General features: G+C 33.1%; 6 protein-coding genes across 7 annotated transcripts; 4 read left to right on the forward strand and 2 right to left on the reverse strand.

Moving 5' to 3' along the window:
• Positions 1–8,736: 8,736 nt before the first annotated feature.
• LOC134269672 (rho-associated protein kinase 2-like) lies at positions 8,737–27,992 on the forward strand. Of its 2 annotated transcripts, XM_062751880.1 has the most exons (9): positions 8,737–8,831; positions 17,719–17,846; positions 19,059–19,206; positions 19,431–19,645; positions 19,769–19,939; positions 20,153–20,520; positions 21,954–24,374; positions 24,750–24,815; positions 26,127–27,992. In XM_062751880.1, the coding sequence occupies exons 2-9, from the start codon at positions 17,781–17,783 to the stop codon at positions 26,167–26,169; spliced, it is 3,498 nt and encodes a 1,165-aa protein (XP_062607864.1). In that variant the 5' UTR covers positions 8,737–8,831; positions 17,719–17,780; the 3' UTR covers positions 26,170–27,992. The 2 variants fall into 2 exon arrangements, with proteins under 2 accessions (XP_062607864.1, XP_062607865.1); XM_062751881.1 differs by lacking the exon at positions 24,750–24,815.
• Positions 27,993–29,845: 1,853 nt separating this feature from the next.
• LOC134269674 (serine/threonine-protein phosphatase 2A 56 kDa regulatory subunit alpha isoform-like) lies at positions 29,846–45,046 on the reverse strand. The gene is made up of 12 exons (XM_062751882.1): positions 44,589–45,046; positions 43,600–43,796; positions 38,232–38,333; positions 37,945–38,037; positions 37,717–37,847; positions 37,251–37,310; positions 36,874–36,982; positions 36,400–36,453; positions 33,884–33,934; positions 33,333–33,452; positions 32,527–32,756; positions 29,846–32,187 (listed from the first exon to the last, which is right to left on the reverse strand). Exons 1-12 carry the CDS (start codon positions 44,728–44,730, stop codon positions 32,094–32,096), a joined length of 1,383 nt encoding a protein of 460 aa, XP_062607866.1. The 5' UTR covers positions 44,731–45,046; the 3' UTR covers positions 29,846–32,093.
• A 3,866-nt stretch (positions 45,047–48,912) lies between these two features.
• Positions 48,913–53,048, forward strand: LOC134269671 (mitochondrial import receptor subunit TOM20 homolog). The gene is made up of 5 exons (XM_062751879.1): positions 48,913–49,112; positions 51,071–51,120; positions 51,279–51,360; positions 52,174–52,316; positions 53,025–53,048. Exons 1-5 carry the CDS (start codon positions 48,968–48,970, stop codon positions 53,046–53,048), a joined length of 444 nt encoding a protein of 147 aa, XP_062607863.1. The 5' UTR covers positions 48,913–48,967.
• A 1,680-nt stretch (positions 53,049–54,728) lies between these two features.
• LOC134269670 (uncharacterized) lies at positions 54,729–58,076 on the forward strand. Its single transcript, XM_062751878.1, has 2 exons — positions 54,729–55,251; positions 57,723–58,076. The coding sequence occupies exons 1-2, from the start codon at positions 54,786–54,788 to the stop codon at positions 58,031–58,033; spliced, it is 777 nt and encodes a 258-aa protein (XP_062607862.1). The 5' UTR covers positions 54,729–54,785; the 3' UTR covers positions 58,034–58,076.
• A 3,451-nt stretch (positions 58,077–61,527) lies between these two features.
• On the reverse strand, positions 61,528–72,229 carry LOC134269675 (carboxypeptidase Q-like). The gene is made up of 14 exons (XM_062751883.1): positions 72,150–72,229; positions 69,060–69,152; positions 68,810–68,941; positions 68,306–68,367; positions 67,818–67,985; positions 67,363–67,527; positions 67,067–67,151; positions 65,672–65,775; positions 64,544–64,630; positions 64,345–64,416; positions 64,190–64,234; positions 63,377–63,452; positions 63,024–63,203; positions 61,528–62,486 (listed from the first exon to the last, which is right to left on the reverse strand). Exons 1-14 carry the CDS (start codon positions 72,178–72,180, stop codon positions 62,380–62,382), a joined length of 1,407 nt encoding a protein of 468 aa, XP_062607867.1. The 5' UTR covers positions 72,181–72,229; the 3' UTR covers positions 61,528–62,379.
• An 11,584-nt stretch (positions 72,230–83,813) lies between these two features.
• Positions 83,814–90,140, forward strand: LOC134269676 (heat shock 70 kDa protein 12A-like). Its single transcript, XM_062751884.1, has 5 exons — positions 83,814–83,907; positions 85,989–86,312; positions 87,605–87,832; positions 88,566–88,716; positions 89,071–90,140. Exons 2-5 carry the CDS (start codon positions 85,989–85,991, stop codon positions 90,138–90,140), a joined length of 1,773 nt encoding a protein of 590 aa, XP_062607868.1. The 5' UTR covers positions 83,814–83,907.
• The last annotated feature ends 13,665 nt before the right edge of the window (positions 90,141–103,805 follow it).

Raw genomic sequence — 103,805 nt, forward strand, 5'->3', positions numbered from 1 at the left:
ATCCCTATTATTTAAATATAAGCAAGGATCATGCATGTACTACATCAGGGACGGTGCGCCCTATTATAGATCTACTAACTATTAGTACTTTTAAGGAATGGAGTGCTATTTGTACATCAACCCTTACGTATTCATGCATGTACAAATAAGTCATTGTATGCATTATATACCATTTACTTACCCAGCAAAACAGGTACAATAAGCTCTGCATATGTACCCCGTCTTTTTGTCCAAGCACACCCAAGCTGTGTGGAATGTCGAATTAATTTTCTGAGACGGGGTGCAGTATGCAGACAAAATGCAATATGGTGATTCTTTGCTAATTGGATGGTATTTAAGTTCTTTCAGAAACTTTGAATCGAAGTAACTATACGCCTTTCCTTCCTTGTAATCATTTAGAAGACGCTTTCTCAGATCACCGAAAGTGGAAGGTGCTGTAGTTGTCAAATATTCGGCGATATCGAAGTACATAGTGGGAGGCCACTGCGATATGCCATTCTTTAAAAATCATGACTTCCATTGCTTTCAGTTTCAGTGCAGTATCAAGTACAATTTGGCTTACTGGCTAGTTACTGCAAGTTTTATATAGCAAAATGAAATCGGCTGAAAATTGAAAGGTATTATTCAACTTAAGTAGAAGCTCGATCTCCCCTCACACAGGTAAGAACATTGTAGATATTGATAAAAATCAAGTATGAACTGAGGCACCTCCTGAAATCTAAATGGCAAATTTCAGCAATTCTTATTTTTTAAAAATGTATTCGAACACACCTAGGATAACACGTAATACACAAATACATCATCCTGAAACCAAGCACCTATGTGCAAAGACAAAAATCTGTCAATACCATGCTACATGTAGTTTTGGATGAAGACTGACAACTTCTCCATAGATGATAGAGAAAGCTAATACGTGGAGGACATGATCCCCTAAACATAATTTATTCTGTCAGATTGCAGAAATATCTAAATATCAGGAACATTCAAATACGCACTCAGCATACTTACACCTTGGTTCTCTCAATATTTTTGTCAAAGTTTATTCAGTAAATCAGTTTGTTGTTTTCATAATTTGGGATATTCAACGTTATACGGGTGCTTTAAATATAATCGGATAATTCCGGAATTTTCTCTTTTTTTCTTTCTTTTTATTTCAAACTTAATTTTTGATTTGTTGACCATTTATTGATTTATTACTTTTTTGTTCTTTCGTTTGTTTCATTTTTTTATACAGATGTGGGTTAGGGTGTGTGAGAAAGAGAGAGAGAGAGAGTATGTATTTAAAATGCATTTAGGTGTATAGAACATTTATTACTAATTTAGAGCCCATAACAGACAAGTATGAGATTGTTACAATAATAAGGAAAAGATAAGCCAATGAATAGCAAAACAATTATACAATTAGTAATTGATATAAATCATTTCAACAATAATCCTGTCTAAAAGGAATACATCAAATATGCATGTATGTGTAAAAGATTAATGCTACTATAACAGGTTATCATTAATAAATTTGCCCACAAAATTCAGAGTTTCCTTATCTTCTGTATTGAGTAACCAATAAAGTTTTTGTTCATCATCTAAAGCTGAAAATAGTGGAAATTTATGATTAATTAACTGAAATATTTCTTTTCTTTGATGATCAAATTTTTTACATGTTATTAAAAAATGAGTTTCATCATCTATGTTGTTAGAATTACATCTCTTACATAATCGATCTTCTCGAGGAATATTGGTAAATCTTCCCACTTCAATTTGTAATCTGTGACAGGAAAATCTTAATTTACATAGAGATTTTCTGTGATGAAAATTTTCAACAACTGATAAATAATTCTCATAACTATGGAATGCCATATACGACAGCCAACTGCTTACTGCCAACTGCTTACTGCCAGCTGTCAGCTGCTTACTGCCAACTGCCACACATATTTGAATAAATTTTATATTTTTATTGATATTTATATGAATTTTCACAAAAAAGGGAAAAAAAGGCACGGATCCAGGACATTTTTTTCAAGGGGGTCACCTTGGTAAAATTGAATTGAATAAAATGACCAATATGTTTTATCTAATGTAATATTCAATATATGCGGTTGATAAAGTACATTGTTTATTATTTTTTAAATTTGTTTTCCTATTTGAAATAGGTAATAAAATGACTATTTTCTCCTTTTAATCTTTAAAGAAGCCCCCCCCCCCCTCCCCCGGAGACAACAAAACCTTTGAAGAGAGAATAATAATAAAAAAAAGATTTGTCGTTTCGCAGAGAAAGATGTTTTGAAAATAAATTTCCGTTTTCCATTATATTCTATAGTTAAACATTTCCTCACATTAAAGAAGCCCCTCCCCCGGAGACAACAAAACTTTTGAAGAGAGAATAATAATAAAAAAGATTTGTCGTTTCTACGACGGCGTATTCGTGCCATTTTAACAATGTAGAAATTTTTTTTTAAATCGTTTGTACGATTTAAAATAACGATTTCCGATTTTTAAATCGTTTGTACGATTTAATAAATCGTTTGTACAATTTAGTAAATCGTTTGTACGATTTAATAAATCGTTTGTACAATTTGTTTGTTAAATCGTTTGTACAATTTATTAAATCGTTTGTACAATTTATTAAAACGATTTAATAAATCGTTTGTACGATTTAATAAATCGTTTGTAAGATTTAGTAAATCGTTTGTACTATTTAGTATATCGTTTGTACGATTTAATAAATCGTTTGTACAATTTAATAAATCGTTTGTACAATTTGTTTTTTAAATCGTTTGTAAAATTTATTAAATAGTTTGTTCGATTTAATAAATCGTTTGTACAATTTAGTAAATCGTTTGTACGATTTATTAAATCGTACAAACGATTTTTAAAAAAAATTCTACATTGTTAAAATGGCACTAATACGCCGTCGTACGTTTCGCAGAGAAAGATGTTTTGAAAATAAATTTCCGTTTTCCATTACTAGTATATTCTATAGTTAAACATTTCCTCAAATTAAAGATGTATATCTCTGTGTGTTATAATGCAAGCACGTAGCATCGTTTTTGAAAGAGGGGGGGGGGCAACCAGAGAAATTTTTTTTTACTTACCTGAAAAAGTTACGACGGCGTATTAGTGCCATTTTAACAATGTAGAATTTTTTTTTAAAATCGTTTGTACGATTTAATAAATCGTTTGTACGATTTAGTAAATCGTTTGTACGATTTAGTAAATCGTTTGTACGATTTAATAAATCGTTTGTACGATTTAGTAAATCGTTTGTACGATTTAATAAATCGTTTGTACAATTTAGTAAATCGTTTGTACGATTTAATAAATCGTTTGTACAATTTAGTAAATCGTTTGTACAATTTAATAAATCGTTTGTACAATTTGTTTGTTAAATCGTTTGTACAATTTATTAAATCGTTTGTACAATTTATTAAATCGTTTGTACGATTTAATAAATCGTTTGTACGATTTAATAAATCGTTTGTACGATTTAATAAATCGTTTGTACAATTTAGTAAATCGTTTGTACGATTTAATAAATCGTTTGTACAATTTAATAAATCGTTTGTACAATTTAATAAATCGTTTGTACAATTTAATAAATCGTTTGTACAATTTATTAAATCGTTTGTACAATTTATTAAATCGTTTGTACAATTTATTAAATCGTTTGTACGATTTAGTAAATCGTTTGTACGATTTAATAAATCGTTTGTACAATTTAGTAAATCGTTTGTAAATCGTTTGATTTATTAAATCGTTTATACGATTTAATAAATCGTTTGTACGATTTAATAAATCGTTTGTACGATTTAATAAATCGTTTGTACAATTTAGTAAATCGTTTGTACGATTTAATAGATCGTTTGTACAATTTAGTAAATCGTTTGTACAATTTAATAAATCGTTTGTACAATTTGTTTGTTAAATCGTTTGTACAATTTATTAAATCGTTTGTACAATTTATTAAATCGTTTGTACGATTTAATAAATCGTTTGTACGATTTAATAAATCGTTTGTACGATTTAATAAATCGTTTGTACAATTTATTAAATCGTTTGTACAATTTATTAAATCGTTTGTACAATTTATTAAATCGTTTATACGATTTAATAAATCGTTTTACGATTTAAAATCGTTTGTACAATTTAGTAAATCGTTTTACAATTTAATAAATCGTTTGTACAATTTGTTTGTTAAACGTTTGATTTAATAAATCGTTTGTACGATTTAATAAATCGTTTGTACGATTTAATAAATCGTTTGTACGATTTAGTCAAATCGTTTGTACAATTTAGTAAATCGTTTGTACAATTTAATAAAGATTTAATAAATCGTTTGTACGATTTAATAAATCGTTTGTACAATTTAGTAAATCGTTTGTACAATTTAATAAATCGTTTGTACAATTTGTTTGTTAAATCGTTTGTACAATTTATTAAATCGTTTGTACAATTTATTAAATCGTTTGTACGATTTAATAAATCGTTTGTACGATTTAATAAATCGTTTGTACGATTTAATAAATCGTTTGTACAATTTAGTAAATCGTTTGTACAATTTATTAAATCGTTTGTACAATTTATTAAATCGTTTATACGATTTAATAAATCGTTTGTACGATTTAATAAATCGTTTGTACGATTTAATAAATCGTTTGTACAATTTAGTAAATCGTTTGTACGATTTAATAGATCGTTTGTACGATTTAGTAAATCGTTTGTACGATTTAATAAATCGTTTGTACAATTTAGTAAATCGTTTGTACGATTTAATAGATCGTTTGTACAATTTAGTAAATCGTTTGTACAATTTAATAAATCGTTTGTACAATTTGTTTGTTAAATCGTTTGTACAATTTATTAAATCGTTTGTACAATTTATTAAATCGTTTGTACGATTTAATAAATCGTTTGTATGATTTAATAAATCGTTTGTACGATTTAATAAATCGTTTGTACAATTTAGTAAATCGTTTGTACAATTTATTAAATCGTTTGTACAATTTATTAAATCGTTTATACGATTTAATAAATCGTTTGTACGATTTAATAAATCGTTTGTACGATTTAATAAATCGTTTGTACAATTTAGTAAATCGTTTGTACAATTTAATAAATCGTACAAACGATTTATTAAATCGTACAAACGATTTATTTAATTGTACAAACGATTTATTAAATCGTACAAACGATTTAAAAAAAAATTCTACATTATTAAAATGGCACTAATACGCCGTCGTAAAAAAGTTGACAAGCCAAAAAAAAAAAAAGGAAATAGCCCAAACTCGAAAGTCCTATTTCGTGGTGGTTGTGGGGGGGGGGGTAACTTTTTTTTAAGGCCAACTACCTTTCACTTACATTTTTTTCCACCCAATACTACATATCCTTGATATCATTATACTTACTATGGTAATAAGTGGGGGGGGGGGGGGGCAACCATCCTTTCAATATACATTTTCAATAGTAAAGGTAATGTTGGGAAAAAAAGTGGGGGGGGGGGGGGGCTATGCCCCCCTCCCCTGCTCCCCCCCCCCCCCTGTTGCTACGTCCCTGTAATGTTTCACATGCATAGATCTCGGGGGGCATTTAAAATTTGTACAGTCATACGTTAAATAAACTAAACGAACTACCGGTATAACTGATCTTGGACCCTCCACTTAGAAAACGCCGATCAAACATTTATATCTCTATTTGTACCAATAAGATATGCTTTACATGCATGGATCTAGAGAGAGGGGTCCGGAACACCTCTCTGAAATTTGTACAGTTATTTAATGCGCAAACTAAACCAACTAAAAGTTATTTAATGTATAAAATAAATCAACTAAAAGGGACCTTAGAACCCCCCCCCCCCTTCCCCAACCGAAAATGTGGATTCGTGTTAAGTTGGTATGATAAATGTCATACACATTAAGGTATGACGCATAAGAACCCCCTCTCCCCGGCCGAAATAAATTTTCACATTTAGGAAAGGACTTTACGCATTTTTTTCTTGTCAAGAAATTTCTGGGTTGGATTTTTTTTTTACCAGAGTGACCCTTTTGGAAAAAATGTCCTATAGATCCGCGCCTTTTTTTTTTTGATTTACATAAATATCAATATAAAAATAAAATTTATTCAAATATGTGTGGCAGTTGGCAGTAAGCAGCTAACAGTTGGCAGTAAGCAGTTAGCAGTTGGCAGTAAGCAGTTGGCTGTCGTATATGGCATTCCATACATAACCCCAATTTTGTTTGAGTTTCACATATGTGGATAATTTGCCATCGGTATAACTTTGATGACTTGTATATATGTGTGGGGGAGGGCGTGTGTTGGGATGAAGGGGGTGGGTGGGGGGGTTACGGCTAAAAGACTACATGATTCTTGGAAAAAAAAGTTCAACTTACAGTATTTCCTGTCTTGTCACTGATCATCTAAAAACTTACCTTGTTAAAAACCACTCTGCTTATACAGACACAAGTTCTTTGAATTTGATATTTTAAATATATAAATGCTCTATAGTGTCTCTATCGATCTTTCATTAGTAGTATTTGAGGTTCAGATTAAAATAAGAAGGAGAGTTTTCCGTGTAAAGCAGACTATTGACAAACAATTTAATGATGCAGGGGTATACCTTATTACCTATCATCTCAGCATTAACATTTCACAAATCCTTAGGTTGATATGAACAATAATTTTGTTTGCAAATACACGTACAATGTGTCGTTACTTTGGATATTATAAGGTCATTATTTTTATTCTAAATAGACTGCATTTCTCCGTTGACTAGATCATGACAACGAGCACACATGTCAGGATGTGACCGATCGACTGTGATGAGTATTCCTCCATTGCACCTCATGCCACCTCTGATTTTTCAGATATCCGTATTTTATCTGCTCAAAATTTGTAGTGTTTCAAAGATCTTTTGTGCATGGTAACAACATATTTTATCTCTGTCACGGTTGTCACAATTTGATGTTTGTTTATGACTGGTACGCTTTGCCAATCAAAGCACTTTTGTTGCCTTTGTGTTTATACATGGTTTATACATTTTGTCAGAGAGCCGGTAAGATTAGGCACGTAGCATCGGAGGGAGGGGATCTCCCCCATCCAGGCATAACTTTTTATCATAGAAATTGTTCATTGAACGTCCATCCCCCCCCCCAACTTTTGTAGCTGCAGATCTGTAGCTCGCTGGTCTGAGTAGAGATATAAACAGCAGTTTTGCGAAATGTTTTGTTGAGTCACTTGAGGAAGTACTACAAATATATGCTTGGAACACCCGGTTAGTCAAATTTTGAGATGACAGCATAAATAAATGGAGAAATACATCGAGAAACAGCGCACTTTTCTCACATGTACTTGTGGACAGGACCCCCCCCCCCCCCTCGATATTCAACCCCGGGGCTTATTGGACATTTTTTTCACAAATTATATTTTTTCATATTGTACACATGATGAATAAATGTTATAAATAAATTGTGAAAAAAATTTCCAGTAAGCGCCGGGGTTGAATATCGAGGGGGGAGGGGGGGGGGTCCTGTCCACAAGTATCTGTGCACTGCAGCTCTCTCTTGTCGTCCATCCTAAATTTTTTTCCAGACCAGCGAGCTACATATCTGCAACTAAATTTTTGTTGTGCACAGTATAGATAAATACGGGTAATGTAATAAGTTTCAGTAAAAAAAACAAGTACTGAAAGAAGCTGAAACCTACCCACCAAAAGTATTGCGTACAAACGCAAAAGATTGTGTTTAATGCAATGATTTTTGCGATTAAACGCAACAAAATATATTTTTTTCTCTCTCTGATATACATGTACTCTCAACGGACGTCCGTACATAGTCATTCGAAAAAAAAAAATTAATTTCAGTACTTGAATTTTGAGAACCTATTCATTCACTTATTCACTTGTTAATATTAAGTTTCTGGAATGTTGCGATACCTGTTGATATATCATTTGTGTTAGAGTGCACAATAATCTTTTTACTATACGTATAGATCTTTTATTATTTTTCTTTATTTGCTGCAGCTGCATGATTTGAGCGAAAATTAATCAGAGGTTCCATGTGCGGATCTAGAAGGGGGTGGGGGGTGGGCGTCCGGACCCCCTGGAATTTGCAGAGTTACTAAATTGATAATACTAAACCAAGTAAAAAGTGATTTTGGACTCCCCCTAGAAAACGCAGACCCCCCTCAAAGGCTTGGGGTTGGATTTTTTTTCATTCACTGGAGTGGAACCCCCCCCCCCCCTTGGAAAAAAATTCCCGGATCCGCGCTTGAGAGGCTCGTTTCTTATACAGAAATTTAATCACCATTCAATAAAATAATGTTAATTTTTGGCAGGCCTTAATTTTTTTGTGAGAGAGAGGGGGAGGGGTGGAAGATTCTTCCAGTGCTCCCAGTAAATCTACTATATCTCATGTTTACCCGGTCAAAAATTAGTAAGTTTATGCCTGCAAATAATAATACTTTACCTTAGGACTAATTAAATATGGGACCAAAAAATTAAATTGAGTTAATCTGAAATATTTTCGAAAAAATTATTATTTATTAGTTATTGCCAAAGAATTTTTTACATGTATATCAACTTAATATCCATCCGGAAAATACGGACAATGCTGTTTAGTCTCTTCCGTGAAATTGAAAAGCGTTTTGATGATTCGGGTACCTGTTCGGACGTGCTCTGGCTTTTTTAACCAAAATAGAAAGGTAAGTCATGAGACTCTTGATTGACCTTTTGCATATTGACAACCGGAAACGAACCCAAAATGGAATGTTTCTGCTAAGGCAAGTTGAAAGGATACATGTTTCTCATTCTAGGCCCAAGCAGATACATTAATACCATTAGATAAGTAAGTACATCAATTTTCAACTACCAATAACATACGTCTTTTAGTTATATATGGAAGATATTGGTACTGTTGAGTTCTGTGTCCGTTACTATGGGTGATTGGGATGCTTTATTGGCGTCGGGGCATATTTGTGTATTTTATGATAATCATAACATTTATTATGTACAGTGAAGACGAATTTATTGAGTAGGTCTGGCATAATAGATATCCATGCCTTGTATTATCTTCTGTAATTTTCTCTGAAAACACGTGATGCAGATGTTTTAGACAGTATTTGACAGATTGATGCTGAGAATTTGTATTTTTGAGTGAAGTTAAATTCACACTTTGCAAAAATTTATGTACCTTTATTGGGTCAACTTTATAGGGAAGAAATTAGTTTTTCTTCTTGTGCAACAATGTTACCATACATTTGGGTGTGCTCTGAATCTACTAAGTATACAGGTGTCTCATTATATCGCGGTACTTAAATCTTTTGCATAAAATGTGTAATTCACATTTTAAAATTTAACTTTCATCAAATGATATTCATAAACCAACCTATGGCCTAACTTTTTATCATCAAATTATTTCCCAAGCTTGCATCGTTTAATTTGTAGTCTATTTTTAAAACAGGAAGTCTTATTTACCTCCTAAATCGGAGAGTCTCATTATATCGCGGTATGGGAAAACATGGATACTTGAGGTTGACATGGACTTCAATTCTTATTTTTTATTTTACCAAGTAATTCTACATAAGGAAATAAACAATTATGCGAACTTAAGACTTTCAAACACGAATTTTATTTAGATTTCACTGGATTATAAACTCGGTGGGCTAAAAATGATAATGAATTTATGTAAAATTACGTTTTATTTGAATATTTTTTTTCCGACGAATGTTCCATACTTTTTAATCATCACAAAAATTTACATTCAGATGACAGTCTGATATTTTTTTCAACAAAAAGCATATGAGCCATGTATCTGATTTTTTGGAATATACCGCGATACAATGAAACCCGCGATATAATGAGAATTCAGTATATATGTTAAAAAAATTCTTTCTTGAATGGGTAGCCCATCCTGGGTCAATTAAAGTACAAAATTCAATCTTTAATTCCCTGTCAAATGGCAAAGCTACAAACTAAAAATCTATTAAGATTTCTTTTAGGATTCTCTTGGTTTCCCCTAAAGATTTTGACCAAGGAGATTTCTTTTGGAAATTGTGGATTTACTTTGGTAGCAAAGTCAGGTGGACTACCATTGAGTTTTATAAACTTTATTTATGGTCCACAGTTGGAATGGTCTAACTGTATATAGGTTATATATAATGTATATCATATAGCCAAGCACCTTTACACATGCAGATAAATAGATTGATGCAACAAAAACCTTTTAGCATCAGTTTCATCATTACATACCTAGTGTATATATAATGTTTTGTTCTTTTATCTGTTAGCTTTTCACTGATATTCAATTTATCTTGATATGCACATGATGCAGGAAGCAATCAACATCTTTCTGTTTCAAATTCTCAACCATTTTTACATTTACAATTTCTCTTCAATGCACATAGTATAGGCTTAGATTTGAGTTACAATATTTTGCCTCATTCATTTTTCTATTATAAGGCACTTTTGGTTACCTGGGCTGACATTTATTTAAGATAAATTATATAAAGGTAAACATCATTATAGCACATACTGCAGTGAATGAAAGTGCTTGTGATATTCATTGCACATTTTAAGTTACCCCCACCCAACCCCAAAAATCTTTGAAATAAATGTAAAGAGAGAACCCAGTTTTGAAATGACAGTGTCTCAGATATCAGGAGAAACTGTGATTCTGACTGTGGAGCTTACTTTGAAATATTAAGCATATAAATATTACAGACATTAAAGTTGCAATATTCAGTCCAGTCCAATACGAAAATTCGTAATATTACAAAAAAATGTAAGATTATGAAAAAGCGTAATATTACAAGTTATCGTAATATAAAACTTATATTACAATTTTTCGTAATGTAGTTAAATTACGAATACGCATAATTTAGAAGATTGTAAGATACTATATTACGAGTTTTCATAATCCAAGACAAATTCAAGCATTGCAAGAAATTGAGTGGTGGGTAGCAAAGTATGACGTCAGTAATTTATCAGATTCCACATCTACTGATAGCACGCGGTCATTTTGGTCAGTTACGCCTATCAGAAAGCAGGGAAATTCAAGAGGAAAGTACCGCCAGCGATGGGTGAGTCGACAGTTTCTTTTATTATTCTTTTATAGGAATTTTCCCAAGGATAAGACCAATTTTCCAGTAAATTTCAATATTCGCTTAAGCATGTCGCATTGGTCTATATCACCCGAACTCCCTACTTTTCTTCCGAAGTCTACCCTAAAAATCAGACCCTCGTCTCATAATACAACTGTTCGTGCAATTCTTATTGAAATACACAGAATTCAAATCTCAGTAAGAGTCGTACAAGTTATCGCCCGTGACATCTCGTAGTAAACGTCATACTTTGCTATCCGCCACTCAATTTCTTGCAATGCTTGAATTTGTCTTGGATTACGAAAACTCGTAATATAGTCTCTACAATCTGCTACATTACGCGTATTCGTAATTTAACTACATTACGAAAAATTGTAATATAAGTTTTATATTACGATAACTTGTAATATTACGCTTTTTCGTAATCTTACTTTTTTTCGTAATATTACGAATTTTCGTATTGGACTGGACTGATATTATTGTGTGCAGATTTTTCATGCTTTAATGTCTTTTATTATCCCTTTTTTGTCTTTATTGTAAATTTAAACATTAAAGATCACACTAAATTCAAACATAAAAATGATGAAACTATATGAATTAAGTTTAAAATTTCCACCAAAACATATATATCCTTGTTATATGTAACCATCACCAAAAAAAACTGGATTAAAATCTCCGTGTATTGATGGAATCTGCAGATTTGTATAGAATCTACCCAGATGCCTCCACCCAATATGGAGTAAAATTAATGCCTGATTAGAAAAAGCATTGCTATCTTAATGAACCCCCCTGTGGACTAGCAGTACATGTATCAACTAATACATCACAGTGTTTGATAGACTCTTGGTGTAGTACAGTTTCTAGTGAGTATTGATTGTTGCAGCCCCCTGATTCCAGCGTCTGGCTCTATAGATAACTTGGCTTCCATGATGTAAGGCATTATAATTATGCAGGTAAAATCTAGTATTTATGTTGTTATAATTCTACAGTGACAGAGACATTCATCAAGATTTTGTTATATGCTCATTGCTACATTTTGGAAGAATATTTTCTTACTGCTAAGGAGGGAGGAGAAGCTTTTTCTAGATTATGAAAGCATCTGCTGTAATTGTAATCTATATAAGGGCTAAATTTTTTCCATGTGTTGTGTGAGTAGCATTGATAAATTATTCACTGTTCATTTCATTATGAATGAGGATTTACAAGACAAATTCACCTGAAGCTACATTTCTGTTCCTGCTGATGCTCATTAGCAACAGATTTCAAAATATGGTTAATTATGTCTATTTTTTTCCCTTCATTTTTGTGTAAAATAATAGTTATGAATTGTCCGAATTAAAGTTGGCAAAGGCCTGTCAAAAGTTATAATTCATATTTGCCAATACATGTTTAATCAGTTAATATCCAACAGCTTATCTGATGGCTAATTTATTAGCAATTAAAACTTTGATTAATGAAAGAGCACTTGCTAATACAGTTAATCTTGTATTAGATTAATTATCACTTACATGTAACCTAATTAGCAATTCAAATTTTGAAGTGACTGAACATATTAAGATTGGAAGTTAACATAGTTAAGATCAATGAGCCATATTCACTGTTGCATTTTATGTTATATTTTTAAAAAAAGATTTTTTAAATTTTTTTGGGGGGGAGGGGTGTCAGGAACATATAAAATATTTTTAGAATGCATACATGTATGTTTCATGATGAGAGAAGTTTATTGTATCAATTTATTGTCAGAAATAAAAAAAAAATGCACTGAAATAATCACTTGATAATTAACTTTATAGTGCAAATATAGTTATACAAATTTTCCTCTTTATCGTTATTATATATTTATATGGGATGCTTAGTGAAGCTAATATCAGCTCTCTTCTTCATTTATAAGAGCTCCTGTCAAAGCTTTATCAAACTCCATGAGGTAATCTAAAAATCTCATCCCACACATAAAAGTCAGCAACTTCTTCTGAAACATGCCCTCTATTATCAGCCTGACTGACCAAACATTGGACATAGTTCATCTCCCTACTTAGCAAATAAAGCTGATGTTGATAGACAGCTACAGCAAACCATATTAAACTTACAATAAGCAATAAGACCTGTTCCACAGTGCTGTATTATAATCACAGCATATTCCTTACTAGGCTGCTTGTTTAGAACAAACGGTAAATGCAAATGCTTTAGGAGGGATGGTTTTATGAATGAACTGATGCCATATGTTTGTTAAAATTCTTGTTTTCTCTCAGTTTATAAATAAATTTCCTTCTTTTGTTGAAAAGGAATTTTGAAATCAACATTGAAGTAAAAAATAAATGTTGCTTAGTCCAGATGCATAAAGATATGAATAGAAATTGATAAATAAACCATAATTTTGTACAATAGCAATGAAAATGGCAACTTTAATAAAAGTTCACTGCTCTACTGTCTGGCAAATTATTGTTTTCATCTGTCCATGGTCTCATAACATTTTCAACAACATTTTTCATCGATTTTCTATTAGAATATAAGAACAGCACCAATTTACTTCTTGATATGTGAATTCATACTTGAAAAAAATGTAAATGACATACACATAGCCAGCACATAAAGATTATTTATAATCAAACACTGTATCTGCACAGTACATCACTTTTTGGAAAAAGATATAAGATCACTTAGTGTAAACAGTAATTTAGCATATTTTTAAATATAGGACACAACTTAGGGTAAACCTTTCAGACATCATGCTGCAAAAAATGCACGTGTCCCTTCATACATTTAAGAGGTCTTAAGATACTGATAATGTATTCTAAGTCGAAAAGATCATGGAAGAATGAAGACGTGATTTGTGAGAAGTACTGGTAGAAAATTGTAATTGGTAAAAAGAACATAAAACTAGATATGAAACTCGTTGCGAGCAACGAGAGGTCTTCCGTCCGATTTCGAAAAGAAAACGTAAAATCGAGCTGAAAAAGTAAAAAAATAAAGCTTTGCACACAATGGGGATTGAAGTCGCCAGCATGAAATTCTAACGCACTGAATATTACGCTATCGGGACCTCTCCTCTAAATCTACTTGTATATATTAGCGAAACAGCGTTTCTCTCTTAAAATTATGAAAGTCGGGTCACTATTCAAAATTTAGCGCCAAACGCCACTAGCTAATCTTCGCGCCTTTTCTTTGGAATGTTCCATTAAATAGGTTTGATAGCTTCAATGAAATTTAAAAAGAAATGTTCTTAAAGCCTAAGATTCGAGGTTTAAAAAGTCTATTAAAGACATTTTACAAATTCCATATTGTATATATGCATGTAACACTAAAGCGGTGAAACAGTTATAAATTTTTTTTAATTTCCTGTTTATCCCCAAAGTGAACTATCCTGATTAGCTAATCGAAAAAGGTTGAAACGTTTCGCCGAAAAACATGGCTCGCCCTACGACGGTCAAGGAATCAGATATCATTTATGCTCAATAACTTGAATAAGGTCTTTGAGACAAGACTGCTCAAATAAACTCCATGAAGCGTTCTTTAAAAAATCGTCTTCTTATTTTTGTATTATTTATTAGTTTAATATGACACAAGTGTGCATAGGAAAAACAGTGGTTGAGATATATACTGACAATATTAATTGATATTCTTTTTTGAGAAAGTATTACTTATAAGTATGATTTAAGATCTGTTTTTCGGTGATGCACAAAAGATATTAGGTATCGAATTTCATCTGCACATTTAGTCTTTTCTTTTACTACTTTGAAAACCAGCCAAAACCAATCATAGAAGACGTTAGTTTGACACAGAACTGCAACGAAACTACGACGTGACAATCCAAATAGCCCTTTACATTTCATTTATCCTTATGTTACTTTCGTTCAAGCAAACGCTCAGCTGCCTCCGTAAACCCCTATTGCGAAATGTCGGCGTTGACAGAGACAGCCGCCATTTTGGACCCGCTTCAGATTTTTGAATGCTAATATCTAGAGTTTATATTTATCAACATTCAAACAAATTATATAGTAAGCATGATAAGAAGGGTTTCTATTAGCATACCAAAAATAAATGAAAATTACTGAAAAACAAAAAAGTTAGAAAATACGATTTTTTTAAATTTGCATCTCGTAACAACCGGAAATACTGACGACGCATGAGAAGGTGATTCTGCAAACCACAAAGTGACAAACTATCGTCTCCAATATGTTTCTAGGTCATATCTTTAGCCATTTTTGAGAAAAAGGGGCGACAAAATCGCATTTTAAAATCAGGAAATCGTCCATAACTTGGCACCAGAAGCGAATTTCCCAAATTTCTCTTCGGATGTAACAACTTCATATAATGACACATATTTTGTGAAAGTTTCATGAGAAACCGCTGAATAGTTTTCGAGAAATCGCCTGCACAAAATTTTGTCAAAAAAAAGAATAATAATAATAAGAATAATAAGAAACAGTAGAATCACTATAAGGTCTTCCGTGAAGACGGAAGACCTTAATTAAATAGAAGCTATTGCTCTCAGAAGTACCAAGTAAAATATACAGTGAAACATGCTTATAATGAAGTATGTGCCAGTGATCACTGATGGACGTCTTTTGCTTCATTATAAGCGTACATGTAATTGGTTATATCCATTAAGTTTATAATATACTTTAAAGTAACAGGGAATAAAAATCAATTTAATGTTGTAAGGGTCAATTCCTTGTAAGTGTGTTCACTATAACAGTGTTCTACTGTTCTTTTGTTATAGACTGTTTTACTGTTTTTAGATTTTTCTCTTACTGGTTACAAGAAGGGAGAATTAAATGATATGGATGAGACTTAAAAATTCAAGCCTGCGCCCTTTTAATATTAGAAAGCACTCTACCAGCTGAGCTAAGTGGCCACTGTTAAATTTAAACCTGCCTTTAATAGGAGGAATTTTTTTTAAGGAACCAGATCAGAATTTGACCATGGGCCTCTGAAGCTTGGACAGGTGCTCTAACAGCTGAGAAATCTGGCTATATCTGTGACCTGGCTGCCACATTTCCATCTTTATACTGTTACAATTGGTGCTTTTGAGCAGCTCTTGACTAGCAGGTGAAAGACCTACTAAGGAAAAGAACCTGGGCTGTCTCTGGGTGTTTTCAGGGGAGTTGACATTAAGAGGGGAATGTGGTGGTCAAGAAGGTTTGATGGCCTATTGTCAGATCCCTAGTTCAGTTGGTAATAGAGTTCAGGCCTTGGTTCTGGGTTTGAATCCTAGCTTGGCAGTTAGATTCAGTCTTGTCTTAAAATGAGGCCAAAATAAAATTGTAGTTTGTTTGGAATTGCCTCCCGCCTCATTGAAATACCCCCCTCCTGAAAAAATTTTATTGACCAAAAGTAGGAAGATTTTTTTTTTTACTTAATCAATTTTTTTGCCTATTACATGTATCACATGCATCATACAAAACACTGAAATATAGTGTCAGATCTATGTAAAATTAGGTTTTCAATTAAAAAAAAAATAATTTCCCTCCCTCCCTCCTGTGTCTGAAACCCTTCAGGCGGCAATTCCAAACAAACAATTTTTTAAGGATGGCCTGATGGAAGTATTTTATATTAAAGACAATAAAAGATTTGATCAAGAACATGATAATAGTATTTCCTTACTGAGAAATATCCAGCAACTCATATTTTTTATAGAGTTTTCCCATGGCACAGTATGAAATTACGGAAAAACAGTGTTAGTGTCAGGAGACATTAATCAATAATCCTGATAATGTAAGAAAGTTTGTAAACATTAACTTGGCAAATTTCTGAAGATATTATCATTGTGGATTGTCTTTACAAGGATAGGAAGAAAACTCATTTGTTCCACTTTATGAATTATAAATTGTAATTAATGTTTTTAAATAGTAATATACAAACAACTTGCACCAATGTCCCAAGAAAGTTGTTATCAAAAGAGAGTATCATACATGCAAGCTTAGCTACAGCAAAACTCGGTTATAACGAAGTCACAGGGACCTATGAAATTACTTCGCTATATCCGTAATTCGTTATAACTGTATAAGAAGTTCATTAAATTTATATAGCTTTGGATCCAAGATAACTTCGCTTTATCCGTAAATTCACAATATCTGTGTTCGTACTAAACGAGTTTTGCTGTAATGTGTAAAATGCTCATTTGGCAGTTTGGCATCATGCTACATGAAAAGGTTCCAAAATTATATAATGTTTGTCTGAAAATTTGATGGAAAGGTCTGTTTGGGGATGTGGGCAGTTTTAGGTGAATGACTTGGAATTAGGGTCTAGGATCAGGCACTTCAGAAGCAATCAATAACATTCACTGTACAATGGATGTCTTGAGAATTTCCGCATGCACAGTGCTGTTATGATACTGTTACGAAAACTCTGCATTTCATTATTACATGCTTGTGCATCTGTGTTTTAAAGATGTTTTTTGTAATGGCTCATGTACAGCTGAGTTTGTATGAATGATATTGATTGGAAATCGAATTCCACCATGTTGAAAAAGTTTCAATTATCATCGCATTAGAAAAATTGTAGGGAACAGTTTGATCACAGTGAGTCACTTGTTGACAAGGTGTATATGTGAGAGAAGAGACAGGAATGACTCAGTGTCTTCCATAGCGCATTAGTTATTGATTAACACACATTTTTCTTTTACACTTGCAGGTACAGGTAGCAAAATGGGTTAAACAACTACCAAGGTCATTTAAAGAAGTGGCCTGGTCGCTATGACAACATCAACAGCAGAAGATCTGCTCCAGGCCAATCAGGTAGTCAAGGAGAGATGGAAAGTGGTGAGTTTTTGTACATTTTTTTCTTTGGTCATGCAAGTTCTATTGTGAGAGATGTATCTCTCAAATGATGAAGGTTTGGGGGATAAGTGAGCCAGACTAAGCATTGTCATCTGTATCTGTTGAAAGAAGAAGCTAGATTTATTGATGTGAAAGATTCATGATTTGGATGCTGCATTTGTCAGCTATATTGTACACTTGATTCTGTTAAAAAAAAACCAAAGATGTTCACTAACATACAAGTCCACATGCACATATGTGCATTTGAATATGTTTATGTAACCCATGATTTGGTTGATGCTTCATTTGATCTAATATTATTCCATCCTTCAGCTAATCAAGATCTGAGTACAGATTCGTATGATGTATATTATGCATGATCAGTCTTGCTAAACTGATGTATCAATGGAAGTTCTTTCTAAAAAGTTTTTTTCCTCCATATAATGCAATGTTCTGATTGTGCCCATGGGTATTTAGTCCCATGAAAATAGCTTTGGTGTTAAAGTCAGAGTTAAATTGCCATGAGAAGTTGATCAAAGGATGAAGTCAATACCAGAGCTGGTTCCTAGTGTTTAGAACAGCATTGGATGTTGCTGCTAGATATGCATGAACATTTCTCTTCGTGCCAATTCTTGTATTCAGAATATTACTGTCATATATGTTTCATTTACATCTGACTTGTAGAATTCAAAGCAAATAGGATTCCTTCAAAGTAAAAGCTGTACAAAAGACATCTTTTTGTCACAGTTTTCAAATGCAATATGTTACATTCATTGTTTCATGGTTACTAGATGGTGTAAATTCTAGTTAGTCAATCTACTCACAAAACTAATTATTTTAAAAGCTGTTAATTAAAAAAAAAGGATGAATTCTAAATAAGATTATAAAATACTGTCTTTATCTCTTATTGTATGGAAATAACTGAAGGCATTATAATGGTTTTACTAAAGTGGCAATTCTATCATCATTGATCCAAATCTTGAAAATTTGGTTGCATGATGCTTGCATTAATGATCAATCCACATGCATTTGGTTACAAATGAAAGAAAATTACTGACCAAAATGTCTTGACATTTGAAATCCAATATCAATTCAAGATATTTATTGAGTATTACAGGCCACCGACCCAAAGTACAATCATATCCGATATATTACTATGACTTTCTGAAACAGGCAATACATGAAGAGAGATAAATTTTTGTTTTAATTTTTCAGGTTCGGAAAATTGGTGGCGGAGGGTTTGGGGAGATCTACGAAGGCATCGACCAAGTCACGAAGGAGTCAGTGGCCCTCAAGCTGGAGTCTGCCAAACAAGCCAAGCAGGTCCTCAAAATGGAGGTAGCTGTCCTCAAGAAACTACAAGGTAGGTCATTTATTGTATGTGAATTTTCATCTACAGAACCCACTTAATTTCTCTCCATTACACTACATTCATTTGGTGAATTTTATTTCCAAAAGGACTTTTCTTTACCAATTGAAGAGAATGTGGAAGAGTGAATATTTAATATACAAGTTTTTTTTATCTGATTAACTCCTAAACTTGACCCAATTTCTATAATTTCAATGGAATTAATCTTTTTTTTTTAGGACAAGACCACGTATGTCGATTCATTGGGTGTGGCCGTAATGAAAAGTACAATTATGTAGTCATGACCCTACAGGGTAAAAACTTGGCTGAGTTGAGGAGGAGTCAGTCCAGGGGGTGCTTCTCCCTCAGTACCACCCTCAGGCTGGGGGCCCAGATACTGAAGGCCATCGAGTCAATACATGAAGTAGGATTTCTACATAGGGATGTTAAACCTGTAAGTATAGGCTGATGTAGCTTTAAGTATGAAGAAATCATTTTAGCAAGAAAAATGAAAGGATTGACTTAGCAATATTTCTAATTTTTGTGAGAATCTAAAGCTCATATTTGTAATTTTCAGTCTAACTTTGCAATGGGAAGGCTGCCCAAAGACAGTAAGAAAGTTTTTATGTTGGACTTTGGGTTGGCTCGTCAGTACACCACCCCCACAGGTGAAGTGAGGCCCCCCAGGGCAGCTGCTGGATTCAGGGGCACTGTCAGATATGCCTCAGTTAATGCCCACAAAAACAAGGTATTGAATAACAATGACAAAACACACTTGTAGATCTCTGAACATTTCTATAAAAATTTTGCTTTAATTGTTAATTATTGGTCATGTTTTATGATAAGCAATTCAGAACATGTATCTTACTAAAGGGAAGAAAATCATGTATTTGACAATGTATTATTTAAAACAGTAGCTCAGTTTATGTATTTCTCACAGTGGATTTATTTTGATTTTCAGGAAATGGGCAGACATGATGACCTTTGGTCCCTGTTTTACATGTTGGTAGAATTTCTAGCTGGTCAGTTACCATGGAGAAAAATTAAAGACAAGGAACAGGTCGGCCAGATGAAGGAAAAATACGACCACACTCAGATGTTGAAAAACATGCCGCCAGAGTTTAAAACTTTTCTGGAGCACATCGAATCCTTGGAATATCATGACAAGCCTGATTATTCACTGATGCATAACCTGTTTGAACAGTGTATTAGACGGAAGGCAATAAAAGATACTGATCCCTATGACTGGGAGAAAATTTACACGGACTCAGTGGCTACCACCACCACCACTTCACCCCCAATAGGTCTGAAGGCCACCACTGGTTTAGGGTAAGGCTTTTGCTTGATATGGGTCATGACTGGCTCAAGGTCTTTTGTTTTAATTATAGGTTATGCTGAGAATAATGTATAATTCATGTCTCATTCCTAACTTCCTAATGCAAGAATGCTGATAATTAATGATTTACAAAAAAACTTTGAATTATGTGTGAGGTAGCTTTATGACCTTGAATCAAGATCAGTTTAACAAGTTCAAGGTAGGAAACAAAGCAAAATTTCTTTCCTATCTGTATCTTGTTTTGGAGAAACTTTTGTGGGAAAAAATGTAACAAGAAGTTAAAGCGTTATCATTCTGTAGCCATAAAATTGTAGCTCTGCAGTCTTTTAACAAACTCTGAGAGCAAGCTGCAAAGGGCAAAATGATGAAATAGATTAAGATAATGAACAGTAGTTCATGCAATCTCAAAAATCCTACAAACAATAGAAATATGTGAACAGGGCAAAAAAGCACAGACGCCATGGAAATTCCGTGGGATCCAATGCCTAGGACGAGTAAGCATCCCCTTTTGACTGGACACTCTGTGCTCTTTGTATTGATCAGCAAGGCATCTTACTAAAATGCCTTGAAAAGCAGATATGTAGGCCTTATCAAATTCTAGAAGTCCCTTAGGACCTGATACAATATTTTCTAGAATCTGTATTAAATATGATGGAATAATAATGGTACAAATATTATACCGAGTAATAATAATGGTACAAATATTATACCGAGTACCTAGGTAATTTTGAATCAATCTTCATCTAAGTTTTAAAAGTAAATCATTATTTTCTTAGGACTGTCTTTTTACAGAGATTACTTTATGTATAGTGTATTTCTGTGTATAAAGTGTGTTTGAACTTGCCTGTTTAAAGTACAGTGCTGTAATTGTGAAAGGGAGGGGAATTTGATACATGTGTTTGAAGATTGGATCTCTGATTCATGATGATAGATCAATTTGTATTTAAATAAATTGAATTAATCATTTCATCAGAGGATAGATCTAAGTAATCTCTTGAGTTATCAATGATAGGCCTCAATATCTAGATTGAACCTTTTTACAGCTGTATCATCTCTTGGATTTTTTTATGGCTATTTTTTAAAGCACTTTCTATACTATTGAATAATAAAATGAACAGAAACAGTGGATTATATTGTTGATGTAATTTTAAATAATTGATGAATAGTATTTCACTGGAGCACTGTATAAATGACCTTTATTTCGCTTGCTGTCCCATATATTGATCTGCTAGGTTGAAGATTATATTTGAAATTCTCCATTATAATTTACTGTGAAGTATTAAATTAATCATGCACATAATGGGTTGACATAAGATATTTTAGCTAATAGGTTGTCAGATTAATTGAATGAACTGCTTTGTTCTTTTGAAGAATAAATTTTCTTTGTTTTATTTTGGAAACTCATTTCCCCATTTTTATTTCATAGATTACATGGAGCCACGGAAGTCATCGATGAAATTCTTAGTGATGAAGAAAATAAAGATGAAAAGAGGTTAAAGGATGCAGATCTCATTATGGACAACAAGCATGTGAAAGACATTGACAACCGTTACCGGGAGGAGCAAGGTGACATTGTTCTCATCAAAAGTGATGATCCAAATCTCCGAGTGGATGAAAAGCACCAAGTGGAGCAAATGGTCAAAGAGGAAACGGTGGAAAATGTGGCTGTGGAAGCAGAAAATGAACAACACGAACCAGTTGTAAATGAACCGAATAATGAAGAGGTCAAGGACAATGGCAGTAAACCTGCTGTGTCTACTCCAACCAAATCTGCTCTCAAAACTGTTGATTCTAGTGTTCTTAGACTTCGAAACTCACAAAACTTGCCAGAAAGTGCATTTAAACCTATTAAGGAATCAGTGTCATTTGGTGATGTGAAAGCAATAGATTCAAAGCAAAAGGATGGTGGCTCAAATTTCAAGGCAGAGAGGAGAGTTTCTATTCAGAACTTTGCGGAGGTTCACGAGGACAATGAAGTTCGAGATAAGTGCAATAATGAACCTGATCCACTTGTGAGTCGTGCACCGTTAACATTTGCTATGATGCAGACAGATGAAAAATCACCTGATGATCATCTTGATGAAAATGCAACAAGGGCTGCACCTTACACAGTAGCGAGTCAGTGGAATGCTTCTCAATTCCAATCTTCTTCTGAAAGTCAGGGAGCAGATGAGAGTGAGGGGGAAGTAGGGGGTGCTAAAAATAAATCTCAACTGAAAAAATCTAAAAGATTTCAACATAATACATTAATGGATGAAGAGGATATGAAAATGGATAGTGTTTTAAGAAATTCCCTTGTTTTGGCTGATGCAGATGGTCAGGACTGTTTGAGGAATTCCATGGTGTTTCTGGGAGATGATAGTGCTGCTCTGTCTGCTAATGAATCAGACAACGATAAAAAACCTGGAGTGAAAAGTAAATCAGGTTCTTTTGCCGAAAAATCAAAACTTCAAGAAAAATCAGCTGCTACCAGTAGTCTATCGCACAAATTATCAGGCCATAGTAGAATGCCAGAGAAGTTAGCCAAAGAAATGGATAATCTTATATGCTCCCCCCTCCGCAATAGTCCCACAAAACATTTATTTAAGCCCAAAGAGAGTTTAACTGATTTGAAAAAATTAGCAACACTTAGCCACATAAAACCTGTCACTTCCAAACCCCCTGCACCTCAGCCATTGACAACTAAGAAAGACCCCGGAACATCAGTTGACAGTCCTGGTCTGGTAAAACCAGCTCTTAAGCCTAAGCCTAAACAGCTGCCAAATTTGAAGGTGCTTGTTGGATCTTCTGTGGATAAGATCAATGAGGAAGGAAGTTCAGTGGATGGGAATCGAAAAACTTCATCTGTGTCTAATGATGTGCAAGTGAATAACAAAAACAAGCCGGAAGAATTAGAGAGTAATTCTTCTTTCCTTTCTCAAAACAACTTTGCATCAATGAATCTTGTTTTAAACAAACAGTCACTGAAGCCTTTAGAGGAAAAGCCTGGGATAGCCAACTTTACTCAAGAATCTTCAAATGTAGGACCTTCAATAGAAAGCTTAGGTAGTAAATTAAGTAGTTTAGAAAAGAAACCCGAAGATATTAAAACTTCTGAAAGTGTTACTGTGACTAAAAGAGAACTGCCTTTGCCAACGTCTCAAATTCCTGTGCGAATTGATAAACCTTTAAAACTCTCAGTGACAGAATCTAAAAAGATTGAAAAACAGGTACCAGAGCCTAGTCAAAAAGAGGAAAATAATGTTAAAGAAACTCTTAAAGTAAAACATGGCCTCAAAAAATTTACTGAGAAAGAAATACAGAAGGCTGAACTGGAACACTTACAGGCTAGAAAGAAAATGTCTCCCATTGTGGAAGAGAGAAATGGTGAAAATGCTTCAAAATCCACAAAGAGTGGAGAGCAGGTGCCTTCTAGCACAAAGTCAACAAGCAGTGAACCTTCTGTTGGCAAGGAAGAGGTAATGGTGGGTTCTGAAGAGAAACACAAGGTGGAAAGGAGGCATTCTTTTAATACTGACAGTAGACCTTCTTCTAGTCCATTAGAGAAAAAATCTATTCCAACTTCAAGTCAAACTGATGTGCAAACAGGGGCAAAAGGCTCTACTCATGCAGAGAAAAGTCCCTCTATTGGGGAAAATAAAACTGCAAGTCCTAAAAGAGAATCTGGAATCAAGAAGCCTGTACGACGTCGTTCCTCCTCTGCTTCTAGGATTTCTGACCGCACTGCCAATGAACTCCGTGAGGCCCTGGCGTCTGTTACCCCCACCCCACCCGAGACGGACCCATCCAAAGTCCCCAAACCCCCACCTGGTGCTGCTCCCAAAAACATTGTCTTATTGAATGCAAGGTAAATCTTCCAACTTTCACAGAGTTTGTTTTCTTAAAGAATTTTTCATTTATAGTACATGTAGTGGTATGTAAAAGCATTATCTGACCCATATTTTTATGTGTAATGTACTCTTTCAAACTTAGCTGCACAAAATCATTGAAAAGCTTGGATTTATTAAAAAAAATCTAGGCATCCGACATGCACTGAATATGCTTGAAAATTGTCAATTTTAATACATTATTTCATTTTGCACTTTATGTGTCTTTCTAGTGGCTGGTGAGTAGATTTCTATCAGAAGTATGCTTGGTGAATATTTTTCAGAGCAATTCGTTTAGTTTAATTGTTTTCTTCTTCATTGGCTTTGGTTCTTTTGCATGTGTTTTTTATTTGCAGGCGGCGCCGTTACAAGATGGCCTCCACCAACACCAGCCCCCGAGAGCCCTCATCGCCCCGAGCCCAGTAGGGATCACTTCCATTCATCACCTGTTACTTTACACACATTTTGTTTTGTTAATCTGCTGGAAGCCGTGTTTTAAAATTTTGGTTGTGCATCTCGTATTTCTATGCTTCAGTTATACCCGTGATTCAATGGTTGTTGTATGCATGCATATCATATCTATGAATATATATATATTGTTACATATTTGTATCAATTTCATATGTTTTGAAATTTTTAACCTTAATTTCTCTTCATCTTCATTCTTTTCACTTTTCTTTGTTAGTACATGTATTGAAAAAGGCATACTGATATACCACTTGTAGTGTTCAAACTGATTTTTTTTTTCAATTTTATGAAATTAATATATGATTTTTAACAAATGACATTAGTCCTGAGAGTGGCTTAAAAGATCTTAAAATACATGAAATATTATTTGCTTTTTGATTTTACATATTCTTCTAATTCTGATTTGTTAACGATCTCTAATTTTTATACTTGTGTAAAAATGTATAACTGTTTCTTAATATGTCAGGATGTTTTTAAAAAAATGGTTATTTTTCTTCTTGGATATTTCCAGGTCTATACATACTGAAATGAGAAATATGACAGAAATTGAGAATTTGATTTTGCTGGTTGACTAATAAGATTTTTTTTTGGGGGGGGGGTGTTTTAAGAAACATTCAAATATTAATACTTTCAAAGTTAAAAGTTTTTGAAGGTACACCCAGGAAATTCTTCTTTCAACATAATTCTAGTCGAGTGTTTCCCATTCATTTTCATTGCTCATGAGTAACAAGCACGTCACACATTGAATTTAAATTATCTTCTGTAGTGTTGTTAAGGGAAAAAATCTACCTCTTACTTTTGAAAGCTATTTGTTTTGTTTTTGGCCTAACACAAAGTGCAGCACAATATTTTTTGGTGTTTTTATATGTTGTTGCATGGTGGAAAATGAATTTGTTATCTGTGTGCAGTTGGAAATTTTTCTGCTTTGTTTATCTGTTCAAGTAATGTTAAATTGGATTTCTCAGTTTAATTCTGTGGAATCAATTTATTTTGGAGCAAGCCAGTTTTTTTTTTTTTTTGCAGATATCTTAAATTTACAGATTATGGTGAAAGATTCTTTTTAGGCAAACATTAATCTTGCTAAAAATGATTGAGGCCTCAGATTTTATTTGTAAAGGTGGCAATTTATGGTAAAAAAGCATTTACAAAAATTGAATCCTCCCCAAAATAAAATGCTTTCATAGCTAGTATCTTCTTTAAGAAATATTATCTATTTATCAAGTTTTACTATCTGTAACTATTATGCATTGTAATTTCTTCCACAGCAGTGACATTCCAGTTCTTAAAAGCAAGCCTGCTTGGAGATAGATTGCAGAACTTTAATATTAACACCACCACCTATCATCCACCCCAAATTTAGGGAAAATAGTTAGATCTTTGTGCCATACCTTGAAAGCTGCTGCTTGGTCTTTAGTATAGGCATTATAAGAAAACACATCTGCTTCATAAAATCATGAGACCTTTCTTCATTTTTGGGGTCAAATTAATTGTAACAGTGTGGCAATATTAATTGTTCTTGGCATAATATGATGCAATAAGGACCTATTTTTGATCTGCAATGCTTGGAATTATGTACTTTGTATCTGATGCAGCTTGTTCTGGCCTTGAAATTGTTATGATGTTTTACTGCTTTAAATTCATGATGTAATTAATGCTCTTTTCAAACTGTTGAAAAGTCAAAACATCATATTATTCCCTTCTAACGATTGCTGATGATACTCATGTATTGCCATTGCTCTTCAGTTGGCATGGCTAAAAAAAAATTTAAGATATCGGGTAGTATGTCATAGTCAAATGTTATAGGTAGTTTTCTTATGATGTATTTTCCCACAGAGTTATTTTCCTTGCCTATATCATCTTGGAGGTTCTTCTTTGCACAGGCAATTTCAACACATAAATATGGCAGAAATAAGAAGTAAATTTTAAATCTTTTTGTAACGCTAAAACTATGAACTAGAGTGCTTTAACAAATGCATATTTGTCAGAAAAATTGTGGTATCTTCACTCCAGTATAACAACTTTAAATTGGTTAAATTCTGAATCTTGTCATTGGTGACAGATGGGAAATAACTCTAAAAGCATGTCTATCGAAAACTATCTATAGACACTTGGATATATAATGTGGATGATGTGCAGGAAATACTGTTATTGATGTTTTGTACATTGTATGGACAGTGAGAGAGACCAGGGAAGTAGTATAGTCCATTGAAGTTATGACTTTGGTCCTTACATGATTCATGACAAGGTTTTTCAAACTGTCAAAAATTTAAAGTGCTTGTTATTTACCTCAGTTTTATTTATTTTGAGGAACTTAGTTTTTTGTTTTATGTGAATGTATATTGCATAACATATATATGTATATGAGCATCTTGTTCTACATAGATTCATGCATTGTGATATGTCCGTAGTTGATTTTAACCCATATTGATTTATATTTAGATTATACGAATTTTTGCAGGTTGTCAAGGAAGTTTCTGAATTACATGTATCAAGTTCTGTTTTGTTAATGCATTTCAGCATGGTGTGAGTGGTGTCATGAAGTTGAAGGTTATTTATTCAATGTATAAATATGTGTGGTGTCCCATAACATCAAGGAAGTTATGTCTGTAAAACCTAGATATTTAACTCATTGTTGCCCAAAAAATTTAATGATTTTTTAGTAGAATGTACAGCACACTGGCATGTTTTACACAGGATACATTATTATAATCTCTTTTTGAAAGTTAGCATTTCCCCACTAGAATTCTTTAACATGTTCAGTGATTTCTTGTAAATTTTAAAATTAACATTTAGAAAGAAGGAAAAAAATGTACATCACAGTGTTTAATTCAGTGGCTATCATAAAAAGTTCATTTAAAATATCATCACCTCATCTCTCAGACATTGTGATATTGTTTCTGCTTTTTGTAAACTTTATTCTTGTTAGATTACTTCATTACCCATTAAATGGGTTTACCATTATTTTCAATATGTACTTAACACATTTGATATGTCAATCAAAATTTTTTGTTGATAAGTGCTTATAGAGATGAATCTGCTCCAACTCAAGAGTTGATTGGAATGGATGAGTTTTAAAGAATGCAAGTTATATATATGATTTAAGTATTACAATAAAATAAGCTCAAAATAAACTTGTTTGTGTGTTTTTTATTTGCATGACAAATATGGCAGTATATATCCTAAATTATTTACAAGCATTCAGTGTGCCTACATTTTGTGTAGAATGTCAATCAACCCCTTCTTTGATCAATACATACATTTCTAGAAGGCCCAGGGAACCTTGTTGTTATCTCAGAATTAAGCAGTCACTTTTTACCTCACCTTTATGAAGTTGAGCTGGGTAGTTTTATTCAGTGGTACAGGAGGAGTTGCAGATAAGAGATGGGTACCCTTCAATATTGTAGAAGGAATGGCATTGTCCATACTTTACTATGGGAAGCTCAAAATCAAAAAGTAAAATAGAAGATGCATAATGGCACCATGTAATAAAGATTCTATGAAAGTCTCATTAAATTTTATTCTTTGGTATAAAAGGAGCTGTGAATAAGAGATGGCTATCCCAATTCAAGTGTAATGGATGCACGTACAGACAGAAGAACATACAGCTAAATGGACGGACAGTCATCCTGATCACTATATACCCTCCCACTTTCAAGAAGAATTGGTATAATGAATGCATCTATGGATGCATAGTAGTAGACATGCTTTGGATGCTGGGTCTGATCGATCGACCTACATTTTCCAGATAAGTGACCTGGCCCCGAGATCATGAAACAAAAAAGCGTAAGTTAGAATCTTTATATTTTACCTCAATATTCTGGAAGTTAAGGAGCTGCAGATCTGAAGCTCGCTGGTCTGAAAAAATTAAGATGGACGACCAGAGAGCTACAGTGCCACCCATCGAGAAAACTATATTTATTGCACACAAAAAGTTGCCTTCTGATTCGGATTCACAGGCACTTGTTTTGGAACGAAATTTTTTTAACCTATAGTATAATAATAACACACCATTATACTATGGATTAAAAAATTTCTTAAACAAGTGTCTTTGCACAGGGAGTATCATTTAGGGACCTCAAACCTTACAGTACCTCTAGTTTTTGGTCATTTTCAAGTAACTGTAAGCTCTACCTAGATCAAATATGTATGAATGTTGCATATATAGCACATTACCAGACTATCTTTGGATGCTGAATCTAACCAACATTTTCTGGATGATTGAATAGATTTTCTGAGTTAATAAAACAGATCAATTCCCAAGTAAGTTTAAGGTCAGACGACACGTTCCTCAAAAATATGTAACTTTTCCTAAGAATTTGTCATTGAAATAAAGGTACTTAAACAAGTTTCCTCACAAAAAATTAGGGTACCTTACCAGGCATTTGGACAAGATACCACAGGGTTATATTTCTTATATAACCCTTACGGGTAATCTCTTGAATGGCCTATATCATAATTTTGGGTGTACTTATATCTAAAAACATTTAGAAGAGAATGACAAATATGAATAATTTTTGATATAATACCAAGAGAAACAGGACATATATTTGAGGAATGTGTCATCTGACCTTAAAAAAGCTCTACTAGACCAAACTTGCATCAAAAATGCATCAAGGAACTTACATTACCAGATTTGCTTTAGATGTTTGATATGACCTTAATTTCCATTCAGTACAGTACATTGTGTACATTATAGCCTCTATGATAAGAAACAAGCCCTTCTCTGGTTAACAGCCTCCAAGATCTTTTCTCCAATGCTCAAGTGTTGTAAGAGGAATAGAACTGCATCACTGTAATAGTCTGTATGATATGAAGAGTGTGCTTTAAACAAAAATAACCCTTCAATAAATAAATCATCTTTTATAGCTTTTCTGTGCATGTCAATGTTTTCAACCATAGAGGATGCTTGAACCCACTATTCCCATGATGCTCTATTCACCATTCTAAGAATAGGAAGATGATCTTCAATAAATTGTTGAAAACATTGTTTTGAATTGAGCCCATTTTATTGATACATAAATCTTTCATACATTAACTTGATGTATACCTAATTCATAGCCGAAATGTGTAACATAACACCATGTGTTAAAACAAGTCATGCAGAGGAATACATTTGGGGCAAATTAACAAAGGGAAGCAAACAAGTACACAATCATGCTGAACTGAAAAGAAATTCTTTAAGGTGTTAAGACTTTTTCTGCAAGGAAAATTTAAACATTCCAAATAAGCTGCTTATTATTAAATGTGTAAGCCAAAAACATCAAAATTTTTGGTTAAAAATTGACAAAATAAAAGAGACAATCTGTTTTATATCATATAAACTGGTATTATACAGGATTCATCATAGAGGACATATTTTGGGCCCAAAGCACCATACAAGTTCTAAAGCAACCAGCTGCATGAATGATGCACCCTTGGAATCTTAGTACGAAACTATAACTTATTAAGAAAAAAAAAAATTAACATATTTTCTGTGGCCAAGAAATTCCCTTTCTTTCATTTCTCAAAAGTATGCTTTAACCAAAACAACTGAACAAAAAAAATCTTCAGATGGATGTGGAAAATGGATTTTCAGAAAAATTTGACAAAGTATGATCGAAATAACATAAAATAAACACTGTATCGAAAGTTTGGAAAAAATCTTCCAAGGATATAAACAAACCCTTCACACAACAAGGAAGGTACAATGTATTTGTGCTTTTGTCTGCAATTATATAATACAAAACTATGTACATACTTTGATGACTATACACATATTTTTTTCACATTCACTTGTCAAAAAAACTAATCTGTACATCAACAATTTATTGCATATTAAAAATAAAACGGGCCACAGAGTAATAAATACTAGTCATCATTACACATAAGTAATAATGTACACACACAGTACCATAAAAAACAAGAATAATCTGGACAGTGTACGTTATGCTAGTTGGCCTCTGTAGTACTTTTTGTTAATGTTTACTCTGACCAGCAGAGTCCATAGTAGTTTCTCATACAACCTATGCACTCAAATACCCAATCAACTGCTTTATTAACACTCCAGAAAAGTAACAATTCTCTACCTGCCCAGTTATAAATGCAAATTTTTGTTGATTGTCAAAGATATTAGTTTTCAGAAAACAAGAACTTCTTATTTTATTCAGAAACCATACAGATACATTAATATAGAAAAAAAAGAATGTTTTCACAAGACAAACAACAGAAATTAAGTGAACACATCTATATTTTGCACCCACTTCATCTGACACCAAAGGGGGCAACATTTGATACACTGAAAATGAAATCTGAAGTGCCCATAATGCAGACTCATTTTGATTTATTACAATTACATAGTGTGGCCTTAGTGCTCCAACAAACTAACAAAGGTGCTACACATAAACTTTTGGTAGAAAAGGAAATGAATAAGAGGGTATGTTATGCTACTGAAACATGTTATCATATAAAACTAAAGGTGATACATATTAATACCTATATATATAAGTAGTGCACCTGTTTCTTGTGATGAGTTTTATGCAATAAATAACAATGGTATTATTACAATGTTGGCAGACGAGGGAAATACTTGGACCTGGTCAGGTAAGAACACACAAAGGGCAAAATTCAGGGAAGGTCGGTAACATGACAATTCTTCCATCTTATTTACTACAGAAGCTTTCCTAGCACTCAGTACTCACAAGAAGAATACCTATAATAAGCCACCGTGGAGGCAATTTATCTATTCCATAAGTATACACTGTTCTTGAAATAGCACTTTCTCCCATGAGTGTTAATTAAAAGATGTGAGTGCTTCTCTTTGAACTCAAGTTTGATTCAAAGTGAAGTTAGGGTAAACAAAGTTCCCACAAGGTTGTACAAGGAAAATCATAACAGGACCAGTACAAGCTTGGCACTATCTTAACATTTAGCATAAGGCAGGGAGATATGAAAATTATATTACAAGTGGTCACAGTTTGTTCATAATTTCATATGTAATCAAAATCCTTGTCAATATTATGTATGCCTTCCACTAAGATGCTAAAGGTAACATTGATATAAACTCTCGGCAGTTAATCCCTTCTTGTTCAAAAAATAAAGACTCCATGACTTTACAACTATTATCTTTGTCATGTGACTTATTTAGCATGCGCATATACATTCTGATGAGCCACAGTGAGGTCACGACCTGCGTCGTGGGCGGAGCTATTCACACACACATGCACACAAAATTAACAGTTCCTGATAATGGCAGACTAAGTCTTGTTGTTCATCTTGTTTTTACTATTGAATTCTATCTTCTCTAGTTTTTTCCAAAGTTCCTCTCTATCCTTCTCCTTTTTCTTTTCTCTGTTAAACGTGAAATTGTCATCAAATTTAAAAATTAATTCTATCATTGACAGTAACTTATTTGAAGAGAATTTCAATTTCCTCAAGATGAATTCACAATGAATTTCTTAATAATTATAATTACACTGAAGTTCTCAAAAATTTCCTCAAGATGAATTCACAATGAATTTCTTAATAATTATAATTACACTGAAGTTCTCAAAAATAATTTAAGAAGCATAGATATCAACATAATTCAAGAAGCATAGATATTAAGAGTAAATTTTGAGGATTTTTTTTAAAAACTAGATAATCTTGTTCTTTAACCTTAATAAAATGTCCATTAGAATGGTGACTTACTTTTGTCTCTCAGCTTTGTAGTTGGCAGTAAGTTCGTCAAACAGTTTACCATTCATTTCCATGAAGGTTTTGAGAACGTTATAAACCAGGGCTACAATGGTTTGATTCCAGTGCTCCTTGGAGATTTTATACAGGGCTGGAAACATGATGGGGAGAACCACATTGGAATTCTCCTCAATCAGGCTCATAATGTAGTCATTGTTCCAATAATACAGCGCCCTCTCTGCAACCTGAAATTATAGAAGAAAAATTAAAATCTAACAGTGTCTAATTTACTTGAAATCTGAAGATTTTCTCAAAAAGACAAAAGATCTGATTTTCTCAAAGAAAAAATAGGTAACTGATTATGGGAGATCCCATATAACGGGTACATGGTCATGCTAAATGACACAATATTAACAAGTGTCTGGCCTTATACATGTATTTAAACAATTCATAGTAAGAGAAAATAACCTTGGTCCTATACCTCATTAAAATTGAACACTTTCTCACTACACACTCTATAATCATCAATGTTCATTGGGGAATAAATGTTTGTAGATTTTGTGGTTCACCCTTATCCATAAAATTTACATCCCTACCAACAGTTACTTTGTCAACATATTTATTTACTGCATAATCTTTACATTAGAGTTGCCTAGGAAACTACATTCCCACAAACGAAGAATATTTCATTGAAAAATCATCGCAAGTTATTAAAACTTTGATCAGAAAAGTTCCTTTGACTCTTATATACATTAAAAGATAACAAAACAGCAATGGTCATAATCTAAGTCAGACTTATTAAGTCAAGATTTGCAACTTACTTGAAAATGTGGACTAGATACACATCTAGAAATCTGCCTGAACAGAGGCTCCATGACTTTTTGGAACTGGGTCGGTTCAATAACATCTAGTATCTCCTCAATTTCTCCCAAGAACATTACCTATTGTAGACAAGAAATGTTACAGAAACCGTAAGAGTGGCAATATAAATGATAAACTAGAAATATGTCTGTTGGACAAGAATCTTTTTCCAATGTTCATTAGTAATACAACATGAAATTTTGTATCTGTGTATGAAGTTGGATGAAAATGCCTTTGTCAAACAAAGGGTCCTCTAAACATTGAGAGGACATGATCAACCAACCTACAATTCCTCCCAATTCTCAAGAGTGTGGGGGAGTGCGTTTAAAAAAAGTTGAAAAATATAAGAACATACGAAATTTTCATTATAAATAGTGCATATGTTTGAGCAACTACATGTATTGCATTTATTTGCAATTCTAAACACAATATACATGTATATCTCTGGTAGGCCCTATTCAGCTACCAACAAAGTCCTATTGATTAAATATTTCATCTTCCATCAACTCACCTCTTTTTGACTACAGGTTTTGGGCCAGAGTTTCAGAAGTCCTTTTATGACCTGAAAGATACCAAAAAAATTATAAGTGTTGTTCTTATTGCAAAATTGACCTCAGCCTAACCCAATGATTAACATATGGGTTAAAAAGCTCACTTGATTAATGAATATGATCACAGGATATTAAAATTATGTCAATTAAATTTATAAATTGTGGTCATCTTGTACTTGATAAGACATTTCGGCAAATTAGTTCTTGGGATTGTGGATCCACCATGGTCATATAAGATAATGGTTTTAAAAAATTTGAATTTACATCTAGTAAGATGCCTGCATGTTGACAAAACAAACTGTGGACTTATATTCTTGAGAATATGTAACATTTTTTTCTTTTAAATTTCCATTTAAACCTTTGACCAGAGGCCAAAATTTGTACTGTTCTAATTCACATTTACGGATTTAGCCAAAAACTGTACGGGGATACATACATATACAGTTCTTTTTGAGAATATTTTTTCTTAAGATTTTCCCATTACTGTATATGTCTGTGGTAATTATTGAGGACCACACCCTAGCCGGGGGGAGAGGGGTTAAACAAACATAAACTACTCTCATTGTCTGTCTACAGAAAAGCAAAGAACAGCAAAGTTATGGGGACCAAGTACCCCCCAATAGAAAAACAAACTTATAAAAGACTATTTAATTTCTTGGCCTAGTAGAACTTAGGTGGGGCTGAAAAATTTAACTTTCAGTCAGTCCTGCATGTCTAGCTAATTTTACTGTGAGTTTCAACACTCCCTAACACCATGAATTTAAACAATCCATTCATGGGAGACTAGTCATAGGATTCATAGCTCATTATCACTCATGACTGTTTTAAATTTCATTTATATCATTTGACAAATTGAGTATAGCTGGTTAAGTTTTTAATCATGTATTCAATGTGATGTTAATATTCCATTAGAGTGAAAAAAGAACACTATTTTACATATCTATCTGATTCTAGCCAAGGGTGACAATCAACCACTCTTCTCTTTACACTCTTAAGAGACTGGGTCAATATTTATACAACCCATAATATTCCAGCCATGTCAACAGTTATAATTTATACTCATTGTTACATTTCTTTTCTTTTTTTTCATACAAAAAAAAAATTCCCCATATTTTGCATTGATTCTGTCTTGGAGACAGAATGTTTAATACACAGTGTATTTAAAATCTTCTTTATCTAATTCATTGTTTTAGCTATAGCTGTCAAAAGACCCATAAAGCAATATTTAAACTGATTAGGTATAGTTGATATAGCAAAAAAGGACTGAACTCCAAATGATGACTGGGTGGTAGTTCGGATCTTGGACCAAGAGTGAAAAGAGGAGAGTCACAGAACTTCATCTTAGGCTAAGAAGTTAAAAAATACAGGCATCATGATTTCAGTCAGTGTGGTATAAAAAGTTAAATATTATATGTATTGTATGAATATATATATATATAATAACCAATATGCATTATATATGATACACTTCTTTTTATAATCATGATTATATACATGTAATTGGAGTGATATAACCACTGTGAACTTTGGCATATCATATAAATGTACTATATGATTTTCAAGGGACTTAAAAAATTAAACTACAGCAATTAACATTAAATCAGTTCCTATAAAGATTGCTTAAAAATACTGAATGGAATAGAAAAAGTAACTTCTAGAAAACACAGAGATAAAGAAAAATAAAATGTTTGATAGGTGGGGCCTTTCATACATGTATATGCACTGATATCATTTCTTAGTAAAAACAAGAGGTATACAAATTCTGCATATATATATAAAAATGTGCTGTGTAAGAAATTCAAGATTAAGTGCATGTATTCTCTTAGAGTCATAAAAGTAATACACCTTTTCATAGATTCAAATTCAAATCACAAAAATAAAAAAAAAACAGAAAAGAAAAGAAAAAGAAAAGAAAAATAGTGCTTGCTATCAAGTTTAGAGAAAAAAGTTGAAATAGAAATTTAAATGGGGAAAAGGGAGAAAAAAAATGTTTCTTTAAAAAATGAACTAAATTTTGTACCCAAAATAAGACTAAAGCACACAATAATTAAAATTTTTAAGATTACTGTGAGCCTAATTGTGGACTTTCTTGTTCACCAATCATATAAAATGTTAAGTCCCTGTTAATTTTTTCTACTTTACTTACTTACTGCCCATGACGCCTTTGGCGTATAGGGCAGTAAGTTAATTTCTACATAATACAGAAAATATTTTGCAAAATAATTTTCTTTAAACATACACTGTATGGTGAAAACAACCATGCATCAATCAATAGAACCAAATAATACTGGGCATACAAATCAAGCACCCACACCAGACCCAGTTATCTCCCCTTGGAGAACTCTCCAGGGTGACCATTTTACCTCCTCAGTTAAGCATGAATCTTTCTCGAGAAACTGCACTGAGCAATAAGCTAACTGCAAGAGAAAGAGAGAAACAAGATGATCAATAAAATGTTTGGAAAGATGTGATTTACCTCTTCTGTCAAGGGGGCATCTTTTTCTAAAAACTGCACGACACAATAAGCCAACTGGAATCAAGAAAACATGGAAATTTTCTGTTAAAATATATTACATTAAAGATAGTTAGTTTGTTATCTATTTAGTTTTCCATCTTGAAACAATATAGTTTTCCATCTTCTTATCAGAAACCTTAATAGAATGGGAAAACAGATTTTTAAACATGTTTACACACTAACTAATATCATGTCAAAGTTAATACTTTAGAGGCAAAATTATGCTCTAAATTTTTGATTATGATTATTACAGATAATTCTATGCTGGATGGGCAAAAAATGTGCTTGAAATTTTTCTATCCAATCCTTGTGCATGATATATTTTATAACAGGGAAGTATTCACAATATCACTATGATAAAAGTTCCTCATACAATAGTCTCTGCTGTAATTAATTAGTTCTGTGGGCTGATAACCTGAATATGAATTATCTCACCTGGGCATGGTACAGATTCAGAGTCTTTGCCTTGTGGAGAGGTATCAGAACTTTAATTAAAAACTGCTTGTGCTCTGCTTTCAGAGGTAACGCAAAACCATTAATAATGCTGAAAGAGATTACCCAATATCAGTGATATTACTTCACAATTCCTCCATCGGAAGAAATAATGGCTGATGAAATGTAAATTTCATCCTAAAGTAGACAGTTCATCAAAGTAATTGACATTAATCTCATTTATTTAATCAAAGGCACTGATCAAAGCCCGAAATGTCCTTGAAATAATGCATACAAGAGCAACTTGAAAATTGATTCTAAAGACTTATATTTTTTCCTCCAAAATATTCTTCTTCTGTATGGTTCAAAATAGAACTCACCTGCCTAAAATCTCTAACAATTCTCCAACACCATTAAAAGATTCTGTTTCATATATAAACCTGAAAGAAAGATAGAATAGTTTATAGACAGTGATAGTGAAGAACATGTAACACATACCAATGAATTCTCACTTATCTACTGATCAACTGGTCAAAATTTGATATTGTGGCTTCTCTCACTTTCACAGAATCATTTAAAGTTCTTTGTCAAAGGTAAAATTTGTGAACAAAAAATAAATACACATTTCTCTCATTGTGTTGACATAAAAAGTAAAAGTGACTGCTATGTAACAATCTGACAAAAAGCATCATATTTTTTTTCTTTAATAAGCTTTTAGTTGCCAAGGAATTTTTTCTACACCTTTACAAAAACTTGCAAATTGGGAGATATAAATTTCTTCCTTGCATTGTATCGACTTTGCCCATTACATAGCAAACCCAGGAAAACAAAATCCCATTCACTCACCTGAGGAAGATATTATTTATCTGTTTCCTAATGAAAGCTCTAAGGCCTAAAAATTTGCCATATATCCTATGTAACACTGTCTTCAAAAAGTCTCTTTCCCTAGGATCTTCACTATCAAACAGTTCCAGTAACTACAAAGAGAGACATCGTCTCAATGGAAAATAACAAGAAAGAGAGATGAACATGGCACAAGAGAAAAAAGACTGTGTACTGAACGTCAAATTTTACCTGAAGAACAAACTTTTGGTCTATATATTTCTTTGCAAGGCTTGGTTGAAAATCTGGAGATTCTAAAAACCTTAGGAAGAATTCATAAACAATCTGAAAAGAACAAAATTATATTGAATAAAAACCCCAAAATTTTGTGTGTGTGTGTGTGTTTTTTTTTTTTTTGCTTGTTTTTTGTTATGAATCAACTTCTCAATATTGTTCGAATAAACAAAATTTTCAAATACACCATCAATATCAACTCGAAAGTAAATTTACACTGTTTTATGAAATAATCTGTTAACTACCTGTAAATGTGGCCAGGAGGCCTCTAGGGTGGGGTCGTCTTCCTCCGGGTCAAAGTCAGGGTTGTCATTTGGCGGTAATGTACGGAATATATTACAAGCAATCTGAAAGTACAAGATATAAAACATCTAGTATCTGCAGTCTTGTGTTCGAATGGAATACACAATATTTAAAAAAACATATCAGCTTATTAACATGGTCAGTGATCGATACATTGTTTATTGCATGTTCTATCCTGTGATAAATCTGGAATTACAGATTTTTACCTCTTTATTTCATGCCAATGTCTTAATGTTAAATGACCCACGTACATATTTACTAATACATACACATAGGATCAGTCTAGCCACAAGGACTGGATTTTTAAATCCCCCTCATGTACTTGATGCCAATTAAAAAACATCAAAATAGATAGTATACACTGCATGTGAAATCTTGAGGAGACACTTAATTACAAAATCCATGTGTCTATTTAAAACACCAATCATTTCTCCTCTTCCATGACTTGACTACCAAACACAACTGATAAAACAGTGTTATTTTTTCATTTCCAAATTCATAATATAACAAATTTACTAAACATAGGGCATTGAAACCACTTGGATTAATGCTTAAGGATTAAACTTCCCCTCTGTGTTTATGCTGTTTATAGCTGGGAGAAATTCCATTAAAGATGACTGTTAGAGACCAACTAGAAAAAAATAGACTCATAAGACCCCGAGCTTGTTATTGGATACTAGCAATCTATAACGTGGATCATTTATTTGATCAAACATTTAAACAAGGCATTGCTAGGCAATAAACCTCAAATCTGAAATTAAACAGTACAAATATTAACAGTTTTGAACCATGGTATGTGTGTTTCACCCCACATACCACCAACACTGTAGAGGATATAAAAGCACAGATATTTGATATTTCAGACAATACAATGTATACAACACCCACCTCCACCCCATCCCCTTCTATACTTTTCACCTGGGGCTAGTGATTTTATTGCTACCACTAGCCTGTGGGCTAGTGCTTGAATTTTTTAATCACACCCTCCTGATACTGCATCTGAACAGGCTTGCATCACTAAGATGTATTGGACATACTTGTATCACATTATTTATTGTACCTGCATCATACAGTTGTCAAACATATATAAGAAACTTGAAATTTCTAAGAACTATGAACTACTGACTTAGTAATTCAAACCAAATCTAAGCATTGAACTCATAGAATGATAACCCCCTCCTTTCTATAAGAGTATAATGGAAAGTACAACCCTACCCTCCACCCCACCTTTAAAGCAGTGGGTATGAAAATGAAGATTTTCTGTGACACAGTGTATTTAACTGAAGTAAACTTCAGTATTGAATAATCAATTTTTATTATTCCATTCAAATGCATACATAAGATATGATTTTCTCAGAGACAAAAACAGGTAACTGATGATCCCATATCCATACAGTAATGCTAAAGAACAGAATATTAACAAGTGTCTGGCCTTTAGTTTAAACAATTCATAGTCAAAGAAAATAACCTTAGTCCTAATACCTTAATAAAATTGAACAATTTTCCAAATGTTTGGACATGAAATGACGTATGAGTCTGAACTGCAGCAGACTTAGAGCAGTGTGACTGACATGAGCTGATAGATAATAGTTACATGTACTGCTGTACAGACAGCTGAGTAGGAGTCTAGCATCATCTGTTATGTACACCTGCCACTGGCAGAAAACAACCTCGGGATTACAATGCAAAATGTTTAACCATGTTAAAAAGAAGTCATCATCTGTAAGTGGGTAGGTGCTAATTTCTAAAACCTTAAGTATCTGCTAATTCTTAGGGCAGCAGGTAAATATGATTTTTTGGTCAAATGGAGTACAAACAACATTAAAGTACTGAAATCACTTTTTCTTCACTTTATTTTCGCGACAGTATGCTCGCGAAAATTTAATTCTCGCGTATAATAGTATTCCTTAGGAGTATACAGAGAGCAGTTACCACAATTCGTGAAAATTTTGTCTCACTAATCAAGAGTCAATGACTATCTCGCGAAAATAAGGTGTCGCGAAAATTTAGTGATCTACAGTACTCTCATATTGAATCTTCAAACCTGATTGGTTAAGAAACATTTTTAAAAATTATCACATTATCCCATGAATATGATTGCTTTCACAAGTGGTAAAATACAGCAATGGGTATATATGGGTAACAACACTATTATATACAAATGTCTCAACAGTCTCATTTGATCATTTCAAGAAACAAAATTAAATGTGTGCAAGATGTCATTTCTTAAATTTAAAAGTAAATGGTAGATGCTTACTTTAAAACTCATTTACCTAAATAAAATATTACTCTTACCATATAATCAATAGTGAGATTAAAATTGTCAAGACTAATCTCAAATTTAATTAACTATAGCTGATTTCAGATTTCAAATTGAATGTTTGCATTAGCCGACAGAAAGGAAGATCAAGACCAAGCAGAAATGTTATAGTGCTTGCTAAAGAAACAAACCAGCTAGAAATGAGGAAATCAATTTTTTAGAGAATGTAAATGTCTTTACTGGATAAACAGGAAACTATCGATATATTAATGCAACAGTGGGAAAAAATTTCATTAAATGTAAACACAAGATAAAATATTCACTTTTTGTTTGAAAGTGTCTCCCACTGTCTAGAGCATATAATCTCAAATCTTAAACAAACCCTGTTCTCAACATTCATTTGTCTCTAAAAGAAGAAAACTGTGTTCTCTATGGTGACATCCTTACACATTACAAGATTGATTAAAAGCCTAATAACCATTTCCATCATGATAAAATTCTATTAAGCATCTGGTAATTTGAGAAAAGTCCCTTAATATTTTAATGGCTTCTCCCAAATACAATTTGCTCAAAATTAACATCGATTCACCTGTTACAAAAAAGATTTCGAGAGTTAAAAATAGTTCCTCAGTGAGCTTGCCTAGGCTATAAATATCCTGCAGTGACGACAGAGTGTGATCACTCCTTCAATTCCATTCACATTCCTCAGATACACAGCACAGCAATGTGTGAAAATTAAACTGGCTTTACATGTACTCCACAACATCGCCTTGACAGTCAGTGTTAAAACAAGCAAACTTCACACTTTGTACCAACTGCAATGCATATTCCTGACACATGAATACAAATCTATGAACTTTCAACAAAACATGTATTTTTTAAAACGCATATTGGTGTCTTATTCTGCATGTGGAACAGTTATCATGTCTTGGATGTATTCAGGACCATAGCAGCAAGGTAGCTTATTTTTTGCTAGCCTAGTAGCTGATATGAAGGAAGGGCTAGCAAAATCATTTGATGCTAGGTGGTAACCTAAACCTATAGTTATCAATTCACATCTCATGATGAACTAACATAAACCAAAGTTATTTCCTCTATCTTTATTTACCCCTGGTAGACAAAACATTTTCATTGGACTTGGCCTTACTTTCAGTTTCAAATGATTTATTGTTATTGAGTGTATCCAAAATCTGACACCAAGGCAAAAGGCCCTTTCAGGAAACCTACACGTTAGATATCTATCTAGATTAGCATTAATTAACTGAAACAGCTAACAAACTTTTGCATATTTACCCATAATTCCTGCATATCAAGATATGAAATATATTTTGATATTTTTCGTACAAATATATCTATTAAAAAGAATTTCTCACCTTACTTTGAATGCAATATATACTGCAAACTACCAGGTACGTATACTTTTTTTTTAATTGCAAACAAGTCTTGGAAATGTGCAATATGAAAAAAAAGGCCATGTCCTTTGAATTTGACCACAAACTTATGATCAAGAATAAACGTAAAACTCTGTTCTTTGGTCTATATATTAAACTTTTAATACTAGTGACACATGCAAGACACATTATAGCATTTAACATCCTCATGCACTATGGCTATCAATCTATTATCTGCCTTAGTAATTCACACATTCTAAATCTGTATACTTATCCTTTTTCTAAATGACAGTACTCTTACAAACCCTTCACTGTCAGACCATATTGATCACAAAGGAAGAGGAGAAATCATTGGGTAGTTATCTCAGAGGTTCAAATTAGGTGTCTAGATATACATGTCATTCAGGCACAGTTTCATCAAGACTTGCTATAGAGATCAATCATCAGACTTTGCCTTTCTCCTTCTAAGGGCAAAATTGTACAAAACCACCATGAATATGGTACCATGTTATCCATGTACCAGTAATCAAGATCCTTGATTTAGAGATTTTGCTTTCAGAACCTTTTCTCCATATTTTGTTTTAATCTTCTTGACTTCAATTTAAGGATGACATATGGACAAAATAAGTTTGCACTATTAAATAGATGTTCTGTAATGCTAAAAAGCCTTGTATATTTGGACCATCCAGCTAACCTGCATGTTTCATAAGAAAGCAGTCACTTGTGCATATATCTTGCCTGTAATATACATACAATTACATAAATTCCCAAGGCTTAAATTAGGTTGCCAAGAATGAGGATGTGACCGACTCACCAAAATCCACCCTACCAGATTTTTTTTACCAGTTCAAAAATCTTCTTTTTTTTTTTTAAGTTTCCATTTTCATCCAATATATTTTTTAGACGTAAGTCTCCATTGCACCTATGCCGTTTTTAAAAAGGAACTGATGTGTTCTGATATTTGAGCAATAAAAGATTGAATTCATTTAAAATGCTTTAATTTTCTTGTTTGATTAGTAAGGTGAAATCTAAGTCATAGTTAATACCTCTGTATAATTGAAATTTATTTCTGACATTTTGTCTCAAAAAAAAAAAAGAAGCCTACCTACCTATTCACACCTAAAATGATGAGGCGCGTTACTGCAAAAATAATTTTTTTTAAGGATGGCCTGATGATTTCTTTGAGACAGATTTTGTTACAAATATCTTATATGTTAAAAATCCTGAATCTTTATCAACTGATGACCATCATCACTTCATATGATCCATAAAACATGCTTCACTGAAATGGAATTGGGAAAAATTTCAAGCAACTGCCCACATGAAAGATAAGGAATTATGACTTTTATGGTGGCAAACACTCCTCATTATGACTTGAGGTCATATATGCATAGTTCTTGGAGACAAAAAAAACCTGGACCAACACTAACTCAAAAATCTGTATCATAATTCTTTGCCTTTATAAATAAGGAAAACTCACACAAACTCCATACCTTCGTTAAACATGACCATTACATAATTTGAAACTCTTGGTACATGTTTAAATGAATGACTCACCTCCTTAGTTAAAAGCGCAATCAATTCAAGTCTTCATTTTACTCTTAGATACCAGAACATGCTTTTAACATGTTTAAATATTAAAATTATTAAGATACACACCATGCGGACGACCTCTGGATACACAGGTTCAGCCAGGACACCTCGAGTAGCTGTGATGTAATCCACAAGTTCGTTAAGACATGCTCTTTTCACCTCTTTACTTTTGAGGTCAGATACAGGGTCCATAAAGTCAAACACAACACAACATTGCTGTAATTTCTTAATGAACAATTCTTGTTGCTCTGCAGGTACAGTGTCTGAAAATAAGTACAATTTAAAGTAAGTATTGGAGCTTTGACATACCAGAAAATTGAAATGTCTTCTCCAATCTGATTGAAAACACAATTTTGTCCACAATCCTACCCAAAATTTATGGTTTACCTGAATCTTTCATCATTAAAAAAAAAAAAAAATTCAATCCATAATATAGTGAAGTATCATTTCAGCAGGCTGCTATATTTGCTTACCAGGAATACTCATCAAGTTATAAATGAGTTATCAAGTAGGCATAATAAATGAATACACATCTAGTAATAATTCGACTCTTTACATACAATTCGCCAAAAATAATTGAATTCTTCTGAATTAAAAATTAATAGTCATATTTTTTAATTCAAAAGCAGACTGTGTTCAAATGAGAAATGTTGAAGCTTATATAGCGTTCAGATGAGGAAAATATTGAAGCTTAGACATAAATCTGTCCTGGGAATGGGATACACAACTCAAGCCAGTTTACATCTTAATAATTTTATTTGTTTTGGGCTTTCGGAGGGGATAGGTAACAAGATTAAACATTAACTAAAACATTAACTTGAATATCTTCTACACAATGTTTTTATACAACAAAAATAAATGCAGTGTGGAGTACACTTGAAATTTTAGAACCTGCAGTATCCATGGACATGTCTGCCAAGAATCCCACTGGAATGCGGCTCTTTAATGCTAATTCAAAAACGATTATGTATGTATCGTGTTATAAATGTGATAAAGACTACACACATGTGTTGATTTTTCCCAGTCTAAGGACCAAAGGTTGGGATGGGCCTTACCTTTCAACTGCGGTAATGCTTGCAGTTCGGGGGCATTTTTGGTCCGATAATGCGATGAGCCTTGAGACCGTTTTTGTTTTTTCGACTTCACTGCAGTTTTGCTAGTGAATGGATCTATACGATCTACCGCTCTTGCAGACATGGTTTATCTTACGCTGAAGAAAAAACCTTGATAATGTACATAAGTTATCAATTGTTTTGCCTTTTACGAGAACATCATGGCTTCTACATATGCATATTTGTCAAATCCGTGGTAACACAAAACCGGTCTCGTTCTGTTAAATCCCAAATACTATGCCGTAAAAATTATGTTCATGTCCACCGCTAACAAGTTTGGTATTCGAATGAAATACTTTCGTAATCCATACAATAAAGACAGGCTGATAAACAATATCTTTCTTAGCAGAAATATAGGTTGCTAGTTCAGTTGTGCAGTTTTATCACGTCATGTGGTAAAGAGGACGAGATTAAGCGAGATTTGAGTCTGAATAACAAATTTGAGAGGGAAATTCAAATAAGATATCACTTGGATCTGAAATAAGTCTAAAAAAAAATTTCAATTAACAAAATATACTGTATTACAATAAATGTAAACATTTCGAACCTAAACCTTTTACTTTTTTCATTTTGAGAATTCACAGATAGATCGCATCTTGAGGCAGTTTTCACCCCCACCCCCCTCGCTTGCATCTAAGAGAGTCCTTGTGAAACTTTAAGGACATCCCACCTATTTAGAATTATTCTTTATTATTATTATCAGAATTATTATTTTTTGTCAAAAACAGCAGATACCAAATAACACGTATCATTGGCCTCGGAAGCAAATAAAAAAGGGGGATGCCGCTAAGTGAAAGACCAAAAAAAAATTAAAAAAACTTGACAAGTAAAACAAAAAGGGGGGGTATGGTCCTTTGCCCGAACACGAAAATCTTATTTCGTGGGGGGGGGGGGGGGGGGGGGGGGGGGGGGGGGGGGGGGGGGGGGGGGGTAGGATCGAACTTCTTTCAGTACCAAATTTTTTGAAAGGTGGGGGTTGGGGGAGTTGGGGGTTGGGGGTTACGCCCAACGTTCAATGCTTATTTTATGTCTATATCTGCAATCCCCCACTCCCCGCCGGTTCCAGCGTCCATGCCTATTGTTTCTTTTGTCAGCCAAAAAGGAGAGGGACCTGTACATGTCACCTTGATATTTAGGAGCATTCAAACTCAAAGGTCAACGTCAAGAGATAAATAATAATGTTACTGAAAGAAAAAAAAAACTTGTTTCAATTAATATACATGTGAAATATGAAAGCCCTGGCATAACTGAACCATTCCAAAGTTATGGGCAAGATAAAGGTTTTTTGTGTGTTTTTTAATGTGGATAATGATCAGACTCCAAGGTAGGTCTAAGGTCAAACTTAAGTTACCCAGGGGAAGGTCTTTTCATATAAAATATTCATATGAAATATTAAAGTATTTGCCCAACCATAGCCAAAGTAAAAGTATTTCAAAAATAGGTCAACGTCAAAGGAAAGGTCAAGTTCACAAAATGCTGATGCAAATGAATAGACCTGACCAATAATTGTTTTTTTTTTTTTTTTTTTTTTTTTTCATATTATTTTTTTTGTTTGTTTAAAAATTTTTTTTTTTTTTTTTTTTTTTTTGGTTTTTGTTTTTAGCAACTAAGCTTTGACTTGGGCCGACAGCAGAGCTAAACCCAAAGTAACTGCAGAACTGTAGCTCTCCGAAAAATATATTGACAAACCGGAGAGCTACAGTGCCACCCATTGAAAAAAACTGTATATTTGTTGCGCACAAAAATTTGCGCTTAGTTCTACTTATTCTACAAAAATATTACCTGAATTGAAAAAAAAAGCTAAATTAAAAAAAAAAATCTTACTTTTATATCATGTACACTCGTAATTTAATTGACATCTGCACGAAGCATGTTAGACCGAATTATCTTGCAAACAAATATGGCAGTAAGACTTGACGAAATTTTCGATGATCTTAATTTCAGGGCCAGGAGGGCTATTAAACAACAATTATAAGAAACGTTTTGTTGTTGAAACAGCGAAAGAATATCTTAGGATCACAGGTTAGTAATACTTTGATGTGACGGTTTGAAAAACATGGAAAAATAAATTGAGAAACAGCGCACTTTTTGTGCGCAATAAATATACTTTTTTTTTTCAAAGGATGGCACTGTAGCTCTCCGGTCTCTCAATATTTTTTTTCGGAGAGCTACAGTTCTGCAGCTAAACCCAAAATGAAAGGATATGAGAGCTAAATAGCTTCAACCCAATCAAATTAAAAGTTACGAACAAGGTGAAAGTTTCTACGGACAAACAGACTGTTAGGCGGACGGACATGGCAAGAGCTACACATTCCCAAATCTTCGATTACCATTACGGGGGTAGAAAAATCGCATTGTGTAACCACACCTTTAGACTACAAAACCAAACTGACCTGTTACATTAAACCTTTTTGCAATTTCTATATATAAAGAAATCATGTGAAAGACCTCTCTTTAAATAGATGGTAACCGTGGCGGTTTATGCAAGCTATTCCCACTTTTTGAAAATCAGGTAGAAAAAAGTGAAATTTCACGTGGGAGTAGGTGGAATTTTTGTGTAAACAAATAATTAGCTGAATAAACATGTCATTACTGTGAAACAGTAATTATTAAACCACTTGGAGTAAAGGACAGGTAAATTTGCTATTTTAAATTTTAAAATCTGGCTTTTTACTTCTATTTCAATGAGAAATTAGTCTTTTTCAAATAAAAATAGCAGATAAATTATTTATTTAGATTAATTAAAAAATCACATCGCAAAAGACCGATGTATGGTAAAAAATTTCATAATATAGAGCAATTAAGATTTTCATAATAATTATACACATGCAAAAGTATATATTTCAGTGAATTTAAGTATATTTTAAATATTTTTTTGATAAATATATTTATTTTCTGTCTGAAAATGTACAAAATAATTGTAAAATACAGGTAAATCTAAGATGGGATATAATTAGTCTAATTGCTGTTAAAACCAATTAATTAATCAAAACATCTATTGTTATTTGCAAGTGAGAATAGGTGGAATTGAGATTTTTAAAAAGTGGGAATAGCTAGAAGACACCACCGTGGCTACATTTGGTTGCAATTTTTATAACAACATGGTGATGTATACCCTGTAAAAGCTTTAATACACTAATGATATAGGTTTTACATTACCAACAATAGAGATATAATATAATTATAACGAAAAATATTTGTCCTTGCGTAAATATGTCTTGAGACACTTTTAGCAATATGATTATAAAAATATAAGTACCCTGGTTGTCATGGTAGTACAGCATGTATACTCATTTTTATATGCAATGCTCATTAATACTAGGACTACCGTAAAACGACTAGAGGTAAATCATTACTGCATGCTAGAAATAAAATTGGTTTATGGGAAGCAGACAGAAAACCTTTGGCTACCAGAGATGTAACATGAAAAGTCTAACTAATTTAACTTAGATAATTTTTGCTGCATTATAGGAGCGTTTACATGGTTTAGGCCTAATCAACGGAGTATTTACTCAAGGTTAAATGTTATAATATTTTTTGTTAATTTATAAGTTTGATTACCTTTTAATCATAGAAAAAATGCATTAAGTATCTTGATATCTTAAAATTGTACTAGTCAGATAGAACCATAATTATGATAAAAGAATATTATTGCTTTCGTTACCATGGAAGGAAAATGTTTAAACCCCCCCCCAATTCGTTATAACACTGTTCCTTATATGTTTTTAGCTTTTTCCACCCCGACGGTAAGTCGGGTTGCATATAGAAATAAATTTTAGGAAGTTAAGAAATTCAAATACAGTGGCACATATCCAAGGAGACAACACCGTCTAGGTTTTTTTTCTTCTCAAAGGTGGGTTAAAGTCAAAGGTCTAGGTCAAAAGACCTGTACCAAAGAAAGGTCTTGTAAGATAATGGAATTTGGAATTATTCCGAAAAATCTTACGTTTTCCAGTTTGTTTTTTTTTTAACGATTTTGATATTTTAAAATATCAAAATCGTAAAAAAAAAAAAAAAAAAAAAAAAAAAAAGCCTGTAAAACGTCAGATATTTCGGACTATTGTGGAATATGAGTAATGCTTCAATGCAACCAATCAACAATTATGGCTAAGGGTAAAATCCAAACAAACCTCAGAGTAAGGGGCAAAAAAATATATAGTCTTCTAGAATGTCTTCGTCATTCATCAGAATCATTTGATGTACGAACTACTATAAAGAAGCACGATTTTCTAATCTCGTATGCGCTTTTAATCATACTTCTCATTCATGAAATCACCAAGAACATTTTGACATTGAATTATAGGACACAATCCCAAAAAATCATGAGTTCTGTAGGTTCATATCTTTATTCTAACACACTTGTGAAGTGTGCTGTTGCAGGAGCTGGGCTTTGTTTTCTTGGATATTGCATATATTTTGATAATAAGCGAAGAAGTCATCCAGATTTCAAGAAAAGACTGAAAGAACGTAAGCAAATAGATCTACCTTTGATTTCATCAGGTTGGGCAAAGTTCCTTTTTGCTATAGAACGGGATTATTCTTTTTTTCAGTAATAAAAACATTACTGTCATACAGTTACTTATGAATTTTCACAAAGTCAAGTTAGCTAGAGTCCTCTCTGTGGAAAAATCTTGGATCCGCCCCAAGATACTTGTAAAACTTAAAAAGCATATGCTTTATGTAAAATGTCAACTGTGTGACCTTTAAGGTGAGCGCAGCCTTTTCAATTTTAATTAAGATAGCTACATCTCTTCAAACCGCAGGTGACTTTTGGTATGTCTAGACTCTGATATCACATGATCTTGTTAGCTGCAGATCTGTAGCTCTCCGAAAAAATATATATATTGATAGACCGGAGAGCTACAGAGCCACCCATTGAAAAAACTGTATATTTATTGCGCACAAAAAAAGTGCGCTCGATTCTTGATTAATTCTTCCAAATCCTTACCTCAATTGTAGAAAATGGAAGATTTCAAAAAATTCCTCTCTCCTCTATCAAGTTCTCTTAGTTCACATCTAAAAGCATGCTACCGTATGTTTGAAACCAAAATGACAGTATAAATAAGCATCACGATTGCAAATCAGGGCCAGGAGGATATATACAACAATTATGAGGAATGTTTTGTTGTGGAAAGAGTCAAAGAATATGTTAGGAACACACAGTTAGTAATATTTTGAGATTTCAGTTTTAAAAACATGGAGAAATAAATCGAGAACCGAGCGCATTTTTTTGTTCGCAATAAATATAGTTTTTTCTATTGAGCTCGCTTTGCAACTCTCCGGTCTATCAATATTTTTTTTTCGGAGAGCTACAGATCTGCAGCTAATGATCTTGTATGAAAGTTCAGTTATCAAGACAGTAGCTTGAACAGTGCTAATTCTTGTAGAGAACAATTCATCAACTAATTTCTGAAATTTCTAGTTACGAATATTTAGATTCTTATTCATTCATAAAATTTTATAGTTATATATCGTATAATATAAGTAGAAATAAGCTTCATTCCTTAAATAAAATTCCTTTTCTTCGTTGACATTTTTGATCGGAATATACGGTAAGCATTCACTTGATTTAGGATCAAATTGAATGTTACTGTTATATGAGACTTGTCATTCAGATAACAAATTTAAAAAAAAAAGAAGGTAGGATGGATTTCATTCTGTCCTAGCTGGCAAAGAAAATTCCTTCAAAACCCAAAGCTTTAAGGTTTTTCAGAACTTATTAAGGCCAAAATAAAAAATACTCCTGTTTCCTGTCACCCGACCTACCCTACATTTAACCCTCCGACCCTAAAAGTTTTTATTACATTTTCATTTTTTGGATAACTATTTTTCTAAAATACTGAAGTTGACTAATGATATTTACAGAATTAATACATCACAAGTGTACAGGTTACCGTTACTTTATAAATCTTGATTAACAAACTTGCTTTGAAACTGTTAACATATCATTTTCTTGTTATTACAGTTATTACATGCTATATGTTCTGCATTCATTAAATTTTGAAAATAAAATTTTTTCTCAAAATAAAATTTTTTCCCTACCTACTGACCCTAATTTTTTTGGTCAGGGGACAGGAAACAAGAGTATATTTTATTTTGGCCTAATATAATCAACTTGAAAAAATCCCAATGTACCAAATATTGCAAGATAAGTACTATATCATTCTGATCCATTGCATATATATTAGCCACACTAAGTGAAGAGAATACAGTAAGAGATAATAAGACTGCTGCTGGGTGCTATTTAAACATATTTAAAATACATTCTTTTTAATAACTGTTCATATATTAAGCAGAGTTGTCCCTAAGAGGAACCCAAACCCCTTTCTACTTTTTAATGCTCCCTGCTATTATAATTCTTAGGGACAATCCTGATAAGTGATCATTTATTTTATAAAATGTACCATCTTCCTTTGACTTTGCAGGTCGTAATCAATCAAGAGTGGGAAAGACATCAAAAGCTGCTGACATTCAGGTATGTCTTGCAAGAATAGTGCCATTGCAAAGGAAATCATGGACAATTTAACCCAACTGTGGTTTGATGGTTATTAATATATCTGTAATTATTTTAGTTGATGACAGATGTTTGTCAAAATTCAGTATAAATCTGATAACTTGTTAAATGAATTGTAGCTTCCAGACTTACAAAACCAGGAGGCTGTTCAGAAGTTTTTCTTTGAGCAAGTCCAACTTGGAGAGGAACTACTGGCAGCAGGTAAAAGTTATTGTTCCAACAAAGAAAGCTTTGTTTAAATACTTTACCAATCTTTTCTTTGTATATTAAATGTTTACCAAATTACCAATACATATATACTGGTACATTCCTTCTTTTGTTCTTTTTTATGTCAGAAGAAAGGAACAATTACAAGTAGAGCATTTCTACTGTTAGTTTGGACTATCATACTGTAAAGAGGGGTTTTTGGACTGGCCACAAATTTTATGGAATGGGGTCTACAAGTTACATTATACCATTATATGTGGCGGATGTAATTTTGGTGCATATTTTGAATACATTAATTGTTTTTATGTAATATAAATTGTCTTTGATCTGCATTGGTGAAAAAATGTGCTGAAGTATGAAAGTACAAATGTATATATGTACTTTTATTCATCAACAAACCACATACAAATCTCAAAAATCACCTAAATTGATTATTTTCTAGATAATTTTTGCAATAATCATTTGGTGAATAGTAATGGGCTAAAGCAGGCCAACATTGCTGGCATATCCTAATTTTGATGATAGGAAATGATGCATGCACCAATTAATAAACAGAGTGTAATTTACTCTATTTTCCCTATTACCACTTTTTCTGATGTGAAATAAACAGTATATGTCACTGTTTGACAGTTTTGTGTGATGCAAGTCATAATAAGCATGACACCACCTACTGCTAGTCCAAACTATTAATAGATTTTCTGTATAAAAGGTGTAAATTAGGATGACAAGTTTCAAATGCAAGAATTTGCAAAATCATCATATATTTATTTTACCATATAAACATCAACACTTTTTACTAAATGACAGGTGATATTGAGAATGCTGTAGAACACCTGAGTAATGCGGTACCTCTGTGTGGACAGCCACAGCAGCTTCTTCAGGTTCTGGAGCAGACTTTGCCACCTCAGGTGTTCCAACTCTTAATACAGAAACTACCAGAAGTCAACAAGGTAAAATAGCTCTTATATCTGTATAAAATCATATGAATATGGATCTCATGTTTTTGGTAATTATCCTTGCATTACATTGTATTATGAAATAGACCTGTCACCATAAGTTTCATAAAACACTCAAAGCATTGAAAGCTGTGTTACTGAAATAAAATACATCCAAAAAAACTTACATATTTTACAAAGATCTGTAAATAAAAAAAATCTGAAAGATGGCATTTAAAATGGAATCACAATGATAAAGTGGTTTTTGTTTTTCAGAAACTGAAAAGGCTTTTAAAAAAATGCACACTTACTTCAGGTTAATACTGAAATAAAACCTTCAATTTTCATTTTAACATGTAAATTTAAATCAAATTATGTATGAATTTTTTTGCATCAATAAAAGAATTCTCATACACAAATACTTTGTATATATATGTATAAAATTTAATCATAGTAAATATGCCGTGAATGTCGTTACGCGTTATGACCAGATTTTTTACTTTCCAAATCTGGTCATGACCAGATTTTTACATGCTGGAGGTTGGCCAAAGCATTGAAAGGAAATAAAATACCAAAAAAACCTTGACTGTTGTTGAAGATGATGTAGAGTATGGCCTCCTCATTTCAAATGTGGGAAGACAAACTGTTGTTGAAGATGAGAGAGAACAAAAGATATCAAATCCATTTTATGATTGACTGATAAACCATGAACACTCTTAACAGCACATGCCACAGACCAATACCTGATTTGTACATACATATGTCAGAGAGGATATTTGTGATATGCTTCTGAATTTTTATTAAAAGCTTAAATCATTAAACATAATTTAAAAAGACATTTTTTATCTTTTTAACTGGTAGCAAAATGAAATATGTATTTTTTCATTTTCACCACTTCCTCTAAAACACAGACAGGATTTTTAAAAAAATGTGTGTTAAAGGTCATGATGTAAATGAAACTTAAGAATGTGATTTAATTCAACTAAGTAATCAGTTATTTTCCCGAAATCTGTAAATTTTGTGACATTTTAACCTTGGACCATAAACACTCTTTTATGCCTTCAAATACTGTGATTTTTTTCTTTCAAAAATATTACATTAGTTCAAACAACTAGTATCTAACTTAAATGTTCATCAAATATATTTTTGTTTCTAGGTCCATTTCCATTCTGTTTGACAAAAAAAGGGTCATTGTCTATAAGTGGCATGCACTATAAGGCTAAATCACAATATCAAAAATCATAGTATATTTAGAAAGACCTTGTCACAGGTTATATGCATGTATAATATGAAATTCCTATTTTTTCCTTTCCAAAAGTTATAATCAAAGTAATGTTGAAAATTTTGAAAAGTAGGTCAAACATGAAGGTCACACAGGTTCAATTCATTTGCAAAGGTCTTGTCACAGCCTCACTGGTTATGAAAATATGAAAGACCTATCTCATCTCATTCAGAAGTTATGACAGGTAAAAGTTATTTTGACAGAAGGACAGACTGACAGAGAGATAGACAGATGGACAGGTGAATGAGATTTAATGTCTCCTGCTTGAAAGCAGGGAACAAAAAGATAAAATCTCAAGCCCAAAGATAATTGTCAAAAAATCCTAGAACATTGTTTTGTCCGATGCTGATAGTGGGGAGTATTTATTTTGGCCTGTCTGTCTGTGCACCCATTCGTCTTTATTTCTGTCTGTCTGTAACACTTTCCTCCACGTGATATCTCAAAAAGCCCTAGGGCATTTGCACTGAGATTTTGCACAACAACTTACCCATGGCCTAAGGAAGACCCCTAATGATTTTGAGGTCAAAAGGTCAATGTCAAGAGTTAAAAAATTAAGTCTGTTTTAATACTTATGTTTCTATAATGCTATATCTCAAGAAGTTTTTGAGCTTTTGCAATTATGAAATTTTATACAACTTTCCTTGGTCTAGTGAAGACCCCTGTTGAGTTTGAGGTCCAAAGGTCAAGGTCGTATATTCATATTTTCTGCCTGTGCATAAATTGTCATTTCCGAGTTTCAGTTTCAATTTTTTGCATTTAACATCTACATGTATATAATATAACTCCTTATGGCCCCAACTACCCTTTATTTGCTTCAGTACTTCATACATTTAAGAATTCTGCAAATCTGGGGAAAGGGGTTTTGACCCCCAATCTGAGCATCCTCATCTTTTTTCCTCATGTGACACAAATTCTCTGAATTTTACTTTCATGTATAACTTCATGATTTTTTGGGAAATTGTTTATTAAAAGACTAAGGAACTAAATGGACCCAATTCTGTTTGCAATTTCCCCCTAGAAAATATCATTACGCATTTAAAAATCAAAAACACTAAAAAAAGGTGTGTTCATCATTTTTACATGCAGGACCGAATTCAACAGGGTACGAACTAACAATACCCAATAGCTCAGGATAGATAACCTGTGACAGTAGCAAGTTTTTTTTTTTATCACTGTAAAAGTTTTTGAAGGGACACAGTATTATGCAAGGAATAGCTAGGGTTTTCCATTCTCCATTTCGTGTTTCATTAATAAGAAACAATATCGCAATTGCTTCATCAGGACTTAGACACCAACTTAATGCTAATGTTCCGAATTTCCTCAGTCCTGACAAGTCTGTGTACTGTTGTGTTCAATGTGTTGGTTATCAAAGCAGAAAGGGAAGAAACATAAGACAAAATCGCTGGCTTGATGAATGGAAGGAAGATGAATATGATGACATCATAGTTGACAAAGAAATATTTGAAGACGAAGGGAGGGCTCGCCATTATTTAATGCTGAAAGCAACAGGATTTTTGTGTGTGATTTTCTTCCTCAATATAGCCGATATTATTCGAATACAACTGAGAAATTCGGTACCCAGGAATGAAGAAAACAAAGGATTAACAGAATCTGTATATTGGAAGAATAAAGGCTTCACAGGATTCTTGCTGTTGTCCATTGCATTAGGTGATTAGACTCCCCTTACCAAAATACTCACCTTCTGGCAACATCTTCTGGCATTATTGGCGCAATATTGCAGCAACATTCTGGCAATACATTGCAGCAATATTGCGGTAATATAATTTTTCGTATGTAAATTAGATTTGGCATTTTTGCGGCAATATTGCCAGAAAAGTGTTGCAGCATATAATGCGCATTATATTGCAGCAACATAGGAATATCGTTTTTCGTATGTAAATTAAATTGCGGCAATGTTGCTGCAAAGCAATTGCAGTACATGTTTACATATGTTCATTTTACAGAAAACTTTTAAGTGGCATATTTTCGTTGGGCGATTCGAGGTTAGAGGGAAATTATTGGTTCATCAGATTTGATTTCGTGGATGAAAGAGTGATAAGTTTTATTTCTTTGAAGTTTTACACTTTGTTGTGAATGGATTTGTTTCTTCAATGAACCCCCACCCCCACAAGGTGCAAGTGAACTTTTCTGATTAAGATGTTGCTGCAAAGCATTATTGCAGTACATGTATACATATGTTCATTTTACAGAAAACTTTTAAGTGGCATATTTTCGTGTGTCGTGTGTTAACATTTGAACATTTTCAGCTTCTTCTCTTAAACCACTGAACCAATTTCAACCAAATTTGGTATACAGCATTTAGAAGGGGAACACAAATTGTGAATTTCATGGTCCCCAGATTTGATTTCTGAGGGGTGGGGCCAAAACCACTAAAATTAATGAAATCTTTAAAAATCTTCTTCTTTATGAAAGAGCATGATACCAAAAGTTTTATTTCTTTGATTATATAGTGAAAATTTACACTTTGTTGGGAATGGATTTGTCTCAAAAATTGTGAATTTTTGGCCCCAGGGTCAGGGGTTCTGGTGTAACCTATAGATTACATAGTGAAAATGCATTATTTCATCTTCTTCTCTGCTCCCCCCACAAGGTGCAAGTGAGCTTTTCTGATCAAGATATTGAAAATCATTATTTCTTTGAAAATCTTCTTCTTGTCCTGGGTATTAAATAAACTAACTAAGCACATAGTTATCCCAATCAAGAGTTTCCAGATTTGTGAAATTCATCGGCTCCACATAAACTATATGGAGCGGAACTAAGCACATAGTTATGATGAGCAAGAGTGCCTCTTCAGATTTGTGAATTTTATGGCCCCAGGGTCAACTCTTGATTATATAGTGAAAATGCATTATATTTTTGAAAAGTATTAAATAAACTAACTAAGCACATATTTATGATAAGCAAGAGTTTCTCTTCCAAAATTGTGTATTTTATGGCCCCAGGGGTTCTGGTGAGGAGTAGATTATACATGAAAATACATTATTTCCTTTTCAGCAATGATGAGCAAGAGTGCCTCTTCCAAAAATTGTGAATTTTATGGCCCCAGGGTCAGGGGTTCTGCTTTCTATTGATTATATTGAAAATGCAATGCTGACTGATGTTTTTCATATTTGTGAATTGATAGGCCATTATTTTAAGATTTCGCATCTGGCAAATACATTTATCTTTATATATATTCTCTTTTCCCATGGGTCAGTGGGTGATCATGACAAAGAGCACAAGGTGGTTAATAATTTGACCAAAATTGTAAAAGTGAATTTCATGGCCTCCGGTTTAAAACACGTACCAAATATAATTGTTTGAAAGTTGTTACACAATACTCAGGTGACCTACCTAAGGCCCGTGGGCCTCTTGTCTTTATGATGCTTACTCCTTTGTTGTAAAGGTGTTTTATGTTTGCTCTGTTCCTGTTTTATATTGTTTTATTGGACATTTGAGCTTGATTACTACCATATTCATTATTTCCATTTTATATAACTTTTCACATTTTCACTTTCTGATCCTCCACAACCACTGGTTTTTTGAGGTCCTAATATATGGATTCAAGTTGCTTCAAAACATATGACCCCTGAGGGTAGACCCATACCAGAGTTTTGGTAGCTAAAGAGATCAAAGATCAAACATGTTGATACCGAAAGAATTAGGTCTTGTGAAAAGAAATATATGTAGATGTGCACATGTAAAATATGTAAGCTCTAGCTCCAATCAATCGAAAGGTACTGTATAGGCAAGGTCAAAGTTTATGTAGACAAATAGACAGACATATGGACAGAGTATTAAAAATATATGCCCCCAAATCTTCAATAATTATTATAAGGGCATACAATTGCAAGTTAGATTGAAGAAGAAACACATATGACAATTAATTAAGGTCTTCTCACAAAGAAAACACTTGAAATATGAATGATCAAGAGCCAATCCATCTTCGCTAGCCAAGGGTTTCCAAACCAAAATATTCTGGTTTGGAAACCCTTGGCTAGCAAAGATGGCTCCAACCAAACCAAAGAAATGAGTACTAAAGATTATCTTCGATTAATGGGAAATAAAAGTTGCGAGAAGAAACATTGATACAAAAATTAATCCTTGTCACAAGCTAAAAACCATTTTTTTCATTTCAGCTACAATAATTCCAAGTGGGATTTGTCGAATCTGCGACAGATGTGTGCGGAGTTTGTGGCTTTTAAAGGGCGGTAAAATGGTGCGAGTCCGAACATTCGCCCCTTTCTTCATGACAACTACTCACGAAGTGCCTGTAACAAATATTTCGGGACTAAATGCAAGAGCAGGACAAAATTATGTGTCATTTCAACTGAAGAGGAAAGACAATAAAATAGTAAACCTTTCAATGTCCAACCTGACTGGGAATTTTAAAGAACCCTCATTATACGATCATTATGTAGGAAGATACCGGGATTTGAAGTCTTCATGAACTTTAATCTTGTACGAATAAAGTGTTATGATTGAATTTAAAACTTTTTTTTTTGTTTTACTATACATGTAGATCGGAATTTGTCAACAAATAAAACTTAAAGAGGACTGTGAGCACCGAGCTCATAAAATGACACCTGGGCCACCCAATGCTACATGAGTACAATGACCAAATTCATTTTTTGCTATATAGAAAACTTCAACCTTACCATTTGTGCAATTGGAACACTGAATAGGAGATGAAAAATTGCACTATATAAGGGATTTTTTTTGGCCAGCACCTACTGCAACACAGGACCTCAGTTTATACAGTCTCATTCGAAGGACCACTGTGTAGTAAAAATGTATGAAAATTTTTGATAAATAATAGGAGGATAAGGGATGGTAGGCACTCCTATGTGTCAAGGATGGACACCTCCATCAATATATGCCCCCACTTTTCAAGGGGGTGGTATATTGATACGTTTTTCAGTGGCATGACCATATGAAAATGTGGATGTACTGAATAGTTTTTAATTCAGATTCAAGCTAATTTTTTTTGAAAAGTGGGAGGGTATACTAGAGATGTCCATTTGTCTGTACATTTGTCAGATCCGTCCATTACGCTTTGGGGAAATTTTATATGCAACTCCTCTTAGACCACTGAATGAAAAAAGACTTTCACAGAATCTTTGTTATATGGTCCCATTGTATATTTTACTTTTTGATTTGACACATATTTTGGGTTTCCCATATGGATACTGCCTTCCTAAAATATTTCAGGGTACCCATCTCTTATCCACAACTCCTCCTATACCACTGAATTTGGTTTAATGATATTTTCATAGATTCTTTATAACATAACGTGTGTCCAATTTTACTTTTTGATCCAACTCTTATTTGGGTCTCCCACCAAAACATGGACTTTGCCTTTATAAACATATGGGAGAAATTTAAGTGCTCACAGTACTTTTTTTTGTGGTGCTTATACATGTATGTATAGATTTGTTTTATCATTTAAAGGTTGCCTTTGCAGCTTGGTTGATTCATTGTATACAATAAAATTCATAATTTCTACCTATCCCCCCAAATGTGTGAAAAGACTTTTATGAATTAATGTCTTTCTTAAGTAGTATATAAGGCAAAGCTCAATTCCTTGAAAGACTCAAGTTAAAATAATTCCCTGCAAAATGTTAGTAAATATAAATAAACTAGATACGATCTCGTTGCGAGCAACGAGAGGTCTTCCGTCCGATTCAGGAAAAAAAAAAACCTCGAAAATCGAGCTGAAAAGTGATAAAAAAAAAATTGCCATAAAGAGGATTGAATCCAGGTCGCCAGCGTGAAAATCCAATGCGCTTTTTTCTCTTTTATTCCCAACGCGCTTAAATTACGCTACTGGGTCAACTGCTCAGAATGTTTTTGTATATACTTCTTCAACAATAAACCTGTCTAAGAACTTTGAAAGGCGCGCCACTATCCATAATTTCGCGCCAAACGCCACGAGTAAATCTTCGCGCCTTTTCTTTGGAATGTTCCATTAAATAGGTGTGACAGCTTCAATGAAATTAAGAAAAAAAGAATGTTCTTATAGCCTAAATTTCGAGGTTTAGACAGTATATTTAACACATTGTACATATTCTATATCGTATATAGGTAAGTAACACTAAAGACGTGAAATAGTTATCATTTTTAACTATTTTAAATTTCCGTTTATCCCCAAAGTGAACTATCCCGATTAGTTACACTTTACTGAAAAGGTAGAAATGGTTGGCTGAAAAACCTGAAATGTCTCGCCCTACGACGATCAAGGAACCAGATACCATTTATGTTCAGTAGTCTAAGTTGTTTGTCTAAGAATTATAAAAGGCTGGCCACTATTCATAATTTCGCACCAAACGCCACGAGTAAATATTCTCGCCTTTTCTTTGGATTGATCTATTAAAAAGGTGTGATAGCTTCAATGAAATTAAATAAATAAATAAATCGTTTTTATCGCCTTTATTTTATTTCGACATTAAGAAGGTATATTTAACACATTGTACACATTACATATCGTATCTAGCCAAGTTACACTAAAGCAGTGAAACGGAATAAAGTTTCAAGATTGACCCTGAATTGCAACATACTACTTCGTGAAAGTCCAAGTAGTTTTCTTACATTTCATGTATCCTTATGTCAGAATGATTTAATCAAACGCTCAGCTGCCTCCATAAACCCCTACTTGCGAAATGGCGGAGTCAACAGAGACAGCCGCCATCTTGGGCCCGCTTCAGATTTTCAAATATTAATATCTAGCCTTCAGATTAACCAATATTCAAACAACTTATATAGTAAGCATATATAGAAGGGTCTCTATTAATATTCCAAAAATCAATAATATATAATGGAAAACAAAAAAGTTAGAAAATAAGCTTTTTTCAATTCGCATCTCCTAACGACAGGAAGTATTGACAACGAACAAAAGGTCGCGTCCTGGATAGTATCTATCACGATCTATAATCCCTGAAAGTTTCACTTTGATATCTTTTACCGTTCTTGAGATTAACTGCAGACAAAATTGCATTTTAAAATCAGAAAATTGTCCGTAACTTGGCACCAGAAAAAAATTTCCAAAAAATCTCTCGGATAAAATAACTTCAGATAACAACACATTGTTCCTGCAAATTTCATGAAAATGTTAGTAAATATAATAATAATAATAATAATAAATAAATAAATTAATTATGCTAACTTACATTGTAAGAGTAAAAACATATGATAATTTTATAAATTTTATTTTTTTTTTCTCTTTAAGTTCTGTTAGCACATGTAATTCATGTTTTACAGAAGTAAACTATAATGTCAATCTGATTAAAATCACAATCTGATTAAAATCAGATTTTTTGATATGCTCACACAAGGATCTGGAGAAACCTCATTCAGGGTCATCACCTGGTGACCTTTCATTTATCCAATCAAACATTCACTTCAATTAGAAGTACACTGCATCTAAGAATTCAGTTACAGAAGTGAAAGCCATGATGATACCATGTTTAGCAATCATGTGTGAGCGAATCAAAGGATTTGATCTTCATCAGATTGACTTGAGAATTATCATATACAACTGAGGCAAGTCTTATAAATATATCAATATTTTACAGATCTATTAACACACCTTAGTACATCTTGCTGAAAATAAGTAGATCACACTCTTCCAAAAATACACACTAAAGTAAACTAAATATCACTTATAAAGGTGCTTACTGTCTTAAATGATTACAGAGAGACAGACTGACAAATCACGTAAGTGCTTCTACAAAACCAAAGTGCAGAAGAACAAAGACAGAGCATCACTTTGGCATTAATTATCAAAACACTGGGAATGTAAAAAAAAAAAAATCTAAAATCAATATGTATTCAGATATCACAGTAACAGATGCATAATGTTTATTACTAGTAGTAAAAAAATATGATATGATCACAAACACACGAGTTAAGCAGTTAACAGTAAATAGAACAATCTCTAAATTTAATAAAAATATTATATCAAAAATCCACAAAAAAGCTTAATCTTAAACAGAATGTAGAAAAACATGAAATTAATGTTCATCATCTCCCTGTTTATTCTTTATATAAAATGCTGATTTATTTAAATGCTTATGATTTCCCAAAACAAATTATGTAGATTAAATTGCACATAGTTTTAACATTTTTGCAAGGCAAAATGACCAGAGATGGCTATGTAAATCTTAAAGGAATAAAAAGTAATTTATTCCAGTTAGAGTTATCTCTCTTGTCAGAGGAATGATGAACCTTAAAATTGTATAGTATTCTTCAGACTATTTAAGCTATTAGTAACTGCAAACAAAAATTTAATAACATCATGACAAATAAAATATTGTGTTAGAATAAACTCATGCAACCTTATTAATCATGAGTGCAGATCTATAGAAATAACAAATTTTTTATAATGAAAAAAAGAGGTGAACAAGGAGTTTGTTTTTCCAGCAACAAAAGGGAGTGATTTTCCGTTTTTTAATAAATAAATTCTCTGAATATACTTTCATACTTTTTATGCACAGAAAATATCATATCTGAGTCAGTAATATACATGTACATAAATATTAAAAAAAAAAATCTATCGGTATGTTGTCTAATTTACATGAGCATGTACTCCCTTGAAGTTCAATAAGATATACATGTATGACAATAATATCCCAAATTATTTAAATCTCTTACGGTATCTATTTTTAAGAAATTCTAATCTTGCTTCACAAAAATAGATTTGAATGCATTATTTTTAGGATCTGACTATATATTCATTTTTTTCTATATATTTGTTGTGTGGTATGTGAAGATTGCGGTCTAAATTTTGTAACGGCTTGATCACCTGGGTAACATATCTTCTAGGTTGGCGACAGTGTAAGCCACAACGGTCCACAGAGCTGTACAGATATTCATCTCCACAGGGTCCTGTACTGTCATAGTGTCACCTGTATAAAAATTGAGATTAAAAACAAGCATAAAAATGAGACAAATAAAGGAGTCCATAAAATTTTATAGGTTGACACCTTACTTTGTAAACTGATGGGCTGTATTGCCGAAATTTATATTCTGAATAAACTTCAGATTGAATATTTTTGCACTGTTGTTTTGTGGTACCTCTAAGAAGACAAGAATAAAATTTTTGTGAGCACGCAGTTTTTGCATTTTTACGTAAAAATTAAAAATGTCACAAATAAAAAAGATTTTATTAAAGTATCTTTCTTTTTTTTTTTTAATACAATCAACACCTTCTAATAAGTTAGTAATATTCAAAAGTTTCCATGAAATGGTTGTAGCTGAAGATGGATTACTCTATATGTCTTCCTTATAATACTATACAGCATCTATGTTCATAATTTGAGAACACCTTAGTAAAAATTTGTGTCACATACAACAAAAGATTTAATGGACATCCAGAAAGATGAACAGCTAGACAATACCATAAAATTTCTGCAGGGTTCATATTTCTGAGTCCTAATAATTACCATTTGAATGATGAAATTTGAAGTATTTATTATCATCTGTTGCTATACTGGCCCCGGGAACTCCTGCATTTATCCACTCAGCAATGTCCTCCCCACCCCCATTAGGCAGGAGGGGGATAGATCTAACTTTCTGAAGTGGTTCAATGATTTTTTTCATAATGGACTTTGCAGCTGAATTGCCTGTGAAAAAAAAGAAGACAATTAAATTTATCTAACATAGTAATCAAAATGCAAAAGTTGCTTTGTCAAACATCATCGTTGTCTTATAATAATTTAAACTGTCTGGTTAAGTAGCATAAAGAGTTCCTCCTTAACAATCTTTTAAAAAAAAAATGCTAAATTGCTCTACAAACCATTGAACTGAAATCCAAGTGGCATAAATGTTCCCCCATCTGACTCCATCACAAGGTCAAAATTACTGACATTTCCCTACAACGTCATTACAATGTAAAATTACTTACATTACTCTACAATAGGTCATTACTGACATTACCATATAACAGCCCAGATTTGATTTTTTTTAAAGATTTTATTTCATTTTATTTTATTGTAAAAATGTGATCCCTGATGTGAACACAATCTTGAAACAACAGGTTTCTACATAAAAATTTGTTTAAAAAACTCCGATAATAAAAGGAGGGCATATTGCTTTGCTGCTGTCTGTTGTGCGGTCTGTCTGTCGGTCCACCATCAGTTTCTGTCCATTTTCTTAACAGTGGTTGCACATATTGAAATGAAATTTATTATACAGATTTATCAGATGAATATCTGTTTTGGGTACGATCGGGTCATTTTGGACAGAGTTATGCCCCTTGGAAATTACAATTATTTGCAGTTTCCGTTCATTTTCTTTGCAGAAGTGGCACATATTGAAATAAAATTTGGTATACAAATTTATCATAAGAATATTTAAGTGAAATTCTGTTTTTGAATTGATCGAGCTATTTTTGACAGAGTTATGCCCCTTGGACATCAAAAAAATTTCCAGCGATTGGGAGGAAGGCTGCACAAGTGTTTTACAAACATCTCTTGTTTAAGCATTATTTTGTCCCTCTGACTCAGGTGAGCTAATACTTGTACATGTCATTGAATACAGTAATTGAGAAATTGATTGCTAATCAAAATAATTCCATATTTATGAACTTTAAAAAATCATTTTTGCTTGCCTTGTGTTTGTTGTAGTAAGCTTGGGCACCAAACCCTCCTTCCTCCTGAAATACAAATAAGGCGATTCTTCTGACAATTTCTTTTACAAGTCATAATAAAGATTTTAGAATGATATTGAAAATGTGAACATTTTGAACAATTTCACTTGAAATACCTCAGCTGTCCACATGACCATTCTAATGGTACGCTTTGGCTGCAGTCCTAGCTGTCTGATAATGGATAAAGCCTACAGTAAAGAAAGTCAGTAAGTTAATGTTCCTAAGTGAATGTCTAATGAGAGATCTACGATTTATTTTTCCTTGATGATTTTACTTTCTTCATTAAATCTGGCCCACTGTATTCAGGAGACTCACCTGCCATGAAATAAATGCCCCACCTCCATCATCCATGGCACCTTGACCTACATCCCAGCTGTCCAGGTGACCACTCACCAACACAACCTGAATACAACAGGTAGAGGTGTATTATTGAAGAAACGTGAATTTTTTACATTGTAGATCAATCTTTTTTATACAAAAGGTGAACTTCTATACATTATAGATTGATATTATTTTTATACATGTAAAACGTAAAATTTTTACCAAAGTTTGATATTTTAATTTTTTCTTTAAAAAAAAACACTCAACAACACTCATTTGAGTAACATTTTGTTTTCTAATGAAGAGCCTTCCTTTATTCCTAGTTTAGTTCCATTTGTAAAAATTGAACCTCATTTGTGGCTACATTACCTGATTCTGAGGCTATGTCTGCAACTGATGTGAATCAACAATATTTCATGGTAAGAGCAAGTAGAAATTAAAACTTATATAGAAAATACAATTTCAAAACCTTAACTACATTTAAAAGGCATATCCTAGCTGTTTTGTAGAGGACACTATCCTTCACATACTGTAAACCCACTTTTATTTGCATGCGAGAAGTCATCACAAATATTTCTCGCCATGAACCCTTCCTTAAAGTCTCTGTGTCAATTAACAGCTGATCCAAGGCTTGATTGCAAAAATCAATTGTCCCAAACTAGTTTTCGCCTGGTAAATTGCAAAATAAAGTTGTCGCGAATAAAAGTTGGTTTACAGTATTTACTTCCTTAGCTTTAGAATGACCTCCTCATCTTCAGATTTGGACACAATTACCTGATGAGACACTGTTACCTGATTCTTCAAGAGGAAAGAACTCTTCCATTATATCCCTTTGTTAATCTCTACACCATTACTGTAGATTCCTTATTTTTCGTGTCTGAGTACTTATTATCGCGAGAACGTTAAATAGTATGGACGCTTGATCAATAGAATTTACATGGATTTCAGCAACATAAAAATAAAAGCGAGTAATTTTATTTCGCGAGTGTTGCTTCTCACGAAATTACGCTATAATTAATTCCTCGCGCATAATTAGGAATCTACAGTAGTATATTGCCTAATATAGCATAACAGTCCATATAGAATCCTATCTGCATGAGTTCAATACGTCAAGCACTGTACCTGCTCAGGATATTTGGATCCTTTAATTTCTGCCACAGTGTTTCTTGACATTGCAGGAGGTAGATTCTTCGCCTGCATTTTCAATGTCACTCGTATTTTATTCCCTTCGACAACATACAATAAGGAAATTAAAAAGAAATTGTTCTAGTTTACCTCTGTAACATACTATTCATACACTTTATATTCATAATGACATCTTGCAAGATACTCCATACTGATAAAATATCATTAACATACTAAAAGTACACTAGATATATACTAGTTTTTAAAAATATTTTTAAAAGTTTTAATAAATTTTTTTTATCAGATAATTCATTCCGCAACCACTGGAGTAAGAAAATTTATCAATTCCACTTATAGATTTATACCTCATTATAGATATCTATAATTATACTGTGAAATCACTACAATAACTTTCATTGGGGAGAGGGTTGTTCAAACTCATATCCTCTACAAAATTTTAAAATTATCAAACTGCAGTATCATGATTCTCTTCAACCGTACTTGTAAAATCAAACCCAAGTGAATGATTTTTTTTCATCAAAACACAAACATTTGACCCGATGAAATTTAGTTTTTCACTGTATATCTCTCCAACAGAGCAAAAAATAAGAAAGAGTATGAATCCTAGAGCTGCTATCATTTCATAACTATAATGCTTGCTTTAACAAGACGTGCTTGTGAAACACTATGCGCCTGATGGCAACAAATTTAAAAACATATTTTTAGCATAAAGGTCACAGTGAAGGTCACAAGGTCATTGAACTTGGTGTCATTTGAAAGATCTTAATTAGTGAAGTATGCATACCAAATATGAAGTTTCTATCTTTCATGGCTCAAAAGTTATGGTGAAGGTTCAAAAAAAGCTATTTTTAGCATATGACACAGTGAAGGTCACAAGGTCATTCACCTTGATGTCATGTAAAAGGGCTTTATTAGTGGAGTATGCATGCCAAATATTAAGTCTCTACCTTTCATCGTTCAATAGTTATGGCGAAGGTTAAAGTTTGCCATCAGAAAAGCTATATTTAGCGTATAGGCCACAGTCAAGGTCACAAGGTCATTGACCATGGTGTCTTTTAAAAAAGCTTAATAAGTGTTGTTTTGTATATCAAATATGAAGTCTCTATATTTATGGTTCAAAAGTTATGGCAAAGGTTAAATTTTGCAAAAAACTCTATTTTTAGCTCATAGGTCACAGTCAAGGTCACAAGGTCATTGACCTTGGTGTCATTTGAAAGAGCTTTATTAGTGGAGTATGCATACAAAATATAAAGTCTCTATCATTCATAGTTCAAAAGTTAAGGCGAAGGTTAAAGTTTGTAGATAAACAGACAGACAGACAGGACAAAAACAATATACGCTTTGGATCTTTCAATCCGGGCGCATAATTACCTCGTTCTTGCATGCGTTGCATCATTTCAGCATCTTCTATTGTGATACAGGCAGTGGGAATCTTTTTTACATTGTCATCATAATCCTAAATAAAGAAATCCTTTTATATACATGTATAAGTTAAAATGGTCTAAAGATCAAGCTGTACATGAATTTCAAGAATTTATTTAGTACCCAGTTTGAGAAGTTTACGAAAAAAAGGGTCTCAGTAATATCTTGAGTATCTGGTACATCGGCTTCAACCTATAGGAGTGTATATTGAGATGGAGGGGGGGGGGAATACCTAAGTATATTACCTGCCACCCTGTGTGGGGAGAGTATATGGAGAAGGGGGTGACACTTCTAATGAGGGAGGCTACACCCCCCACCTTGGCTGCCTCCACTGCCCCTGCTTGTCTGTATTTTACTGTTACTCCATAATTCACAAATTTCTGATTGTACACTATTATTTTTCCTTTGGCCTGGAAAATAAAGATGAATTGGGTTCCATATTTTTGTAATAAAACTTCTTTATTACTAACAAGGATATGGTTCTTGTAGTATTTTATTTTATAAAGAACTCTGACATAATGATAATATGTTGCCCTTAGCATAAAATTCAGTGCTTTGAAATTGAGTTAACTATGATACATAAGATGTGTCTCTAAGTAGATCACTTTGAACTTTGGAACTTTATCATCTAAAAACATAAATTCCTCGGGTACCCTTTGAAGTTAAGTTGCAAAAAGAAACTACACAAATTTTACCCCACCTGACTGGCCTTTGCCTTCAGATCATCAAATGAGGTCACAACCAGCACATCAGCTGTGATGCCATCTTCTGGGGTTCCTATACTGCTCCCTAGTCCCAGTATGGCCATCGGATGATACCGTGGGGACAGCATCACGGCCGATTCCTCACCTCGCACCCAATGAGGCACCTGAAAATGAAAAGTATCTTCTTTTTTTTTCAAAAAATGTGTAAACAAATAGGCCTAATCCCTAATCCATGATGTTATTTGTACACTCAGGAAACAATTTCATAATCCAACTTTGTTAGTCAGATCATTTTGTAACAAGCAGAGCAAAGTATATAGCTTTTTCAGAATTAATGAAGTTTTCTGCAGATGTTTCCTTATAATAAAAACTACAATTCAAACAATACAATTAATGCTTTTAAAAGCTGATTGACTTCATGAAAATCAATACAATTTGATTAACAATGTAGCATATTAAATAAGCAATGTTTTCCTCCACCTACTTGTGCAGCCTCAGTGTGAACATTGTCTAATCCATCTTCCTTCAATTTTGAGACCATGTAATCTATAAACAAATTTTAAGTCAAAAATGCATTATCCTAACAAACTTTTATTAGCAATCATTAATAATCATAGATGTTTTTATGATATTATTTTCAGATTATATCACTGGTCTATCAAAGATGCACTGCAACACTGTCTTGTACAAAATGGGTTACAAAGAAAGACATCATTTTGGTTAACACTGTCTTGTGTAAAATTGGTTACAACAAAAGACATCATTTTGGTTAAAATTAACAAGGTGTGAATAATATATACCATGAACTTTTATGCATCTGAAGTATTTCCATACAATCTAAATTTCAAGTTACCGGTATTTGTACTAAATATACATGTCTTAAAACTGCTTTTACCCAATGTAGAATTCTAAGAAGTGCTTGAAAAATTTCAAGAATTGAAGATTAAAATTTTTTTCAATTATAAGAAATATCCTTGATGAATATTACCAATAGCATTTTCCAGATTTTGAGACCCAGCTATCCGAGAACCAAATGTATCTGTGAACTCCGCAAGTCTGTTGTAGGACTGATTTTGTGCAGGTCCATACATAGCATGATAAATGATCCTTTCAGCATCACCTAAAAAATTTAATTCTTTAGAATTCCCATGATAAAAAAAATTATTACAGAGAGAATAAATTGACACAAAGGCTGCAAAGTCTTAACTAATAGTTGACAAGCATATCAATTAAGTTACTATTATGAGCTTCTATATCTGCCAAAGTCCGTGAAGATATCCACTGCAGGCGGGTGTCACTAACAGGTATACCCTGGCATGTTAATAGGAATCCTACAATTATAATAAAAGCATATTAATTCTTAAGATAAAAGATTAAGATGGCTGATGCTATATTTGACTAGACCCTAGAACTTGGCAGAGAATAGAAGACATCCAAGAATTTCACTCAAAGCCAGAAAACTGTCTCCATTCTCACAGACTTTGTCATGCATTTGATGAGCCCTCAAACTTTGGTCATAGACAGTGGCGGATCCAGAAATTTTTAAAAGGGGGGGCCCGACCAGTTCTAGGTCAGGGTAGGGGCCCGAAGCCACACCCAAAAACAATGATTTATTAAATATTGTGTATTTTTTGGACTCAAAACTTTATATCAATATTAAATCCGCCAGTGATAGAGCCTAGCTTCTATACTTGCTTACTTTCCAGAAATATCAGTAAATATGTTTACAGTATGTACAAAGCCTTGGTAATTTGTTGAAAAGTTAGGGAGGGGGAAGCATGAATTTAATCAATCCATGTGCTTCGATCTCCACAATCAAAAAGTGATGCACTTGTTATCTATTTTTGTAACATAACAGAATGCAAACAAGTAGTGAAAATGTTCTAAATATAATTAATTAACATGTACAAGATACAAGATATATTTTATTTACCAATCAAGGGCCCCGAGGGGCATTTCAACATAATAAATGTACAATTTAAAGATTTTCTCCTTTTTTTATAACAATATAATTAATTTTTTTTTTTAACAGTTATCAGTGGTTATATAAATGACCAAGTTACATTATATTGTTCTCAGTGTCACTGATCACACTGTACATAATACAAGTGTCCAGAAGAATGTCAATGATCATAAAACAATGCAAAAATGTGATGCTATACATGTATAAATTTAAATGGCTTAGCATGCATAAACATGATGACAGAGTCCATGTATACTAGTCAAAATTTCTAAGTCCCCGGGCAAGTTTTTGCTTTACACCCCTCTTATATTAAATTATTTTAACAGTATAATTAAATAAGTATACAGGATAATAAAGTAGCAAAATAATTTTTCTTACTTAATTTATTTTTATTGAAGCGCTATAACACAATATGCAGAAAAGTTAAGGCACCCTTGAATTAAAAATTCACAACGTTAAATACTGCATTATTCTCCATTCAAACGAATTCACAGCAAGATTACCGTTCCTCAAAGAGTTCACAATATTTAAGAAAAATTCTTTTATTGAATGTTTTTCCATGTGGAGACTATAGGTCGTCCTCTAGTTCCACTAGATTCTGCTGCTGGAAAAGCTGTCTTAAGGTAGGATTCTTCTCTGGTTTCTGACTAGATGGAATATTCAAAGTACATTTGTTGATTTGTCTTATATATTTAGATGTAAGAGATTTTAAAGACCATATTTTTCTTTCCTCATCACAATTATACAAATTTAAATAGAAATGGTAAACTGCGTTTGAAAACTAGCAGGGACTATATTTTTGGCGGAATGGTGGCGTATGAAAATATCTTCTTTTCTGCCTTTCAAAATTATCATAGAACATTGAATTTGGTTATAATTTTTACGCAAGAAAAGACTAGACAAAATTTTCAAATGTAAGTTAAATTAATAATAAGGGACTAAAGTTTCAAAATATATCAAATAAATAAGATTTTCCACACATACTAGAACTATGTTGGCTTTTAAATGCTTCAAATCGAAGTACAGATGTGAGCCAAAAATCCATAAAAAGTGTTATTTTTCTCAAAGTAAACGATCAAAACTTTTATTTTTTGTATCATTTTGTACCTTTATGTGACAACTTTACTATATGTAAAAATTGGAAAAAGTTAAATATAGGAAGCATATAAAAATAACTAATAAATCCTTAAAATTTAAGTAAAGTAGAGGCAATTCGGATTAGCAAATATCCATTTTATTTAAATTATCCATGTCGATTTGGTAATATCATCTTATAGGACCTGTATGGTAGTATCTTTTTATGCAAAAAGAAAAACATTCAATCTTTTGAATTACAAGTAGGGATAGCATGATTGGAAACAGTACTTTTTTATTCTCAATGTCCAGGAAATAGGTAATGACCTTGACCTGACCTTGCCTCTAATATTAAACGGTCAAATTTAATCTCACTGATACCATCACTTAGTGATATTGTCCTCTTGATTCTGTGAAAATTTCATTAATTTTTAAATACAAGAAATGTGAGAAGAATCCTACCTTAAACTCCGGTTTATCTTCTTCCATGCATGCTCTTATTAGGATTGAGATTCGGATGACAAGGGGGTTTATCGAAATTGTGACTGTGCCTTATCAACAAAAGTTACATGTTTCCTTACATGTATTCCCCACTCCTCCAGTTCGACATTGAGGGGAGGACACTTCCGCTTCCGGTTCCATTGATTTTTCCGGATAAACTGTAGGATGATTTTGTGGTGTTTGTTGAAAATCTAGCGATTTGTAACGATTAAAAGAAATTCAGGTATGCTTTGTAGATTTTTCTGGCAGTAATTAAAAAACTTTTAAGTAAAACAAAGTCATACAGTGAAAGAAAACAGAATTTTCGTTAACTACGATCAGCTTGGGGCATTTCAACTTCACTTGCACATTGTTGTGTGGACAGACACCGCATTTTATTCAAGCTTTTTTCTGTTTTTCGTTATCAATTAAAGATGGAGAACACATGGAAGTAAAAAATATAATGAATACACCCGAAAAACATATGGAACTCGAACTTTATGCTTTTTAACAAAAACGGTCACGGTCGAGTAATTACACATTCGATTACATTTTTTTGGGCTTTGACAGGTAAGTATTACAAATTAAAGGCAAATTTGTTAGCAACTAGTAAATTGAAGTTCAGGGTTTTGGAATTTTTGAAAAAATAAAAGTGGGGACTTTGAAATTTTGACAAGTATATATACATTGGTTCTTTTACCATTTTCAGAAATAAAGTACATGTTGTAGGCTATAAAACCTCAAAAGACAAGTTTGCTGTGAACAGAGTGTTTGTTTCTATAATACAGATGCAATGCTTTAAATTAATTACCTGCAAGCAGTATCGGGATAACAAAACGCATCTTTATTTTCACTGTACTGACAGGAAAACAAACATCACGTGCTACTTTCACTTTGTATGGGTTATTCTAATTCCCGCGAAATTGAAAAAGGTAAATAAAGGCAAATAAAATCTTTTAATTAATAATTTAAAGGTATTGTTAATTTTATTATTACTCTTATCATAAAGTGTGTTAAGAATAACTTTCTGTTTATTGTTTTATTTATTTATTATTTTTTAATTATGATGTAAACAGGCATGACGCACAGTTTAAGGGGGATGTACGGCCACCTTTAGTGCTGTGAGAACAAAATGTAAACATTTCTTCAAATGGCTAAAATACATGATATTTTGATCAAATTTTAAGTCCTTATGATAAAAATACAATAAATATTCATAACTGAATGCACGTTGTGCATATATAATCTATACTTTTGCAGAAAAATGCTTTTGATATGCTCCTTAGAACTGCGCAGCTACAGAATTCAGCAGAGCCTTAAAAAATCCAAAAAAATATGCAAACTGTGCATCAATGTTCTCTCTACAACCATTTGTTGAGAAAATGTCTAAATTTTGCACTTTTAAATGATAATTTCAAGTTCAAAACAAGGTATCGTTGTCTTCAAAAAGAGTGTAAAGAACCATGAAAGTAGTTCATGGATAGCAGCACGTGGTCTATTTTTAGCACAAAATTTTGTTTTTCAGAACTCTTCTTAATATGGAGGGACATAACAATCTTTAAATGTACAAGAGAATTACAGTTGCAAAATATTTCAAATAGTATGAACACTTTTAAAAGAGGAAATGTGTTATAGTATGGCTCGAAGTATCTTATTTAGTATTATTATCGAACAGTTGTTAAATAATGTACTTATTGATATCAAAGAAAAAATCTTAAACTCTTTGATTCCAGGTAAGGAAAAATGAGCACCATCAAAGTTAAGAATTAAAAGTTTGTAAGTTTGCCACACATACATGTAACTTATAATATATATCAAAATTTTAATTATCACCAATGAAACACAAAGAAATTAAACACATAAAATCGATATGAATGACCTTGATTTAGTACCTACTAGTACAAGGGGTGATCAAAAAGTTCGCGAACTGTATCTCTATATCTACAAAACCACAATTCAGATTTAAGAAACAAATTTGGTGCACACATAGCCAAACACAAATTCTATAAAATAGCATATGCTGAATAAAGTTTTGCTCATAATGACGTCATTATGCAGGTACTTGTGACGAAAAATGGTTGCCTCAGTGGAACTCGTTTAAGAAACGACTAAAATATTTATGGTATATCTTAAAAATGCCTTTGAAGTAGCATATAAGAATTTGTTCATAGTTTATTAAGACAAATAACTTCCTACAAATTCAATCAATTATTGGATAGATCGTTTAAGTGAAGGAAAGCAGATGGTTAAATATGATACTTGTTATATTGCCCAGTGATATATTAGCAAGTTTGAAAAGGGATGTGTTTTTAATTAAGCAATATGCTATCAAAGACCTCCAATTTACACTTTGAAAAATACTTGAATATTTCAACAATAATATAACTATCAAATACCTAAGATATATCGTTTACTTTTTGATTTACCCTCGTATACTCTGTCAAATAAACATTTACAATTTTGATTTTAGCGGAGCAACATTTGAAAAGGAATGAAATCATTCAGAGTGGGTTAGGAGATTTAATGAATAAAAAAACTTTTTCTATTTGCCCTTTTTGTCAAAATTACAATTTTACAGAGTAAAGAAAAAAATCAACATTAATAAATATTTTATACCATCTTTAAAATGACGTTTGGTGGTCCTTCCAACTCAGGGAAAAATTATTGGGTCCGTATTTATAGGTGAGAAAAAAATTCCTAAAATTTTAAACATATTCGTTGACGGAAGAAAAAAATAACATGTAATGGGATGTAAAAAAAAAAATGAGTCGGGCCATTTCTAGGACTTGAATAGATCGGGAGAGAGGGCAACCAAATATTTTATAACAAATTGTCTTATAAGGCTAGTACATGTTCCATCACATACTTAGTAATGCAAAATTTTTGAATCTTTGGCACTATTTTGAAAAACAAACAAAGGATTTTTTTTTGGGGGGGGGGGTTAGCCTCTCATTTTTTTGCGTGATAGACATAGCTTATGCAATGGACTTTTCTTTGCAAACATTGTGCTTGCTTCTAAATTTCAAACAAACAACTCAATATATTTTATCAAGCTTCGTATGTTCTATGAGCGAGAGCTAACAATGTTGTCAACATAATGAGACATGATGCGTTTTTATGTCCAAACATTACTCCATACAATGTGTGGTTCGTTGCAAACAATCTAGCTATTTATGTGAGGTGCCTGAAGGAAATCCTATAACTGCCTACTTTTTCTTTCTAACTGCTAAACAAAATAGACACATGTACCAACTTTTCGAATGTAAGACGTGTAATTACAATTTGTTTTTCATGCACCGCATATTGTTTAACATTTTCAAATTAAATGCTAAGCATCCTTTGCAGTGCCCCATTTGAAAATAACTTCTATCGCCACAGGAAAAAGACCCACCGTAATCACATATGTTTAGGACATGTTTTATCTTTTTTCTTGAGTTTTAAAGAAACCAACAAATCATCAAGACTTGTTCCATGAAAAATTAAATACAATCATGGTAATAAACGCATCTATCCACAGCAGATATATGCACATGCCAACCACGTGCTCAGTGGAATGATATTATCGAGGAAACTCGAGCTGTAAACAGAACAGTTTTTCCCAATTTGCTGGAGTGGGGTTAAAATCGCTTTTTTTTCATTAATCAGATGATGCAATGCAACAAATAAAAGTAGTAAGTAATATAACCTAATGATTATTACTTAGTTATTTCTTGTCTTGATGTTATTATGATCGCATTTATTTTAAAATCAATGCTATTCACTCTGTGTGACAGAGGAATGGCGGACGAAATAAACACATGGCCTCAGGAAGACACCCATATGAAAAATCAAATTTTCAAGAATTATGGATAATGACAAGAAAAAAGCGAAACAAATGGTTGTAGCCATATTATCAATGAATCAAACTAACACTATATTCAATGCATTTTTCAATCGTGAATGCTGTAGCTGCGCAGTTCTAACATGATTAATTTCCTCCTAATTAAAACAAAATAAACTTAATTATTAACTGATTTTGGTCTCTAACAGTAGGTAATTGTGCATTAGCACTTTGAGTAACTTTGGGCTAGTTTAGTAGAGTATTAAGCGCATTCTTGGTATTTCTTATTTCACACCAGACTAGATCCAATATGGCTTGTACATCCCCCTTAACTCTGTTAGGACAGTCTGACTAAAACTAGCCCCCTTCTCTATTCACTCTTCAGGAGAGCTATTTATTAACTGATTAATTAATTCTTGGTATTATGTAAAAAGGCATCAGGTACATTTGAACTCCGATATATCTAATCTAGGGATTAGTCCGAAAAATCTGCTCAATGATCCTGTGTGCCGAGTATAGGACAAAAGTTGTAGCTCTCCACCGGCAAGCGGTGGCGTCTCCATATGAGTGAAAAATTCTCCAGAGGGACGGTAAACAACAATCAATCAATCAATCTTTGCATTGAAATTAGAAGGAATTAATAACTATTTAAGTTTCTCTATTCGATATATGCTTTTTTTTAATTTAAAAGATATATTTTGAGATGGCAGATGTAAATTGAGAAACGTGCACTGTAGAATCGTAATTATCTGCATGATTGTCCATTCCATGCAGTTTTTGTTTTTCAAAAAAAGTCCAAGTCAAAGGGTCAAATTAAAGGTACCCGTGGTAAGGCATTGTCATAAGAAATACAAATGTGAAATTTTAAAGCCCATGCACCAAAAGTTAAGGCCAAAGTTAGTTGTTTTTTTTTTTTCAAGAGTAGATCAGACTCAAAGGTTAAGGTTAAAATTGTTGTACAGGTACCCAAAGGAATGCCTTGTCTCTAGCTGCAGAACTGTAGCTCTCCGAAAAAAATATATTGACAGACCGGGGAGCTACAGTGCCACCCATTGAAAAAACTGTATATTTATTGCGCGCAAAAAACTGCGCACGGTTCTGGATTATTTCATCCAAATTCTTACCTAAATTACACAAAAAGCTAGATTTAAACAAAATCCTTACTCCTCTATCAAGTACTCTCGTAGTTTACATATGTACAAACTGCGTTGGACCGAATTATTTTGCAAACGAAAATGGCAGTATAAATAGGCGGAATTTTCAATGATCTCAATTTGAGGGCCAAGAGGGCTAAAAAAAAATTATAAGGAATGTTTTGTTGTGGAAACAGTGAAAGAATATGTTAGGAACACATGGTTGGTAAAAATTTGAGATGACATTTTTAAAAACACGGAGAAATAAACCGAGAAACAGCGCACTTTTTTGTGCGCAGTAAATGTACAGTTTTTTTCAATGGGTGGAACTGTAGCTCTCCTGTCTGTCAATATTTTTTTTTCGGAGAGCTACAGTTCTGCAGCTATCAAGGAATACACATGTACCATAGGCGGATCCAGGGTTATTATTTAATTAATCTGCCTATTTTATCCATCTCCAAACCCTTTATAGTCGTTTCTATACAAAGTGATAAACTCGCTTGATTAAAATTATTTATTAGATTGCGAAAAATTTAACTTCAGGCGAGTTTATAGATTGTAGAGACAACTTAAATGGTTGGGAGGTGGATAAAATATACAAATTGGCTACAGAATGTGTCTAGAATTAGGGAGTGAAAGGTAGTTAATTGACCGATGCTGGAAAGTGGAAAAATTCTCCCCAAAAGAGCGCAAAAAATATTGCGTCGTAAATTGCACCTTTTTTGCATTGCGCGATCTGTACTACAGCGTTATGGTCTAAGACTAGAATATAAAACCATAACGCTATACAGATCTGCAGCTACTCAAGGTGATACATTTTTTTTCAAACGCGGTTAAAAAGGACTTATTCGTATATTATATGTACTAGGTCTTTACGACCCCCGCTCCACGGGACACTTACTAACAGATGTTTGTCTGCCAAACCCACGTGCAGCATTGTTTTTTTCTTTTCGAAAAATAAGAATTCCTAAAACTGCAAATGATTTGATTTTAGGTACTAGTATGCAGAATTATTAAATACAAATAAAATAAACTGCATCGTTTATAAAAACAAGCTCTTGATAAAGAGACAAATTATAGGCACCCAGAATCCCAAGGAACGAAGGAAACAGACATCAACCAGAGTGCCTGCAATTAAAATCTAAAGTTCAATCATTACATTCAAACTGAAGCAGCAACAGGTAAAATTAAGGGCACATACATCGACATCAAGTGATTGATTGATTACTGAGTATTGTTGTTTATGCCGAATAGACAATATTTCAGCCATATTTCGGCGGTATAAACTTAAATACTGTATGGGTATACTGTTTTGAAAGTTATTGGGTTTCTGTGGCAGACCCAAAGGAGCCTACTTTCTTTCGAAAACCATTTTCACAGGACTGGAGAAACGATCTTTAGCGTGCCAAGAGGGAGGGTGCAATCCTTGATACGGGGATTTAACGTCCCATTCGATGGACTTAGCGCATCAAGTGAGCGCTAGAACTAATTGAGAGGAAGGACATCAAGTGAGTGCCAGAAGTAGCTTAGAGGAAGAGCATCAAGTGAGCGCTAGAACCAGCTAATAGAGGAAGGGCATCAAGTGAGCGCTAGAACTAACTTAGAGGAAGGGCATCAAGTGAGCGCTAGAACTAACTTAGAGGAAGGACATCAAGTGAGCGCTAGAACCAGCTAATAGAGGAAGGGCATCAAGTGAGCGCTAGAACTAACTTAGAGGAAGGGCATCAAGTTATAAGCGCTAGAAATAACTTAGAGGAAGAGCATCAAGTGAGCGCTAGAACCAGCTAATAGAGGAAGGGCATCAAGTGAGCGCTAGAACTAACTTAGAGGAAGGGCATCAAGTGAGCGCTAGAACTAACTTAGAAGAAGGGCATCAAGTAAGCGCTAGAATCAACTTAGAGGAAGGACATCAAGTAAGCGCTAGAACCAACTTAGAGGAAGCAGAACGCCGCGAAATAACAAGTAGGAAATTGATTACAGAAAATTACAAGCAGATGAAGATGTGAGTGGTACAGTTCTCAGAGCTCATAATCAGAGAGGTCTCTTCAGCATTTGACTTTACATTGACTTGTTGGTATCATTGAGAAGAAAGCACTTATTGAACCATTTGCAGTTTACGTTTTACAGGTACCCGGTACTTCAATGAAATTTGCAGTTAAACATCTTCGAAACGTTAGGGTGTCTTGTGTCACTTCTTTGCCGTTTGGGAACGAGTTGACACAGGATCCCTGACATTTAGCAGATACATTTAGAAAACACATCCGCTGAGTCAAAACCGAAGCTCTATGTACAATAAAAGTCCAAATCAGTAGACTTTTTAAGTCTCATCAGAGACCTCTGATTTAGACTATGTAATTATAAAAGAATTTAAAATTTTGTTAATTTTGCATGTTTGTTATTTATACAGAAAATTTTACAGTAAAATATTATTTTATTTGACTTAATATGTTTACAAGATCTCTGTCATCTTTCTCTCTTAGTAAAGAAGACTATATCGAGGGTATATATATATATATATATATATATATATATATATATATATATATATATATATATATATATATATATATATATATATATATATATATATATACATAGAAGGAAGTTAATCGCCAAGCACTCAAATCGAAACTAGATTTTTTGGCGTCACATGACACTGAAGTTCCAGGTGTATCTACTATGAAGTGATTGTTTTAACGAAAGCACTGCCCAGGTAGGTTATCGGATTTTATCGGATAATAAAATTCGTATCCAGTGTAGTACTAGTAAAAGCGTGTTAGTAAAATTTAGTTCTCAATAGCAACATGTGTTTGTTTATCAAGTACTTTCGTTTTGATGATTTTACCTGAAAACCATTAATTGGTCTTAATCAATTAAATGTTAGTATAAGTACTACATATGTGGCAAAATTTTGTTTGAATTCACTTAGATTGAAACAGAAAAGGGCAGTATTTAACTTAAGAAGATCATCACAATTTTCACTTTCTTTTCACACTTGGATCAGAATCCACCTGAAATTATTAAGGTCTTCCGTTCCAACGGAAGACCTTATTGTTTTCGTTCGGTTTCTTTTTCCCTATTATTATTATGTTCCCCAAACGGAGTTTGGGAACATATTGTTTTTACTCTGTTTCTTACTATTATTATTCTTTTTTCTTCTTATTTCTTCTCCGGTACTTTTTTGTCCGGGAGTGTTCTCAAAACTGTGAACCCAACTAAGTTAAAACCTTTTTAGGATTAATAGGTGTGTTGTGTAGGTGTGCTGAACGAATGTCATTTTGCGCGCATACGCATGCACGTGCAGGCGCGGGAAATGAGTGAATTCACTGATATACTTAATATAGCTATTACTTTTACATTTTTTGATGAAATGCTTTGAAACTCATTACATGAGGATATATTGATAGTATTAATATAATGACACTGTCAAATTAGCACGAACTCACGCGCGTGCACGTGCACTTTGCTCTGATTGGCTGAAACTAAAATCTCAATATCTTTTTTATTTTTGCACTAAACACTTTGAAATTTTAAACATAGTCATGCATTAGGATATTACAATTTCTAGAAAAAAATTAATGAAATCACGCGCATGCACGTGTGTTGCAATCTGATTGGCTGAAACTTTAAATGGGTATATCTCCTTTATTTATATATTTTTTATATGTACGTCGTCACTTCCGAACGTGAGATATGGACGATTTACTGATTTTTAGAGGGCTGGCTTGTCCTGGCAATCACTGAAAAACGAATGAAGATATATTGACTTGAGATTTTCAGTGAAGGTAGAGGAAGGATTGCTGAATTGCTTTTTTGAGTCTATATCTTTCCAGCGCAAAAGGCGTTGAAGCTCGCCTGAGCCGAAAAATTGTGTTGTATTATTGTCGCAAAATTTAACACGTTTTCTCTGATATCTTGATACGTATCAATTTTTTGTTAAAAGATAGATAATAAAAGTTGTTCAGAGTTAGATTTTCTATCATTTTATATAAAGAAAAGGGGTGTGACCCCTCAAATAAAGGGCAATCAGGGGCCAAAATTCTCTCATCTATAACTCTTTATTTATCAATTTTTTGTTATAAATAACTGAAACGAAAATGTTTATCATAACAATCTACATCAATGCATTGTAAAATCGTGATAATATGTTCGTATTTAAGGGGTCATATAGGGACCAAAATGTTCATTCTTGGATTCATTATGTCTCCAAAAAGGGAAATATTTTGATAAGCGGTATCGAGTAAAAGATGCTCATGTTGTCTTTTAAACATTATACAACCATTCTAAATATGCAATATATAAACGTAAAAAAATTTAATCAAAGGAGAGACGTCTTGATATCATTATGATTTAACAAAGTTCATTGTCAAACTCATATCTTATCGAAAAATCGGACGGAAAGACCTACTCGTTGCTCGCAACGAGATCTCATCTAGTTATTTATATAATTTTATCTTTAAAATAATGATTTTGTTATTAAATTAAAAAAAAACATTGTTGTAACAATCGGACTTCCGTAAAATTATGACAATTTTTAAAATTTTAAAATCAATCTCCTTTTCTGGTCTGTACACTCCATAAAATTTGTCAAAATTATCAGTTTGTTATATTAACTTATTTAATTTGTTAAATCATATATCAACTTATTTAATTTGTTAAATCAAATCATTAAATAATTTGTTAAAACATATTAGTAATTTATCATATCAAATTATCAATTTGTTATAACAAAATGATAATTTTTTGCAACAATTCAAATTAATAATTTGTAATAACAAATGAATAAATTAATATAACAGATCAATAATTTGTTAAGAAATCATGAACAACAAATTAACAATTCGTTTCAACAAATTAATAATTTGTTATATCAATTCAATTCGTTTTTACAACAGATTAAGTACTATATTGTGCATGTACACTCTGTGCATATGTTCACTCATAAATCCCTATAAGCAAGACGTAAAAATTTCACAGTCTTAATATAGGTCTGTTTCACTCAGTTATTTTACTAGAAGAATTACTGGACAACAAAGCTTTATGATTAACGTGATGGTTTCAATTTTTCAATCGCCAGCATCATCTCTTACTTAGTCCGAAATATTTAACGTTTTTCCAGGCTTTTTTTTATTGCAATATTTTACGTGCCAGGAAAACGTAAAAAGTCCAAAAATACCTGCATGGGATTTATGCCTCTCAGTTGATTCGATGTGCAAAAGCGTGTTTACGCATGAAAATTCCAAAACGAGAAAGCTTCTATCAAACAAGTTGATAAAACAAGGATGTTAGCATTTGAAAAGGTTTTGATACATGACCTTGTCAGCAAATACAACCAATTTTAAAGCTGACATGAACTCTAAAAAAGCCATCATTTTTCATTTTGAATGACGACTTACTACATTCCTTACGCCTTTGTCCGACCATATTCTTATTCCGTCATATTTAATTGAAAATTTTTGGTCACCTGTACCTGCTATATATAGCCTTGTACGATTTTCACTTGAAAAATTCTTGATACTGTAAACATGTACACATCTCCGATAACAAAGTTTTTAGAAGTCCATAAACTGACCAAATACATGTTTGAAAAGTAAAAATTCAACAAAAAATAGAACTATAAAGGTTTAAATTATTTTTATGCATTTGCTGCAATATAGCGATAAACTAACACGGAATACATACATGTACATCAAACACCCATGCGGGTCGAGAAAACGCGTCAAACGCAGTGATAAAAACATTTACCTGACTACTGCTATCGTTACAAGGATGTGCACATGTCGAAAGAATTATCTATTTTACTTTTATTGAAAAATGCTCTGAAACAAAAAATCACACGGCTAAAAATAAAAGATGCTTGGACACACGTGAAACATGAAGAATCATTTTATTTGGTCTTTGGGAAAATATCAAAGGTTGAAAGCTCAGTGGGGTTTTGAAAAAAAAATGCAAGTATTTTTTTCAAAAATAAACATTATCTTGTATAAAAACATGTTGTAAATAAAATTTACGATTAAGTATATGGTTTAACTTCATCAAATACAAAAAAAAGCAGGCATTTTTAAAATCATTCACCTTTTGAAGATATTTTCCCGTGATATGAGGGGGGGGTAAAATAGAACATGCATAACACTCTCATAAAAATAATTAAGAAAAACGTCTGAAACAGATTGGATTTCTTTATGATCAATTATTATCAAATAAATACTGTGTATTGGCTTTATTAGACCTAATATAATTTGTTTTGAAAGTTATTTATAATTTTATGCACTATGAAAGAAAAAGTGAGCACGTTCACAAACCATTTTCACACGCTCCCCCAAAAGTCGAGGTGCTGAAATTCCCAGAAAAAAAATAAAGGAATCGTAATTTCCTTGTAATATGCACATCTATACACATTGTGTCCTAAATATCTGCAAAGTTTGACGAAATTGTGTGCAGCGGGACATGAGGAGTTGCGCTGACAAACAGCTCACCTCTATATTCAAGATATGGCCAAAATCTAAATGTAAAAGGCGGAAATTGAAAAATAAAGAATTCGGAATTACATGGTGATGTGCAAATCTACACACACATTGTCTTAGAGGAAGGGCATCAAAGCGACAAAACTCTGTACAGTGGTTTAGGAGAAGTTGCGCTGACCAAAAAAAAAGGAAGGGCAAAAAGACTGACTGACGGGTCTAAAACATTAACCTTAGAGTGAAGGTTATAAGTTAAACGAGTAGAAATTCTTTGGTAAGAGCATCAATGAAAATAGAAGCTAATGTGAATTAAATCAAGTGAGCATAAATAATTAATGATTATTAGAAAAAGCATCAAGTAGAGCGCTAGAACTAACTTAGAAGAAGGGCATCAATTCTACCTAAAACTAGCTTTTTAAAAGGACATCAAGTAAGCGCAAGTTCGACACATACGTTAGAGGAAGCAGAACGCCGCGAAATAACAAGTAGGAAATTGATTACAGAAAATTACAAGCAGATGAAGATGTGAGTGGTACAGTTCTCAGAGCTCATAATCAGAGAGGTCTCTTCAGCATTTGACTTTACATTGACTTGTTGGTATCATTGAGAAGAAAGCACCTATTGAACCATTTGCAGTTTACGTTTTACAGGTACCCTGTACTTCAATGAAATTTGCAGTTAAACATCTTCGAAACGTTAGGGTGTCTTGTGTCACTTCTTTGCCGTTTGGGAACGAGTTGACACAGGATCCCTGACATTTAGCAGATACATTTAGAAAACACATCCGCTGAGTCAAAACCGAAGCTCTATGTACAATAAAAGTCCAAATCAGTAGACTTTTAAAGCCTCATCAGAGACCTCTGATTTAGACTATATAATTATAGAAAGAATTTAAAATTTTGTTAATTTTGCATGTTTGTTATTTATACAGAAAATTTTAGAGTAAAATATTATTTTATTTGACTTAATATGTTTACAAGATCTCTGTCATCTTTCTCTCTTAGTAAAGAAGACTATATCGAGGGTATATATATATATAGAAGGAAGTTAATCGCCAAGCACTCAAATCGAAACTAGATTTTTTGGCGTCACATGACACTGAAGTTCCAAGTGTATCTACTATGAAGTGATTGTTTTAACGAAAGCACTGCCCAGGTAGGTTATCGGATTTTATCGGATAATAAAATTCGTATCCAGTGTAGTACTAGTAACAGCGTGTTAGTAAAATTTAGTTCTCAATGACAACATGTGTTTGTTTATCAAGTACTTTCGTTTTGATGATTTTACCTGAAAACCAATAATTGGTCTTAATCAATTAAATTTTAGTATAAGTACTACATACGTGGCAAAATTTTGTTTGAATTCACTTAGATTGAAACAGAAAAGCGCAGTATTTAACTTACGAAGATCATCACCATTTTCACTTTCTTTTCACACTTGGATCAGAATCCACCTGAAATTATTATTTATATATACCAAATACAAGAAAGTACCTTAACCCCCTCTTCTTATCCCTTCAAAGCGATTATATTACTTTACTTCAATGCTTAGAAAACGTGTTTTCATAAATATAACAAATTACTTCATTATAACAAATTAGTTATTTATATTAACAAACTAGTAATTTATATAATTTGTTATTTAAAAAATAAGTCATTTGTACAAATAAATAATTTTATCTTTAAAATAATGAATTTGTTATAAAATAAAAAAAAAACATTGTTGTAACAATCGGACTTCCGTATTATGACAATTTTAAAAATTTAAAATCAATCTCCTTTTCTGGTCTGTACACTCCTTCAAATTTGTCAAAATTATTAATTTGTTATATTAACTTATTCAATTTGTTAAATCATATATCAACTTATTTAATTTGTTAAATCAAATTATTAAATTAAATAATTTGTTAAAACATATTAGTAATTATCATATCAAATTATCAATTTTTTATTTCATTTCCGAAATAATTTTCTTTTCATTTCCGGAATTTACCTGTGCGGCAATTCAATGTTTTCTAAGTAAAAGAATATGGAATTTGAAAAGCATTTATACCAATGAAAATATTAATAAGAAAAGAACACCTATACATCTTTGCATACATGTAGCACTAAGTCTAGGTAAAAGAGTTCAATGAGCATAAAATTTTTTCAAGAGCACTAAATATGTCACTGACAGCACCATACTTATGTCCAAGTATAAACTGATAGGTTTACAAAATTAGATTTCAATGATTTATTTTTAATTTACTTCTTTAAATTTTTCAGAAGGAAGGTTATCAAATCTGTAACTATACTAACTACATATGTATTTGAAAAATGTCGGAAATGAAAACAAAAAAATGTCGGAAATGAAAAGTTGATAATTACCAAAAATTCCGGAAATGAAATGCAGCCGACTAATGTTTTTCATAATTATTATTAAATTAATAATGTGTAGGGATTGTTCTATTTTCCCCAATCATGACAAAGAGCACACGGCGGGTGTGACCGGTAGGCAGGGCATGCTCTCTCCTCCATGGCACCTAGCCCCACTTCTCATGTTTTTGGAGGTACATGTTTGCTTGTATGTTCGTACACCATATTTCATTATTACAAATTCTTTAATAGCAACTAGCAAGTTATCAATTTGTTTAACAAATTACCAATTGTCATAACAAATTACAAGTTAGTTATATAATAAATTGATAGGTTGTACTTATTATAATAGAACATTGTAAAATTGTACGTTTTAACTTATAACGCATACGCATTTTAAAGATTAAAAGCACATAAGAGTTAAAAATTTGCATGAAATACAGAACTTCAATTGAATGGCCAAATAAACTACAATGTACATGTATATAGTTCTGTCCTCTGACCTCGTGCACTTCGTTAACAATGCGTAATTGCTCAAAGGACAAAACAGTAACATGTATACTTAGTAGTCCGAATCAAAATAGCTGATGTTTTCCAGGCTTTTTTATTGCCACTTTGTTTTTTGACTTGCCGGGAAAACTTGTCATCCTCTTCATCAAATACTGGGGCAGTTTCGAGAAAAAAAATAGAAAACAAAAGATTTTCAATTAAATATAATATTAAAACTGATTTTGTCAAATAAACAATGTGGATATTGGGAATCCATCATTAGTATTGCTTTTCTTTGCAATTACCACTCATGAAGTCTAGAACAAAAAAAATGCAACATAATAAAAATTTTTAAATATTTTTGTTTAAACTTTAAAAATCTATCATCTGTAGATGTCAACAGAAGATCGCTTGTTTGTGGTCGCCATTGACTTTGGAACCACCTACTCTGGCTATGCCTTCTCATCGAGAGGGGACTTCGCCACGGACCCTATAGACAATATCACCACCAACCGATGGCAAGCAGGAGATTTGTTGTCCGACAAAACACCAACTACTCTTTTGTTGAAGCATGTTGAACCAGACAGTCGGCAAGAGTTCGTAGCATTTGGATATGAAGCAGAAGACATTTACAGTCGTCTGCCCGAGGAAGAAAAAAATGGCTACTACTATTTCAGACGATTTAAAATGGCTCTTTATGATGAAGATAGAACAGTGGTAGGTTGATTACAGTTATCAATGACATATTATAGGAGAACGTGTTTTCCGCCCCCATTATTTGATCACATGGTTGAATATGCTTTATTCAATATTTTGACGTTTTACTGCTCACAACGTTCGACACATCCTCGCAATACCAGAGGTCATGAGTCAACACGCTTTCGATTGGCGTGGATATTGTCGCTTTTATCTTGCACTTTTTATGTGAATGTATGTTACTTTTCAAGATATTTCATTATGCAGGGAATTAACAGATAGCTAAATTGAATATGTACGAGGGCTGTTCAATAAATAATGTCCTCGGTGCTCAGAAACAAGCAAAAGACGCTTTTCAATGATTTAGTCTTCATGATTTTACTTATTAATCTCTTTTAATTCAAACACATATCTGTAACATTTTTTTCATCCAATTTCTGATTGTTTTTAGTACTCATTTGACCCTTATTATACTGGAAAATGGCAGATCCAATGATTTCGAAAGGTGTTTTTTTTTCAAGTTTGGAAATAGAAACAGAGTCAAATAGAAAACAAGTCAAAAGGTCAAAGATCTGGCAAATATTGTTAATGTGAAAAAACAATAACTTTCTGTTTAACCCTGAAACCCCTTTACTCTTCAGGGCATGCGGGTTAGGACGCTGTCATGAAGAAATTTAATGTAGATTCTTGATTCTGGTTCCATCCTCTTGTAATCCTTTCGATTTTTTTTTTTGCAAAAAAATTGCTTTCTAGACTCCTTCAGATATTAAACTGTCTCCCCGAATACGAATTTGAACAACAATACCACTTGTATTTAAAAAAAATTGCATATAAATCTGTCTTTGTGCTCTTGCAATTCTTTGCTTTTGTCGGACCTTCGCCGTTTTTATCAAGTACATCATATGGTAAATTTTGTTTTGATGATTTTTAGCAATAGATCCATTATTTATTGAACAGCCCTCGTAGAAAACAAAAGTGAAATATAAGCATTACAATTTAAGGATGCCATACAAGACAAGATTTGAGAAAAATAAAAAATATATAAATAACTATTCTAAAAATAAAGTTTCATAATACCCAAAAATTTAGAGGTAATTTTAAAAAATGACAAATCATACAATGTAAATCCACAGGTGCTTGGGGACGGGAACCCCCGTTCCGTTTTAGCATCAGAGAGTACTAGTATGTTTGTCAATAACTTACATCGTTTAGAAATTGTTCATAGAGAATGCTTAGCAGAGGCGAAAAAGTAGTATTACAAAGTATTCTTCATCTTCCTGACACTTGTTATGCAATGAATATCTTTTTTCCAGGCTCTTACCAGAGATACTAAGATAAAAGATATCAGGAACAAGGAGTTGTTGGCCTTGCATGTTTTCTCCCATTCCATTGAGTTCCTGAAGAAGACCTTTTTTGATAATTTTAAGAAAAAGAGCTTACAGGATAATATAGACCTCGATAAGGAAATCTTGTGGGTTTTGACCGTTCCTGCCATCTGGGATGACGCTGCTAAACAGTTCATGAGAGAAGCAGCTAAGGAGGTATATAAGTACTAGTAATACCGGTATATTCAAAATCGAGTTGAGAGTCTTTGAACAGTCAGTTTAGTTCAGTGTTCAGGTTTTTAAAACCATATCAATCGTGCTTCCAAGTGACTCAAAGACTCAAACTTATGTAAAGCATTTGCAAATACATATGTGACACGGTACAAATTCTAGAGTGTACAATGAAAGCTCAAATACTTGCAAAACATTTATACTGAATTTGAAAGTAAGCAAAACAAGAGTAACTGTGTGCACTGAGATCACCAAATGATACCATCGCCTATCATACATGTACATGTTTGATTAAAATGGCAATGTTTTGCTCTGGAAAACTCGGAATAAGTGCCAGATCAAAAAGTTAAATAGGAGGTGCACATGCATGACATTATGTAATGAAAAAAAAATTGTGAAAGTATAAAGTGCTTTAGGAGGAGTTGCGGATAAGAGATGGGTATACCCTTCAATATTATAGAAAAATGGCTGTGTCAATGTTTTCCTTTGGGACCCGTAATATGTAGAGTAAAATAGGAGGTGCACAATGGCACTTTGTAAAAGAGAATCCGTGAAAGTCTCATTAAATTTCATTCAGTGGTATAAGAGGAGTTGCGGATAAGAGATAGGTACCCGAAAGCAGGGGTATAATAAATTAATGAGAGAGATGCAAGAGGCAACAAATGAAATTTACTAGTATATGCTCTAGCTAAAAATCTGTTTTCTTAAATTATTTAAGGCTGGGTTACCTAATAATAGACTCATAATTTGCCTTGAGCCAGAAGCGGCGTCTGTTTACTGCAAGTACCTACCTCTAGAAAGACTGGAGCAAGACGCATCATTGCATGCACTACAACCAGGCAGGAGATTTGTTGTAGTAGATGCCGGGGGTAAGAGGGAGAGTTGATTTTATAAGAAATTAAGCCTAAATACTAATACATTGTATATTTTTATCAAAAAAGGCAAGGAAAACTTGTTGATTTTTATTCGACCTCTTGCAATTCTCATTAAGTTTTAATGCAGAAAGAAAAATAAATGAATTATTTAATTTTTTTCCGCAAAGGTTCATTGACTGCATACTTGTTATTTATTTCGATCTATTTGATCCTCGTAAAATCGTACGTAAATATGTATCAAGCTGATTGTCTGCCTTATCTGCCTAAATACTGTAATTGCATTTGCAGTGAAAAAATCCGCTAACAGGTATTTAACAATTTTCATATAAATGAGGTCTTCATTGTTAGGAGGGACCATAGATATGGCTGTCCAGGAAGTAACGGACGACAATAAACTACAAGAAATTGATCATGTCCAGGGCGGCAACTGGGGCGGAATTTATGTTGACAAAGAATTCGAGAAGGTGATTGAAGGCATCGTAAGTCAGCCAATTTTGGAGGCCTATCGCTTAAACCACACTAGTGATTACATAGAACTTTCAAGATTTTTTGAAAAAAAGAAAAGACAACCCCAAAATAGTACAGTGCGTGTAACTGTGCCGTTGTCATTACTAACATTTGTGCAAGACAATCTCAACTCAACTATAAGCGAAAGTACCAAGAAGTCTGAAGATAATAAAGATATTAAATGGAGGCGAGAAAAAATGCAAATGCCTCTGTCAATTTACAAGAGATTGTTTGATAGTGTCACTTTACAAATAGCACAACAAGTGGAAAGAATAATGATTTCGGAATGTAACAGGGGTACCGATCTCATTCTAATGGTTGGTGGTTTCTCTGAATGCGAGTTGTTACAAAAGGGGATAAAAGAAAGTTTCCCAAGATGCAAGATTGTAACACCACCCGATGCAGGTTTATCTGTTCTCAAAGGAGCTGTTTTATATGGACATGACCCAAGCATTATCCAAGCCAGGGCAGCTAAATACACGTATGGAGTGGCCATAAACAAACCTTTTGATACCAAAATTCACCCTGAGTCCAAGAAAAAACTTGTTCACGGAAAATTGTACTGCAAAGATGTCTTCAGCTTGCACGTTAAAAGAGGCGACATTATACGCGTTGACCAGCCCCCAGTTAAGAAATCATATGTCCCTCTCTATCCCGAGCAGTCTGCTATGGATATCAAGGTATATGCCTCAACAGCTGAAAAGGGAAAAATTCCGCAATATACAGACGAAAAAAGCTGCAGATATCTTGGTGTGCTGACTGTAAACATGCCAAACATTGAGAAAGGACTAGATCGAGAAGTGAGCGCACTGCTAAGATTTGGGGATACAGAACTTACTGTAGAAGGAATTGACGAAACATCTGGAGAGAAAGTGGAAATACAGTTGGACTTCCTTGCTGGTGGACCTTAAAATTATACACTTGAACTGATAAAAATTATGTTTTGATTATTTAGCAGCATTTTAACCAAGATTTTTTGGCCATATTGGTAATAAATTTAGCGGAGCATATTGAAATTTTTTCCTTGCGTTGAATTTTATTTCAAATGCCAAGAAAAGGATTTTTTTCTATAGAGTCTTCGTTTGTATAATATAGATTTCAAAATATAGAAAAATAACTACACATATGTAAAAAAAAAATCGCTCTTTTGAAGATGATATGTAAATTCATGGATAATGAGGAATTTTTAGAAGTATCTAGATTTTGACTGCAACCGTGATGAAACAGACCAATAGAATTTTACAGAAACGATAACATGCAACATTGCATGCTCATGTCTTGGGTATTAAATACGAGGAACGTTCAATAAATAATGTCATCGGGGCTCGGAAAAAAGCAAAAGACGCTTTTTAATGATTAATCTTCACGATTTGACTTATTAATCTCTTTTGATTAAAATAGATGTCCGTTAAAGTTTTTATTTAATTTCTGATTGTATTTAGAACATATTTTTGGGTATGACCCTTAGTATACTGGAAAAAAGCAGATCCAATGATTTCCTGGACTTGTTTTTATCTTTCTGAAAGGTGTTTTTTCAAGTTAGGAAATAGAAACAAGTCAAAAGGCAAGAGATCTAGCGAATAATGTTAATGTGAAAAAATATTAACTTTCTTTTTATCCCGAAAACCTGATTACTCTTCTAGTTTGCAGGGTTTGGACGCTGTCATGAAGAAATTTAATGTAGTGGTTACCTGATTCTAGGTTTTTCCTCTAATAAACCTTTCGATTTTTCTGCAAAAAGAATGCTTTCTAGACTCCTCCAAAAATTAAACTGTCTCCCCGAATACGAAAATGAACAACAGTACCACTAATATTTTTAAAAGAAAATTGCATATAAATCTGTCTTTGTGTTCTCGCATACCTTAGCTTTTGTCGGACCATTGCTGTTTTTATCAAGTACATCTTATGGTAAATTTTGTGTTGAGTGTTTTAAACAATAGATTCATGTTCCATTATCTGTTTGAATATGAAACAAACTTGGATAACTACAGTTACTGATATTTTAAAATAATTGTTAAGACATTCCTACACGCTGTCGTTTTCACTCATTTTTCAAAATATAGGGTGATCTTTGAGTACCAAGCTTTTTTTACCGTCAAACGATTCTTAAAAACATTGTAAACTACTCCCGATATGATGTATATCAAATTTGCTATGTGTCTTAAAGTCAGTCATACATTATCAGATATTATTTGGTGAAATTGGGCAAATAGCACATAACTTGTTATAATTTTTGTTGGCAAGGACGGTACCCATTTTTGATGCCCATTATATAATTTTTTTTATCATTTAAATCCACCTGCTCATTTGTCTATAAAACGCATTGGTTGCTGTAAATGTCACATATTTCAGTGAAAATTTCATTGGGATTTTTAACACGTTTTACAGTAGCTTTAATGAAGCTTTTATTTTCACTCTAGTTTACTGATTCTTTACAATTCATTTATAACGCAGTGTCTCGAGTAGCCCTTGTTTCCCAGCTTCTCACGATTAAACTATGTGATGAAAAGTGGTTACATAAACTGTAATCAATTCATTAAAGATTCAAAAATGAGAGAAAATCTAGCTTAATGTCATATGGTTTCTATGTTGTATGTCATCGAGCTAATGACATTATTTATTGAACGTCCCTCGTAAAGTCGGCAAAACAGATGTTTGACAAAATTTTCGACTTCGAATTTCTGCCTGTAAAACATACATATAAAATGGTGAATTTTGATTTTTTTTCCTTTATCAGATTACTTTCTAACTTATCTTCTCAGTGCCCCGGAAGACGCATGAGGTTGTTAAATAAAGAACGCCATTTACGGCGTTCGCTGACAACAACCTGCCCCTCCTTCCAACTGCTCCAACACATGTTCTTCCCTTTCTCTCTCAGCACATCGTCGCTAGGAGTTTTTTTTTCGTCCTCTTCTTCTCTTTCCCTCAGGGGTCAATGTGAGAGATGTCCTTGCGTTCCAGTTGCCTTCCTTTCGTAAGATGTGACCTATCCATCTCCATCTCAGGACTTCTGTTGATTGTACATGTATTTGATAGAGGTGTGGATTGTTCTGTCATACAGTTGTTGGTTAGATATCTTTTCAGGCCAGTGTATATTTAAGATCTTCAAAAGGCATTTTGGATGGAATGTATCCAGCTTTTCGTCGCCTTTCTCGCTTGTTCTTCATAGTTCAGATCAATTACAGCAATACAGATAGAATATTTGTGTTGAAGATCTTAAGTTTTGTGTTTGTGCTGTATTGTGCTGACGTCCATACTTTGGCAAAGGATGCAAAGGCGGTCCTGACTAAGCCAGGGTTCTCCATTTGTCTGCCTCTGTTCCTCACGTCTTGTCCATTGTGGCAACCAGGTACATGTTTCGACCTCTTCTATTTCTCTATCATTTGAACTGAGTCTTCTTTCCGTTTATTGTCATGCTTTTAGTCTTGTCAACATTAATTTTAGGCCGATATCACGCATCTCCCAGTCTTTTCTTGCATGTTGCTGTGTTTGCTGGAAACTAGTGCAAAGTTGTCTGCATAATCAAGGTCTTTTAGATGGACATATAATTCCAACGTATGCCTCTCCTTATTTTTGGTATTTCTCATTATCAAGTCTACCATAGTGATAAACAGGAACCCATACCTTTTTTATTTTTTTTTGGGGGGGGGGGCATTAAGGATCTCTTCAAAATGCTCTTTTCATCTCTCCAATATTTTTCCGTCCTCGATGATTTGTTCACCATTTTTAGACCTTATGCTATACTTGTTTTGTTTTTCCCCCGCAAATCTGCATGATCAGGTGGTAAACTTCTCTCAGACGGTTTGATTTGCTGCATTCTCTACTTGGTTAGCTATATCCTCCAGATTTTTTCCCTTTTATCAGCTCTTGTTCTTTTTTTCACTTCTTTATTTTTGGTTTTATATTCTTCTAGGTTAATTTTCTTTATTCCCTCCGAATTTGATTTACCCATTTCTTCTTTAAGTTTTCTTCTTTTATCTGTAGCTCTTTTTTAAGTCTCTGCAGTAAGCCAGTCATTATGTTTCCTTCTTTCTTTTTTCTGCTGTGTCATTGTATATTTCTTTCACGAGGGTTTATTTTTCATTGACTGTGTTTTCCCCTTCAGACAATTGCTGTCACATGCAGATTTCCTGTATCTGCCATTCACCATTACATGGTCAGTTTGGTTCCTATCTCTTCCAATAGGAGACCCAATGTTAGCTTGCATGTTTATGTCAAGGTGCTTGAATAGGGCTCCTCGGTTGATTGAGTTATTAATAGCGCACATTTCGGCTTAGTCAAGTCGTTTTAGCTCACCTGAGCTAAAGGCTCAAGTGAGCTTTTCTGATCAAAATTTGTCCATTGTCTGTTGTTGTTGTTGTTGTCGTAGTTGTTGTTGTAATATTTCACATTTTCATCTTCTTCTCAAGAACCACTGGGACAATTTCAACCAAACTTGCTACAAAGTATCCTTGGGTAAAGTGAATTCAAGTTTGTTCAAATGAAGGGCCATGCCCTTTTCCAAGGGGAGATAATTATGAATTAGAGAAAAATTAATGGCGTTTTTTTTAATTAAAATCTTCTTCTCAAGAACTAATGGGCCAGGAAAGATGAAACTCATGTGAAATTATCCTCAGATAGTGTAGATTCAACTTTGTTCAAATCATGACCCCTTAGGGTGGGGCCAGAATGGCCGACCAAACTTTTACATAGGAATATATAGGGAAACCTTTTAAAATGTTCTTTTCAGGTACTTCAAAGCCATGATTAGTTATATTTATATGGAATCATCCTCAGGTAATGTTCGTTCAAATTACCTGAATCATCCTCAGATAATGTTCGTTCAAATCATGATCCCCTGGGGGGTAAAATTCAAGCCCCCCTCCCCGCAACCTTAGTAAACTTTTAGTTCTGATCTGATGTGCTTTTTCCTAGCCGATGTGCTCAGGTGAGCGCTGTGACCCTGGGCCTCTTGTTTTTTATAGTTCCAGTGTCCTCTTGTCTTATGACTATTTCCATCCTTCATTTGACTTTCCAACTTGTGCATTATCCATTACCACCAGTATGCCATGCTTTGACACTTTTGCAATCTCTCTGTGTAGCTGTTCGTTGAATGTATTTGTTGGGTTGATAATTGTAATTATTATTAGTTTAGCAAAGCAGGAGAAAAAAAGGCATGTTTCAAATTTTCTGGTCCCACGATTCTTGTGAAGATTTTCCTGTATGTTTCAATGTACAACTTTGATTCCCTATATGGCACGGTTGGCACCACACTACCTGTGGGTGCCATGATCTGAATAATTTAGAATCTACTAGTCAAAGATTTTTCCTATATCAATAAGAAGACTTTTATTAATTTTTCCTAAACAATTCAATGTAAAAATTACTGTACTCCCCCCAACCCCCTGTAAAATCAACGATGTCTGAGGATGCTTCTACATAAGTTGCAGTTTTTCTGGCCCAGTGGTTCTGTATCCGCCTTTACAGACAGGCAGCAGGCCTTTCCACATATATGTACATCGAAAAAGTAGAATTCACTTTCACACAGACAGTTTAAAGTTAAAGCACTGAATTTAAACAACTGTGTGTGTGTGTGTGTGTGTGTGTTTTGTACAAATTTACAGTTATAACTTATTGCTCCCTACGCTTTGACATTCAGCTAGTTAAACGAAAGATAAATATCATATATCATGGTGTAAAAAAAAAAGGTTTCAACAAATTCAAGGTGAAAAAAAACTTGTAAATTTTGTTTTAATAGGAGCATATTATAATGGCCAGGGTTAAAACCAGAGATAAAATGAAAGAAAATGCTCTGGAAACCTTTTCCATTATAATATGCATGTGACGTACATATTATCAATAAAGCCTATAAAAATACAGGAACAATTTATCAATATACAATTTATCATACAGTTATAATAAAATAACATTTAATTCCACGTGTACATCATGATCAATATCAAAAAAGCAAAGACAATTACAATTTATCAACATATATATTATCCATAGGCCTTTGACAAAAACAATTTTTAAAACCAAGATAAAAATGAAGAAAAGCGTAAACCTTTTCCATTTCATAGATTTATAGGTACATGAACTTTTCAAAAAAGATAATTTTTATGCATACCTTTAATTTGACCATTAAAAAGTTTAATTAATAATTGAATTGTATGGTGTTGTGTTTTAAGGACAGGTGACTTCAGTGTGAAAAATGACCAACTAAGTGCGATTTACGAGTTATTATTTATAGAAATGACATATAGGCTGCTTCAATTGGTATTGTTATATATACACAAAGCCCAGTTCCTTACATTAAAAATTTTACTTATATGTATTTAAACAGTGTCCGCAACTATCTGGTACGTAACATCAAACCCTAAGGGGCAGTTGAAAGCCTACATTATATTTATACAATTTATAATGGCGTAAAAAATTAAACAGTTTTTCATCCAAAAATTAGTTATTAAAATTTTAAATAAGTGTCAATCTTTATTATGATTTAAAATGCAACATTAAAAATATGATTTTAAAAATCAACACAAAAAATATAAATTTGAAAAGAAAAATCTACAACAACAAAATCCTGTGTATACTATATAAAATATATACCTAAAACTTTTAATTTAATGCTAAATACTACACACAATGAACTATTCTGAAAGGGTAGCTAGGTATATATACCAAGCTGAAAAAAATTTGTTTAAAGATCTAAATGAGATATCAAATTGTTAAATAAACAATTTCTACTCTACTCTTCACAAATTCAGATATACTTTAAACATATAATTGTAAATGAAAAAAATTTTTACATTACATATAAAAATTCATTTAAAACAATAAACATTCATTTTGCTTACAAACATATGTTTTACAAAAAATAAATATTCAATATTGAACAATACATTAAACAATTAAGGATGAATCATCAAATCAAATGCGTACAAGTCAACAGGCTCCCTTATTTTATTTCCCAAACTCTCATTCTCATGATTATCAATTTCTTATGACAAAATATACAGGTCACTTTGATCTATTTAGCTTTATATAGTCTTTCCACAACTTCCTTCATATGATGGGGTCCAGTTTCTTATATTTTTTTCATGTATGTAATATAATTTAAATTTTAAAAGCAAAGTTATAATTGGTGAATTCTTCGCATGACCTTAATAAGGGATGAATGATATACTCCTCAAATATCCTACATTCATTAATCGGCAGGAAGTACATGTACCCGGTATATTGATGTCATAACAGAATTATTACCAAATGAGGCATTATTTTCCTGATCTAGAGGTCACTGGAACCTTTACATGGTCCCCAAAGATACACTGTACATCTAATCACAAGGTCCTATATCCAAGTCTCAAACAAGTTGTAAATGATCAGAGCATAGAGTAACAGTTGGCCAATTCTAATACAAGGTAAGTCATTGTGACATACTAATAAGGGTGTAAGCCCCTTGATTTTAATCAATGAATGGGGAGTCATAACCAATGTCAGAACTGCATCATATTTACTTACTAAAAATTTTCAAGAACACAATCAAATCCCAAAAATATGCACACACCGTTTTTGCATTCAAGAAAATTTCAGTGCATAAATATGTCACCTCCCTGACACAAGTTTCAACTTCTTCGGCACAATCATGAGTTTCCTTGGTGAAAACTGCATGGCAATCAAGAAATCTGATGGATATGATGTGCTTATCAAAAACTAGGTATAGCACAAAGCTAGAGGAATTATAACAAATATCCTAACACAATGGATATACTCTAAATAGGGGCATAAGTTTCAAAAATGGGGATTATATGTAAGTATCAGATATGTAAGTCGACAGCAAACATGTACACGAGATATTGCAGATGGGATTAGGTACCCATAACACAGCAGGTGAAGTTCCATCAGTGAAATTACACATTGGTGTCTTATAATATCCAATGAAGGACATAATTAAAGTTTGAAATGCCTTATCATTAATAATCATAGAACTGCATGCTATAATCCTAGTCTTAACTTTTCTCAAATACAATTAGGAATATCCAAGAAATGACAGTTCACTCACAGTGAGTAAATTAATGCATACGTGAAATACTACGCAAAATAAAAAGCTAAACAATACGTGTTTACTTGATGTTTAAACTACTGTGGTTTCACAGATGAAGACAATTTAGTGGATTTTAACAATTAAATGAAAATTGGGAACGAATATCAAGTTAAACCACAGTAAAAGATGAAGACCTAGGGTGGAATTAAATGTGCGAGGAAGCTTATGATGGTCCACACAAACCTATCCCCAAGTCCCCCATGCATCAACCCTCTCTATCCCCAAACTTGGATAATGAGTGAGCTCACCACTACACTACCCATGTACCAATTTTTAAAATAAAGTTTTAATAAATATGATAGATAAACACAAGACCTCTGAATTAATCCACCTTCCAGTGATTTTCATCATAAAAATATTTCTGTAAGTCATAATATAAAGTGACCTGAAATCAGGCTGCAAATCACAATGTCCTAAACTTCAAGTGACAAAATAAATCTAGTAGGACTAAAGGGACAATGTCCTAAAATAGAATTGTCATCCAATCATATATAAGGTTCAAAATCTCCCAAGGACTCCATGTCATGATAAACAATTTCCATTGACATTAAACACAGGTTATTTTGATCTACAAAACATGTTGTTTTCAAGCACCTTTCTCAAAAAAAAACTTCAACAGACAATATGCAGTAATACCATACAATCATATAATCCATTATGGGAGAGGCCAAACAGCACAATTCAAGTGTATAAGTGTATAGTGGGGTATTTTTTTGTGGAGCGATTATTTTGGGGTTTTGACGATTTATTCGGAATATTCCTATTGCAAACATGTTGAATAAGTGTACTAAATATAAATTGTGAAAAAAATATTAAATAAGCCCCGGAGTTGAATATCGGGGGGGGGGGGGTTCTTGTCCACAAGTACCTGTAAGGTATACATGTATCATATTCATTTAGACAAGTTTTTCTTCTCATTAATGCTTAGCTTACCGTAGAATATCCTCAGATAAATCATAATTATGTTCCCCAAACGAAGTTGGGGAACATATTGTTTTTACTCTGTTTCTTATTATTATGTTCCCCAAACGAAGTTGGGGAACATATTGTTTTTACTCTGTTTCTTATTATTATTATTATTATTATTAGGGTCTTCCGTCTCCAACGGAAGACCCTTCTATTATTCTATTGTTTCTTCTTCACTTTTATTCTTTTTTTTTTCTTTACAATTTTTGTGCAGAAGATTTCTCGAAGATGGCTCGATCGATTTTGTTCAAATTTTCAGAGATTATAACCTTCTATCTGAAGTTTGTACCCCTGACTCAATTTTGAAAAAATCACTTCCGGTCGGAAGTTATAGCCCTTTTAGTGATTTTTAGAGGGTCTCCTTGTCCATGAGTAAACTCAAAAACGACATTAGCTAGAGAGCTGAAATTTTCAGCGATGATAGACGACACATTGCTGAATTGCACATTGGATTTAAAATTTTTCAGAAAGGTCAAATATGGAAGCTCGGTAGGGGTCAAAATCTAGGACACGAATCATGAGTGAATTTTCGAGACATTTTGCATCATATCTTTTAAAGTATAATTATTTTGTTAAGTTATACTGAACAATATTTATAAGGAATGACAAGATCTTTAATATGATACCAAGAAAAAAGTGCTGACTCATCACATTAGGGGCCAAAAAGGGCTAAAAGTCTTTTTTGATAACCCTTTAACAGTCAATATTTTGTTATACATTACTGAAGCAAAAATGTTTATCTTTACAATCTTCAACTGTTTATTATGATTTTAATGTCGAAAATTACATAATTAGGGGCCACAAGGGGCCAAAATGCTAAATCTTTGACGCGTTATATCTCGAAAGTGAGAAATATTTTGATAAATATTTTTGAACAAAAGATGTTCAAAATCATGTTCTGAACAATATGCAACCTTTCATTTTTCACAGAACGTCCCCATTAAGGAGTTGAAGGGCTGGCCCCTAAATATTTCTTTTGCAAATAACTCGAAAACGAAAAAGAATCTCTGAATAGTTGTTGAACAAAAAGTGTTCAAAATCCCAAGAGCTTCAAGATGAAATCCAGAAAAAGGGGCTGGGCACTCAAATTAGGGGCCAAAAGGGGCTAAAAGTCTTCAATCGATAAATCTTTAACAGTCAATGTTTTGTTATACATAACTGAAGCAAAAATGTTTATCTTAACAATCTACAACTGTATATTATGATTTTAATGTCTTACATTACATAATTAGGGGCCAAAAGGGGCCAGAATGCTAAATCTTTGACGCTTTATATCTCGAAAGTGAGAAATATTTTGACAAGTAAAATTGAACAAAAGATGTTTAAAATCATGTTCTGAACAATATACAACCTTTCATTTTTCGCTAAATGTCCCCATTAGGGAGTTGAAGGGTTGGACCCTTAATATTTCTTTTGCAAATAACTCGAAAACTAAAAAGAATCTCTGAATACTTGTTGAACAAAAAGTGTCAAAATCCTAAGAGCTTCAAGATGAAATCCAGAAAAAGGGGCTCGGCACTCAAATTAGGGGCCAAGAGAGGCCAAAAGTCTTCAATCGATAAGTCTTTAGCAATTAATATTTTGTAATGCATTACTGAAGCAAAGATGTTTATCTCAAACATTTACAACTATATATCATGATTTTTATGTCGTATGGTCCGTAATTAGGGACCAAAAGGGGCCAGAATTCTAAATCTTCGACGCTTTATATCTCGAAAATGAGAAATAAATTGATAAGTAATATTGAATAAAAAATGTTCAAAATCATGTTCTGAAAAATATGCAACCTTTTATTTTTCTTTAAACCCTTAAATATTTCTTATGCGAATAACTAAAAAAAGAAAAAGAATCTCTGAATAGTCGTTGAACAAAAAGTCATCAAAATCATGAGAGCTTTCAGAAGATATGAAGGAAAAAGGGCTGATTTTAAAAGTCTTTAATGTTCAATGTCTTTTTACAGATTATGGAAAATCATTATTTTAGAATGAAAATCTCAATCAAAATCTTATCTCATCAAGAATCGGATGGAAGACCCACTCGTTGCTCGCAACGAGATCGTATCTAGTTAAGGTCTTCCGTCTCCAACGGAAGACCTTATTGTTTTCGTTCGGTTTCTTTTTCCCTATTATTATTATTTTTTTTTCTTACCGATTTTGTGCACGCGATTTCTCAGAAACGACTGGACCGATTCTCACCAAATTTTCAGATCTGATAGATATTTATCTGAACCTTGTCGGAAATTTTTCGTAAGTACGTCGTCACTTCCGGTCGTGAGATATGGACGATTTACTGATTTTTAGAGGGTCAGCTTGTCCTGAGATCTCCTCCTAAACGACTTAAGATATCGACTTGAGATTTTCAGTGAAGGTAGAGGAAGGATAGTAGATGTGACATTTTGCATATAGAGCTTTCCAGGTAAGAAGGCATCGACGCTCGCCTGGGATCGAAAAATAGCCTCATAATCATCTCGCAAAAATTGACACGTTTTCTTTTATAACTTTTTACCTGTTAACATTTTGTTAAGACATGTATAATAAAAAATGTGCAATATAGTAAGACCTTTCATTTGATATCAAGTAAACGGGGTTAGTCCTACAAATTAGGGGCATAGAGGGGCCAAAAGTCTCTCGTCTTTAACTTTTTTGTTTTTCAATATTTTCAAATGATATTAGTAAAGTTGATAGAAATATTTCTTATTAGGCTGAATATATAATTCGTTTGTAAATTTATAAATTCAAACTCGAGATATTAACATTCAAAAATCTGAAGCGGGAACTAAATGGCGGCGGTCTCTGTCAATTCCGACATTTCGCAATAGCGGTTAACAGAGGCAGCCGAGCGTTTGCTTGAACGAAAGTAACATAAGGAGCAATGAAATGTGAAGGGATACTTGGATTGTCACGTCGTAGGTTCGTTGCAATTCTGTGTCAAACTACATTCATAATCCAAGGTCTCCTTACAAGTTTTCTTTAATTGGTTTTGGTTGTTTCTCAAAGTAGAAAAAAGAAAAGAATTAATGTGCAAATTAAGTACGCATTGATGATATTATCTAAATCAAAAGGATTTAATCAAAAGAGAAAAGGCATGATTCCATGATGTTTTATCAAAGATCATAGTCAAAGTCATATCTCATCTTATCGAAAATTCGGACGGAAGACCTACTCGTTGCTCGCAACGAGATCGCATCTAGTTATGTTCCCCAAACGAAGTTGGGGAACATATTGTTATACTATTATTATGTTCCCCAAACGAAGTTTTGTTTTTACTCTGTTTCTTATTATTATTATTATTATTATTTTTCTTCTTCTTCTTCTTCCTGGAACTTTTTTGTCCGGGAATGATCTTGTAAACTGTTCGTCCAATGTAAGTAAAACCTTTTTAGGGTTAGTAGACATGTTATGTAGATTTGCGGAATCAAGGTCATTTTGCGCGCACGTGCTTGCAAGAGCGTGCACGTGCAACACGTGAAATGACCAATATAATAGATATAGCCACAACTGTTCTATTTTTAGATGAAATGCTTTGAAACTCATAATGTGAGGATATTTTAGCAGTATAGACATGAGGACATGGTAAAAATAGCAAGATCTCACGCGCATGCACGTGCACTTCGCTCTGATTGGCTGCAACTAAAGTCTCGATATCTTTCTTGTTTTTTGACGAAATCCTTTGAAATTTTGAACATAGCCATGCATTAGGATATCCTACAACATGAAATAAAGCAATTATCATGAAAACACGTGCATGCACGTGCGCTGCAATCTGATTGGCTGAAACTTTAAACAGCTATAACTCCCTTGGTTTTCAACCAAACAGGATGGGATTTGGAACATAGATATATATAATGGACTTCTACAAGTAGGTATGGTCACCATGCACATGCATACACGTGCGTGTACATGTGCTGCAATCTGATTGGCTGAAACTTTAAACAGCTATAACTCCCTTAGTTTTCACCCAAACGGGGTGGAATTTAGAACATAGATAGATGTAATGGACTTCTACAAGAAGGTATGGTCACCATGCTCATGTATGCACGTGCGTGCACGTGAAATGAGTAAAATCAAACATACACTTGAATGAGCGTATTTTTTAAATAATTTTGGATTAAATACTTTAATATTCAGTGTATTAAAAATATAGATTTTGTAGACAAGATGATATGGTCATGACGCAAATGCATTCACATGTGCACGCGTGCAATGCTAAAGTTTAAATGATTTTTGTACACTTCTTTGTAAATGTTGTTAAAATCTCAGGTGCATAGAGTTTGTCTTATTTAATGAAGATTACAGGGAATATGGCACCAAAAGGGAGTTGGGGAGCGTTTGGGGAACATCTGTAACGGTCCCCGTTACAATTAGCACTAGTTATTATGTTCCCCAAACGAAGTTGGGGAACATATTGTTTTTACTCTGTTTCTTATTATTATTATTATTATTATTATTATTCCTGGGAAAATTTTGTCCTTGAGTGATCTTGTAAACTACACATCTGACTAAGGTAAAATGTTTTTAGGGTCAGTAGACATGTTATGTAGATTTGCCGAACAAAGGTCATTTTGCGCGCACGTGCTTGCAAGAGCGCGCACGTGCAACACGTTAAATGGCCAATATAATGTATATTGCCTTAACTTATCTATTTTTTGATGAAATGCTTTGAAACTCATAATGTAAGGATATATTAGTAGAATAGACAAGACGACATGGTCAAAATAGCAAAATCTCACGCGCATGCACGTGCGCTTTGCTCTGATTGGCTGAAACTAAAGTCTCAATATCTTTCTTGTTTTTTGACGAAATCCTTTGAAATTTTGAACATAGCCATGCATTACGATATCCTACAACACGATATATAGCAATTATCATGAAAACACGTGTATGCACGTGCACTGCAATCTGATTGGCTGAAACTTTAAATAGCTATAACTCCCTTGGTTTTCAACCAAACAGGATGGGATTTGGAACAGAGATATATATAATGGACTTCTACAAGAAGGTATGGTCACAATGCACATGCATGCACGTGCGTGTACGGCCCTGCAATCTGATTGGCTGAAACTTTAAACAGCTATAACTCCTTTGGTTTTCAACCAAACAGGATGGGATTTGGAGCATAGATATATATAATAGACTTCTACAAGAAGGTATGGTCACCATGCACATGCATACATGTGCGTGTACGTGCGCTGAAATCTGATTGGCTGAAACTTTAAATAGCTATAACTCCCTTGGTTTTCAACCAAACGGGGTGAGATTTAGAACATAGATTATGATAGATGTAATGGACTTCTACAAGAAGGTATGGTCATCATGCTCATGTATGCACGTGCGTGCACGTGAAATCGGTAAAATAAAAAATACACTTGAATGAGCGTTTTTTTTTTATACTTTTGGATTAAATACTTTAATATTTAGCGTATTAAAATATATAGATTGTGTAGACAATATGATATGGTCATTACGCACATACATTCACATGCGCAAGTGTGCAATGATAAAATTTGAATGAACATGGTACACTTTTG

The sequence above is a fragment of the Saccostrea cucullata genome, unplaced genomic scaffold (assembly GCF_032062105.1).
Source record: "Saccostrea cucullata isolate Sc308-1 unplaced genomic scaffold, CSIRO_AGI_Scuc_v1 ctg3010, whole genome shotgun sequence".
In the NCBI taxonomy this organism is placed as follows: Eukaryota; Metazoa; Mollusca; class Bivalvia; order Ostreida; family Ostreidae; genus Saccostrea; species Saccostrea cuccullata.

What these genes read in the sequence shown, in the direction of transcription:
- LOC134269672 (XM_062751880.1), top strand. Translation starts at nt 17,781, where the DNA reads ATGACAACATCAACAGCAGAAGATCTGCTCCAGGCCAATCAGGTAGTC. An exon ending in TGTCCTCAAGAAACTACAAG is followed by an intron (nt 19,207 to 19,430) that starts GTAGGTCATTTA and finishes TTTTTTTTTTAG; the next exon opens with GACAAGACCACGTATGTCGA. An exon ending in TACATAGGGATGTTAAACCT is followed by an intron (nt 19,646 to 19,768) that starts GTAAGTATAGGC and finishes TGTAATTTTCAG; the next exon opens with TCTAACTTTGCAATGGGAAG.
- LOC134269674 (XM_062751882.1), bottom strand. Translation starts at nt 44,730, where the DNA reads ATGTCTGCAAGAGCGGTAGATCGTATAGATCCATTCACTAGCAAAACT. An exon ending in TTGTTAGAGATTTTAGGCAG is followed by an intron (nt 36,983 to 37,250) that starts GTGAGTTCTATT and finishes AATCTCTTTCAG; the next exon opens with CATTATTAATGGTTTTGCGT. An exon ending in TACAAAGCTGAGAGACAAAA is followed by an intron (nt 32,188 to 32,526) that starts GTAAGTCACCAT and finishes CACGTTTAACAG; the next exon opens with AGAAAAGAAAAAGGAGAAGG.
- LOC134269671 (XM_062751879.1), top strand. Translation starts at nt 48,968, where the DNA reads ATGAGTTCTGTAGGTTCATATCTTTATTCTAACACACTTGTGAAGTGT. An exon ending in AGAGGAACTACTGGCAGCAG is followed by an intron (nt 51,361 to 52,173) that starts GTAAAAGTTATT and finishes ACTAAATGACAG; the next exon opens with GTGATATTGAGAATGCTGTA. An exon ending in AACTACCAGAAGTCAACAAG is followed by an intron (nt 52,317 to 53,024) that starts GTAAAATAGCTC and finishes CACTCTTAACAG; the next exon opens with CACATGCCACAGACCAATAC.
- LOC134269670 (XM_062751878.1), top strand. Translation starts at nt 54,786, where the DNA reads ATGCAAGGAATAGCTAGGGTTTTCCATTCTCCATTTCGTGTTTCATTA. An exon ending in GCTGTTGTCCATTGCATTAG is followed by an intron (nt 55,252 to 57,722) that starts GTGATTAGACTC and finishes TTTTCATTTCAG; the next exon opens with CTACAATAATTCCAAGTGGG.
- LOC134269675 (XM_062751883.1), bottom strand. Translation starts at nt 72,180, where the DNA reads ATGCGTTTTGTTATCCCGATACTGCTTGCAG. An exon ending in AAATCTGGAAAATGCTATTG is followed by an intron (nt 68,368 to 68,809) that starts GTAATATTCATC and finishes ATTTGTTTATAG; the next exon opens with ATTACATGGTCTCAAAATTG. An exon ending in CAAATTTCATCATTCAAATG is followed by an intron (nt 62,487 to 63,023) that starts GTAATTATTAGG and finishes ATTTTTATACAG; the next exon opens with GTGACACTATGACAGTACAG.
- LOC134269676 (XM_062751884.1), top strand. Translation starts at nt 85,989, where the DNA reads ATGTCAACAGAAGATCGCTTGTTTGTGGTCGCCATTGACTTTGGAACC. An exon ending in ATGATGAAGATAGAACAGTG is followed by an intron (nt 86,313 to 87,604) that starts GTAGGTTGATTA and finishes TCTTTTTTCCAG; the next exon opens with GCTCTTACCAGAGATACTAA. An exon ending in TGAGAGAAGCAGCTAAGGAG is followed by an intron (nt 87,833 to 88,565) that starts GTATATAAGTAC and finishes AAATTATTTAAG; the next exon opens with GCTGGGTTACCTAATAATAG.